Genomic DNA, 144,179 nt, shown 5'->3' with positions numbered 1-144,179 from the left:
TGGTGTTCCTGATCGTCATTGGTGTTACACATAAGAAAGGTAACACCAGAGACATTTTTACAAAATAACTGCTACAGAGCATCAAACCGCATGTTGTCAGTCATGGAATATCCACTAAAATATGTAATTTAATCCATTTGTTTTCTATTTTTTCACAATTACCTCAGAATAAAGTCGGTCACACCAGTGACTTCAGCTAAGAGCATCATATGAAATCATGAGCTAAATGAGAAAATCTCTGATAACTGAAAGACACAGTGGACTCACCATGTGCTTTTCTTCATAGATCCTCAGAAAACAGGTGAAAGGAAGTCGAGTGATGTCATCAGTGTGACTTTTATTTCAAAATAGGAGATTTTTAGTTACGTGGTAACACCAGTGACACGACTCCTGGGGACAACAACTTTCATTATATATTTTATAATATTTATTTGTCATTTGTTTTCTTTATGTCATTTAATGCATATATTCCACAGTCATGTATAGATTATAGTGGTTAACATTGCAGAAGAACATGTTTTTACCTCAAAATACGGCCTTTATACACGACTGTGAGGACGAGCTCTTCTGTGGTGCTTGGAAATCTAGATAATTGATTTAAACACCAATATTGCTAAATTGAGGCTCAAGATGGTGTTATTGTTAAAAAAAAAACCTCATTATTTTATTTTAAAATGTAAATAAATTGTAATCCTAACATGTTTTTCAAGTGTAATATATATGTAAACGCTAGGGGCACAAAATATTCAGTTTCAGTGACGGGAATGATCTTCCACATCCTCACAATGAAGCGGAGAAGTGAAGACACAATACCAGCCAATCAGAGCGCAGGAGGCGGGGCCTGTCGGAGTACGGGTGGGAGAAAAAACACCACGAGCGAGACGGTCTGCAGAAGTGGGACGGTCCGTTTCCACAGTCGGAGCACAGACAGATCCTGTCCCTGGAAATGTGGACGTTACAGAGCATTACAGAGGAGCGTCTCGCTTTACTGAACTGGAGGAGCGCTTCAGGATGAGCTGAACCGCCTTCAGGCTCTGAAGAGGAGAGCTAGAACTCTTCTGTCGTGGAGTCGGAGTCGTGGAGAGTCAGTGGAGTCTGGGAATTTGGAAGGTGAGCCGAAAAAAGAGCAAAAAGATGCACCATTTAAATCCAGACTAAGGCAGGGCGAGTTTGTTGTTGTAGAGCAGCGTTCATCCTGCTGTCATTCAGAGTGCTTTACACATGAAATGCAGTCATTTAAGGAAAATAAAGGAGAACAGAAATCAGAAACATGATTAAAACACGATTAAAATAATAGATTTGAAAGAGAACATCATGAAATTAAAAATCAAATTGGGAATTAAATTGGGGTAACTAAAAATCTAATTAAAAATAATAAAAAAAAAATAGGATAATAAAGTGCCTTTAGAGGAGAAGGTCTAGAAAAGCTAACAGTGCTTTAAACTCGGCTTCTCCATGTTTAGTCTTTACCTCCGGCAGGACTAACTCAGCGTTGAACAGATGTTTTGAGTCTATTTTTAAGTTTCAGGTTATTTTTTAAAAAACATTCATCTGGATGTTCTAAAATACAAACGCTGCTTATTAGATTACTAACAAAACTTCTACAATCCATTACTTTTGCATGGTTTGGGCATAATTAATATAATAACATTAGTAATATTGCTTTTTATATATCTGTATACATGATATATGAATTATACACGGTTTAAATGAGTATTTCATTGCTTTGCACAGTTCAAACCAGTGTGTATGGAGATATAAGACTTCAGCTGATTTCCGAATGCCTCCCTACTGGACATTCCGTGTAATATTTCAATATTTTTAGGATTTTTTTTCCATGATCTGTGTAATGTACAGCTGTGTTTCTCAACCCTGCTCCTCGAGGCCCACTAGCCCTGCACGTTTAGTGCTTTTCCCAACACTTTAACTCAGTAATGAGCTGTTAAAGATCTAATTAGTTGGATCAGGTGTGTTGGAAGCAAGGAAAACTCTAAAAAGTCCAGGAACAGGGTTGAGAAACACTGGTGTACAGCATAGGAACCCATTAGAGATCCAGACATAGGAACTACACGGATTGGTTTGAGCTTTAACAGTAACTCGAGTACATGATCATGTTCTTGGTTCTCACCCCCTCTGAATCTACTCGTTTACTTCTCAGCAGTGAATTTATTATTTTTTTTAATCAGGAAAAGATGTTCTTCTACCTGCATCTCGGCTTGGATCACCTGCTCCTCAGCGACGATGGAGGGATGAAGTAGAAACACTGTAAATCCCCTTAAAAAAACTGAACACAGCCAAGGTCACTCACCTGTGTCCAGGTACAGGAGCTTCATCCCCCCCTTTTCCTGTACTGCTGCTGCCCTCTGCTGGAGCAACCGGAATACTGCAGCAATGATAAACACAAACATTTCCCTGCACTACAGTTACATAGGAAAGCTGGACAATCGAAACGTAACCACCGGCGGCACCCTGGGACCGGAGAAGGTGGTATTTCTGGTTATATGTAGCTTCATAGTCCTGGAGAACATGATAGTTCTGATAGCCATATGGAAAAACCACAAATTCCACAACCGCATGTACTTTTTCATCGGCAACCTGGCTTTGTGCGACCTGCTGGCCGGAGTCGCTTATACGGTGAATGTCCTAATGTCGGGCGAGAGGACTCTACACCTGTCCCCGGTTGAGTGGTTCATCCGGGAGGGGAGCATGTTCGTGGCGTTGGGGGCTTCCATCTTCAGTCTGCTGGCGATAGCCATCGAGAGGCATCTCACCATGATTAAGATGAGGCCTTATGATGCCAACAAGAACTACAGGGTGTTTCTGCTCATAGGGACGTGCTGGTTGATAGCTATAGCTTTGGGAGCGCTGCCTATTCTAGGCTGGAACTGCCTGGGCAACCTGCCAGACTGCTCCACCATTCTCCCCCTCTATACAAAGAAATACGTGGCCTTCTGTATCAGCATCTTCATGGCTTTGTTGCTGGCCATCTCGGTGCTGTACGCTCGTATTTACATCCTGGTCAAGTCCAGCAGCCGCAAGGTGACGAAGCACAGCAACTCGGAACGCTCCATGGCCCTGCTGCGCACCGTCAGCATCGTTGTCGGGGTTTTTATAGCCTGCTGGACGCCCATCTTCGTCCTCCTCCTCATTGACGTGGCCTGCAAGCCCAGGAAGTGCAGCATCCTGCTCAAAGCCGACTGGTTCATCGCGCTGGCCGTGCTGAACTCCGGCATGAACCCCATCATCTACACCCTGGCCAGCAGGGAGATGCGGCGGGCGTTTTTCGGGCTGGTTTGTGGCTGTTTGGTGAAGCCCCGGGACCCCAAACCGAACGGAGACGCCAGCCGAAGTAAGCTGAGCTCCAGCCAGAGTCAGAAACCAGCAGAAGAGCAGGATGAAAGCCCCCAAATCACCGTCACTCACACGTCAAAGCGGGAGCCGGTCAGCAGCCATGGAGGAGAGTGCTGAAAACCTGAGGTGAACTGAGACTCCTGGAAACACAAGCTGACATTGAGAATCATTGCAGTGTCTTTTGCTGGGTCATAAATAGTCATGGAGGTGGGGTTCATCTTCAGGAGGTGGAGAAGATCTCTTCCACCGTTCCCTCTCTTGGCTTTTTTGTGGCTTATGTCATAGAGCAGGAGTGTCCAGTTTTATCCGTAAAGGCCCGGGGGGGGTGCAGGTTTTCGTTCCAAATAAGAAGAGAACTCGTTCCACTTGTTTAATCGGTCTTTAACCAACTGAACATGTGAGCTACTGCTTTGTTGCAAAGAAAACCTGCAGCCACACTGGGCTTTCTGGATAACACTGGACACCCCTGGCGTAGAAGCAGTAAGCCATGCTGTAAGAGCCCAATGAAAAGATTTGAGGTAGCTAATCACAGACTCTTAGTCCACGATTTGACTCCTGGACTCCCGCTACTGTGCAAAAGTCAGAGGTCACTCTTCATTTATTTACTTCCAGTAAAACCTCCACTAAGTACAAGTCACTCATTTTTTAGTGTCAGGAGAAAAAACAGAAAACATACATAACAGAAAATTACACAGAAGCCTCAACAACTAAATATAACTTATTTTTTTCAGTATTTAGTTGATCTACTCTTTACTTTTATTACAGCTTCCAATCTTATCAAGAGACTCACTTTCAGTTTCTCAAAGAAATCCGCAGGGATATTTTTCCACACCTCCAAAGTTCAGTCTTAGAAGTTGGTTTAACATTTTCTGCTGCTCACGAACCAAATAATCCCCAACGTATGTGGATTTTTTTAGATTTTCTCTTCTCTCTCTCAAAGACAAAAGCTTTTAGTGCTGTTTATCTGATGGAGAAGGTTTTGTTGGTCTAGCAGGTCCTGAAAATGAATAACTTGTACTTGTCACTGGGTGTCTTGACTGGGAATGAATACATGAAGTGTGGTCTCTGAGTTCTGAACAGCACTGTAGATCCGAGATCGATACTGTTACCTTCCTGTGCTTTATGAATACCATCTCTTCAGTAGTATTCACAAAATACTTGATTATGCTGGTCTAGGACTTGCTTTTATGACTGAAATCAGTCAACGGGATTGCTTGAGCTTGAGCTTTCTAAAGAACACCAACCCTGACCCTCTCCCACCAAGGCTGAGGAGCCAGTATAACTCTCGGAGTGATAGTCTTGGATTATGGTCTCCTGAACTGGAATGAAACTTTCAACCAAGACTTTTTCTTCAAGACTGTTCTTTGCTCTGGAAAAAGCTGCTCTTGGAAAGGCTACAATTTTCCTGCCCATAAGTAGTTATCGCCACAGAGGGCTGGCAAGGAATTCAAAAGGATGGAGGGAAAGCAGAAGCAGCAGCCTCCATTTCCCGGCCTCTTCTCTCGATTTGGTCTCCATTTTAGTAAATGATACAGTAGCTCAGACCGACTGGACATACTTCACAAACTGAATCCATGGCAGCACTCGCTGTTGTAGCTGAGCGTGAAGCTAAAATCCAAACAAAACTATATTTATGTTCCTCAAAAGTCAGTTACACTGAGAGTTTACATTGCTCATGTAGTCAAAAGCATTATTTTGGACCTTACAGTCCACCACAAGTCTGTCTACGTGTTGTCCACCAGGCCGAACTCCTCAGTTCCCGTAAGTTGACACAGTTTGCGATTTTAGATCTGAGGAGCAAATTATTTATGATCACATTAAGTGTACTAATGTATGTGTTCCTTCAGTATTGAGTATTGCTATTACTATAATCATGTAAGCATGATCTACATGTCAGAACTGATCAGATTTTGTATGCAGTGAAAAACTATGGAACTATGTTATGATGTAAGGTATGCTTGCATGAAAATGACCTAAAAAGAAGAAATTCTCAAATCCTAGACATTAGAATGCTCATTACCGTAACGTTACTATTCTCGCCTGAAAAGTGCTTCTAACGTGTGGACTGGGTGGTGATGCCTAATTATCCACATCAGGTAGTTTAAAACAGCTTTAACTGACACCTTAAATATATGTAAATGTTGACTGTAACAGTCCAATATAAAGCACTACTGCAAAGTGGGCCACTTGGTGCTATTCATCCATACAGAATAAAGACAATAAAGAACTGGCTCCCTCTGCTGGACATGGAGATGCAGTTCAGGGAGATATCAATTTCAGCTGCTTTCTGCTACTGAGGCCTTCTGTAGGCAGCATACACCGATCAGGCATAACATTATGACCACCTCCTTGTTTCTACGCTCATTGTCCATTTTATCAGCTCCACTTACTATATAGGTGCACTTTGTAGTTCTACAGTTACAGACTGTAGTCCATCTGTTTCTCTGCATACTTTGTTAGCCCCCTTTTACCCTGTTTTTCAGTGGTCAGGACCCCCATGGACCCTCACAGAGCAGGTACTATTTGGGTGGTGGGTCATTCTCAGCACTGCAGTAACACTGATGTGGTGGTGGTGTGTTAGTGTGTGTTGTGCTGGTATGAGTAGATCAGACACAGCAGTGCTGCTGGAGTTTTTAAACACTGTGTCCACTCACTGTCCACTCTATTAGACACTCCTACCTCGTCAGTCCACCTTGTAGATGTAAAGTCAGAGACGACAGCTCATCTGCTGCTGTTGGTCATCCTCTAGTCCTTCATCAGTGGTCACAGGCCTTGCCCACAGGACGCTGTTGGCTGGATATTTTTGGTTGGTGGACTATTCTCAGTCCAGCAGTGACACTGAGGTGTTTAAAAACTCCAGCAGCACTGCTATGTCTGATCCACTCTGACCAGCACAACACACACTAACACACCACCACCACGTCAGTGTCACTGCAGTGCTGAGAATGATCCACCACCCAAATAGTACCTGCTCTGTGAGGGTCCATGGGGGTCCTGACCACTGAAGAACAGGGTAAAAGGGGGCTAACAAAGTATGCAGAGAAACAGATGGACTACAGTCTGTAACTGTAGAACTACAAAGTGCACCTATATAGTAAGTGGAGCTAATAAAATGGACAATGAGCATAGAAACAAGGAGGTGGTCATGATGTTATGCCTGATCGCTGCCCACTGTAACAGGCTCATGCCATGGAAACCTACATTTCCTGACTTTTAAAAGAAAAAAGTGGGATGTAGAAGGTAACCATTGTTAAAGTTTCAAAATGTACTGCTTACGCCTCCTCCATACAGTCCATATATGGAAACAAAGTCTTGAATTTAGTGTGTTTGTGATGTTACAGCAACCAAAAAAATGAGATATATCTGCCTATTCAACCTACAGAGTCCTGTTCATTCACACTGAAGTTATAAGGAGTGTTTCAACACGGACCTTTGGAATGAAGGCAGCCAATCAGAACAGAGCTCATTTACATATATCTGTTTTAAAGGCACAGTAATAAATATAGCCTGGATAAAGAGAGGCTAGAAATGGTCAAGTAAAAATGAATTATGACCATTTTTGATACCCACACAAACATCCCAAGTGGACCTCAAAGGAAAACATGTGACACAAGAAAAATGTAGAATATGGACCCTGAAGGCCTTTTTTGCTAATTAATCTGGTTTAGCCTATTAAAGGTGGTTAAAGCAGGCAATATATGAAACTGTAAGACTTACTAAGGCTGCATGATTCATATGTACTGATGGCAAACTACACTGCCCTCCACAAATATTGGCACCCCTGATAAGCATGAGCAAAGCAAGCTGTGAAAAACATTCTTTATTACTCATCCTTCTGATATTTCTTTCAAAAATATGAACAAAAATCGAACCCTTATTTAAAGTGCGATGACAAAGAAAAAAAAAGCCTAAATCTTATCATGAAATAAATATTTTTCTCAAATCTTCGTGCCAAAATTGTAGGCACCCCTTCGATTAACACTTTGTGCAGCCTCCCTTTGCAAAGATAACAGCTCTGAGTCTTCTTTTATAAAGCTTAATGAGACTGGAGAACCCACAGCAAGGGATCTGAGACCATTGCTCCATACAGAACCTGTCCAGAACCTTCAAAGGTCCACACTTATGGACCTTCCTCTTCAGCTCACAGGTTTTCTAAGGGGTTTAGGTCAGGGAACTAAAATGGCCATGACAAAAACTTGATTCTGTGGTCATCTTTGTGTTGATTTAGAGGTGTGCTTGGGATCACTGTCCTACTGGAAGATCCAACCATGGCCCAGCTTTCATGGCTGAAGCAGTCTGGTTTGAATGTAATATCTGCTGGTATTCAATGGAGTGTCGAATCCAAGCAAACTGTCCAGGGCTTTGGAAGAAAAACGGCCCCACAACATCACACATCCACCACCATACTTCACAGTGGGGATGGGCTACATTTCTGCATGGCTGTCTTTGTGTCCACGTCAAACTCACCTCTGGTGTTTGTTGCCAAAAACCTCTATTTTGGTCTCATCTGACCAGACAACATGATCCCACTGCAAGTTCTAGTAACGTCTGGCAAACTGTAGAGTTTGTTGGTCTTTGACAGCAGAGGCTTTCTTCCGACAACCCCCCAAACAACTTGTGGTTCTGTAGGTGTGTTTGATTGTAGTTTGGGAGACATTCTGACCCCATGACCTAACTAACGTCTACAATTCCCCAGCTATGATCCTTGGAGATACTATGACCACTCAAAGCATCCTCCTCACAGCATGTCGAGTCAGTATAGACATATGGCCTCTTCCTTGCATCTCCAGTTGCTTTAAACTTCGTAGTTACTACCCTGACAGTGGAAGTGGGCATTTCAACTGTTTAGCTGTTCTTGTAGGCATTTCCTAATTTGTGCAGCTCATCTTTCTCATAGTGATGGATGACTGAGGGAATCTGGCCTGTGTGTCACATCATATTGAACCAGGAGGGCATGGCTGACTATTTAAGTGTCCCTAATCGCTCAGGCGAACTTATAAACCTAAAATATGAATAATGGGAATATACTTCAGTTAGATTTCACTCATAAAGAAATTTAGGGGTGCCAACATTTGTGGCATACACAGATTTAGGAAAAATCTTTATTTCATGATAAGATTTAGTTTTTCTTTCAATCACTGTATTTCAATTAAAGGTTAGATTTTTGCTCATATTTCAGAAAAGGAAGAATAAGAAAGAATCAAAAGAATAAGCAGTAAAGAATATTTTTACAGCCTTTTTTGTTGATGTTTAACGGGGGTGCCAATATCTGTGGAGGGAACTGTATCATCTACAGTAGCGACGTACTGTAAAATGTAACATATATAAGAATAAATACAGACACATCAGCATGTACAGAACAGGGTTGGGTGATTTTTACAGGGATAACAGTAGGGCTGAACGATTTGGGCAAGATATTTAATTGAATTTGCCAGGATTGTGATTTAAATGATATTATTTAAATTAAGCTGTAAGTCTTTTTTTCTCCACATCCATTTTTTCAGGCTTGAGGCTTCAATGCTGGACGTTGTGTGCCTGACTGCCAGTTCACAAGCTCAGTGTTATTACGTTACATTTCCCAACCTAAATCTTCTTAAGACAACTGCGAATAATGTAGGATATTAATAAAAATTTCAGCTCTAAAAGATTTGAAAACTGCACTCTATCAAATCATGATTTCGATATAAAAACGATGAATCGTTCAGCCCTAAGTAACAGTTAGCGATGCCCTAAAAATTCGAGCAAGGTTAAATTCAAGAAATATGTAGAATATAAGCCCTTTGAGAACTTAAAGGATAGTGTTTCGGATAACTAGTTAAAATGATGTTCCGCTGTGCTTGTAACTCACATCACGTTCCGTACTAAGACGTTATCGAGAACAACACACACATTCACCATTTTATTGCCAACAGTCATACAGAATAATGATAACCCATACAAACCAAAGATTAACTCTGTAAACATTGGTTTGGACTTTCTCGTATGTTTAATTTCTTTTATCCATTTCATTCCTACTGGGGTTGAATGTGGTGTTATGGACTACAGTGGCTGTGAGACAAAGGAAACTTAAATGGGAGTCATACGTGTATCTCAGGCAGCAATATCTCACCAAACTCAGCTCCACGGATGGTACTACCCACGTCCACGGAGAGGTTTTGGCTATTGCACTTTAAAAGAGGAAAAAGACCATCGGTACAAATAAAAGGCACATTTTCATAAACAGAAATCTGGCAAAACTATTTTCTGTTGTGGCCACTGACTCATGCTTTGGGCTTTCTGGGAAAGGCCTATAATTTAAAGTAACGTCTTATTTAGTAGTTAAGAAAAAGTGTTTTTTATCCTTCACGTACACCTTAGTAGAGTGAAAACCTATTTGACTTCAAAGAACCTAAAACGTTCACTATACCCTCCAAAAGTCACTGAACTACAGCAGATTTAAAGGGAGCCAATATTGCCAACTATTTCACTATATGGAGGACTTTCATTCTAAAAAACTAAAACTGCTGTAAAGAGTTTCCACTACTTTCAGTTTTTTAAAAATACATACAGCTACCTATTATGTGGTAATATATCACATACGCAGTAAAATATACACATCTTTCTGATTCAGCCGAGTGGTAAACATGAAATGCAACCAATTTCCACTTTTTTGTGTCCAAAAAATATAAGATTTGTGAGATTTTTACTAACTTCATCTCAACAGAGGGTTCAGTGGGTTCTAGTGCTTTCTAAAATAGGGTGCGGGAGATCTTCTAGAGGTTTCTGAGGGAAGAATAAAGAAAACTAGACTAATAAAGGCATTTAGGCCAGCAATGAGGCCAGTTTATCATTCAAATGTGTGAAACGAATCAGTCCTTTTCAAACTGTTCTCTGTACAGCCGGACCACTCATTCATAACGTAAACCTCGATTTCTCTCAGTTTGTCTTTGCTACCAGTGTTTTGCGCGTTTCATGTGAAAAATATACCAATACATCAATATTAAGTGTCCAGTGTGTGATTCGGGAAATGATCACAATATTCAATCGGTACTTAAGAACCAAAATGATAAGAACTATCTACTTTTCAGTTTATATGAAAATAACCATTTCACCTATGCAAGTATCAGCATTGGAGTGTAAGTACCATCACTACTGAGTAATGTAGCCTATTTCACACGGATGAATGCAAATCATTATCACGCAAATTTATAAGCTTTTTTCGGTAATTAATATGAGGTTGCTAATTCTATATACACTGATCAGGCATAACATTATGACCACCTCCTTGTTTCTACGCTCATTGTCCATTTTATCAGCTCCACTTACTATATAGGTGCACTTTGTAGTTCTACAGTTACAGACTGTAGTCCATCTGTTTCTCTGATACTTTGTTAGCCCCCTTTTACCCTGTTCTTCAGTGGACAGGACCCCCATGGACCCTCACAGAGCGGGTACTATTTGGGTGGTGGATCATTCTCACCACTGCAGTGACACTGACGTGGTGGTGGTGTGTTAGTGTGTGTTGTGCTGGTCTGGGAGTTTTTAAACACTGTGTCCACTCACTGTCCACTCTATTAGACACTCCTACCTCGTCAGTCCACCTTGTAGATGTACAGTCAGAGACGATAGCTCATCTGCTGCTGCACAGTTTGTGTTGGTCATCCTCTAGTCCTTCATCAGTGGTCACAGGACGCTGCCCACAGGACGCTGTTGGCTGGATGTTTTTGGTTGGTGGACGATTCTCAGTTCAGCAGTGACACTGAGGTGTTTAAAAACTCCAGCAGCACTGCTGTGTCTGATCCACTCTGACCAGCACAACAAACACTAACACACCACCACCACGTCAGTGTTACTGCAGTGCTAAGAATGACCCACCACCCAATTAGTACCTGCTCTGTGAGGGTCCATGGGGGTCCTGACCACTGAAGAACAGGGTAAAAGGGGGCTAACAAAGTATCAGAGAAACAGATGGACTACAGTCTGTAACTGTAGAACTACAAAGTGCACCTATATAGTAAGTGGAGCTGATAAAATGGACAATGAGTGTAGAAACAATGTTATGCCTGATTGGTGTTTTTGCCCTTTCATACAGTAAATTTCTCTAGACGTAACTGCATAGGTAAATGATTAGTTTCATACACTGTGAACATTCTCAGACTGTCGTCTTAAGAAAAAGTCAGAACTAGCAGGTGCACTTTTGTGACGTGTGGTTTACTTTGGAAAGACTCGTCAAGTAGTGTGGTTCGTTTTCCTTCAAGATGAGGATGCGCGCTATGAAAAAATCATAAACTCCTCTAATCCATTGTTGGCACTGTGCATAAAAACATACTAGCGAGCATCCTCTGTGACATACAGACAATCTAAGCACCCGATTCACTAAAGTCATTAGCATGCGCAGAGTTCACAAACACAATCTCTGATTGCGTGACTCATTTTTCAGGATCAAATCGCCGATCGTGTTCCTAAAACTGCTTAGCTCATTTTAATATGTACTAATTACCTTAGTAAATCTGGGCTTAAGTGTAGGTTGTGCTATCCACTTATAGTTGTTTCATTTTTAAATGATAATAATCATAATATCAATGTATTTGTTTTTTTTTTAAAGCCCACAATCAAGCCATGAAAGCCATAAATGATATAAACATCCATGGTATAAAATAAGCCCTGAACATATTAACTACACACCTTTTACAAGTTTAAAGGAACCAAATTCAATAAATATTCGGAAAAGCATAAATATTTTACATTGTGAGCATACACAAGCACCTCTCATAAGGCCTTGAGGGCTACCAACGATGACCACAAGAACAATTAAGTTTTTCAAATCATGCGAGTGCGGTGCCACAGATTCAACATCATAGAAAAGTGTCAGTACTTTAAAGCAGTGTTTGTGTTTGTGTGAGAGAGAGAGAGAGACTACTGTTAAAGCGAACACATTGATATCCTCCTCCATAAAAGCAGACCCACCGGTGATTTGATAGACGCCTATCAAATGACCCGTCGCACTAGCTGCGGTTAAAGAACAATTCCTAAAATAGTTCGATATAAACAACTTTTTTTTTTCTCAAATATTTGTTTCTCGTCTAACTCTTACCAACGAACGTGTAAATCCGGTTGTGCTTGATAGACAAAACTAAAACTTTTTTAGGTTATTCTAAAATACTGTTAAATCTTTTCCCTCCTGGAGGTTGATTTCCTTGTCGTCTAAACTACGCTTGCCTTTTTTAGTTTAAAACACCAAATCAACATATATGTCCAAATGCACCTATGTCTTCTCAAAAAATATAGAATTTCAGTCATCACAGCAAAATAATTATAACAGTTCTATAAATCAGGTGTCATCTTTATATCCACGGATCTTTCTCACAGAGTCCGAAGTGATCAGACAAGAAACCTCGCTACTGTTCAACTGACCACGTCCACATCATCATACCTCCCGCAACTGTCAACAATCGTCATCCGCCATGCTCTCATTATTCAACTTCAAGTATCAGGTTTCGGGGCGTTTTCTGGGCGGGGGTGACCCTGTTCCCCTCGTGCAGGTTTTTGGGAGGCCGTCACTGTTTTCTTTCGACAGGCTGCTTCAAGCACAGTTCACTTCCCGCCGAGACAATGGGCAGGTTGTTGTCACGGTGGTGGCCAATCAGATGGCTGATGCTCTCGAATATGTGATCTTTAGTTCGTACCTTTTGAAGATAAAGATTCAGTTGACATGGATGAGTCACACAGTTTGCTTTAGACATTGATAACAGTATTGTGGCTAATTAATACCCTACTCAGCATGGCTCTGATTACTGTATCTGAGGTAATATGGCTACGTTCACACAGCAGGTAAAAGTGGCCCAAATCTCATTTTCTCACCAAATCCGATTTTTTTGTTTGGCTGTTCACACTATCTTTTAAATGTGAACATCAGTCCGAACAGATCAGCTCCTAAACTGACCCGCATGCACAAAAGAACAGAGCTTCACGCGGCTCATCCAGAGGTAAACAATCATGACTATGAACGAACGCCAGTCGCTCCCGGAGGGTTCAGCTTCATCTTCACCAGCATCAGAGGAGCCATCATGAAGCTTCACTGACTGACAGCTGGGCTCATCGCCCAGAATGTGTTCAAGCCGTAAAAAGGGCGCGGTCACTTCTTTGGTTCGTGTCCTCGGATTCTTAAAATTTTGCTTTCAGACTTTTAATTCCTCTTTGACGCTGCAGCCTCGTTCTCCTACGGCTGCGTTCGACCATTTTTCTCAAAATCTCTTCAAACACAGAGGGTTTTGGATGAGCCTCCTCTAATTTTTTGTACAGAAACATCAGCCTAAATGTTTATGAGTCTCAGCAGCGCGGAATTATGACAAATGTGGAGTTGGACTGACGTAAAAGTCGCATGAACTCTGATCTGGCTGTTCAGACTGAGTCCCGTTGCTGCATATCGGATAAGGAACGGATTTCAGTATCACATAAAAAAGCATCTCAAATCGGAATTGAAAATGTCAGATTAAGTGTTTTTACTGTTCACACTGACACACAGACACACATCTGTGCCACATGAAGAAAAAGATCGGATTTGGGCCACTTTCAAAAGCATTTACTAAGCTCAAAAATTACGGTTACAGGAGTTTACAGTGCTGTGCAGAAGTTAGATACCACCCTTCACTGGTTTAATTTCCAGCCATTAAGTGCAAGCTATTCATTTTTCAGCAACAGGGAAAAAGAAGACAATAAATATTTAGCAGAAAATCACACAGGGTGTGTCTCAAAACCTAGTGAGCTCTCTAAGTAGCCGCTGTCTACATAGGCAGCTGTCTAAGTAGGCAGCGTTCCAACCGTCATCTATCCTTATAAGATAGATAAATGAGACGCTCTAGTTAGACAGCAGTGACGTCGCTGCTTGTTCCCGCCCACTGCGCGAGGCCGACGTTTACTTACGTCAGCCGTCATTGTATTTGCTCTGAATGAAACACCAAAATAGACAATAGTTGTGGTCAAACGTGGAAAGTATCGGCTATTTGAGCACCTTTATGACTAGAAAACAGATAAACACCCCAGAAAATCAGAATAACTTACATTTGAAGATGACGTCGCTGCTTGGCAAAGCGCTTCTGCCCGCCATCTTCAAACAAAAGTTGTGCCGCGCTGCATCGCGGGATTGCCTCAGCGGCTGAGGAAACATCCGATGCTCTCTCGATATTTGGCCAAAATGAGACCTCAGTAGGCAGCATATTTGAGATATCTAAGAATTGGGACAGCCTTCTTGTCAGGAGCGCATATTGTGACGTAAAATGCTGTCTATGTAGAGCTCACTAGGTTTTGAGACACACCCACAGCCTCAAGAACTAAATACAATGTCATAATCTTCAATATTTAGCGTGTCCACTCTTTGCTTTTAGTTTTTCAAACAAATCTGCAGGGACATCGACGCCTCCAAAGTTCAGACCTAGAAGTCGTTTTCTGCTTCTCAGGATCCAAAACACATTCAGTTTTCTTCTCCTCTCTCTCAAAGATGAAAGCTTTAAGTGCTGTTTATCTGTTGAGGGCAGTTTTGGGGGTCTGCCGGGTCTTGCAGGTGGTTGTTACGAGTCCCATTGTTTTCTGTAGCTTTTAATTAATTTTTCCATTTTTGTCCCGTTTTGTTTTCCTTATGCAAGTGGGTAATTTTTTATCTAATTTCAGAAATATCTCCTGTCATTTTGGAAATTAATGAAGACTGGTTTATAACCTTTGCACAGTACTGTACACTCACACAAACGATATATGCTCCTTCTCTTTTCACTCTCTCAAACTCTCTCACTCACCGTGCCCTCTGGATCCACCAACAGCAGGTGTTTGGCCAGTCCGTTGTGCATCCCCGTCAGCACATATGAGCCCGGGTTGGTGGTGCTTTTCCGCACCAGGAAGTCCCCATCATTAAGCAGTAACTTCTCGGCCTGGCGCCGGCTCATTTCGCCATGGTACCAGGCCTGGCCCTCCAACTCCTCCAGGGCCCGTAAGGCCGCCGACCGCACCAGCAGGGGGCTGGAGTTATCCACTGAAGCCGCCTTATGCAGGCTCGACGCTGTGGGTGCTGCTGATGGAGACTGCGTCAGGATTGCATCTTCAAACGGCTCTGGAACAAAATGTGAAACATGAATAAGACGGAGTCTCTTGAATGTCTATTGAATTACCAAAAGTAATAAATGCATTCCTGAGAAGTGTATTTTGTCCACACATAAAAGACAAATGTGATTAATCAAGATTAACTACATAAAATGATGTGATTAATTCTGATTAATGATTTTAATCATTTGACAGTGTCCCCAAACAACGACTGGTGGCAATTCCAATATAAGCCTCATATGCTTTGTTCACACAGCAGGTAAAAGTGGCCCAAATCTGTTCTTTTTCTCCATATGTGACACAGATGTGTGTCTGTGAGTCAGTGTGAACAGATAAACACACTGAATCTGACATTTTCAATTCCGATTTGAGACGCTTTCATATGTGGTACTGAAATCCGATACGTATTCGATCTGCGGCAATGCGACTCAGTCTGAACAGCCAGATCGGAATTTATGCGACTTTTATGTCAATCCAGCTCCACATTCATCATCATTTCACGCTACTGAGACTTCATAAACATTTAGGCTGATGTTTCTGTACCAAAAAAATTAGAAGAGACTCATCCAAAACCCTCTGTGTTTGAAGGCTCTGAACGCGGCCGTAGAAACAAGAAAAAGTCTGAAAGCAAAGTTTAAAGAATCCGATGACACGAACCAAAGAAGTGACCATGTCCGAATAACGAGCACTTTTAAAGGCGAGCTCGAACACATTCTGGCTGATGAGCCCAGCTGTCAGTCAAAGAAGCTTCATGATGGCTCCTGTGATGCTGGTGAAGATGAAACTGAAAGCTCCGGGAGTGGTTGCCGCTCTTTGGAAGTCATGATTGTTTACCTCTGGATAGGCGAGCCATGTGAAGCAACGTGAAGCACGGTTCTTTTGCGCACGTGGGTCAAATTAGGAGCTGAACTGTTCAGGCTGATTTCGCATACAGATCACATTTAAAAGATAATGTGAACAGCCAAACAAAGAAATCGGATTTGGTGAGAAAATCAGATTTGGGCCACTTTTACCTGCTGTGTGAACGTAGCCATAATGGCCAATCAAGCTATATCACAGATATATTGTGTATCTACAATCTAAACATATTATTTATTTAATACACCAAGTTGTTGCAAACTGACCAAGAAAACATGGTGATGTATTAAAACCATTTTGAAAAGCTTGGTGTCCCTAAACTGTGGAAGGGCTGTGTTTATATCATAAATCCCACATGCAAGTCAGTTCTGAAGGCTTGTAAAAGTTAGTAAGCCTCACTCATGTCGAAGAGGTCTTTCCTGGGGCTGTCTTTGGCCGCAGCAGTCGCGCATGGCTCTGAGGCTGCGTCTGCTTCCCCCTGCAGTGCCGCCAGCACCTGCGTGTCGATGTGCTGTGTGTTCACATACGTGGGAACCTCTCCTGGTTTAGAGGTCTGACCTTTGATCTCAGGCAGACTGTATATGTCACATGACCCTAGACAAAGAGGCGATGAGTTCAGAGGGTAAAATATGTGTGTTTATATCAAAGATTCAACAGTTCTAATCTACAACTGTTTTACTTAGTTACATAAAAGTACCTCTGTGAACCATCTAGAATCCAATCCCATCCAAAGGGAAGGACACAGAGGAAGAATGAAAAGAGAGAGAGGAGGAAAAGCTCTCACCTTGTTGAATGAGTATAGGCCTGCCCTGGTAGTACGTCTGGTCTACTCCGACCCCCTGCGATAAAAGAGAAACAGCAGAGAGAGCATATGAGTCATCCCCAGTAATAAAGCAGCCACTCCGCATCGCTGCAACTGCAGGCTGCAATACTAATGTACTGCAAATAAGACCTTATGTAAGACTAGAGTCATCACACATAAGATAAATGTGAGGGTCCCTTTTTCAAGTGGACAAGTGAGAGTGCAGATCCAGGATCGGTTTTTGTTCAGAGACTTAGCCAAAATATCTGGTGGATCAAAAGCCTTGGTTGGGTATATTGCTAAGAAGCAAGAGTGAGCTTTGCCAAGACAGGGAAGACAATGTTCTGTCATGAAGAAAAACTGCTGAACAGATCAACATCATTATCCAGGATGCAGCCACAGATGTGTCAAACTGTTATAAAGAGAACGCTATACGAACATCTCAGAGCATTTACATGATGTAAACCACTGGCAAGCCTCAAAAAGAGAAATGCCTAGTTAAATGTTTGTTAAAAGGTATATTAAAAAACTGTAGAGGTTTGGGGACAAAGTCTTTTGATAAAAATAATGAAAGGAGCCTGTGGCAGAGCCTCAGAAAGAGGCAAGGGTGGAGAAAAAAAAGCTCATCTGTGAAACATGGGCTTTGTTCACACAGCAGGTAAAAGTGGCCCAAATGTGTTCTTTTTCTCCGTATGTGACACAGATGTGTGTCTGTGAGTCAGTGTGAACAGATAAACACACTGAATCTGACATTTTCAATTCTGATTTAAGACGCTTTCATATGTGGTACTGAAATCCGATACGTAGCCGATCTGCGGCAATGCAACAGCCAGATCGGAATTCATGCGGCTTTTACGTCAGTCCAACTCGACATTCGTCATAATTTCACGCTGCTGAGACTCATAAACATTTAGGCTGATGTTTCTGTACAAAAAATTAGAAGAGGCTCATCCAAAACCCTCCGTGTTTGAAGAGATTTTGGAAGAAATGGCCGAACGCAGCCGTAGGAGAGCGAGGCTGCAGCGTCAAAGAACAGAAGTCTGAAAGCAAAGGTTAAGAATCTGAGGACGCGAATCAAAGAAGTGACCGCGCCCTTTTTACAGCGAACTCAAACACATTCTGGGTGAGGAGCCCAGCTGTCAGTCAGTGAAGCTTCATGATGGCTCCTGTGATGCTGGCGAAGGTGAAGCTGATCCTCCGGGAGCGACTGGCGTTCGTTGGCAGTTGTGATTGTTTACCTCTGTATGAGCCGTGTGAAGCTCTGTTCTTCTGTGCATGCGGGTCAGTTTAGGAGCTGATCTGTTCAGACTGATGTTTCATACAGATCACATTTAAAAGATATTGTGAACAGCCAAACAAAAAAAATCGGATTTGGGGAGAAAATCAGATTTGGGCCACTTTTCCCTGCTGTGTAAACGTAGCCACGGTAACACAGGCATGTATGACTTGAAGGGCACCGGGCTTACTTGTCTTCACTGATGATGTGACTGCCAACGGCAGCAGCTTGATGAACTGTAAAGTGATCAGAATCTTAACTGCTCAAAATTCACTTTGTGCAGCATAATAACCTGAAACGTACTGCAAGCGTGGAGTTTTCAGAGATGAAGGTGGACTGTTCTTGACCGGCCAAGTCAGGCACAGGACCAGACCTCACTGAGCACCATTTTACTTTCTAAAGGCAGTGTTTGGCAGAACTATGTATAAGAAGGTCTGTGATTCCTCAAATTAAAGCTGACGTTCTGCACTCAGCAAGTGCTTCTTTTTCAAATCCAATACGTTGCAAAAGAGAGACAAAAAAGTTGTACTGCTGTCTAATTATTTACATTCTGCACAGGTGTGATATGATAAATGTGACATCAAGATGAATTTGTACATTGGTATAGTTCATTTATGACATTAGATCGGCTGAGGGGACCTGGCTGCTCTCTGCTGTCTGACTGGTTAGTCGGGCATCAATAAAGCCACCAGGTGGGGGCATCTTGCCGGGGATATTGTTGTAATATGGATGATCAGGGGGCTCCTCCCCTTCCTCAGTCCATGAAGGTTCCTCCACACTCAGTACCCTGACAGACAAAGAGAGAGAGAGAGAGAGAAAGAGAGACAACTGCTTTAAGAAGTCTATAATAATTGTTACCAATCTTCTTTTGAATAGATAGTTAAGCGACCTTGATCTGTCCAACATAATTCAGTGCCAGATTTGGTGGTGAATAAATTAATTACATTTTTTTTGCTTTAAAATTCAATGAAACTCACCAGAGCCAAAACAGTATAAACATTCAAAGGACAGCTACGTAGAGGCAGCTTTGTTCTGAGTGTTTAAAAATAATAATAATAATAATAATAATAATTTTTAGGCTATGTACACCGATCAGGCATAACATTATGACCACCTCCTTGTTTCTACGCTCATTGTCCATTTTATCAGCTCCACTTACTATATAGGTGCACTTTGTAGTTCTACAGTTACAGACTGTAGTCCATCTGTTTCTCTGCATACTTTGTTAGCCCCCTTTTACCCTGTTCTTCAGTGGTCAGGACCCCCATGGACCCTCACAGAGCAGGTACTATTTGGGTGGTGGATCATTCTCAGCACTGCAGTGACACTGACGTGGTGGTGGTGTGTTAGTGTGTGTTGCGCTGGTCTGAGTGGATCAGACACAGCAGTGCTGCTGGAGTTTTTAAACACCACAGTGTCAGTGCTGGACCGAGAATAGTCCAGCAACCAAAAATATCCAGCCAACAGTGTCCTGTGGGCAGCGTTCTGTGACCATTGATAAAGGACTAGAGGATGACCAACACAAACTATGCAGCAGCAGATGAGCTATCGTCTCTGATAGCACTGCTGTGTCTGATCCACTTGTACCAGCACAACACACACTAACACACACCACGTCAGTGTTACTGCAGTGCTGAGAATGATCCACCACCCAAATAGTACCTGCTCTGTGAGGGTCCATGGGGGTCCTGACCACTGAAGAACAGGGTAAAAGGGGGCTAACAAAGTATGCAGAGAAACAGATGGACTACAGTCTGTAACTGTAGAACTACAAAGTGCACCTATATAGTAAGTGGAGCTGATAAAATGGACAATGAGCATAGAAACAAGGAGGTGGTCATAATGTTATGCCTGATAGGTGTATTATATGATGCTATTTTTTTTTTAAATATAACAGTATTTTTAATATATCATGTATAATGAATGTAAATAACCTACAAATTACTTTATTTTTCCCTTTTCTTCTTTTTACTTTCATATGCTAATAAAATCATAATCTGGTCTCAGTCTTGTCACAGTCTCGCCACTCCTGGTCTTGGTCTTGACTCTGACTCTACAAAATCTGGGTCTTGACCGCAGCTCGACAACTACTCTGATTCACCTCTAGTGGTCTTGACTACAACAGTATTGAATGCTCTAATAAACAGAACGTGGAAACATTGACACATTCCTGCTGTCAGACCAAAACCTAATATCTCCTAATTACTTTCCAGGAGAAGGAAAAACATCAACTTTCAATGCAAGTTAATTTAAAAAGATCTTATTCTAAGTCAATTTGGACTATTTGGCACAGTGCAAACGGCAGCTGGTATTTTCAAATTCTGTAAAACATAAACATAAAAGGATTTGTTCTGACATCCCCTCCTTATTTTTGCTGTATTAAAAAAAATTATCGAATCAAGACACTACTGTATCGTACTGTTTCGAATAACAAATTTCATGAATCGTTTCGCCCCTAGTGTTTACCTGTCATGTATAGCAGAGAGCTTGCTGGAGGGACACTGAAGGTACTGCTGGAAGCGCAGGTCAAACGCCTGCCCTATCGTACTGATGACATCCTGGGCCAAACCATCCGAACACTCCAGAATGTGGCACGCTGCAAAAAAAAAAAATAAGCACACACAGGTTCATACAGACAAACACACCCCGATGCACAAGCACACACGCAGCCACACACAGCCACACACACCCACACTGAAGGATTAGATATCAGCAGATCGCTGCTGAAAACGGAAGACAATTTGCTGACTCATTCCCCACACTGCACTCATTATCGGATCTTCCCCATAACGTCATCACAAATGCATTCTGAAGCATAGAGGGCCATTTTAAAACATGGCCCCTGCACGTACAGGATGCTAAAGACACACGAAAAGAAAAAAGAGGCAGACAGCAGCATCAGCAGTGGAAATTGATTTTTTTTAACAAAGCTAAATACAGCCTCACTGGATTAATCAATCCCCTTTGTTTTCGAATGCAGAGCTGCAGGCTATGAAGGCTATAAAGGAGGTCAAAGAGTGGCAATGCAGAATGCCTCCCATTCACAAAAACAGTAAGGCCCAATCCCATTTCACTCTTTACCACTGAGCCCTTAGCCCTGCGTTTTGCGTGTTCACGTCTAGGGGTAGGGTGTCCCTATTTTGTTGAGATAGAGGGGTAGGGCAAAGTGTTGGGGCTACATGGCCCCCAAACGGAGGTTTTTCAGAGCGACACTCCACACAGAGTGATATGAGAAAAAACAGGAAAACCGGCAAGACGGCTGAACAAGAGACCAAAGAAATCCACAAATGTGAGAATTTTTTCAGTTAAAAATTATGATAACCACTGTTTTATCTTAGTTTAATGTATTATGGTCACTTTCTTCATACCAAGCATTAAAACATTGCTAATAGTATGCTAATGTCTCGGTAGCTAGCTAGCTAACCTTGCCGTTCCACCTTAAATAGTCCAGCAGTTCTGACGCCTGAAGTGCCAGAATGTAACTGCTGCATCATTTAAGGTGGAACGGGAAAATTCAAACGAGAAGCTGCGAATATCTGACTTCAGCTTCATATCACTGAAGAATTTGGGGTGGGTGATAATAAATAATTGCCCCCCCTCTTTGAAGGCATATGATGCCCTAAATGTAACTAAAGCCCAGCAGTGAGGAGCTGAACTTTACCCTCCTCTGCTGTCACTGCAGACTGGCAGGGTCGCCTACAGAGCAGCGCTGGTAGCTGTTAATGAAGTAATGCTCTTTTTAGTTGAGGATCCCATTTCAGAGGGAAGATTTTAACCAAGGGGCAAGGTGACACTCAAAAACAAGGGGTAGGGGTAAAATGAGATGTGACGTATACTCCTATTCATGCGTCTGGTTTTTCAGAAAAGCTAGTTTGTGACTTCGAACTAAAATGTATCCCATATTTTCGGCTTTCTCTGATCATGCTCCTAACATAATCAAACAAATGCAGCAACAGCACTTGTTAAAGTAAAAGAGAGTACATTATATGTTATAAACAGCTTTGGTAACACTTTCTAGGAATGTCACCTTTGTAAGCATCTATAAACACATTCATAACATGTTATAATGCATTCATAAGGCATTATAAACATGGCTATAAATATTTATTAAAATGCATTATACTTTATAGCCATGTTTATTACGCATTATGAATTGTTAACATAATACATTATAAGTACTGATCATAACAAATTATAAGAGCTCATAAGTCGTATTTGTCCGCTCTAAGTAAAGTGAAGCGTACTGTACTAAAGCCTCCTCCAGTGTTAAGAGTGAGGCTTCAAGTTGAAGTATTTACTGAATAATTTACTGAAACACTAAAACATCACAGTAAAGCACATTACAGGCTTCAAATGTCAGATTTTAAACTAGAGCTGCCATCAGTGTTTTACCCAATGTGGGAAAGGTAACGTACACCACCGTTAGCTTGGTATGTGTCTTTACTTTGCGTTGTTTAAGCTGGGACTGACTTCTTTGGCCCTGACATTATAACATGTTATTAACACTATTTATAATGCATTATATTAACAATTCATAATGTATAATAAACATGGCTATAAAGTGTAATTCAGTGTAATTCTTTTTTATAAATATTTATAACCATGTTTTAATGTTATAAACATGTTTATAGATGCTTACAAATGTGACATTCATAGAAAGTGTTACCACAGCTTTTTTTAAGGGCTAAAAAGTGTTGACTCCTTTATCTTCTCTTTTATCTGTAAAGCAGATTCTCTTTACCGTGATTTCACCTAAACAGAGTACTAGAAAACCAATTCAAACAGCTGAATAAATGTAAACATTTGGAAACAGAAGTGATTCCAAGCATCTTACCTCTTCTGTTAACCGGATCTTTTGCTACATAAGCAACGTAATCAGTCGTGTCCTGTGAATGAAGCACAGAAAAGAATGAATATTACACCCACATGCCTTGAAAAGTCCACTTTTCTTTACTGAATTTGTCACAAAGCTGTGATTAACTTTACGCATGACTGCAATGACTGTTATGTATTGTCAGTTACAATCACTATGGAGGACATGAGTGACCCAATATGGCAAAATCTCTGAAATAAAAATACACATCAATGTACTTCCAAATATGTTCATCTTGCATAGCTTTACTTTCTTTTGTCAGGGAAAACAACATTAAAGTTAACTCCCTCGCTCTTAGTTCCTTACCGGATCTCCACCGGAAGCAAAGGATATCGACTGCATATGGTGATTGGCTATTATCTAGCGGAAGAGACAGGAAAGAGAGGATTATTGATCTTTAGGCTGAGACCCATCATACTACTTCACGTTCAGTCATGATACACTATGTGTATGTGTCCTTTTATACAGCTGTTGGCAGTTGTTCAAGAAGGAATGTGTAGGATTTTTTGTAATAAATGAATAATTCTATCAATAACATGAGCTGCTGCTTAATGATTGTATCAGGCCCTTCAGGAATTTGCCATCTTGCAGTTGCAAGAATTCAAGTAAACGCAATTGGCCCAGTAATATGAACAGACAGTCCTACTTGGTATTGAAACTACAGTCATTTCTCCAGTTTGAAATGCTGCTTACACTGTTACAAGCAATATACAATGACAAACTTTATTTTACACAAATATGGGCACCACTTTAGAATAAGACTATCCTTATAAAGGGTTTATGAATGGTTTAAATTTAGTTTATTAATGGTTATTACTTAGATCATAAACACTTAAAAAATCATTATTAAGCAGTTATAACACATTAATATAAAGATGAGCTGCTATATGTGATGAATGTGAATGTACGACGAAGCAAACGGTTTAAGTCTGACTGATGGAGAAGACAAAGTAAGAAAAAAAAACATCAAAATATGCGATTTAACAGTATAAATGAATGTGGATTCACCTTTAGGCAAACAACAGGTCACTGCTGCCCCTATAAATGGTTTAAAATGTGTTTATTAATGGTTTTAATTAGGTCATTAACACCTTACAATCATTAATAAGCAGTTATAGTACATAAATAAAAAGGGCAACAGTGACCTGATGTTTGCATAACAGTGAATTTGTACTGTTATACCTCATATTAAACTGTCAGCTTCACCACATATTCATATTCATCAGATACAGATTTTATTATTGTGTTATAACTGCTTATTAACGATTTTTAAAGTGTTTTGACCTAACTAGTAACCATTAATAAACTAATTTTAAACCATCTGTAAACTCTTTATAAGGGTAGTCTTATTCTAAAGTGGCATCCAAATATGACTGTGTGTCGTGCAGGTGTATGTCCCTCTACCTGTTTGGAGTCAGGAGTCATCAGGTTTAAGCTGCTGATTGAGATGTTGAGGTTGATGCTCATGCCAGCAAACTGCAAGTTACTCTTCCCCAGGATACTAGAAAGAGCTTTGGAGGGGGGCTAAAGTGAGAGGGCGAGGGTGTTGGGAGGATAGATTGATTAAAAGAGAGAAAAAAAGAGACAAAGGGAGTAAAAGAGCTGTAACTAATTTCATGCATCCAGTTAAGTTCTTTTAACTAGGGCTAAAAGATGAATCATTTTAATATTGAAATTTTAAAAAGTGCAATTTTTAAATCGCAAGAGCTGCTATTTTATTTTTATTATGGAATGCATTATGAACAATGCTGTCTTAACAAGTTATAAATGAGTAAATGTAACCTAATAACACAGAGCTTGTGAACTGGCTGTAGGTGAGTTTGACCAATCAGAAGCAATAAAACAGCGTTGCCAGAAAAAGTGGATATTCCGGTCTTCTTGGCCAAAAAACAGGCCTGGAAATTCGTTAGTAGAAAATGATTGTATTTAAACCGCAATCAGAAGATTGGTTAGGAAAAAGCGCAATTAGATATCTTCCCCAAATCGTTCAGCACCACCTTCAACGCTCATTTTATCTATCATATTAAATTTTACACACAACATAAAATGATGAAGACAGGCTAGGAAAGGGAAGAGAAAGACATTTTTCAGACAGGATTTCTCACAGTATAAAACATCTCGGTTGCAGAGACGGGAGGGGCTGCTCTATTTACGCATCAAAATATTTGAGTGTGTTTACATACACTCAATAATCCGATCATAATCAGATTTCTGCATTTATCCGTTTATTCAATGGTCATGTAAACAGCAAACTCCAATCTAGAAATCTGATTGAGAAATTTGATCAAGAGAGCTGGATTTTAGCTCAGTAATCAGATTTCTCAGTGCATGTGAACTCTTACTCTGATTTCTTTCAGATTTCTCAGTCTGCGCGAGAACAGAAGGTGGATGTCGCGAGACGCAGCAAAACACTGTTGGAGCGGCACTGAAACCAAACACGAAATAAAGGATTTAAATGTTCTTCATCTTCTAGATGATGTATGTTCATATTTTCAGCTAAAGTGGCGAAATGTTTAAAAAAAAAGTGGCGTTTTACTTTACGTTTAAGTCACGTCTTCTTCTGTGAGTTTATTGGCTGGTTGTAAAGCAGAAATCTGATTACTGTCTGACTCATTTAGACGCGGAGTTTCACCATTATCTGATTACTCAAGAGCATGTAAACATGTTGATCGGATTACTGACAAAATCTGATTTCGGCAGTTATCGGATTACTGAGTGCATGTAAACGCACTCTTTGGCTCCTCAGACATACAAAACATGTCCAAACACTGATTTAATGACAATCCCGAAGGCTAAAGGGGTACAAAGCTCCCCAGTATTGGGCTGTGGAGCAGCGGAACTGCATTCTCTGGATGGGGCTTCATCCAATACCTTTGTGACTGAACGTAATCGAATCCCACATCTGGTGTAAAGCTTTTACAAAAGAGTAAAGTCTGTTCCTGCAGCACAGAAGGGCAAATTACATATTAATAGGACCCTTAATTTCAGAAGAAATGTTGAATCAGCAAACTTTTGGATCTATAGTGTAGCTCTTGATAGCACACTAAGGCTGGCTTTACACAACAAAACTTTCATGCAACTTTGGTTGATCGAAACACAAAGCTACACAAAACTAAACAGAACTAAATAGAAGAGTTGCATAATGTGCTGACTTGAAACTCAGCTGCAAAAGTTGCAAGTGGACCAATGGACAAGAAAATAAAACAATAATAAACATTAATAAAACATTAATAAAACAACCCCTCCCCACCCCGGTTGACTCGAGCTTGGTGGTTTTTCATTTCGTCAGTTTCCCGAGTCACGACAACAAACTAAATTGGCAGATGATTAATTAACTCTTGACAGAGTATCATTAACACATTAACAACATATCAGTGAAGCAGCAGTAGTGAAGCATTTGAATACACTGCAGTAAATATCTTGAAGATGCACTTTTGATACATTACTTACATTAAGTAGATGTATTATTGATATGTTACATGAAGTAGATTTAAAATGTTACGTCCATTACGCAAAACCTAACCTTACCCAACCTTAGCCAAAACCTAACCCTCAACCTGGCCCTAATCCTAACCCTAACCTTAACCTCAACCCAAAGCCTATTCTTCTTTGTTAGCCTGTTGTTATCATGATTAGTAGATTTATTTTCTCCTCTTTTCATACCTACTAATTTTACACTGGACTCAGATTCATTTGGGGTGGACACAACACATAAAAGACTCAAATACACAGTAAAGAACTAAAGTCAGACAGATAACAGACAAACACACACATCTATAGATACACCGATCAGGCATAACATTATGACCACCTCCTTGTTTCTACACTCATTGTCCATTTTATCAGCTCCACTTACTATATAGGTGCACTTTGTAGTTCTACAGTTACAGACTGTAGTCCATCTGTTTCTCTGCATACTTTGTTAGCCCCCTTTTACCCTGTTCTTCAGTGGTCAGGACCCCCATGGACCCTCACAGAGCAGGTACTATTTGGGTGGTGGATCATTCTCAGCACTGCAGTAACACTGACGTGGTGGTGGTGTGTTAGTGTGTGTTGCGCTGGTCTGAGTGGATCAGACACAGCAGTGCTGCTGGAGTTTTTAAACACCTCAGTGTCACTGCTGGACTGAGAATAGTCCACCAACCAAAAATATCCAGCCAACAGCGTCCTGTGGGCAGCGTCCTGTGACCACTGATGAAGGACTAGAGGATGACCAACACAAACTGTGCAGCAGCAGATGAGCTATCGTCTCTGACTTTACATCTACAAGGTGGACTGACAAGGTAGGAGTGTCTAATAGAGTGGACAGTGAGTGGACACAGTGTTTAAAAACTCCAGCAGCACTGCTGTGTCTGATCCACTCACACCAGCACAACACACACCAACACACCACCACCACGCCAAGGTTACTGCAGTGCTGAGAGTGATCCACCACCCAAATAGTACCTGCTCTGTGAGGGTCCATGGGGGTCCTGACCACTGAAGAACAGGGTAAAAGGGGGCTAACAAAGTATCAGAGAAACAGATGGACTACAGTCTGTAACTGTAGAACTACAAAGTGCACCTATATAGTAAGTGGAGCTGATAAAATGGACAATGAGCGTAGAAACAAGGAGGTGGTCATAATGTTATGCCTGATCGATGTATATACAAGGAGATTCACTCGAAAGAGGCCCCGGATATTCTCTTGTAACTCCTGTTAGGATGAAGCAATCTGGACCAAAAAAATTCACTACATTCACTGACACAGTTCTCAGCACTGTACGCCAACATCCTGTTGACAAGTCGAGTGACTGAGTGAAGGGGTACGGGGGTAGGCACCCGGAAGTCGCAAACAGAGGTTAAACGTCGCAACGGCTGTCCGGCACCTACCTCATCTCTCCGACGCAGGGGTATCCCGGCTTGTTCGAAGCTCCATATACTGAGGAGCACATTGCACTATGTTTCGTTCAGATTGCTTCGTCCTAGCAAGAGTTATTCCAGAATATTCAGGGCCTCTTTCGAGTGAATCTCCCCATATATATATATATCATCACAGCTGACTTGGTGAAAACGATATGACGTGTGAAAAATATGCACTGCTAAACTGGCTAAGTGTTTTTTGAATTGCTGTGTGTAACTGTCAAGTTGTACAGAAATGATGTTGCGAGCAACTCACAACATGCAACTATAGTTGCATGAAGGTTTCACCGTGTCAAACCGGCTTAAGATGTTTTTTTTTAATTCTGTGCTGCGCCAGGTTAACAGATCTAATCTGCTGTTGTGCAGGAAAGGCACTGATGTAACTCATTACAGGTCTTAGGCGATGAACGTATGCATATCTGCCATATACAGCAGCACATAAATACAAACACACAGACACATAAGAGCCAGGCTGGCTGAGCTGATTACTGATCCTCAGCACCAAATGAGTCACAGTTCTAACAGTGTGTATCGTGGGCTGTGTGTACACCCACACACACACACTGTACCACATCTCCTTCTCCCTCACAATCCCTCTCCCTCTCTCTCTCTCTCTCTCTCTCTCTCTCACTGTGGCGTTTCCCCTCAAACCTTCTTCTTCCTTATCTCTCTTTCTCTTCTCCATCACTTGCAGTGTATTTTCCACGTCCCTTCCTCCTTTCCTTTTTGTCTTTTTTCACTGAGCTACCTTTTATCACTGACCTCACTCCACACACAGCACCTCCCCCCCAACTTTCCATTCGTTATCGGCACCCCTACTTGCTCAACACAATGACTGTCGCTTTCTCTCTCTTTTTCTCTCTCTCTATCTCTTTCTGCATCACTGCTTATGCTAATTTTCATTTAACTATTTATTCCAGACTTTATTCTCTATCTATATGTCTCTCTCTTTCCCTTCCTGGTCTTCTCTCCTTCTTCTTGTTCTGCCCGTTTTCCTCCTCAATTATGGTGCTGGAAAAGACGCCACCTTAACTGTGCTTTTCTTTTATTATTTGTTTTAATATACATTCTGATTTCCCTTATTTTATTGCCTTTCATTAATTAAGCTTTTAATATTTTATGTTAATCTCACTGTAAAGAACGTCTGTTAAGGTGTTATATAAGTATATTATTATTATTTTTATTATTACCTTTCTCTTGCGCAGCGCTCCTTTGGCACCTGGAACTGCCTCACAAACCAGACTGATGGCCTCCCTTAAGAGAGAACGAGAGAGCGAGAGAGAGAAAGAGAGAAAGAGACAGAGACAGAGATACAAAAATGACTTTTCCCATCAGCATTTCAGTTGTAAGACCCTCTACCATCCAGCTGCATCGCTCAGCAGCACCCCTCCGAGTTGGCGAGTAACAGAATCCACTAAACAGGACTAAATATTTCGAAAATATATAATTTATACAAATTAGAAATTACATCAGTATTATATATTGAAAAATAATAACATAAAAATCCATGAAAGATTTATTGAAAAGAAGTTTGCTAAGCAGAATCTTAAACACAAAGGAAAAATACAATTACATTCAATAATCACTGTATACTGTAAATGTGGAGAGGAATTAAAAAGTAAAATAATAGATTAAAATTAATCATAAAGCATCAGGATACTAGTAACATGTTTCAATGTACAGTTTGTGGCCACTTGCATAAAATATTTTTTAATTTAAATTAATATTTTGCACATGAAACACTAAAGTGGTGAAGCTAAAGCTCATATTCTGCATTTTATGTATTTTGATCACTTTCTACATAAACATGTTTTAAGCAGTTCACTTAATGTAAAAGGGGAAATCTGCAGCTGAAATTCACTAAGATGTTTTATGCAAGGCATGAGGGAACCTGAAACTAGTGAATTCAGTGTTTTTGCTTTTGACTTTTGTTTGCTTGATGATGGTTTAACAACACCTTTACAGGTTGTTTATTAGATGTTAACATCTTTAGAGGAAATCGGTGAGTAATGTTTATTTTCTTTTTGTTAAAGTTTGTTAATAAAACCTTTAGAGGGCGGCGGTGAGTAACATTTGTTTATCTGGTGTTTGTTAATAACATCTTTAGAGGGCAGCAGTGAGTAACGTTTGTTTATTTGACATTTGTTAATAACACCTTTAGAGGGCGGCAGTGAGTAACGTTTGTTTATTTGACGTTTGTTAATAACACCATTAGAGGGCAGCAGTGAGTAACATTTGTTTATTTGACATTTGTTAATAACACCTTTAGAGGGCGGCAGTGAGTAACGTTTGTTTATTTGACGTTTGTTAATAACACCATTAGAGGGCGGCAGTGAGTAACGTTTGTTTATTTGATGTTAATAACACCTTTAGAGGGCGGCAATAATTAATACTTGTTTATAATGACTTTAGAGGGCAGCGGTGAGTAATGTAGATTTGTTTTATGTTTATCTGTAACACCTTTAGAGGGCGATGGTGAGTAATATTTATTTATTTGACCTCGAGTTGTATCTGTTGTCAGTTGGAAGCTAAGAAGTATCCACAGCTAGGAAGCAAGAGAGCCAATCAGCTAGTTTAGCCACTTTACGCTTGGTCTTTAATAGCTGAATACAGTGAAACTGCCATGCAATTATTTATATCGCAATTAGACGTCAACTAAAATGTCCTGATCGTGACAGGCCTGTCCTGAGAGTGAGATCACACTGAAAAGCAGTCAGCGTTCTGGGCTTTGATTTGGCTTTAAAGAAAATCTATAAATAGTGTTTCATCTCCGAGTGTGCTGAATGGAGAGTATGAACGTGTGTGTGTGTGTGTGTGTGTGTTTGTGTGTGTGAGCACGCACACGCATGTGTGTGTGAAAGCAAGCTGAGTGGAGAACAGGAAGTCAGGTGGAAAAGTGAATGTGACATGCCATATTCGCTGTCACTGGTCTCTCTCTCTCTCTCTCTCTCTCTCTCTCTCTCTCTCTGTGAGAATCAGCCCACACAAGTGTGCGCTCGATAAACAACCAGCGTCCACTGGGACCTATCCGGCCTTCTCCTAACTAATGTTATGCAATGAGTCATCCACGCACATGGATGAGCTGGATTCACATTCCTTACCCCCCATTTCACCAAACTGAGCGGACGGTAGCGAGCTCAATGAAAGCAGGACTTCAAGGCAAACCTCACAGTCAGTTAATGAAACTACAGCACTTGATTCATGAAAAAAGCAAAATACCGTTCTCTACGAAAAGAAGAAAATATAATTGTAAAGATCAAAGGCAACCCTTTATCCATCTCTACCCACTATAGATGCTTTGCAGATGCTCACCAAGTCTAACATCCAACTAAATATCCATTAAATTCAATTTACCTTTCCCTTAGTACTCACTCACTCAGTACTAACTCTAATCTTAAATTCAATCCATAACCTTATTCTAACCCTAGCCCTGGTCCTAATCCCATCTCTATGTTGATTATCAACCAGATTTACAAGATCATTTGTTAAAAATGTAAGTAAATTCAATAAAATACAATACTTTAAAGGTACAGACCGAATTACTCTAATACTAATGAGTAAAATTCAAAGCCGTTGAATTCTGAATTTCACAACTTAACCAGTGAGTCTTATTAGCTCCAATGAGCCAATCAGCATGCTTGGTTCAAAATCTAACCTGCCGACTGGTTGTCCAGAAGACATTCTGCATGAATGTAACTAACATCAGAGCTTCCTGATCAGTCCGCAATATAAATATTCATTTCTTGGTTTAAGCCACACTTACTTCCAAAAAAAAAAAAAAACGTTGTTCATAAATCAGTGTCAAATCAAGGTATCGGTAACTCGCTATGAGGACACCGAGGTCCAGACCTCAGTAGGTTCCGAAGGTTTCTTACTTTCCTCCACTGGTGAGATTAAAGAGTAACTACACCCCAGTACTTTCAGCTGACTCCACCCCTGGCTCAACTTTGAAAAATGCTCAAAAATGGGAGGTGACATGCTGGGAGGGGCACTGGGAGTGGTGTACAGGTTTGGAGGTGGGCCTCGAGTGAAACCGGGGGGGCTGGGCTGCTGTGTTTTTAGAGCTAGTGTGCGTTAGCTACCAGAGAATATGGAGAGAGACAGAATCAAACGGCACTTTTGCAACTGAGAGTCTTACAAGGTTAACGATTTTTCTCTACTACCATCACCGTCTTCGACGAGGGAAGGGGTTTCTGATCAGTCAGTGCGTCCTGAGTCATAACAGTATGAGCCCCTGACTCAAGCCGCTGAAGAGTTAACGTAGTGCCAGAAAATGATCAGCAGTGAGAGGGAGAGGCGCCGAACGGTAGAACATTCCCTAAAACTGTGACAGCCAGCTTCTAATTATCTGTTCAGCAGGTCCATATTTGATATAACCCGAGTCCTGATTTCTTAGATGCACCAAATTCCAAATGAATGAAGTGGATTTCTTTGAACTCTGTCTGTCTAAGTTTCATATAGTTTGACATCAAGGTCGCAGACTGCATCACCGGTCAGCCAGGGTTTGCTGCAGCAGCCCCAAATCCTTACGCTCTGCAAGCTGTTCAAGGCACTTACCGTCGTTACATCCGATTCAGATCCCACTCAAATTCACGTTCCCCTGTATAAACCGAACCCTCGGCGCCGCACTCACTGAACAGAAATCAACGGCAAGCAGCACTGGAACTACGGAAAGCGGGAAAGAAGTCCGAGAAAGGCTGTACAGACGAAAGGTTGACACAGTCGGCCACTGAACATTAATCTTTCCTGAATGTTTCGCTTTCCGAAGTTCCAGTGTTTCTTGCCAGTGATGTCTGTTCAGGGAGTGCGGCGCCGAGGGTCCGAGTTGTGAAGGGAAATGTGAATTGGACGCAAGACTGGCAGCTTTATAGAGACTTGCAAGAATCCTCGCTTAATCGGTCCAACATCTTTATTACAAACTAAGCTCAGATTAATTGGGTTATTTACAGTTGGTACAGAGAGCTGGCCTTGTGAGGTGGTGCTGGGGGTATTTAGCTCAGCATGTGAGCGTGTATTTCAGCTGTTAATGAAAAAAAAGGTCTTAGGGTGTAGTTACTCTTTAAACATAGAAACAGCGCTATTATTACATGATACTCAGTGGCACAGCCACAGTATCACAGTCTTACCCAATCAAACGGGGGCAGACTATGTACTATACCGCATTTCTAGGATGAAGTTTGATTTGTTTTCTGAGAGCGCTGTCACTGTATTATGGCCAATCAAAATCTGCCAAGCTCCGCCTTATTTTCTAAACCCTCCAATCACTGCTAAGCAATTGTTGCTGTGCTTGATTGCTTCAGTATGTCAGCAGCGTTGCATTAGCAGTTGGTGTGACACTCATATTTGTCAGTTATTTTATTCACTGTGAGATGTTGGTCACATTTCTGCAAAATGGACCTCACTAAAACTCCCAGTTACAGCCCGGAGTAGAGGGAAACATTAAGGGTGGGCGATATGGCAAAAATATCTTATTACGATATTTAAAGACATTTTCCATTACATAAAATGTACCATAATATTTTTCACACAGACACAACGCCACATTTAACAACTGCCATCAAAAACGATGATTTTTATTCTACATTTCACACATTCTGCTGCACTAATTCCACTTAAACAGGTATATCTACGCTTTCTTTTTAATGAAACATGTAGTTGGTCAGCATTCTTACTGACGATCTTCACATAATGCTCTGAGAAGCATAATGTTTATTATGATAAAAAAAGTTACCATAATGTTAAAATATTATGACATCGTCCACCTCTAGGTACCATCAACATACACTGCAAAAAATAATATCTTAACAGGTGAAAATGTATTAAATGCAGGCAATAAATCTAATATTTTCATTATAAAATTGTTGTAAGAATATTATAAGACTATCCCACCCGATTCTGTACATTTCATACTTGTTTTAAGTGATTTTATTTAGTGGTTTATCTAGTTTCTCTTATTCCATTGGCAGATTAGTTTACTTGTTTTGAGAAATAATGAAGATAATTTTGCTTATTGCAAGAAACAATGCTCAAAACAAGGAACATGATCTGCCAATGGAATAAGACACTTTCATAGGATAAAACAGCTTAAAAACAAGTAAAAAATATGTAAAAGTTAAATATGTAAGTTAAATATTCTTACAACCATCTCATAATGAAAAATATTAGATATATTGACGACATTGAAGACATTTACACTCGCTAAGATATCATTTTTGCAGTGTAAAATGTGACTGATTCATGTGTTCTTCACCTCAGGCCAAGCCTATATAAACACAGTTTCTGAAATTATCAGTACAGTTTTAGGATTTAACTGCAGGTATGAGAGTCACGGTGGTGGTTAAATCAAGAGTACAGTGTTAAGAGTGTTAGTCGATGGTGGAGGAGTCCTACCTTGTTATTTGGGATCTTGTGGTGAAATCGAGGGATCTCATGGATCGAAGGACTTCTATGCAGCCCAAATACTGTAACAAAAGAAGAGGAAGATGTTCAGCACTGGATTTCTTTTTTTTTTTACAGTTAACTGCAAAACTGTAGGACCAAAGGGCTGGAAATTAAACTCACTTCTAGTATCCATTAAAACTAGAAATCTTCTGTTAAGCATGAAATGCTGGATTGGTGATCTTGGCCAGTACAAGGTTCTCAGAATGATGAACTGTGATGTAGGGTCACTTTTGCCTTTTACATTCATAATCAATACAAAAATACTGGATGACTTTCAGATCAGTACTTTTGTTGACATGCTTGACTGAGGCCTACAGGAGTTTGTGAGCTAGAAAATATATTTATTATCAATGGTGATGTGAATGACATCAATCTGTTTATACCTCATGTGAGCAGCTCTGGAATTCACAGAAAGTCAGAAAGAAATGATATTGTGGCAGTGAAATCATCTTAAATCTAGTCTAAATATCTAAATATCATCTAAATATCTAATATTTAGAGACAGTTGCAAGATTGTTCTAAGATGTACACCGATCAGGCATAACATTATGACCACCTCCTTGTTTCTACGCTCATTGTCCATTTTATCAGCTCCACTTACTATATAGGTGCACTTTGTAGTTCTACAGTTACAGACTGTAGTCCATCTGTTTCTCTGATACTTTGTTAGCCCCCTTTTACCCTGTTCTTCAGTGGTCAGGACCCCCATGGACCCTCACAGAGCAGGTACTATTTGGGTGGTGGGTCATTCTCAGCACTGCAGTAACACTGACGTGGTGGTGATGTGTTAGTGTGTGTTGTGCTGGTGTGAGTGGATCAGATACAGCAGTGCTGCTGGAGTTTTATGTTATGCCTGATCGGTGTATTGTTATTATTGTTTTTTTTTTGTTTGTTTTATTTCATTTGGCAAATGATTTTGCTTATTACCAATATTTTAATCCAAGAAATAATTCTTGAAACAAACTAAAATATTTGCCAAAAGAGTAAGATATTTTCACCAGTTAAAATGACTTAAAACATAAGTATAAAAGTATAAACGTCTGGAAATTATAGTTAATCTTACAATATTCTTACAACAATCCTAACATGACCCTATTTAAGACGATCTCACTTACTTTCACTTATTTAGAATAATATTTTTGCAGTGTACAATATGACAGAAGAGAAAACATATTCTCAAAATATATGGTGTTAGCATGTTTTACCCTGAATGCACATGTAAAGGATATTAACCTTGTCACAGTTTGGGACCAATTCACCCACACACAGGAACAGGCATGCACACACACACACACACACACACACACACACACACACACACACACACACACACACAAAGTGCAAGTGAGTGTGTAGGAGAGAGTGAGAGAAAGAACATGCGGATTACACACTGAGAACAGTTTGTCAGATCACACATTCGAGTTGACCGCACCATGTGCCCGGTGCGATGATGAGACGAGTTTGTGGGTTGAATAACACATATCGAATGGCACCTTTAGCATTACATAACTGCCCAGAACAGCCGGCCTGCACTGACCTCTGGGACTGGATACTGACCACGACATGCTCGGATTTAAACAGAGCGGCACCCGAGCGCTGAGTCAATGCTGGACCGACCAACTTTAGTAGAGCAACCAAACAGGCACTGAAGCTCCTTGAAGTTCTGTGGTATTTGTTCTTGAAAACGGGAGACGTATAAAGTTTTCCTAGATGATTTATTTTGGAAAAAGAAACAAATCTATTTTTAATCTGACTTCATGCTCCTTACCTTTAACTCCCCCCCAACAAATTCTGTCTTTCAGAGAAAAATAAAGACAGAAATATCACGAACGTCAGATCAAAAACTAAGCCAAAGATGAAAATCCTGTCTCTGTGCAGCTAAAAAAAGCAGTACGGCACCATCCGCTCAACAAAACGGCAGTGGGTGATGCTTTGGTCCCCACTGTCCTCACTTAGCCATATTCAATGTCCTCTACTGTTTTTTAATATCTGGCAGGTGACATAACTGCAGAGGCATGAGTTGAACTCAGCGGATAGGAATCATAGTTTGCAGTAGCTGCCATTACTTTCCATGTTATCATAGAATGCTTTATATCCAGGAGTTGGAGAATTTATGTCCTCAGGATGACCTCTTGGTCTTCTCAATTTCTTATTAGCAGCTGTGGAAAAATAAACCTAACAAAACATCTAAAATGTGAAAGAGACCAAAGAGAAATGCTAGGTCATGTTTGCTCCTAATATAGGAAAAAAACAGTATTTTCTTCTTTTTGGTTGGTTCCTGGATTTAGGGCAATGACTCACGGCAGAGAATGTTGAAAATTACATGCCCTACATTTACGCTCCTTTGCTTTACATGCAAAGCCAGAAGAAATATAACATATACAGACTGTTGCACACTAATATAGGGTTATCACAATATCAGAATTTTGATACCGATACCAAGTGTAGTATCACAATGTTTGATACCAAACAACATCTTGGCAAAAAAATCACTGTCCGAATGTCCAATGTTGAATGAATTTAACACAGAAAAGTATTCACATTTTTTTCAAACCAACACAAAACCATCAGCATGCGCAACATCTCGTAAAACTAATGGTTCTTGGCTAGGATTACAGTTCTACAGTAAAGCTTTTAGCTGGTATAGAATCTTTACATTATGCAGAGGTTCTTTAAACTTTTAAGTTGTTCTTCACACCCCTACATCTCCTAATTGACAGGCATAATATTAAAGAACCATCAACTGAAAGGGTCTTAAGGGAAGCACAAGTGGTTCTCCCATTGTTCCAAAGAACCCTCATAGGCTGTAGACAAAATACAAAGTCATCCTGGTGCTAGCTTATTTACATAAATACGGTTTAAAAGTATTCGAATTTAGAGTACGGAACTGTGCGCCACATTATAGCATTGAAAAAATGTATTAAATAACTTTTTGGAACTGATGTGTGGTACAAAATCAGGTACTCAAATATCAGCTAATATCTAAACACTGAGTTAAGACACATATTGAAGTCATGTGAAGCCATTTCTATTTAAACGCCCAATTAGGAATCATTGATTTGTACATTAGTTGGAAATAAACAAGTCATTCTTTTTTCTGCATCACAACCAGAGATCAGTAGAGAAGCTTCAAACACGAACTAAAAAAAACAATAGTTCAGGTAGAAGTTTATGTAATGGGTGTAACAATGCATCAAAACATTGTGATGTCTATTAATTATGACATCTATTCTTTAGGAGTTGGCAATATGACAGTATTTTATCATTACTGTAGCAAATTACATCACTAAGTTTTTCTGAGTCACTGTAAGTACTCTCAGTACCTAAAGAACACTTACCAACTTGCAAAGAGAGCATAATTAGACCTGTTTAATTGGATTTACTGTAGCACAGCATGTAAAATGTTGAACAAAAAACATCATAAGTTTTAATGTAATGATACATCAAATAATGTCATTCCTGGGGCTTTTTTAATCTGCTATCAAACCTCAGAAAATATAAACCTTAAAAAAACTAAATACTGTCATGTGTATCATTTATAGTGATTATAATTTTGCTATATTGCCAAACTCTACTATTAATCATGACATCTAATATGACTGCATTGTTCAAACAATGTGTGCCAATCAACAAAATAGTCTAACATGTTAATTTCATGTGCCACACTCCTCCCGCCTCCCAGCTCTAGTCTCATTAGTAGATTATGCCACTGAAATAGCCATGTGGAGCCATTTCTATTTAAACGCCCAATTAGGAATCAGTGATTTGCATATTAGTTGGAAATAAACAAGTCATTCTTTTTTCTGCGTCACATCCAGAGATCAGTAGACAAGCTTCAAACATGAACTAAATAAACAATGGCTCATGTAGAAGTATTTGTAACGGGTGTAACAATGCATCAAAACATTGTGATGTTGGCAATGGGTTGGCAATATGACAATATTTTATCATTATTGTAGCAACTTGCGTCAGCTTTTCTGAGTCATTGTTAGTACTGTCAGTACTTTAAGAACACTAACCAACTTGCAGAGAAAGCATAATTAGTCTTTACTAATTGGATTTAAAGTAGCACAGTATGTAAATGATACATAAAATAATGTAATTCCTGGGGCTTTTTGTCCTTAGAAAAACGAAATATTGTGATGCATATCTTGCATAGTGACGTATCACATTATTATATTTCTGCTATATTGCCCACCTCCACTATTATGATATCTAACACAACTGCATTGTTCAAACAATGTGCACCAATCAACAGTCTAGCATGTTGATTCAATGTGCCGCACTCTTCCCACCTCCCAGCTCTAGTCTCATTAGTAGATTATGCCATAACTGAACAGTCATTACTTTCCTTTATATTTTTAATTCATTTTCATTCATTGTTAGACCCCCAATATGTAGCTACAAAAAACAATGTGAGTAAAAAAGTATCAACATCTAAAACCTCTTACTGAAATAGCTCTAGAAGAACTGCACTGGAACTCAGCACATCCAGCATCTATCAGCATGAGAACTGAAGTTTGTTTAGCTCTAATCTCTTTTCGGATCCTTTTGGTCTAAAATAAAATTCTGCAACTCCAAACAAAGAGTGAGCAACAGCAAAGCAGACTAGGAGCTGAACTGAAACAAGAGAATGGAAATAAACTCAAAGAATGTGAAGGACTAAAACTGAACTGAGGGAAAACTACAACTTGTCAAATTTGTACACGGAAGTTTATGGAACTAGTTACTAACCACCTCTGATCACGTGTCGATTTGAGATATCTATAACATACATGCAGCGTTTCTTGCTTCCCAGTCAGCGACATACGTAATCAGGGCACTCTATGTCTGCTTTACTTCAGTTCTTACACCAGCATAGCACAGCTGCATGACTCACCTGAACACAGCAATGACTCACCTGACCTGTCTCGCTCTAACCTGAACACTCACTCCATCGATGAGATGAATGAACGAATGAACGAATCACGTGTCTTATTTCCTTGTGAACGCAGTGAATGATTCATCCTGAGAGTCTCCCAGCTCCTCTAACCTTGACAGCAAAGGCAGCAGATAATTCCTGCTCTTAGTGTTGCAGTAACAATCTACATACACACATGGACCACTTCATTAGGTACACCTACCTTGTATCTACACTCTTTGTCCATTTTATCAGCTCCACTTACCATACTGCATAGTGCACAGTGTTTAAAAACTCCAGCAGCACTGCTGTGTCTGATCCACTCATACCAGCACAACACACACTAACACGCTACCAATACGTCAGTGTTACTGCAGTGCTGAGAGTGATCCACCACCTAAATAGTACCTGCTCTGTGGGGGTCCTGAGCATTGAAGAACAGGGTAAAAGGGGGCTAACAAAGTATGCAGAGAAACAGATGGACTACAGTCTGTAACTGTAGAACTACAAGAAGTACTCATATATGGTAATTGAGCTGATAAAATGGACAATCAGTATAGAAACAAGGAGCTGTATTTAAAGAAGGGGCCGGTCAGTTATTCCTGGATACTGATATTAATTGTTATGAGAACCTCAGCTTCATTTACTTTCCCAGTACTGTTTAGTTTGTTCCTTAAAAGGCTCAAACTTTCAAGCAGAAATACATTAACTGGTCTTGATTTAATCAATCATTAAAAACACGATAGACACTACATATACAATGTCTGCCAATTCTAAAAAAAACTAAATGCAAATTAGGGCTGTCACAATTACAACCTCATTTCCGAAAAAGTTGGGACGCTGTGCAAAATGTAAATAAAAACAAAATTCAATGATTTGCAAATCATTTAAACCCTATATTTCATTGGAAATACTATAGACAACATATCAAATGTTGAAACTGAGAAATATTATTGTTTTTTTGAAAAATATATGGCCATTTTGAATTTGATGCCAACAACACGTTCCAAAAAAGTTGGGACGGGGGCCTGTTTACCACTGTGTTTCATCACCTCTTCTTTTAACTACACTCAGTAAGTGTTTGGGAACTGAGGAGACTGACTGCTGTAGTTCTGAAAGTGAAATGTTTTCCCGTTCTTGCTTAACATAGGATTTCAGCTGCTCATCAGCTTTTCATTTCATAAAACGTTATCAGGGGTGACAGGTCTGGACTGCAGGCAGGTCAGTTTAGCACCCAGACTCTTTTAATACGGAGCCATGCAGCTGTAATACATGCAGAATGTGGTTTGACATTGTCTTGCTGAAATAATCAAGGCCTTCCCTGAAAAAGACGTCGTCTGGATGGCAGCATATGTTGTCAAAACATGTATATATCATTCAGCATTAATGGTGCCTTCACAGATGAGCACGTCACCCATGCCATGTGCACTAATGCCCCCCCCATACCATCATGAACACTGATTTTTGAACTGTGCACTGATAACAAGCTGATTGTTTTTTCCCCCGGGGGACACAGTGTCCATGATTTCCAAAAAAAATTCAAATGTTGATTCGTCAGACCACAGAACACTTTTCCACTTCCCCTCAGTCAATTTTAAATGAGCTCAGGCCCAGAGAAGGTGGCAGCATTTCTGGATCCTGTTTATATGTGGTTTCTTCTTTGCATTTAAGAATTTTAATTAGCCTTTGTGGATGCAGCGACAAACTGTTTTCACATACAGTGGGTTTTTATAAGTGTTCCTGAGCCCATGCAGTGATTTCCACCACAAATTCATGTCTGTTTTTAATGCAGTGCCACCTGAGGGCCCAAAGATCACGGCCAGCAAATACTGGTTTTCAGTCTTGTCCCTTACACACAGAAATTTCTCCAGATCCTCTGAATCATTTAATGTTATTATGTACCATAGATGATGAAAATCAAAAGTTCTTTGCTATTTTATGTAGAGATATGTTATCCTTGAATTGTTGCACTATTTGCTCGTGCAGTCTTTTATAGAGTGGTGAACCCCTCCTCAACTTTTCTTCTGAAAGACTTTTTATACCCAATCATGTTACTGACCTGTTGCCAATTAACCAGCAGGTGTTGTTTTAAAATTACACAACTTTAGCAGCCTTTTGTCACCCCGTCTCAACTTTTTTGGAACGTGTTGCTGGCATCAAATTCAAAATGGGCAAATATTTTTCAAAAAACAAAACAATTTCTCAGTTTCAATATTTGATATGTTGTCTTTGAAGCATTTTCAATGAAATATAGAGTTTAAATGATTTGCACATCATTGAATTTTGTTTTTATCTACATTTTTCACAGCCTCCCAACTATTTTGGAAATGGGAATGCATATATATATATAAAAGGGGTTGAACAGGCTAGTCAACTACTCGCCGATGATGCTTTAAGCTTGATGTCGACTAGTCACTGATCATAATTATGACTAAGGATGCATGAATACCATTGTTTTCAGACTGAGTACGTTTTTAGTATTTGCTGAAACCTTGTCTGATACCATAATGAATTACCATTAAAACATTAAAATGTAGCTGATTTTAAACAATGTGCATTAGCTAGCTATGCTACATTAGTCACCTTGAATCGAGTAGCGCTGCAGTGGAGAACAGCAGTTTTTGTTCCAAGTCAGAAAAGTACTTTTGTACAGCTCTAGGTAAACTATGTTTCATAGTTTTCAACCCCAATCTGTCTCTTTTAACAAGAGTCATTTTATTCAAAATAACACACTGCACACCAAGTACTGAGCAGAAATGCTAAGAAAGCTAGCAGCGCCACTATCACCGTGCACTGAAGTTAAAAGCCAGGCGGTGGGCTCCCGAGTGGCACAACCGTCTAAGCGTTGGCCCTGTCATCAGGAGATCGCGAGTTCGATCCCTGGTGATGCTACAGCCGTCCGTAGCCGGGAGTCCAAGAGAGCACAATTGGCCTCGCTCTCTCTGGGTGGGTAGGATGGCCCCTCCTTCTCCCCCCATCACTCAACGCGATGCTAGTCAGCGCAGGCGTCTGTTAGCTGACGTAACAGATCTGGCGGTTGGCGCTTTCCTCCGAGCGCGTTCAGCTGTCCAGTGACGTTGCGTGAGCGGCAGCTCGAAAAGAAGCGGTGGTTGGTTTCACAGGTCTCGGAGGAAGCCTGTGTTAGCCTTCACCCTCCAAGCATTGATAGCATTGTGTGATTGGGGGAGTCCTAACTAGCAGGTGGAATTGGAAACTTTAAATTGGGGAGATAATTGGGTAAAAGGGGCGGTGAGGTACACAGTAGACAAATACGGTCTCTTTACATGTTGTTTTACAAAACAGTTTAAAAAAATCAATGTTTATACCTTGCTATTCTACTCAGTCAAGCAGAGTAAAGTCAGCACAGATGGACTTTGGTGGGAAATGTCGACTTTTCCAGCCTCCGTGGCTGCACCCATGTTAGGCAAGCAGTTGTGACTGTTTGTTTAAAAATGGGCTAAAATCACACAGTGACCGACGACTTTGTGTCCGACAATAACGGAATCAGTAACACTTCACTTGGTATCGAGTATGAGTACATGTAAATGAGCATGGTATCGGCCCAATACCCGATACCAGTATCACTATCAATGCATCCCTAATTATGAAACTAACAACATGGACGCCTCAGAGAAGACAACAGGTGAGGAGCCTTGTGATGCCAGGGTCGGTATCTCCAGTTCCCTGAAGGCTAGCAATGTGATTGAGGGCTCACTGGAAAGGGGATGTAATGCTCTACCTGACCTGTTGCTTGCTGCAAAGCATTCCCTTCTCCTATGGTTTTATTTATGAAATCACAACATCAGGGATTAGTCAACATCAGCTCCACTTTGATCACATAACAGTCAACCAAAAAATCTGAAATTGTGAAACCAATTAAACACACACAATTATTAACAGACAAATCACTTCGAAAAAGAGGAAACCCACACCAGCAGGATCTCACAAATGTGCATGTCTGTAGCAACAAATGTTATGTACATGAAGTAATGTTTCCTGCAATAAACTGGGTTCATGATAACTTGATTAACTGTCAAAATAATTGCTAACATACTAGATTACTAATATAATCAATGGTGACAGCCCTAATACAGTACAATCAACATTTCCTGGATGATTAATGGTCTAAAATAATGATCAGCAACAGATGGATGGATGTGGATATGGAAGATGGACAGGACTATATGTTTATTCAATCTCCCTCTCATGAGACACACTGAAGAGATTCCACCTACCTTTAAAAAATGTTTTACAAAGTTGCCACAGTGTGGTTTTAGATGAAAGAACTACACACAAAATAGGGAATGCAGGTGAGCACTGGAACAGAAACAGCACAGTGCTGTATAGAAAATTCATCAAGACTTCACAGAAAAATGACAAAACCTGTAGAAACTGATGGGTGTGGTAATGAGCTGCAGGTGTTATAATGAGGGCGGGTGGAGTGCTGTGGCTTCCGAGATTGCGGCCACAACAGCAACGCTATCTTCAATTAAAATAACTTGCTCAAGTCTCTTCAGTGGAGGAACACAACACTGTGTCTTAATTTGTGGGAAAAGATAGGCAGATTTTATGTGGAAGGGGGCCTACAGTACCTGACAAGGTATATGCCATCTACAAAGCCGTACAGTTTAATATCATACTCTGCATTTATGCATAGGCAGATATTTATTATTTTTTGCTGATCAATAAAGAAAGGATGTTTTCAAAACTAAGTTAAACTTGAAAGTAGCAGTGAGAGGGAGTGTGTTATCGCGAAATAACATCATGTTATTCACGATAACACACAACCTCGAGTGTTCTACTGCTTTTATACAACAATTACATAAATAAAGTAAGAAAAAAATAAACTGGGCCGTGAATGTGGTGTTTAATATGTTTTAATGTTAGCAGTTCCTTCCACGAAGCTATAGTTCCTTAACAAGCAGCTTGTTGCTACGTCAGAGTAATGAGCTCCGCTCACTCGCTGCACAGTCTGCAGTTCGTTCTCCAGCTCCTTACACTAAATTCCCAAACTGTCATCACCACTGAGCAGCTTTTCAGTCGGCAGCTGTGACAGAAGAACAGCTAAACAACCTGGAATCAGCCAGAAATGAACCCAATACCATTCGCCAAACGTGTAGTCTGTGTAGACCAAATCAGACTGAGCCATAAAACTGCCGCAATATCAAGTTTAGCTCAGTTTTGTCATTTTTTGCCAGATAAATATTAATGTTGTTTTGTTCCAGCCAGTCTGTAAAGCATCTTACAGCCCATTTAGTTTGGCGAATGGTATTGGGTTCATTTCTGGCTGATTCCAGGTTGTTTAGCTGTTCATCTGTCACAGCTGCCGACTGAAAAGCTGCTCAGTGGTGATGACAGTTTGGGAATTTAGTGTCGTCTCATCTTCAGAGTCTGACCAAATCGGCTGTCGGTCAAATGTGATCTTAAAAGTGTCCATTTTCTGTTTGTGGCAAAGTAAGAAGTAAAAACGTTCAAATGGCTCGAGCGTCTCCTACAGCTGTCAAAGTCGTTGCTTAGCAACGGCGTCTCAGCTGAGTGATACAGGGTTTGTGAAAAAACTGTGCTGTTATGGCGAAATAACAGCACAGTTAGAACGCTTCTCAACCAATCAGCTTGCACGGCCGGAACTAACTGTGGTATAAATGACAATATCACATCACATCATGTGACAATATGCTTTTGAGGACATCATTGATATTGTGAGTAGGAACACTGAACAACTGCTTGCATTATAACAAAAAGAGCATAATTTGGCTTGTTTAGTTGGTGTCATCATAGAGAATATAAATAATTGTATTCGTACTATTTGATAGTAATTTTTAGAAGCAGCACTATTGGTTAATTTTTGCCTTTTCCAGCATATCAAACCCCAGCAAACATAAATATTGTAATGCATATCACGTATCAAGAAAATGTCTTGAAGTATCACAGTATTATATTTTTTGCCATATCGCCCATCCCTAAAAGAAAAAGACTGAAAATCAGGCTGTACTGTAACACAACTGAGTACAGGACAGTATTTCCAATATGTTTCTGAGGTGCAGTTTTTGCCCAAATGTATTGGACACGAATGTGTGTCAAAAACAGCATCTGGTCGATTTCAGTCACTGTCCTTTTAGTGCAGCGTAGCGTGATGTGTACGGTCAAGCAAATGGGCCGTCATTAAAAGAACTGTCATGATCAACACACATTTAAGTCAATACACGACGGGGACAGCGTGGAAAGAGATTTTGGACGCACCTCCCCCACCAGGCCTGGCCTCCTCATCTCACTTCATTCCATGCCATTCACACAATAAGGGCAACAGCAATAGCCAGAGACAGGCTGCTGAAGAGCTGGGGAGGGGTGGCATTAGTTTAGAGATGCAACTCCTGTCAACCCCGAAAGAAAAAAAGCTAGCATTCTACTTCCACCTCTCTGTCTCTCTCTCTGTCTCTCTCTCTCTCTCCATGTCGAGTGTACTGAGCTCCAGTGCTGAGGCTGTAGCAGAGGGTGATTCACACTGGAAAAAAGCAACAAGGGTATGAAGCATGAATCATCCTGTAGAAATCGAAGTCACCTTTACTTCAACGCATCTCTAATCACACATTACATGATGAAGTGATGAAGCCGGAACAACAGCGCAGTGCAGGAAAGTCTGCAGCATGTTTAAGATATGTTTGGAATACATGCAGCGGGAGTGAAATACTGGCATTAGGATGATTTCAAAACGTTTAACGTGATCACAGGCGCGTTGTGAACTGACTGGGATAATATCTCCAGTTACGATACCTTACCAGTTTACTTACAATTAGCAAAAACGCTGATTACTGATTTTATAAAAATGCTTCTATTTCTGTCTCAAAAAAACGGAAAAAAAATAAGCAGTAAAAATAACCCAGGTGTTAATAATCTAAAACAAAAACTGGACGGCCATATCACATTTGGGCATTTTTGGTCTGCACTGACTCAGTACAGATGCCGCCGAGTAGCATCAATACCTCCCAAAAATGTCTATTCGATAAGTGTTCACGACTGTAAATTTGTTCTGAGAATACTCCGTCGATGATGCGCGATCCACAATGAATCCTTTAAAACCAACAATCAGTGCGCTTTCTGACTAGCCTGCATGTAAATGAACTGGCAGCACCTCATTCAGTTCAAATAAAACATGTCCATTGTGAAAAATGAGATGAAGATCATTTCCTGGATGAACAATGACCATTCAAATATCTGTTCAGGTTGAACAGACCAAACACGGCACCGCCTCCACTCCATACGAAAAAGGAGTCGTATTAAAAGAAATAAAAAAATAAAAATCCAGTTTATAGTGAATATAGGCTGACAACTATTTAAATATCAAAATGACATTTTATTGAAAATAAAAATGGTGCAGGAAAAATCTGCTTTTGGTGATATAATGAAACTCCCACTCACACATAAACCACAAACCTAGAGTTTAAGAAATCCCTGCTGCAGTGGCATCGCTCATTTAAAGCGCAGCTGCTTTTATAAACCACAACAAACCCTTTTGTCTTCAAATTCATCTTATTTGCACTGCCACAATTACGGTTTATGAATATACCTGATGTGGAGCAACTCCACTACCTGAACTCTGGTCACCGTGGTTACAATATTTGCATGCCGTTTCCGCTTGATGAGATAAACTTGGTGTTCGTTTGAATAGATCAGCTCTAGTGGTAAAAATAGTCCGTCACATGGACTACCTGGCTGCTCGGTGCCTATGCAGCACACATGATAGTTAGATAGATAGACAGAGAGAGAGAGAGAGAGAGAGAGAGAGAGCGCAGGAGAGAAAGAGAGAGGGAGGAAGCTACGGCTAATAGCACATGGAGACAGTTACTGATGGCAGAGGGACAAAGCTCAAAACTGAGCCTGACGTTTGTCTCCTAGCACTGACAACAGTGTGCAAACAGGCTCAGGTAATACACAACAGTACAAAAGTACAGAGCAGTGCTATTCTGCATACAGACCCTAGCCTGCTGATGCATTCTGGCCAGCATCGTCTTTGTTTTTTCCTCCCCGTAAAGGTACTTTTGCTTGCCTGAGCCGGTGCTTTTCCACTGAGCACCTTCTCCATTGCCTGCATTATTTAATGCCTGTTTTTGCCTTCACTATTCTCAGCGCTGTGGCTGAATCAAAACAAGCAAGTCGCTGCCTGTTTGCTACCCTTTATTCTCCTTCTCTCGCTCATTAGTTGCAAAAACGGACAACTAGAGGTTGGACGGGAGGTTAATGGAGATGCACGGAACAGAAAAGAAAGTGAGAAAGGGGGATTTAGGGGAGATAAAAGAGGGGGAGAAGAGAGACCAGAAACCCTCACCTTCACGACATACATCACTCCGGGTCCGGATATCTTTTCGCTGGAGTGCAGCCATCCTCGAGAGGGCTTATTCACCAGCCCCGCGCATCCTCCACCGCTGGCAGCACCCATGCCTCCTACACCACCCAGGTTCCAGTCCTCTGCCACTCCAGGCTGAGCCTCCTCCATCCTCCCTTTCTTCCCGGCGGAGCTCATGGAGCCTGGCTCCTGCTGTCCAGAAGCAGCGGCAGCACACGAGCTGCCCCCAGTGGCCGCTGAGACAAGGCCGGACGATCCCGGGCTGCCTGAACTCCCCCCTCCCCCTCCTCCCCCGCCCCCCTGGAGCTTGGAAACAGCCAGGTCCTTGACAGCAGACGGGAGGCCCTTGATGCCCAACAGGCCTCCGCCAGAGTTGGCGAACTTCAGGCCAGAGACCTTGTTGATGAGGGTGCAGAGGGTGGTCCCCGAGTCCTCGGCGGCTGGTGCCGGCGACTCGGGGGGCAGTACATCGGCCGGCGGCGCGTAGGGGGGTGGCTGGTGGCCAGCAGGCGGTGTCGGCGGAGCGGCCGACACCTTGGTGGCGTTCATGGAGAGGCCGTGGAGCAGCTCGTCGACGGACGTCACCGACTCATTCCTGAAGCGGTTGTATTTGGTGCGGTGAAGCATGCCCCTCTGCCTGCCTGCCTACTTACGTACGCACGGGCAGAACCGACGTCAAGCTGACCACTGTCCACTCCTCCAGCATGCTGGGGCCGAAAAAAAAGCCTTCCTCTCGGCCGACGTACAGGTCTGTACCGAAGTAATTGCCCCCCTCCGCTTGCCGATCTACAGCTATGGCACCGGTGGTTGGAGTGGTTTGGTGACTATGGTCGCCGACTGCCACTGCTGTTGCTGCTACTGCTAAAGCGAACAAACGCTATGAAAATCCTACACACCACGCCACCTCAGGGGCCAAAAATACAACACCACAGTGAACACAATCCATGGAGGACAAAAGACGGAAGAATGGGGGAAAGAAAAAAAAACAGGAGAATGGAAAGCGGGAAGTGGGGAGATGCTCCTCTTCGGCGATGGAGGTCCAGCGATAGAGGAGAAAAGAAGAGCTTTATGAAGGAGATGTCTCCCTCTCTCCCCGCAGCCTGGCGGATCTGTGCACACGCATGACTCACTCGCAGAGAGAGGGAGAGAGAGAGAGAGAGAGAGAGAGAGAGAGAGAGGAACCTTCTCAACAAAAGACTCACTCAACACCGCAGATCACTTCCTGTTGCAGAAAAAAATAAAAAAGCCTCCCACTTACAGCACACTAGAACCAATCAATTCTCAAATTTCCTTCCAATGATATTTTGTCATCCGCAGGAATGCATCAGTGTTTAATTCACTCCAAAAGGAAGAAGGAAAAAGAGGCATTCAGAGCGAAAAAGGCTATCAAAATTGACCATCCAGCAGTGAACGACAGGTACTGTGTGTCCTTGCTTGTCGACTTTCTTCATAATTTGAGTAAAAAAACCCACGTAAAACTGGTCCTCCAAAACAACAGACCCAAATTTATAAGACTAAATAGAGGAGGAACACAAAAAAATACATGAATGAAAATAACAGAACATGACAACTAATGGCCAGCAGACGCCATGATCACAAAAAAAGACTGCATGCCTCAAAATATGACATTAAATGATATTGTAAGGGTGCTAGTGCTGAGACGTCTGCTTCTATGTCCACGGGAGAGAATCAAAGTTGAACTGCTCTCCATGATGATGACTAATTTTCCAGACACCTGACAGAAAGACAAAGCTCAGTGACTCTGTGCCGCCTCGTGAAGACGGTCCATCAGAAGCAAACTGCAATCTCTCATTGATAAAAATAACAGAATCCGACGGCGTAGGAAAAGCTAGACTCTGAGGTTTCGGTTGCAGATAAAAGACAGACCGATACTCTTAAAAGAAATGCATAAGCAGCCTCCACCACACTGGTCTGCCTCATTCTAAACGCCGCTTATATCACTGCGCTCTCCATGGTGACCAACCAGGATCTGAATAATTCTCCAAAGCTTAAATACATTTCTTTGTTCAACAGTTCGTCATGTCCATTTGTGCCTACATACTGAACGACAGCAGGAAAAAAAACATGCTAAAACACACTATTCTACTGCTGAAAGCAAAAAAAGGGCCAATCTTTTGTGTTATATTATCTTGCTGAATAATTAATCATCATACCAAAAGCACAATGCTAAGAAGTGATCAGACTAAAACGGAATCCGGCATCTGAATGAACTGCGTGACAAATCAGACAGTCCCATCTCTCTCAGTCTAATTAAGAGGCAGCTAGCAGCGTGAAACCCACGGCGTTAGTCCGGGAGAGAGAAAAAAAAAAAGCCATTCATGTAAAAATGTCCACAGGAGTGTGCATCAGGAGACCGTCAGTCATTCATAAGCTTCCTCTTCTCCTCTCGCCGCTGCAGCATTCGCACTGCAGTCCCTCCCAACGTCTTGCCTTCCTGCCTGCCTGCAAATCAAAAAAAAGGAAAAGAAAGGAGGGAGAGAGAGAGAGAGAGAGAGAGAGAGAGAGAGAGAGAGAGAGAGACGGCACGTTTCTGTTCTCCAGAGACAACAGGAATAAAAAAAAATAAAAAACAAAAGGAGGGATGTGTTCTCCCTCCCCAGTGCTGCTGCGGATGGAGAGAGGAAGGATTCAGGCTGGAGAAAAGGATGCTGAAGGTGCAGAGATGGCCAATTCGGACCGGGCCCGGCTGTGAATGGGGCAGCAGGCGAGCGAGGCCTCGATTCTGTGAATGGAGGCAGGCCTCGGCTCCTTCTGCAAGGCAAAATCCCTCGGGATGCAACCCGGCCGGCCAATCAGAGGCAGGCAGGATGACTCATTCAGGGTAGGCAGGCTGAATAGTGGGACAAACCATTCTCGACTCAGGTGACGGAAGAGACCATTCTCAAGCATGCGCCACTGCAAAATCACCAGACTGCTTTATTTTTTTTTAGATAACACCAGCGCTGTTACTATCGATCTCACCAGCTGCTGTGACATTTCTGCAGGTTCTTAAAGTGTCATTCAGATTCACTTGCATGTGAGGGGGATCGGTTAAATGCACAAACTTAGGCTGATGTACCCCATTCCCGCCTGCCCTCTAGGGGCTAATTTTTCTCATTCAGACGTCCCGACTAGGCATCCACAGTATGAATGTCACAGAGAAAGCCATTCTGCAAATGATTCATCTTTGAGTTTTTTCTGGCTGTTAAAATAATAGAGTTTAGATTCTTAAATATCACACACAGTAGTGAAGTAAGTAAGCAGTAATTTTATAATGCAATACATTACTATGTTGTATATAATGTCTAAGAATGCATTTGTAAGTAATATGATTTTGTTTTTAAAAAACTGAATGAAAAAAAAGACGTCTAAGGCAGGTGATGCGTCTAAACAGATTCTCAGTCTTAGTCCTGGCTGCTGCATTGGCATTTTCTGTGATTTCACCTCTCTAGCTCACAGGATTCACATCAAAAAGAATTTCATGATCACCTGAAACAAACTAGAACAAGCAATACCTCTAAACCACGACAGACATTCATTTTTACAGCATAATGTGTAACTGTTGGAATCTCACAGCACATCACGCTTTGATTCGACTTCAATTCAGGTGTAATATATTAAATATTCAGGTATAATCAACGCGATTATCTTTACATATCTTTATTTTTTGAGTTCTATACTGTACACTATGATATTTTCCCATACTTGTCCATATTCATAAGTAGCATTAGCTTTACTGAATTTGAATATGCAAGGGGTTGGGATGACCTGTAGCGCCTATAGACTTTATGCTTTAGCATTTTTTAAAAAACTACAAAAAAAAAAAAATCATACCAAGTTGTATTTTATTGCTCTTTATTGTTCTTTCCATCACATGCTGTACAATGTAGGCTTGAGTTTATTTTTGATAGTTTTCATAATGTTTGGTACTGTTGACATTTCCCAATTAAAGGGTTCAGGTCATGTAAAACCAATTTTTTCTCACATTTTTGAAGTAAACAAGTTTAATGTTGTATGTAAACCAGACCTGGATGACAGAGCGATGTAATTGGATATAGTCAACGATGGACAAGTAACTCGACGGCGATGTGTAAAAGGTGATAATCACCATTTTGGAAAAAAGAACTGAGAGAGAACTAGTTCCAAAATATTCCACTCGCTCTCCAGTCCTCAAAGTCCATGTATGGAAAATAAGCTCCACAAAAAGGCCATTTGAAATCACTATGTTTTTGCTTTCACATACACAGATCAGACATAACATTACGACCACCTGATTGTCCATCTTATCAGCTCCACTTACTATATAGGTGCCTTTTGTAGTTCTACAATTACAGACTGTAGTCCATCTGTTTCTCTGCATACTTTGTTAGCCTCCTTTTACCCTGTTCTTCAGTGGTCAGGACCCCCATGGACCCTCACAGAGCAGGTACTATTTGGCTGCTGCTGCACAGTTTGTGTTGGTCATCCTCTAGTCCTTCATCAGTAGTCACAGGACGCTGCCCACAGGACGCTGTTGGCTGGATATTTTTGGTTGCTGGACTATTCTCAGTCCAGCAGTGACACTGAGGTGTTTAAAAACTCCAGCAGCACTGCTGTGTCTGATCCACTCAGAACAGCGCAACACACACTAACACACCACCACCACATCAGTGTTCCTACAGTGCTAAGAATGATCCACCACCCAAATAGTACCTGCTCTGTGAGGGTCCATGGGGGTCCTGACCACTGAAGAACAGGGTAAAAGGGGGCTAACAAAGTATGCAGAGAAACAGATGGACTACAGTCTGTAACTGTAGAACTACAAAGTGCACCTATATAGTAAGTGGAGCTGATAAAATGGACAATGAGCGCAGAAACAAGGAGGTGGTCATAATGTTACGCCTGATCGGTGTATGTGTGCCTACTGAGCCTGTAACAGCGTTGCTCTGTGCATTCACACTGAAGTTAAAAGAAGAAGAAATTATACCACTTTTTGAATAAATTCACAATACAGGGCAGCCAATCAGAAGCTCATTTCATATGTAAGTCTTAAAGCCACAGTAACAAACTCAGCTTACGAGATAAAAATTACATCTGTTTTCGCAACACAAATGTCATAATTGGGCCTCGAGGAAAAAAAACATGAAAAAGCATGCATAAGCATATAAATTAAGCTGATTATAATGCAGAATCTTTCAAAAAAGAAGCACAATGCAACCAAGCATCAATTATTTTTCCAACCTCTAATAATTTGCCTGTTAAAAAATGAGACTGCTTTATTAATGACATTTTTTTAGACAGCGTAAACTCAATGTTCGCTCACATGCAGATGTCTGGTTTCATGCTACAAAGCACAATAAGGTCAGTTGTCTTCTCCAATGCTGCAATAACACCACCTATATGCCAACTGAACTCTCAGGTCACTGAGATGCTTGAAGCTAATGCCCAAAGAAAAGCAGCTGCTACTGTCTTAGGTGATGATAAACCTCATAAGGCATCTTTCTTTTATGGGTCAGAGCCATAGCATACATATTTAGATGAGTGGTGCTCTTGCCATTAATGGTGTTAGAGCACTGGCTCTCACAGAGTGAATTACTCACACAGTTCACAGAGTTCATTTCATTCTTAAATGCATCAGCTTACCCTGCAAAACCAGCAGCGCTCTGAATGATTTATTTAAACACGTCTGTACGGCCTGTGCTCTTTACATCCGGGCGGCTGCATTACTCTGAATGCTCTGCACATTTTAAAATCCTAAACTTTCTTGACCTTCTTTTCAGCTTGTTATGGGCATGATTTTTCACACAGCAGACTAAAGAAAAAGAGGGGTTTTGAGAGGTGCAACATGGTTTTTCATTTTTGTTGACGTCCCACAGATTCGGTATTCAACAATAAACAATCATTATACACAGATCAGGCATGACATCATGACCACCTCCTTGTTTCTACGCTCATTGTCCATTTGATCAGCTCCACTTACTATATAGGAGCACTTTGTAGTTCTACAGTTACAGACTGTAGTCCATCTGTTTCTCTGCATACTTTGTTAGCCCCCTTTTACCCTGTTCTTCAGTGGTCAGGACCCCCATGGACCCTCACAGAGCAGGTACTATTTGGGTGGTGGATCATTCTCAGCACTGCAGCAACACTGACGTGGTGGTGTTGTGTTAGTGTGTGTTGCGCTGTTCTGAGTGGATCAGACACAGCAGTGCTGCTGGAGTTTTTAAACACCTCAGTGTCACTGCTGGACCGAGAATAGTCCAGCAACCAAAAATATCCAGCCAACAGCGTCCTGTGGGCAGCGTCCTGTGACCACTGATGAAGGACTAGAGGATGACCAACACAAACTGTGCAGCAGCAGATGAGCTATCGTCTCTGACTTTACATCTACAAGGTGGACTGACAAGGTAGGAGTGTCTAATAGAGTGGACAGTGAGTGGACACAGTGTTTAAAAACTCCAGCAGCACTGCTGTGTCTGATCCACTCGCACCAGCACAACACACACTAACACACCACAACCACATCAGTGTTACTGCAGTGCTGAGAATGATCCACCACCCAAATAGTACCTGCTCTGTGAGGGTCCATGGGGGTCCTGACCACTGAAGAACAGGGTAAAAGGGGGCTAACAAAGTAACAGAGAAACAGATGGACTACAGTCTGTAACTGTAGAACTACAAAGTGCACCTATATAGTAAGTGGAGCTGATCAAATGGAGAATGAGCGTAGAAACAAGGAGGTGGTCATGATGTTATGCCTGATCGGTGTATAATATAATTTAGCTTCCCTACTGTTCCTTCAGGCGATTGTGACAAAAATATACAACAATTATTAGCAGGAAAAGAGAATCGTTCGTTTACTTTATGATTTCTCACTGTATATTTTGGGGGAGAGAAAGAGAGAGGATGAAAATGGCACCTGTGGATGTGCGCTTGTGTGTGCTGACCTCCATAGTCGTGACTGAAGTGTGTCGGGTCCACTCCTACACCATCTCATTAAAGCGGCAGGAAATGGAGAGGGAGTGAGAGAGAAAAGGGGAGAAAGAGAGACAGAGAGAGAGAGAGAGAAAGAGAGACAGAGAGAGAGAGAGATAGGTGGACAATAGAGAGGAAGCCAAGGGCTTTTCCCTTTTAAGCTTCCTCTTTACCAAACATGCAGACAGCAGTCACAGTCCTCTGTGTTGGGTCAGACAGCAGGTGCTCTCACTACTGGATGCAGCGCTAACATATGGTTATTAAACTATGAATTACTGCACATCCATGCCACAAATTTTCTGTAGGGAGGAAAAGTTGTGTAACGATGCATATCGTAATGCAAACAGACAATGTGCATCGTGGAGATGTGACAACGCCATCAAGGAGAATAAACATTTTATTTCTTATGTCATCTAATGTAACTGCACTGTTGCAATTGATCAGCACCAATCCACGCCTCACTCTAGCACTCCTCATACCTCCTATCTCTAGTGTCACTGAGTGGACAGATAAAATAACCTGCACTGGCCACTCGTGCCACAAAACCAATAAATCTTGTGTACAAAATTAAGAATTTGTGGCCAGAACTAAAGATACGTTTATCATATCGCTGCTGTCGGAACACAACCTCATATCTCCAAAATGAGAACTTCACAGGAGAAGGAAAAAACATACTCTACTTTTAATGCAAGTCAATGGAACCAGACGTTTTTACATGGCATTTTGGGCCATTTCTTTTGGTCCATTCTTCATGAAATTTACACACAATGTAAAGGGCAAGAGGCACTTTCAAATTATCTCAAAAACCAAAAAATGACAAAAATGAAGATACAAGGTTTTCTTCCAAGAGCAGCAATATATACGCTGAATTTGTAGTTAATAAGGAAGCTGAAGAACCGAAAGCAGGTGTTGGATTAAATAAGGGAGCATATCGTCACTGCCCCAAACACAAATGAGGAATCTCCATTTTTGTGGTATTTGTTGACATAATTAGAGAAAATCAGCTGCCCTTCACACTGTGGGAAAATTCAGTGATGAATGGACCAACAGAAATGCTCCAAAACTGCTTGAAAAAAAACCTTTTTACATTAATTTACATCAAAAGTAAAGAAAGTTTTTTTCCATCTCTTGTAAAGTTACCATTTTGGAGATTTTCTTTGGGCCGCAATGCTATATTAATCTTTAACTATGGGGGTTCCTCTGCTGTTCTGGCCCACTCCAATGTCATTTAACCTAGGTTATTTCATTAGGCACTTTTTAGCTAATGCAGACCCAAACAGCTTTGTTAAAGGGAACCCTGACTGTTAAGGCATATAAGCCTCACTGTGGTGTATATGTCCAATTCTATTAAAATGTGTTTTAAAAATCATTATTATGGGTTTTAAAACAAATTATTTTTAATGTGTTAATAATAATATTATTTATTTATTATTAAAAGTAGACAATATTCATCTTGAGTGAGGGACAGCAAGCTAAATATCTAATTTCATTAAAATATATAACTCAGCCTTCCCAACTTTATCTAAAGCATGACATTACCCAAGAGAAAAGCTCTTCTCACTGCCTTATTTTCTGTAGCATTTAATGCAGTGCAACCACATGACATCATGCAACACTGGTGATTACTAAAAGAGGGATTGTGCCTATTTGTCATTTTTTATATTAAACAAAACCTTTTCATTTGCAAGACATATTGTAATATCATTTGACGTGCACTATTTTAAGGCAAACAAGTCTTAACAGTCAGGGTTCCCTTTAAAGTGGAAAAAGAACACCAAAAAAAAACCTCCAAGGCAAGTGGCCTCTCAGGTTACAGTTTTTGCATTATAGTGGCCTAAATGTGAAATGTTGCAGCCAGGGGCACCGGGCAATAGGCAATGTCTACCCCTGACCATGACTGTAGTCATAATGTTTCTTCATTCAAACTTACAGGGTGATTCAAAAAGATTAATCCAGTTTCAAAGCGCCATATTTTTACAACCATGTGGTGCATAGGAACCAATCACATACCAATTGAAAGAGGGGGTCATAGAGTTTCTGACTGTCAGTATGGCAGTGAACCTCCAACAACTCAGAGCATTCGTTGTTGGTACCAACAGTTCCAAGAAAAAGGTCACCAGCAACACCAGATCTCACACCGTGTGACTTTTTGTGGGGGGTATGTTAAGGACTTTATGTGCCACTCCCAACAACACTGGATGATCCCCGAAATCGCACTGAAAGAGCCGTGAGTACAGCAACACCCGACATACTCAATCGAGTATGGGATGAATTTGACTATGGTGTTGATGTTGTCCATACAGCTGAAGGAGGTTCATATTGAGCACTTGTACAATTACATAATAAACTTTATGCTCATTTAAACCATTTACAGTTTACTGCATTGTCCTGTAACAATTTACAAGAGAAAAAAAAAATGAAATCGGATGAATCTGTTTGAATCACGCTGTATCATGAGAATATCAAATTGTGACTCCAACATTATTCTCACGAAATTGTTTATATGTCATCTGTCTTGTAACAAAACCTTGTTTCTCCGAAATGGAAACTCTAAAAAACTAAAAAAAACCTTCTTAACTTTAATGTAACAACAATTTATCCCATGTACATTTGGACCATTTCTATTGGTCCATTCACCATAAAATATTCACACAATGTAAAGGTCAGCTTGGGATTTCAGTTGGTGTAAAACGATGCCACTAGGGTGCATATTGTGAATTGGAATAATGCCTGATTATTAATGCCTGAATATCATCATATACCACCAGAAGCTTCCTGTTATACACAAAATGTTTTTAAACTCAATTTAAAAACAGCAATGATAACAACGTAAAACAGTCACTCATCTATTAATAAGTAAAGACACCAAGAACATCAGCAGCGAGTGTTGTTCCCAACAAGCACCTTTACCGTAACCATAGTTTCAAAGACCGCATAGCAACAAGAATGGGGTGAGGGGGCCGGACATAGAGATTGACAGCACGCATGAGGCAAACGCCATTGGCTGGTGTGGGCCGGAGCCCCGGTGCGGTGTGCAGCGTGCTGGTGTACATGCCATCACCGGCTGAAAAGTGGTGTTGGGGAACAGGGCGCGCAGGAAATGTGTTACTAGGTTACCGATTCACCACACTGCTATTAATAAATACTGTACATCCTGACTGCACATGCATTCAGTGGAGCACAGTGCACCAGCATGAGCCAAACACAGATGAACACAATGCATGCTGAATATATAGGTTTTAATAAACTGGGTTTGTTGTATTTTTTAAAAAATAATGGAACAAAAATAATAGTCATGGTAATGAAATAATAAAAACAAAACATCAGCTGCAAAATAAAGTGTAAAGAGTAGTTAAACATGCATATAAATGTGCATTTAAGCAACCTAAAAAGGCTAATATATGGGCCATTCTACTACTGTAGTGGCAAATGGTGTAACACAAATTTAAAGCCATGCTCAAAATAAGATTAAACCGCTGGAAGTTGAGTTCTGCATATCCGTTGTTCTGTTCCTAAATCAACCAACAAAAAACTATGGTAATTCTTCCTTTTAAATTTTTATGATAGTTATATTTAATCATGTTGTGCAATAAAAACAGTATGAAACAGTGTGAAACAGTAGGGCCCTCACATAAATTTACTTATGAAGTTATTTTTATGTGAAACAGTTTTCATGCTAGATTTTCATTGTTTTAAATTGTAAAGATGCATTAAAACGATTATCTGATAACATTATTTTTAATATACAAATACAATTTTATTTTATCAGTGGTGCTACAGAAACATAAAATAGCATAAAAAATTAAGGTCTTTTTGAATTACATACAACATGGATAAGGAAGAATAACTAACTGCAAGTCCATGGTTCGTAAAATTTGTATTTTTTTGGCAAAAATACTGACAGTGTCACAAAAAGATTATGTCATTGGTGTTACTCATGATGAATCACTGTGATTTTAAAATGGAAATAACAACATGAACCCAATATTTGCAATTTTCTACATACAACATGAAAAAAACTGATATGGCTGTGGACAATATTTCAGAAAAAACTCAGATGTTAGTCAATAGTTATTTTTAATCATGTTGCGCAATAAAAACAGTATGAAGCAGTAGTGCCCTCACATAAATCTACTTATGAAGTTATTTTTATGTGAAACAATTTTGATGCTATTTTTTTAAATTGTAAAGATGCATTAAAATGACTGTCGTATGATAACATTATTTTAAATATACAAATACAATTTTACTTTTTATTTTGATAATAAATCTTGTCTCAAGATTTTCTATCAGTGGTGCTACAGAAACATAAAATATAAAAAATCAAGGTCTTTTTGAATTACATACAGCATGGATATCTTAAAGGGAGAAAGACTAGCTTTGAGTAGTCCATGGTTAGTGCAATTTCAATTTTGGCAAAAATACTGACAGTGTCGCTCGTGGTGTTACTCATGGTGAATCACTGTGATGGTGAAAAACTGAAATAACAACATTAATGCAACAACAAACAATATTAATTTGCAGTTTTCTATGTTGCAGCTGTCGGAACAAAACCTTGTATCTTCATTTTTGACGTTTTTCGTTTTTTGACATAATTTGAAAATACCTCGTCCTTTACATTGTGTGTAAATTTCATGATGAATGGACCAAAAGAAACGGTCCAAAATGCCATGTAAAAACGTCTGGTTCCATTAACTTACATTAAAAGTAGAGTATGTTTTCTCCTTCTCCTGTGAAGTTCTGATTTTGGAGATATGAGGTTTTGTTCCGACAGCAGCGACATACAACATGATAAACTGAAGTGGCAGTGGACAATATTTTAGGAAAGCTCGGATTTTAGTCATTTTGTCAGTGGCGCTGCAGTCAGTCATGTTACAACTTTATTGATTTCCAGTATAACACAATGTTTTGCACTTGAATTACATATAAATATTCATACACTATTTGCCAAAGCAACAGCAGCCAGACCTATTAACTCAATATCACTGCAATCATACACTCTACTGAATTAGTTAAGTCGGAGTTCAAAAGTCAAGACATAAAACATGTTTGCGCTACGAACAACCCTGTACCTTGATTATGTTTATTTTATTGAAACAAATGATTAAACATTCAATGAGGGACAGGGATGCAGTCTCACATCCTGCTCTAAAATGCAGGGGTGTGGCTAAAATAGGTCTCCGCATATAGACTCGGGCTATGTTCACATTACCAGCTTGAAGTGGCACAAATCTGATTTTTTGCCCTAATGTGACTCAGATCTGATGTTTTCAGGGCTGTGTGGACACACAAATCTGATCTTTTCAAATCTGACCTGAGCCACTTCCATATGTGGTCCTAGATCAAATTCGTATCTGATTCGTGGCCCTGTGACCTTAATGTGACGCTCAGATCGAAATTAATGTGCTTTTTTTCCACTGCGCGTGACCATCATTCAGCGTTACCATGGCAGCAGTGCCGAACACCTGTAAACGATGGAAAAGCAGCTCATCTCACCTTTTTCTCCTTCGTCTCGCTCTAATAATGAAGCTGAGAGCTGATCAGAGTTAATTATCTTCTCAGCGAAGCTCGTTCTGCTCGTTAGTTTGTGCTGATGATGAACGTGATTCATTCACGTGACGTTACTGAGTAGGATGTGCTCATGAGGGTCATTTCAGGGCGCCGGTTCGTCACATTAATGACAGATTTGAGTCACTTACATAAACGAGTGTGAACCATCGTGTCACAGAGAGATCGAATTTGAGCAAAAAATCGGATTTGAGCAACGAGGCCTGTAATGTGAACATAGATTAAAACTCTGTTTCGACAGTGACAGGAAAACATGGGGCAGCAGTTTCTGAATAACGTTTTTTTTTTTTAACAGTTAAACTCATGATGAAAGTGAATCTTGAAACTTCACTTTAAATGAAGTCAAAACAATCTTTAAAAAATGCCTAAATTGAGGGGTTAGGGTTTGAGACATACACCTACCAACAGAAAGTGCCCTATAAATAATTGTTTTGTACATATTCAGGTTATTACTATATCCTTGTAAATATCTAAGGTCTGAATTTACTGTGGGACCGCAGTTGGACTAATTCAGGAGAAAAGCCCATATATCCACTCTGTCCTCCAAGGCTCATCCTTTGTCAACCAGAATTAATTCTAAATACTGTCCATTTCTAATTATGAAAACATTTTATAAAAACATTTATAAAACAGTCTCTTTCTGCCTATATAAATAAAGAACTTTTAGTTCTAAGACAGCCTGACACAATTATCCTGAATCTCAAAAGTATCTCACACTATGAACCCACTATGAATCTGAACTGCAAAAAATATGACCTGCTATACAGCAGATGGCACTATAACACAGGGAAACACACTGCTCTCCTTCATAGTGCAGCTTCACAGTGAACTCCTGATATTATCTTTACATTTCCTTTCCTTTCCCTTTCTGTAGATACTGCAGCATTAAAATAGTGCTTTACACCGATCAGGCATAACATTATGACCACCTCCTTGTTTCTACTCTCATTGTCCATTTTATCAGCTCCACTTACTATATAGGTGCACTTTGTAGTTCTACAGTTACAGACTGTAGTCCATCTGTTTCTCTGCATACTTTGTTAGCCCCCTTTTACCCTGTTCTTCAGTGGTCAGGACCCCCATGGACCCTCACAGAGCAGGTACTATTTGGGTGGTGGATCATTCTCAGCACTGCAGTAACACTGACGTGGTGGTGGTGTGTTAGTGTGTGTTGTGCTGGTACGAGTGGATCAGACACAGCAGTGCTGCTGGAGTTTTTAAACACTGTGTCCACTCACTGTCCACTCTATTAGACACTCCTACCTTGTCAGTCCACCTTGTAGATGTAAAGTCAGAGACGACAGCTCATCTGCTGCTGCACAGTTTGTGTTGGTCATCCTCTAGTCCTTCATCAGTGGTCACAGGACGCTGCCCACAGGACGCTGTTGGCTGGATACTTTTGGTTGATAGACTATTCTCAGTCCAGCAGTGACACTGAGGTGTTTAAAAACTCCAGCAGCACTGCTGTGTCTGATCCACTCAGACCAGCGCAACACACACTAACACAACACCACCACGTCAGTGTCACTGCAGTGCTGAGAATGATCCACCACCCAAATAGTACCTGCTCTGTGAGGGTCCATGGGGGTCCTGACCACTGAAGAACAGGGCAAAAGGGGGCTAACAAAGTATGCAGAGAAACAGATGGACTACAGTCTGTAACTGTAGAACTACAAAGTGCACCTATATAGTAAGTGGAGCTGATCAAATGGACAATGAGCGTAGAAACAAGGAGGTGGTCATAATGTTATGTAACACTGCAATTTCTCTTCGGGGTCAATAAAGTTCTATCTATCTATCAAATACTGGTATTGTTGTTTCAGATTACTTAAGAGAAATATAAAAACTTGGAACATAAATGTTCTCATGTTTGAAGTCCAGTAGTTAACTGTTGCTATTATGCTGTAAGTTAACTTACATTAAGGTTTGTCATGACGTCACATTTATTTTATTTTGAACACAAAACCACAATAAATAAATATAATTACAATGTCAGGCAGTACAAGCATATTATCTCGTTTTATGAACGTTAACGCTCATAAAACGTTTGTGCTTTTCGGTTAACGTTACGGTTAGCTAACAGCTAGGTTGTAGCTGAGGAAGCTAACGTTAGCCACGGAATTCAAACTCACCAAAACGTCTTCACTTCAACTTGTGAAGATCTTCTCCAGTCGCCATTCACCTGCTACAGTCCTAAAAGAGAAATGTTTGTTATTTTACCTCATAGGTTCAACTTTTATTTTACTTTTTCTTCTATTTCACTCGTTCGCTCCTCCGCTAGCTCCGCTAAGTGGCTAACACCGCTACAACAGTCGTTTCAAAAAGGAAAACTGGCGAGTTGTTCTTAAAGTGATAGCCAACATTTAAACCCTCACTTGATGATTTCTGATATATTAACCAGTAAATTATCACGGTTTTCCTTTTTAAAAAGGCATAAGGGTATATTTTGCATTTGTTGCCATATGGCAACAGCATGCCTATGAACTAATATATTTTAATATATATAAAAATATATATAATTAATATATATTTTAAAAATCAATAGGCAAAATGGCAATACTCAACGGCAGTGTATTCATTTACTCCCTTTGTTTTGCTTTGCTGATTTAAGCTCCATTGTCACATGCTGTTGCCTTATGGCAACAATTATATTGTCTCATGTCATATACAACTCATAGCTTCTAGACTGGCTCAATAATAATAAAAAAAAGAACCCACAACTTCCTACAGATTGTGCTTACATTTTTAACTGTAAATATTCTGAATGAAATGCGAAACAGAATAAACAGGGTAGCAGTATTTTACATCAATTCGAACCTCAAAAACACTTCAGATCAATGTAAAGACAATATAAATCAGTGTCTGTATACGATCAATTTCAACCTTAAATCTTTGTTTATGCGTATGAATACGTACTGTTTTATATATATATATATATATATATATATATATATATATATATATATATATATATATATATATATGCATGCACTGTTGATTCACAGTAAAGAGGGCCTGGGTTCGATTCCCAAGCAGGTCACCGAGGTCCTTTCTGTGTGGAGTTTGCATGTTCTCCCCGTGTCTGCGGGGGTTTACTCTGGGTACTCTGGTTTCCTCCCACAGTCCAAAGACATGCGGGTTAGGCTGATTGGACATGCTAAATTGACCAAGTCCGCTGGGAGCACATGGAGCACTTTTATTATAACTGTACTTTTTTACTTTTTTACTATTGTTTTTAGTGTATTTTTACTTAATCTGTGTATTTAATATATATTTTTTATATTTCTATTTTTTTCTAAGATTATATTTGGTGAATGGAGGAACAGCAAAGTAAGAATTTCATTGTACAGTGTAACTGCCTGTTTCTGCTGTGCATATGACAACAAAACTCTTGAATCTTGAATGTAAATTTGAATACATGCACTGGAAGTATGAACAAAACGTTCATAATAGGGCATACAGTAGGAGTGAGCATCTTATAAGCTTCTCACCATGAAACAATAAGCCTGGCATTTGGTCAAATGAGTCTGACTGATAGTTGACTTGAGTAGTTTATCAACCGTAGTCATATAACTTTGTCAATAATTCACAAGCCACTCGTATCTTTCCCCTAAAGCGCACTTATTCTATATTTTTCTTGTATTTTTCTTCCTCAGACAATTTATGTTTATATTTTATGTACCAAAATATGACCATTTCCAACATCTACTTATCCCTCAGTCTGTTTTTACTGTGCCTTTAAGACTGATATATGTAAATGACCTCCGCTCTAAATGGCTGCCCTGTGTTGTGCATCAATCAAAAAGCAGACTGAGACACTCCATATAGCTTCATTCTGAATGAGTAGGGCTAAACTCCTCTAGGCTGAATAGGAGAACATATATAAATGCATAGTTTTTGTGACATCACAAAACCAATGAATTCAAAACAGGTTGTTTTTGCACTTTCATTTGCATATATGAATGACAAGGAATATGAGGGAATGGTACACTCTGAAACATTGTTTGCAAATATATTCATTTATATATATTTACACACTACATCTATTATTTACAGTGAGGAGAATAGTTTTCCAGGATCAAACAAAGACAAAAACCATCCCCCTTGTAAAATATAATATAGACTATCCCGCTTTCCATCCCTTTTGGGTCTCCTAAGATCCAATATCAATATTTTCATTCCATTAATATGAGATTTACACACTACGAGAGCTGATGTAAAACAAATGAGTTATGATCAGAGCGACGAAGAGGTGGTTATGCAGAATCGCGCACCTCCAGGTTTCATTGTGCTGTGGAGTGTTTGGTACATTGCGAGCACCAGCCATCGGGGTTGCCAGGTGTGCATTTTTCCCCCCAAATTGGGCTGGTTTGAAAATGCAATTGCTGGAGAAAAGTGTGTTCTGTATTATGTAACTTCTGGTGGACAGATCTTTAGCAAAAATTGCTGGGAGATTTTTGCTATACCTGGCAACCTTTTAGCTTTTATACTAAAAAAACATAATCTGTGATCCTTAAAAAGAAAAAGAAAAAAGGTTTACCCAGCAAGAGATGTTTGAAGTTAATAAAACAGAAGATTTTGGAAGTTATTTTAATATTTAATGAAATAAAAGGTCAAAATGATATACTGAGGTGGCATCGCTAGCTGCATTACCACAATGAGAACTGCTGAAGTGCTGCTAACACTGAGTGTGTTTACATGCACTTAATAATCCGATAAATGCAGAAAAACAGATTTTGTCAGTAATCCAATCAACATGTTTACATGCACTTGAGTAATCAGATAATGGGGAAACTCCGGATCTACATGAGTCAGACAATAATCAGATTTCTGCTTTGCCACCAGCCAATAAACTCACAGAAGAAGACGTGACTTAAACATAATGTAAAACTCAGACTTCATACTGCAGCTCTTTTTTAAAACATCGCGCCGCTTTACCTGAAAGTATGAACATCTGATTACTGAACTAAAGTCCAGCTCTCTTCATCAGATTTCTTAATCAGATTTCTAGATCGGAGTATAGTGTTTACATGACCATTTGAAGAATCGGATAACTGCAGAAATCCGATAATGATCGGATTATTGAGTGCATGTAAACACATTGTTGTCATATGTGTTAAAATCATGTTTGATATTCTAAATGTTGTCGGTAATGCAGAGTTTTGTGAGAGAGAATAAAATGCTGATTAAAGAACTGAGCATTTTGATTAAAAAAATAAAAAGATAAACATAGACAGCTTAAATAAACTCAAGAGAAGTATCTTCTTTAAGGGCTTTTCTTGCTGCGTGATTCCAGTATTTCAGCCCACCAATGGTCAGTTCAGTAGATCGATGAGAGTGACTATAACAAAGAGATGACTGAGTCTATTAAAGGAAATCAGGACACAGAAGTGTAGTAAGCCTTATAACCAGTTTATTCCAAAAGGTAATGAGCAGTAAATTAAACACCAACAAGTAAAACATACTTTGACAGGAACTTTGTAAGTTAAATGGTCTAATGACAACAGGCAAAATTACCTGCCCAAGAATGAGGTCAGTGTGTGATAAGCACCACAATATTAGGGTTCTGTATAGCAGGTTAAAAATCTGTTTCATGCCTCTAAAAACACTCATTTAAAAAAAAATGAGCCCATCCACTGCGAGCATCGACACTAACAATCGAGTTTGGAATCACTGTTCAAAATTTGGAATCAATATTTCCAATAAAACAAAACTGATTTGTAGAAAAATGTAGAAATGATTGTGATCCGTCAGTCCTGTGCAGCTTCACAGACGTCAAATTATTATCAGGAAGATATGAAGGTGGTAAAAAATTAAGATGTTTTAGAAACATCCAATGAAGAGAGCTCTAGATGATTCTGAAATGGCTCAAGAGCTGCGTTACACTGAGAAAGTTAGAATAATTCATATCCATAATTCATCATATTTCAGGAGTCAGAAAAGCTGACAAAACAATAGGACACAGTAAACAGAGAACTACAGTATATGATTCACAGTTGTATGCAAAGGTTTGAATGCTCCCAGTCAATTTTCTATGTGAAAATAAGTGAACACGTCCTCTACAGAGAACACAAGTAAATATGTGATTTTTTTGTTAATATTAGTAAAATTTGAGAAGAGCCCCAACACCGGACACTTTTAAATCCAGTATCAAAACATTCCTGTTTGAGCAGCTTTCAGCTCAGTTTAAAACACTGTTAGCATTTCCTGCCCTTTTCCCTCTGTAACAGCACTTTTTTTATCTTAATCTAATTTTTTATTTGATTTTTAATTTAGTGACTTTTTCTTTAAAATCTTTTAATCATTTTTAATCATGTTTTTAAGCACTTTGAAGGACAGCAGTGTATGAAAGGTGCTATATAAATAAGCTTGCCTTGCTTTTAAAAGGTTTCTATTTATTTGCTGAGACTAACATATTGAAAAAAGTTTAACACAAAATATAAAATGTGCCATAACGTTTGCACAGGCCACATTTTATGTTTTATTTTTCCAGTATGTTAAATTCTGCAAATAAACAGTAACTGTGTATTAAAGTGTGCAGAAATGTGTTCTCTGTAGAGGGTGTGTTCACTTATTTACACTTACAAAAATCTTAAAATACCATTCAGTTTTCTTTTTAAATCTGCATTATACAATAAGTTATTATTTATTATTTTATACAGTAACCACTTTTATTAATATGACACGTGACTCCAAACTCTTGAATGGTGCTGTATTTGAGTGAATTTTAGTGTATTTTTGTACATTTATGAATTTAGTCTTCCAAGTCATTCAATATGAAAAAGCATTTCAAGCAGTTTCGACAGTCCCACCGTGTGCACAGACAGCAACAATCTTCAATCAACAATCATCAATTAACAATCTTTTAACATTGCAAAACATAAATTCAAAAGGCAGAAATGTTCCTTTACTCCTCCAACACTCAGTGGAAGAGGAGAGATGCTGAATTCTTGAGCCCTTCACAAAAACAATGAACAGGTAAGACATCTGTGTGCTGGAATAGACCGAAGCTCCACTCACTAACCTCCTGGTTTTCACAGTATTAGTCCTGTAATGTGGTGCAGTCCTGGGGCCGGATTCACAAAAGCTTTCTTAAGAAAAAACTTAGGAAGGTTCATAAGAACGCTCTTAAATGCAATTCACAAAAAAAAAAAAAAACCTTAAGATAATCTTCATTATTTTCCTACAGTTTTATTAAGAAAATCTTTGTTTTCTTATGTAGGCTGTGTTGCATTTTACCCTGTTCTGTAAATGATCCAAGATACATTCTGAATTTGTATTAACTGTTATTTTTGTTGTATAATCGACTCAGAGGACAGCTAAATGGAGGAAAAGCATCAAAACAAGTGTTTGAAAATTTTAAGAAAAACAAGAAATAGAGAGGATGTTGGAAGAAACAGCCAACAGGAGAAAAATCCTCCTTAGAAAATACGACAAGAAGGCTGACCCCCCTATATATTAAATGTTTTATATATATATATATATATATATATATATATATATATATATATATATATATATATATTTACACACATTTCGTCACGAGTAGGAGGACTGAAGGACTGGTATTTATAGGAAGCTGGAATTGAGAAGGAGGAGTTTCAGGCATGGTCTTTCCTCAAACTTCAGTTATGTCATAACTCCATTTGTGAGGTGAAGGCAAAGAACAAGAGACGAGGACAAGCAAGAGCAGCAGAGGCAGCGTGTGCTTTATAACTGATTTAGATCAAATACTGTCAACTCCAGCCCAAGACAAGTGTGAGGCTCTCGTAAGGTTAAGCAATAAAGAACAATAAAGCAACATTAATAATAAAAATAAAGCACAATAAAGAACATAATGTTTTCAAGAATACCACTTTTCCTTAGAATTATTCTTAAGAAAGGAGTTAAGAAAAAATCTTCAGAAGTTTTTAAGAAGTTATTTTAAGAATCTGTAACTGTTTTCTTAAGAATGAACTTCAGAACGAACAAACATTTAGGAAGATTTTCTTTCTTAAGACACTTTAAGACCTCTGGTCGGTGGCTGTTCAGCTTAAATTTTTCAGAGATCTTGACGTTGTCATGAAACAGCTATGCCCATATTAAGACTGTTTTTGTCAAGATGATGTAGGATGTGATGCTGTTTTGATCCTAACAAATGAACTCAGTTGTATTTCACACAGAAAACTGAATCTTTCAATTCTCACAACACTGTACAAAGTGGCTCATCAGATCTACTTAAAAAAATACTTCATGTAGCAACAAGTAATTTAACTAGTTTTATTCAATATATTATAATATATTATATATTATATTTATTACAATGCAAAACATTACTTCAATTGAAAGAATCATTCATTCAAAGTATTTATTTAGGTTGAATAAAACTAGTTAATTTACTTGCTACTACATGAAGTATTTTTTAAGTAGATCTGACGAGCCACTTTTTACAGTGTACAAAGTTTTGTTTCTTATGGAGCAAAATTCATGCATGTTGGTTTGAGTACCATGATTGAAAGTTAATCATTTTTCACGCTTGTACACTCTTAGCAAAAAGGGTTCTGTATAGTACCAAAAAATTGTTCTAAGACTTTTAGCAACCCTTTTTGGTACTATGGAGAAGCATTGTTTTAAAAGGTTCTTTAAAGAACCATATACAGCAGATTTTTCATCATAGAGAAGAACCATGTGTAGAACCATTTATGCTTTCAAACTGTTCTTTCAGTTGTCATGGTTCTGTATATAGAGTTGTATACAAGAGCTCCTCCTGGTCAAATGACACGCTTTATTAATTTTCTAAGTGAAAATAAGTTAAAACATCCTCCACAAAGAGCAAATTTTAATATAGGGTTTTAGGGTTAATATAGGGTTTTAGGGTTAATATAGGGTTTCTGTTTCACATAAATTTGGAAAAAATGAAGCATAAAATATAAAATGTGCCGTAACTGTTGCACAGGCCAACAAGAGAAACTGTGCATTAAAATGAGCAAAAATGTGTCTCTGTAGAGGATGTGTAACTTATTTACACTTAAAAAATCAACAAAACTCACTTGACTGGGTGCCCAAAATTATGCGTATGAACATTTAGGGCTGAAAGATTAATCATTTTTATATTGAAATCGCAATCTAAGGCAGTGCAGTTTTTAAATCACAAGAGCTGCAATTTTAAAAAAAATATATAGCCTATATCATCAAAAACGCAAAATTTAACCAAATTCCGTAGAATTTGAGAACTGTCTAGATAAGGTAGACCAATCAGAGGGTGTTTTGTGACATCACAACCACAACTTACTGGCAGTCTGGCACACTACATTAAGGGGTCAAGCCTCAAGCTAGTAAAGGTTAATATTCTGGTCTTGTCAAAAAAAGAGCTTCAATTTATAGAATATAATCGCGGTTTAAATCGCAGCTGCAATATTAGTCATTAGCAATTAGATGTTTTCTCCAAATCGTTCAGCCCTTTGAACGTTGCAGCTGAAGAAAATATTATATGGTTTTTTATACAAAATAGTCATTCATTATTAATGCAGTGCACAAGCTCTCTCAAACACAGCATCTCTTCTTATCTGACCAGCCACTTCTATGAGGTCCAGTTCATCCAAACTAGCATTCCTGTTTCACGGTCTGCTTTTGGCCTTCTTTTGCAGGCGGGTCCTGGTGGGTTCAGTGAGGACCAAAGGCTCCTGGACAACTGTGGCAGGATATTTCCTTCCCAGGAGCTCCACCTCTACCTTCTGACCAACGGTGGCCAGCTGGATGGGCATGTAGCCGAAGGCCAGGCTCTGCTGAGTCGAGTAGCTGTACGCTCCAGAGGTTGTGTTGCCGACGACCTGGAGAGAGCACATGGGACAACGTGCAGTTTGGACAGTGCTGCGTTATAAAGAACGCAAAATATAAACAGTGATAGTTTAGCAAAAGAATCAAATTTACAGTTTCCCTAAATGTGGCCAATCAGCCAAGACATGTTTGGTGTCTAAAATTTGTTTCTTTGGTTATACACTGGAGCTACAAGGCCAATACAGCTAAGAACTAAGGCAGGGGTGGGTAACAAGCAGCTCCGGAGCTCTTTTACTGCCCTGTTGTGGCTCCACAGCAGAATCAGATTTGTATGTAAAAATAAAATAATCCTCCTTTACAGTAAAATAAAGCTCTGCTGATCGTTCAACACAGTTTAACAATAAATGGTCTTAAACACTGGAGTTAATGTAGTCTATATCTGCTAATTCACTGACCTTTAACCCTGAAGGTTGGCACGCACACTGCTGGTCACCATAATCTTGCCACGAAACAGCAAAGAGAGACATTTAAGACAAACGTCGATAATTTGATGAATGGACTTATTTGCGTTTATAAGCACTCTGCTGATTTCCTGATACGTTTAATCTGCAACGAGAAACTGTCAAACACTAAAAAGTTGTAATCAGTTTCTCATTCACCAGCTTCTTGTTCGAATTGTCCTGTTCCACCTTAAATGGTGCAGGAGTTACATTCTGGCGCCACAGGCACCATTTAAGGTGGAACGGGAAAATTCGAACATGAAGCTGGTGAATGAGAAGCGACTTCAGCCTCGTAAAAAGTCGAATGTTGAGAGACATTTTACAAGAAACTGTTCTACTTTTGTGGAAAAGTTTCCTGCCGGAGATGTGAGAAAAGCGACTATAGCTGAGCTAAAGCTTAAAGCAGAACACAGTAAGTCTGCGCAAGTCTACATTAAATGTTGTGGTTCCCAAGGTGGTTTGATTTTAGGTTTAAGCACTAAATGGCTCTTCTTAACATTTGTGTTGCCGACCCCTGAACTAAGGAAAGCTTATACCCCACCAATTAGCATGATGCATACCAAGTGCATGTCTAGATCATCACACACTTGCCTCGAAACACGTGGAGTTGTTCAATAATCTCAAACAGACGTGATTATGTGGTTTCTGACACTGTATGACACATAGAACAAAAGACGGCTGGTACTACTGCTTTAGCAATGTAACATTCTTTCCTCTTTTTTAGTGAAAGCAATGAATGAGTGATAGCTGCCAGGGCATGTGGGGCATGACGTGTAGGGCCAGGACAATAAATAATTTTTGGGACAAAGTTATCAATAAATATCTATAATTACGTCCTTTAAAACCACACAGATTTGCCAGTTACATTTTCAGGATATCTAAGACCATCTAAGTTTCCATTTGTGCCAGAGGGGGCGACAAAACCTTAAGGCCTTTCCTCACTGAGGCCTTTTGTACTCTTCAGTTGGTACAGATTTGCTTGGGTTGGTAGAGTAATGTAAGAGCAATGAGTATTCCAGAAAGTAATGAGTAAACTAATCCCTTTGAAATTTGAAGGTAATTTGTAATGGATTACTTTTCCAACTCTGACAGGTTTGCCTTGGATGCTCAACCGAGCTCTTTTGTCGAGGATGCTGTGTTTTGCTGCACATACTGTAACCTACATACTGCAATATTTTTACAGATATAATTTTAAGTTTGTTTTATGCAAACTGTTTTCATTTATTGACAGTTTTTTTTTTGCTTTTGGTTTTCGTCCGAATGTTTCCTGAATTTCAGTTTTAAGGATTCTCACTTCAGTGCATCACTATTAATAATGTAGATCTCAAAACTGTACCTCTTAGTGGGCTGTTCACAACTTTTCTGAGCTAAAGGAGTCATGTGCTTTTAAACGATTGCTGGAATTTACCTTTCCTTCATGCCAGATGGTCTCATTGCCCTCAGGGTCGATATTGTCCGTGTCCAGGGTGAGATACGCCAGCTTCCTCGTTAGTCCCTGGGCCTTGATCTCCTGTAGCGCCTTCTTCCCAATGAAATCTGCAGGCTGACACACCACAGTCAGTTTTTTTGTGTGTATGTGAGAAGTACAGCTCAGTTTTACTGAATATATCATGGCTGTCACATGAAAACTCTGTAACTCCAGCTGCCTTTCACACTGTGGGAACACTTCAGAAAGGGGGCCAACAGAAATGATCTAATTTTTTGTACATTTCTTGTTATATCAACATACCTAAAAAGTTAAAAGTTTTTTTATCCTATAAATTTACCATTTGGGAGATTTTTTGGCACAACCTTACACAATAACAACAACAAGAATAATAATAATAGTATAAATACTTATAATAACAATAACTTGGAAGACAGCTACCTTGTTGAGTTTGATGAAGTAATCCAGACCAGCCTCCAGAGGATTTGTATCACAATTCATCTAGATACAGTCAAACAACAAGCAGGTTCAGACATTAGTTTCACAGGGACAACTAACAACTACTTTCGAATATCAGCCTATGATACAACTTTTAGTCCTAGCTAATATACACTATTGTGAGTGATTTCAACATTACTATTCAAAATGTTTTCACAAAATAAAAACAAATTTGCAGAAAAGCGTATAAAATACGTCTAGTATGTTAGTCTTGTGTACGTATCAAATAATTAGTGTGAAGCTATGAAGCTGTACAAAGAAGCTGAGATGTTTTATGATCTGTCTAGAATGATGAACAGAGCAGTACACTGTTAGAAATAAAGGTACTGAGCAGGTAAATTTTTTGTTTATTAAGGTACAAACAGTGTAAATGTCCCCTCAAAGGTACAACAGTGGTTTCAAGGTCAAGTTGTGAACCTTATGTAAGTTTTTGCAGGTGAAAAGTTCGTATTTGTACTTTTTCATAACCGAATGTTTTAAAACAGAACAGTAAAATAAAAGCCTGGAGACGAGACGGGGTGTGTGGAGTCAGTACAGCTTAGAACATATCATTTCAGTGGATTATGGTTCAGTTATGTTCCCTGACTAAAGGTACTGAGATGTACCTTTGAGGGTTCCACCTCAGTGACAAGACACAGTTTAGTACCTTTATTTCTGAGAGTGTAGGTAATTCTGACAGACAAAGCAGTAAAACAATAAAAGGAAGTTACAACAAAAGTAATATCTATTGAAATCCAATTCCAAGTGAAGATCAAATCTTGAGTCAGATGACCTGACAATCTGTAAACTGTATATGCATCAGTAAACAGGTTTACAGTACATGATTTACCATTTAATACATTCTTATTGATCCCAAAATTCCCAAAATATTGAATACTGATTATATACTGAACATCTAAAAATACCTTTTGGTATAATACTTAAAGCAGCATTGCATAGGTTATTAATGTATATTAAATAATGGGGAATTCCATCGCTATTTCAAAATGACTGAATAATGAAAGATGTAAACAAAGTCATTCAGAGTGGTTTGGTGTGAAACGTTTCGTTCTAGGGAAACTGACTGTGTCAGAATTGTTCACAGTGGTGGTGATAGGAACCAGACGTCCACCTCTAAATGCTCCCTCACAGAAAGTCACTACATGAAATGGTTATGACACTGTTCAGTGTCTGAGACACTGTTTTATGATAGTTTTGAGAAGGTTTTGGACTACAACATATTTCAAAATCCATTAAATGCAGAGAGGTACATTATCGGTTTTACTACTCTTCTATCATCATCAACATTACATACAAAACTCAGAAGACTCGTGTAGGTTCACTGGTGGTTTTGGATAGTGAATAAAATGGCAAAATTTGTGTTGTAGACATTGTGACCCCTGGTTCCTATCACCACCACTGTAAAGATATCGGAGTCTAAGTTTCTCTATAATTAACCATTTCACACCAAACCACCCTGAATGACTTTGTTTACATCTCTACCACTGAATAATGTGGAAATTTTGAAAAATCAGTGGAATTCCCCTTTAACAAAATGTTTACTATGACAAGTGTTTTCCAAACTTTCGAAGGACAATGTGTTTAAGTGTTTTTGAGTTCTCGGTTCTTCTTTCTACCCTGACTGTGTGTTTGTATGTGTGTGTCTGACCTCGGCCCCCCAGCCTCGGAAGCCTTTCTCCAGCCTGAGTGAAGCCATGGCGTAAGTGCCGAAGTTATCAATGCCCTCTTCCTGCCCGGCCTCCATTATGGCCTGGTATACTTCAGCCATCTTTGGCATGTCCACGTACAGCTCCCAGCCCAGCTCCCCTTAGAACACATGCAAAGATATGAATATGCTTATACCTAGGGGTAGGGTGTCCCAATTCTTGTTGAGATAGAGGAGTAGGGCAAAGTGTTAGGGCTACATGACCCTCCAAACGGAGGTTTTTCAGAGACTCCAAACAGAGTGATATGAGGAAAACGGCAGGATGGCTGAGCAAGAGACCAAAGAAACCCACAAATTCTACTTTAAAAATGACGATAACCACTGTAATATCTTAGTTTAATGTCGTTTCAACGTATTATGGTCCTTTTCTTCATAACAAGCATAAAAAATTGCTAATAGAATGCTAATGTCTCGGTAGCTAGCTAGCTAACTTTCCCGTTCCATCTTTAATAGTCCAGCAGTTCTGATGCCTGAAGCACCAGAATGTAACTGCTGCTCCATTTAAGGTGGAACGGGAAAATTCAAATGAGAAGCTGACGAATAAAACTGTCTTCAGCTTCGTATCACTGAAGAATTAGTGGTGGGTGATAATAAATAATTGCCCCCCCTCTTTGAAGGCATATGATGCCCTAAATGTAACTAAAGCCCAGCAGTGAGGAGCTGAACTTTACCCTCCTCTGCTGTCACTGCAGACTGGCAGGGTCGCCTACAGAGCAGCGCTGGTAGCTGTTAATGAAGTAATGCTCTTTTTATTTGAGGGTCCCATTTCAGAGGGAAGATTTCAATCACTACCCCTTGTAACTCAGTTCTGAGGGGCAAGTTGACACTCAAAAACAAGGGGCTGTGGTAAATAAGGAATGGGAGTGGGTCATATAGTCACACAGGAGTCGTCTCGGGATGTATGAACATTACTTTTTGAACTTATTTTAAAATCCGAATTCTACAGAACTGAAGGTCATTCCTGTCATATCAAAACGTCTTAACATGACGTTCACTCCCCAGTTCTTACAGCCCATTTATGGAAATTAAGCTTAAAAATAAACCAGTTTTGAATTTTTTGTTATTGTGCTTTATATATACTTGTCTCTTCAGCTATTTAGCTCCGCCCACTGAGTGTTTCAGGCTGGACAGTTTTTTAACGAGGAACAATAAAGGACAGCCAATCAGAACGTAGGTAATTTACATACCTCAGTCTTAAAGGCACAGTAACAGGATAAAGAGAGGTTGAAAAATGATCATGAAAAAATTAATTACACCAGGGGAAAGTGAATATCAGGTTGAAAAAATGAGATACGTGAAAAATATACAATACGTGCCCCTGAAATGTTTTTTTCCCTCTCCCACACTTTCCATTTCAGAGGTCTGAGGTTTTGTTGCAGCAGTGACAGTATACATTAATTACTGGGTCATATTAATTGCACATGCTTGAATAATAAGGTAAAACATTTCACAGAAAGCACTTACAGGTACATTTTGGTTGCTGCGTGAGTGGAAATTCCCCGTGTTCTTACCTGTGTAGGATATGCGTATGGCCCGCAGGTGGACGCCGGCCAGCTGAATGGATTTACAATGAAGGAACTTAAATTCGCCGTCACTCAGGTCCTCACTGGTCAGCTTTTGCAGGACTTTACGAGAGTTTGGCCCAGCCACCCCCAACACTCCGATATCGTCTGTTATGTTAGTGATGTCCACCTCGTACCCGCCATCTGCTGCCTCCCTCTCTATCCATCTGAGAGAGAGAGAGAGAGAGAGAGAGAGAGAGAGAGAGAGAGAGATTGGTAACCAGTCACAAAAATAAGAAATCAATTATTTGTTTCTTAAATTTCACCTTTCTTTCTTTATCTTTTTGCGTTTATATGCACTACCATTCAAAAGTGCAGCAGACCAATCGTCATTCTATTAATTGCTGTTGTTTTATTCAATTTTAACTTACACAGTGTGGATCGAGATACTATAAGTTCATATTTCAGGTTTTCTGGGAACAATGAGAAGTTATTAAATGATACAGTCATATGCAAAAGTTTCGGCGCCCCTGGCCAAATGATGTCGATTTTCTAAGTGAAAGAAAGTGAACACATCCTCTACAGAGAACAAACTTCTGCACATTTTAATGAATAATTATTGTTTATTTGATTAAATTAATATATTTTTCAATACGTTAAACTCAGAAACAATGCATTATATTGTGCAAAATGTCATTTGACTGGAGGTTACAGTAATTCCGTCATAACCTCAAGATTTGATCACTTTTCAAATGAAAGGCATTCTGGATGTTAATTTCATTAGAACTTCATTCTCAATGTTACTCAGTTATTGCAGTCATTTTAGAAACTACAGTTCTGTTAACAACTTCCACCAAAAAGGTCCTTCTATTGTTAGGATGTCAAGCTTGTAATAACAGGAGAACCCTTTTTGGTGCTACACAGAACCATTTTCAAAAAGGTTCTATATAGGACCATATACAGCACATTCACCATCAATCTGAACAACCATTTCACCATGCAAAGAACCACTTAAGCATGGATCTATATAGAACCATTCCCTTTACTAAAGTACCCTTGAAGAACCATCTTTTAAGAGCATATATAAACAAATATTTTCTACAGTTTACTCTAGCATTGGCAATCCTGCACGTCCCTTCACTTCAACTGAACAACACCACAAGACACGTCTGATGTGTCTAGATCCATCCACTAGGGGTCACTCTAAGCACATACATGGAGCTAAATCTGAGCAGAGTGGAGAGCAGCTATGCAAGCAGCAAGTTACAGCTTTAAATTTCTAAGTTCTAAAATAGGGCACACGCACTGAACACGGTCACTCTCCATTTACAACCACAGGTCAGAACACTGCTAAACACGCATAAGTACTGACGGAGATTTTTTCAGTTTTCAAATAGATTAGATATTGTAATCAATAATCAAATAGGCAGTATTGGCTAACAGAGAATACTCATTCTCTCATAAAGGGTAGACCTTAGTCTGTCTGCATAGGAGATTCTAGACACTGGAAAGCCCCTGGGTTCACAGAGAGTACCTACTGACCCAGTGAAGAGAGGGGCAAGTTGACCTTGAAAGGTAGAGCAGACTGGTAAAAACCGGTTGAAACCAGTTTTTAGGAGTGAGCGCAACATGCGATGGCCAAACTGATGGACGAAGAGATGCACCTATTAGAGAATGAGCTAATATCAGAATTTGAGAAGTAAGGCGGGGGGATATCAAACTACCCCATATAAATGGTATAAACTGCTGTTTAGAACACTGTTTGCGCAGTTGGGTCTCGAGACCCTGAGCAACTTAATGCTGAAATAAAGAAGAAGCCTTTTTCCCTCTTTCCACAAACTCAGCGTCTGAAGACTCTTTCCTTTATGACATCTTTTGAGAACTTAGACTTAAAACAGCTATTAGTGAAAATGTTTAGCCGGTGTTAAAAGATTTCTTTTTATTCATAATATTATGTTGGAGGCCTGGGGTTGAAGGGGACAGCCCTTGGTCCCGACAGTATGCCGCGGGCAAAATGAGTGTCCTGTTGGCCATGAATCTGGCACATAGTGAGACAGGGAGAGGTTGTACAGGGAGTTTAAAACCTCAATTAGTAATGCCTGTTTTAAGTCGAAAACAAAGGCGTTTTAAATAAATTATTTAATAATTAATCAATAATAAAGCACACATATTCATTTACCATGCTCTGTGTACAAACCTCAATTCAGATAAAGTTGGTACAGTATATAAAATGCAAATAAAAACAAAGTATTGAGTGATTTGTCAATCCACTTTTGCATTTAATCAAACACAGTATAAGAACAAAATATATAATGTGTTATTTTATCAACTTGACTGATAACATTGATGTCTGCAACATGTTCCAAAACATGACTGCTTTATCAGCGTTTCTGAAGCTGCATGTCTTTCTGTATTTGCAGCACGTTTATGAAGTTTAGCATTGGTGTCGTCATTTTGATGAAAGTGCTTTCTGCATTTTGCAGCTCGTTTTTTATCTGCAGTTTGTTGGGTCTTCTTGGCCACCATACAAATGCAACGTGAGACTGTACTATGCACAGCAGAAGTCATATGTCAACATCGCCTTAAACCTTTCTGATTGAGTATGGAAATATTGGACGTGTTCTCCTGGCCAAAACAGAGAAGGACCATCTAAATTTTTACCAGCGTAAAGTTCAAAACTTGGGAAATGTTCTGTTATTGGGGGTAGGGGTGGGGGGGGGGTGGTGTTTTAGTGGGTACTTGCAGATTTGTGAAAGTACCATTAACACTAAGAAGAATGCACACTTTGGCACAACATATGCTGCCTTTTAGACGCCGTCTTTTTCAGGGACGTTCATGCTTATTTCATCAAAACATTCTGCTTGTGTTACAACAGCATGGCTGTGTAATAAGGGAGTGAGGGAGCTAGACTGGCCTGCCTGCAGTCCAGACCCGTCTCCTTTTGAAACCCAGTAGCACATCAGCGAAGGCCCCGTAAAGCTGTGCAGCTGAAGATTTTCTAATGGCACAACGGCAGAAAATTCCACTTCCAAAACTAGATTAATTGTTGTCTTCAGTCTCCAACCGATGTGTTATAAGGAAAGAAGGTGAGCGTGTTCCTGTCCCAACGTTTTGGAAAGTGCTGCAGGCATCAAATTTGGGATGAGTGTATGTATATAAATTAAAAAGAGTCCGAAAAGTAGAACATCACACATTACGTTTTTGTACTGTTTTCATTTTAATGCAGGTCTAAGACTTTACTAATCACTGCTTTCTGTTTTTTTTAGCGTTACATATCGCTGCTGTCGGATGAAAACCTTGTATCTCCATTTTTGTCATTTTTCAGTTTTTGACATAATTTAAAAATGCCTGTTGTCCTTTACATTGTGTGCGAATTTTATACTGAATGGACCAAAAGAAACAGCCTAAAATTACTTGGAAAAAAGTCTGGTTCCATTGACTTACATTAAAAGTAAAGTATGTTTTTTCCTTCTCCTGTAAAGTTATCATTTTGGAGATACAAGGTTTTCTTCCGCCAACAGCGATATACCGTCCGAACTATTTTGGAGCTGAGGTTTGTAAGCAAAATCTGTTATGAAAGAGTCTGTGATGATTTACATTCCCATTTGATTTACATTCTATAAGACAGGTTTAAATCTGCACTACTGACTTTGTTTTCCAATTGCTTTAATGTCAAACATCAAATGCACACGCGCACGCACATCCACACAGCGTGAGGGACTCACCTGAGGTCATGCAGCTCTGATCCTGAGCCAGTGATGAGCATGAATTCTCCAGGTGCAAGCTGGGTTATGGTGACCTCAGCGTAGACGCGCCCCCTCGGAGTCAACATGTGACTGATGTTGGTCAGTCCCACCTGACCACAGTGACAACATCAAACACCCGCAAAAGAGCAACATCAAAAAAAAACAAAACCACTGTTTAGTTCAGCTCAGTACACCAAACACACAAACACAGAACATTAAAGGCACCATAATTATGGATAAAGACACCAAAAACAACTTTCAACAAAGAACAGCTTTAAAGCCAAAGACTGCTGATGGATTGGGAAAGAAAGCCTCGTCTCAGCCTCAGACGCTCCTCTCAGACGTACAGGGATCGTCTGAAAGCGTGTTTGGTTTGTTTTTATTTAAATTGGTTTCCTGTGGGATCATTTTTGCTGTAGCCTCAGTTTAAAATGTTCCTACACATCACAATAAAAATAACAGTTGGAACACCCAGTTTCAAATTACCCTATACATAAAATATCTTCACAATCATAAACTATTATCCCTTCTTTATCTCACTCACTCACACACACACACACACACACACACACACACACACACACACGCAATTCTATCTCTGCACTACTATGACAATCATCATGTCATAGACACTATTAGTGTTGTTAATGTTTGCTTCTCATTTAAGTCCTTTGCTTATTTTCTCATTATTATTATTATGATTATGGTAACACTTGATTAATAAACACTATGATTAATAAACTTTTAACAGATTATCAGTAACACATCAACAGCATATCAGTGAAGTAGCAGTAGTGAAGCATCTGAATACACTGAAGAAAATATCTTGTAGATGTTCTGTTGATACAGTTGTTGTTCTGTTGTTGAGACATTAAGTAGATGTGTTGTTAATATGTTATTTCCATTACACAAAACCTAACCTTACCAACCTTACCCAACACCTAACCCTCACCCTGGCCCTAATCCTAACCCTAATCTTAACCTTAACCCAAAACCTAATCCTAAAACTGGCCCTAATCTTAACCCTAATCTTAACCTCAACCCAAAACCTAATCCTAACCCTGGCCCTAATCCTAACCCTAATCTTAACCTCAACCTAAAACCTAATCCTAACCCTGACCCTGGCCCTAATCCTAACCCTAATCTTAACCTCAACCCAAAACCTAATCCTAACCCTGACCCTGGCCCTAACCCTAACCGTAACCTCAACCCAAAACCTAATCCTAACCCTGGCCCTAATCCTAACCCTAATCTTAACCTCAACCCAAAACCTAATCCTAACCCTGACCCTGGCCCTAATCCTAACCCTAATCTTAACCTCAACCCAAAACCTAATCCTAACCCTGACCCTAATCCTAACCCTAATCTTAACCTCAACACAAAACCTAATCCTAACCCTCATATGTTGTTGACGTTACTGAGAGTCTGTTGAGTGTTTGTTTCATCTAAAAGGACTCAAAATAAAGTGTCACCGTGATATTAATTTTTTATGTATTATCTTTTTTTCTTTCTTTTACTGTTGTTTTTCTGTTTGTTTGTTTGTGCTTCCATGTCCTCCTTCATGAATACATTACTAATAAAAATAAAGTTTTAGTAGTCTTCTAGTGAGAGGGTGTGGTGGAGGGCAAAAAAAAATAAACAAACAAACAAACAAACAAACAAACAAACAGTCCGTGGTAGGTTATTTTGCACGTCAGTCAAACGACCCTCGACTCTTTCCTATTGAAGTAGGTGGATCTTAGCCATTGTAAGCTATGAAAGACTCCCTCACTATATAGGCCGAAGTCTGGCTTCATTCCTAAAGCTACCGGCCAGATTATTCTGAAGTTCTTCAAAGTGAGGCAGAGAGCTGCATTTCCAAATTCACTACAAAGTTTAATAATAAGTTTAGAATATATAGCTTGTGTACGGAGTCCAATAAAAAAGGACCCGTCTAACACTGCCTTCATGTGCCGTTTAAATGATTATATATGACATCCTGCACTAAAACGTCCCTTCAAGTTGCTCTGGAAGTGGCCTTTAAGTTTCTGACTGTCCTTTTTCCCTGTCATTGTGGCGAAGGAAAGGACATTTCAGTGGTCGCTGGTAAACAGATCTTTCTGTTTTAAACGTATTTTAATGATGTGACCGTAGACATTTCCTTACAGCTGTAAGCCTTGGCTGCATTATGTGCATTTGAATAACAGGGAAAATGTTGGGAAGATACCAAAATAGAAAACAGCTACTCTACCTGACCACATCTCTGACAACAAAGCACTTGAGGACTTTGGCTCAATCCCATTTCACCCCTCGCCCCACCACTTAGCCCTACCCCTCTGTTTTGTGCGGTCACGATTAGGGGTAGGGTGTCCCGATGTTTGTTGAGATAGAGGGGTGGGGCGAAGTGTTAGGGCTACATGACCCTCCAAACGGAGACCAAAGAAACACACAAATGTGAGAATTTAAAAAATAAAATCATAAAAATTTCAATAACCACTGTATTATCTTAGTTTAATGTTGTTTCAGTGTATTATGGTCGTTTTCTTCACAACAAGCATAAAAAATCGCTAATAGAATGCTAATGTCTCGGTAGCTAGCTAACTAAATTTCCCGTTCCACCTTAAATATTCCAGCAGTTCTGACACCTGAAGCGCCAGAATGTAACTGCTGCTCCATTTAAGGTGGAACGTGAAAATTCAAACAAGAAGCTGGTGAATATCTGACTTCAGCTTCATATCACTGAAGAATTTGGGGTGGGCGATAATAAATAATTGCCCCCCTCTTTGAAGGCATATGATGCCCTAAATGTAACTAAAGCCCAGCAGTGAGGAGCTCAACTTTACCCTCCTCTGCTGTCACTGCAGACTGGCAGGGTCGCCTACAGAGCAGCGCTGGTAGCTGTTAAAGAAGTAATGCTCTTTTCATTTGAGGGTCCCGTTTCATAGAGGAAGATTTCAACCACTACCCCTTGTAACTCAGTTTCAAGGGGCAAGGTGACACTCGAAAACAAGGGGTAGGGGTAAAAATAAGGAATGGGACTGAGCCTTTGTCAACATGTCTTAGGAGGTGAACAGAACTACCTGACAAGCATGGAAAACAAAACAAAACACCAGCATCAGCACCGCAGTGTTCAAATCCCCTTTTTTAATCTCCTTCTGTCTCTCACCTTTGGCATGGTGTTGGCGAACAGTCGGTCCAGCAGCTTGTGCGAGTCTTTCCCTTTGACTATGAACTTGCCAAAAGGTGAAAGGTCAATGACGCCCACTTTCTCCATCACAAGCTTGCACTCACGTCCCACCGGTCCAAACCAGTTTGTCCTTTTAAAACTGGGCCTGTAGAGAAACAGAGTAGCGCAGCTTACTTACAGTGTAGTTCACATTTAGGTGTTTTGTTTATGTAAACAATGCAAAACACGCACAAAATGACAAACATCCTCCATTGTGTACTAATGACATCCACAGAAGACAGATACTATGGATTTCTGCTGTGTGCATCCCTCACTGAAGACATGACAAATCAGCCAGGCGAGGTCAAGTTATTAAACCTGGTGACAACAAACACGGATTTAATGTTTTTTGGGCAAAGAATTTTAACAGAACTTAAAGGATTCAGGATAATCTTTACAGAAGACAAGGCCAAGTGACAGTCTTGAGTAGTCTAATCACCAAAATGTATTTAGATTACATTTAATATCAGGGCTTTACCAGTGTAAGCCTTTAAAGGACAATTCCACAGATTTTTCAAAATTTCAAAGCAATTCCACCACTGATATGAACTAGGTTACTGTAGAGAAATTAATAGAATCAGATTTCTTTAAAGTGGTGGTGATGGTAACAAGAGGTCACTATGTCTATAACACATACAATCGTATGCAAATGTTTTGGCACACCTAGTCATATTACGTTTTGTTGATTTTGAGAAAGTAAGTTCCTCTACAGAGAACAGACTTCCAAACATGTTAATGCGCAATTACTGTTTATTTGCTGAATTTAACATGTTGAAAAGAATAAACATGAAATATGAAATGTGGTTTGTGGAAAAGTTATGGCACATTTTATATTTTGTGTTTTATTTTTCACATTTTAAATAAATAGAAATTGTGCCCTAAAATCAGTAGAAATGCCATGTTCCCTGTAGGGGGGGGTTAATTTATTTTGACTTTCACAGAAAAACAACAAAACTTGTCATTTGGGTGTTGAAGCTTTTGCGTCCGACATACAGCCTTTTTCAGGGCAAAACCACCAGTGAACCTACAAGTGTCTTTTTTTAGTGTTTTACTTGTAATTTTGATGATGCAAATAACAATACAAAAAAAAAATCACATTTCTTTGGGGGCTGTTTTGCCTCATAATCCCCTACATGTACTTTCCACCATGAACGATATGTCAGATACCAGGCAGGGCATTCATAACCACTTCATGCAGTAACTTTCGGTGAGGGAGCTTTTAGAGGCATTAAACTCTTCAGACATCTGGTTCCCATCAACACCACTGTGAACAATTCTGACTCACTATGCTTCTCTACAACAGAGCATTTGACACCAAACCACTCTGAATGACTTTGTTGACATCTCAGTTGCATTATGGAGAAATTTTGACAAATCAATGGAATTCCCCTTTAACTAAAGTTAAGTCTGTGTTTAACTACAGCTCTTATTTTAGTGCATTATATTATAGCTACTACAAACCTTCATCTTAATTAGCACACACCTTAAATCTTACCTCAATTCACTGAAATTGATTAAGTTTAATAACAGTTTGAGAATGTGTAGTTTGTCTAAACCAGGGGTCTTTAATTAAAATTCAATGAGGTCCAGTTAGAGAAAATATCCCCAAGCAAAGGTTCGGAACATCATAATGTCTAACTTGCATCATGATTCAGTGCCATATATTGTTTACTGAAGTAGCCTAGTAGGTATATCAACATCTTATACAGTCAACAACTGAATATCAAATCAAATAAAGTACAATTCAGTCATATTTCAACAACATTTATGGTCAGTTTTCTCTTTTTAGATCACACCATGTGAAATAACTTCCCTCTGACTCACTTTCTTCTCCGACTGCTGTCTCTCACCTCGTCCCCCCCCTGTGTGTGCATCACTCATTCGAGTCTCAGCGCTCATCGTAATGCACAGATCTGATTGGTTGAGTAGCATCACGTGTGATATTTACAACGCATGCGATTGGTCTGTGAGTCTCCTGGGCCGCTAAAGCTACCATAGGGGCTAGAAAAGTTACACCGATTAAAATAGGACCACCCCGTCGAAATGAAATAGTTCTCCATAGTTTATCGGTTACAGGTCCAGGTCTGCATAGGACAGTGTCTGGGTCTACTGATCATATACGACTTCCCAAATAAAAAAATCCAAAAGCAGACCCCCTTCTGAAAAGTACATTCAGATGCTTTAAGGTGCACCCACTGCTGACACAGGTGTTCAACAGTTTGTATAATCTCCATAGAAAAGCATTGACCAATAGAATAAGACACTCTGTAGCAGCTGCACATGAGCCTAAGGTCACCATGTCCAATGCCAAGTGTGGGCTAGAGGGGTATAAAGCCCCCCAGCATTGGGCTGTGGAGCAGTGGAACTGTGTTCTCTGGAGTGATGGAGCTCCATCCACTACCTTGGGGCTGAGTTGGAGTGATCCAGGACCGACCATCCAACATCAGTACCCAGCCTCACTAATGCTCAATCAAATCCTCACAGCAATGTTCAGCATCTAGTGTAACGCCTTCCCAGAAGAGTAGAGGCTGTTACTGCAGCAAAGAGGGACAAACTCACTATTAATACCCTTCATTTCAGAAGAAACCCTGGACAAGTGAACAAGTAGTACTATAGTGTAGGTCTTTTATTGTTCTAAATGCAATTTATTGTTAGTGCTCAACAATTTGGCCAGATATTTGATTACATCTATAACTATAGGTTGCATTGTACATTTTCTATAATAGGGTAAATGTAAGATTCTAGTACTGACAGTGAGAAGGTGAGACGGGCCTCAGAGTCAAGATAATGACATCCCTGAACAACTGAAGCTGTTATTACTCAAGCCCAAAAGAGAGACGTCCACTGCAGAGAGCCAAAACCATGCATATTATTATTGCTGTGCCTACGGTGCTTGTTGAATGCAGAAACGCAGCCATTTCTCTGGGAACTGAGTTACTTGGCTGAGTGATGAATGGTGAATTTTGTAGCAGAAAACAGCAGCACAGCACGGAGCCTCAAATCTGCAGCTCATAGAAAGCCAATAATCACTGCTACTCATTTTACGCCTTCACACAGGACGAGATTGTTTAGATCCCAGTGTCTTCAGTGTGGAAGGGAATTGAGAGAGAGAGAGAGCGAAAGAGAGAGGGAGAGAGAGAGAGAGAGAGAGACACTACAGCAGAGGAGCGAAGCAGAACCTGCCAGTTTGCCTCCAATTCCTCAAAGAATAACACAATCCTAACACACATTTACACACCGAGGAAATCACACTTAGCAAAAACAGGAGGTATAAGTGATGGCAAATTACTCTGGATGGTGGAACATTGCTGTGAGGATTTGATTGAGCATTAGTGAGGTCAGGTACTGATGCTGGGTGAGCCACTTTCATATGTGGTCCTAGATCGGATTCGTATCCGAAGCTCATTCTGCTCGTTAGTTTGTGCTGATGATGCACGTGATTCATTCACGTGATGTTACTGAGTAGGATGTGAGCATGAGGGTCATTTCAGGACGCCGGTTCGTCACATTAATGACAGATTTGAACCACTTACCTAAACGAGTGTGAACCATTGTGTCAGAGAGATCGGATTTGAGCAAAAAATCGGATTTGAGCAATTAGGCTTGTAATGTGAACATAGCTTAAAAAGTCCGAAATGTGTTTTCAACTAGTTCGGGTTGTTTCTTCACCAGCGAAAAGAGACTGGTGAGATGAAATGTTTTAAACTTTGTTTTAAACTTCTTCACAGTACTGTAAAAAAAAAGAAAAAGAATAAAAGAGAAAAAAAAAGTGAATGAAGGCTTTTCAGCAGTTCTTTGGTTTAGGAAGGCGTGTGATGAACACAAGCGGCTACAGCGTGCAGGTAAGTGTGTTGTAGTGCGTATTTTCAGATACGTGTGTTAAGTTTGTACTTTACCTGTAGCCCACATCGTCTCCTGCCTTGTAGAAGTAGTGTGGCTGCTCCCAGCCCGCATGGAAGCCCATGGAGCATTCGTCCTTCAGCAGATCATAAAGTCCACTCACTCTGCTAGTGGGGCGACCAGCAAATCGCTCCTCTTTAGGATAACCCACTGAGAGAGAGACAGACAGAGAGAGAAAGACAGAAAGACAAACAGATAAAGATTTCATTCATGTTGTACTATAGCCCATCTGTTACTGAACAATGTTTCACCCCCTTTATCAATCAGTGGACACGGACCCCCACAGGACTGAGAATGAACCACCACTTAAATAATATGTGGTCAGCAGTGGTCCTGTGGTGGTTTCTTTCCTTTGATTGATGGACACAGTTAAGAGGGGCTGATGCAACAACAGATGATCTACAGTAAACTTACAAAGCGCACCTATACAGTAGTATACAAAAGGTTTTTACACCTCCAGTCAAATATTTATTTGCTGAATTTAACAAATTGGAAAAAAATAAGACAAAAGATCAAATGTGCCATTACTTTTGCACGGCCACATTTTTTTATATTATCTTTTCCTAATATATTAAATTCAGCAAAAAAACTGTAACTATTTTTTCACCAAGAATTTTCCACTTACTTTCACTGAGAAACCAACAAAACAAGCCCAGTTATGTGAAAAAATTAGAGCACCCCATGAAAAGCTTGATCTTCTTTAATATTTATAAGAATATGGACGTTTGATCTTTATTTTACCAATATTGAGAGATGGAGATGACATAGCTAAACAAATAAAACTGAAGAAATGTCTTTGAAAAATAATTTTTCAAATCTAATTAATGGTAATGCAATTTTCTTGGAAAAAGTTAAGACACCCCCACATGGATTACTACTTAAAATGCCTAAAATCAGACGCACCACATCAGCTGCAAATGATTACAACATTGTTGGAGAGGATTTTGGAGGAGGCTGTCGTATTCAAACCTCAGACATTTGGTTTGGTTTACTTGTGTTTGTTGAAGTGGGAGGAATCCAAAGAGAGCGAGATCCAGAGAGCTCTTTGAGGCCTTCAGAAAGAAGGTTGCAGATGCATATGAGCCTGGGAAGGGATTTAAAAAGACCCCAAAACAATTAGAAATCAGCGATTCTGCTATCTGGAAAATGATTTACAAGTGGAGAACATTTAAAACAACTGCCAACACAGTCAGGTCAGGCCGTCCTGACAAGTTCAGACGAAGAGTAGAAAGATGCGAAATGTGTAACGACGTCCAACAATCCTAAAAAGTCATCACAGGACTTTTGATTTTCATGGGAGGTGTGCAAGGAGGAAAACCAATATCTTCCTTTTTTAGTTTTTTATTAAATTTGTTCTTCAGAAAGGTCCTAAGAAGCAGCCTGCATCAGATTCATGACGCGTTCTTAAACTGTAAAATTGTTCGCACCGTTGTGCTTTTAAATGCGTGTAGATTCTGTTTCTACCTAAGAACAAATCCCAAAGAAACACGTCGAAGAAAACATTGATGAATGTCAAATCTTTGAAAACTTTGAAAAGCGGGTTTTAAGAAGAAATTTCTTCTTAGGAATGGTTGGTGAATGAGGCCTAATGTGCTTTGGACAGATGAATCCAAAGTTTAATTGTTTGGGCTCAGTAACAGAAGACATGTTTGGCACAAAGCACAGCATTTGAGCTCAAGAACCTCATACCAACTGTGAAGCATGGAGGTGGCAGTGTCATGGTTTGGGGCTGCTTTGCTGCAGCAGGGCCTGGCGAGCTCTCCATCATAGAATCTACTATGGATTGTTTATTGTATCAGAGTGTGCTTGAGGAAAATGTGAGACCATCTGTCCAAAAACTGAAGCGGAGGTGAAGCATGCAACACAACAATGACTCAAAACATTCCAGTAGATCCACCAAGCAGTGGCTCAAAAGAAAGGAATGAAGAGTTCTGGAATGGCCAAGTCAAAACCAGGATCTTAATCCTACTGAGATGCTGTGGGGTGATTTGAAACAGGCTGTGCATGCAAGAAACCCCTCAAACATCCCACAGCTGAGGGAATTTTGCATGGAGGAGTGGGAAAAACTTTCTCCCATTTGACGTCAAAGCCTAATAGATGGTCATAGGAAAAGTCAAATTGAGGTTATTTCAGCCAAAGGGGGAAAAACCAGCTATTAGGGCAAAGGATGTTCTAACATTTTCCTGAGTAAGAACACATTAAATATCTAATTTTCTTTGTTTTGACAAAAGTGATGCAATTATATCACTTTTATCTATAGATTTGAAAGAAGAGCAAATACCACAATAAGTTGTGGAACGTTTTTTGTTCAACATAAACACATGAATGCCCTGATAAATAGTTTTTAAAAATGTAATTTTCTCATATGCACAAAACTTTGGCACAGTATTGCAGCAAGAGATGCAGCTGGCAGCGTCACTCTTTATATTATTTTACCCATAACTTAAATCAATATTAAAATAATGACCAAAGATTCAACGCTCCAAATTTCAAATTTAATATCTTCAAGGATCTTTTTCTGTGTAACACTGTTTTTTTAAGAAGTCAACAAATCTTTAGCATCATTTTTAGCATTGTCTATGCAGGGCAGGGTTGCCAGGTCCAGCAAACATCACCAACCCATAGTTTGCTTAAAAGGTCGTTCTCTAAAACCTGACACTTTATTATTTTCTCATATGACCGTATTTTCAGCGTAGCCCAATTTGGCAGGAAAACCACAAACCTGGCAACCCCGATGGTGGGTGCGGGCTCTGGACCAAACACTCCACAGCATAGCCAATGAAAAGTGAAAGCATGTGATTCTACAGAACCACCTCTTGTGTGGAGGTCTTGTGATTGTAATTTGTTTGCTTAACAGGAAAAACTATCATAGTGTGTAAATCTCAAATATGGATGAAATGAAAATATCAAGCGATCTTAAGAGATGAAAAGAAGAGGATGGTCATTTTACAGGCGTGAAGGTTTCTGTAATTTTCTTTATTTGGGCGCAGCAACACCCCGCATATCTATTGATCAGTGTGTCTCTAAAGTTAGAGGACAATTCCACCAGTTTTTTCTAAATGCCTGCATTTTTCAATGACTGATATGTAAACAACGTCATTCAGATTGGTTTGATGTGAAACAGTTGATTGTAGAGAAACTTACTAACTCAGACTTCTTTACAGTGGTGGTGATGGGAACCAGGGGTCACAATGTCTACAACACCAATATAGACATTTTATTTACTATCCAAAAGCACCAGTGAACCTACACGAGTCTTATTAGTGCTCATATGTAATGTTGATGACGGTATAACAGTGGTAAATATGGAAAAAAAATGTTTTCTTTGGGGAAGATTTTATAACACTCTACATGCATCTCTCTACCATTTATGGATTTTAAAAAGTACATTGGAGCCATAATGTTTATTTCAAAACTATCACAGAAGCAGCCTTCACTTTCTGTATCACCACCTCCTGAGCTGTGCATTACAACTTCAGAGCGCTGTGCCATGCTGTGACTGTGCTGAGTTGTTGCTTACCCACGTTGTTAAAGCCGTACGACTCTCTGGCTTTGGCACACAAGTATGGCGCAGTGGTCCACTTTCCATAGCGGTTTGGGTCGCATTCAATCAGATCATAAGGAGGCTCACCGCTCATGATCCAGTCGCTGAGGAACTTTCCAACACCACCAGCATGAATTATGCCATACCTGAAATATCAATCGTATTAATCAAATCATGCAGTCATGTGGCTCGTTTTTGAAATTCATAACATTTTCTGTGATACATTTTTCTCCACAGCTTAGTCACGGGCAGGGGTCGGCAGCACGCCGCTCTTTTACTGCCCTGTTGTGGCTCCACAGCAGAATCAGATTTGTAGGTAAAAATAAAATAATCCTCCTTTACAGTAAAATAAAGCTCTGCTGATCGTTCAACACAGTTTAACAGTAAATGGTCTTAAACACTGGAGTTAAAGTAGAACTGCTAATTCACCCTTTAACCCTGAAGGTTGGTGCGCAGACTGCTGGTCAGCATAGCAACGCAGACAACAGTCTCGTCTAGCTCGTAGCTAACGAAATGGCGAAGAGAAAGATTTAGAACAAATATCAATAATTTGGAGACGAATGGACTTATTTACATTTATAATCACTCCAGCTGGTTTCCTGATACGTCTAATCTGCAACGAGAAACTGTCAAACACTAAAAAAGTACGAGTCAGATTCTTGTTCGCCAGCCTCTTGTTTGAATTTTCTCGTTCCACCTTAAATGGTGCAGCAGTTTTTAGAACAAGAATCTGGCGAATGAGAACCGACTTCATCCTCGTAAAAAATCAATCGCTGAGAGACATTTTACAAGAAACTATTCCACTTTTACAGAAAAGTTTCCTGCTGGAGATGCGAGAAAAGCGGCTATAGCTGAGCTAAAGCTTAAAGCAGAGCAAAGTAAGTCTGAGTTTAGATTTATATTACATTTTTTACTCTTTAGCAAATATTAAGACTTATTTTCAGCCAAGATGGTAAAAACGTTAATTCAATAAAATGGACATAAAATGTTGTGGCTCCCAAGGTGGTTTAATTGTTGGTGAAAGGACAAAATGGCCATTCTTATCATTTGGGTTGCTGACCCCTGGTCATGGGTAATTCCATCCACTCACTATCACATGATGCTATCAAGCTGGGAGGGTGAAGCCTAGCACTCGCTTTCCTCTGAATCCTCTGAGAAACTATGAATAAAATAACTTGTATTAAACTTTTCACACACTGCGTTGCATGAAATCCAATTAAACAGGACTAATTATGCTCTCCTTACAATCTATACAGTTGGGAAGTGACTAACGATATCCATGATACGCTCAGAAAAGCATCTGTAATGTAACTTATCACAATAAATATTGTCATATTGCCCAAATAGCCATTAAAATCAAAGGACAGTTCAACAAGCGTGGAGGAGAGCTCGGATTCGGGTGTGAAGGCACTAAACAAGCAGACAGTGTTTTTAGTGTTTACCCAAAGCCAATAGCGGTCCAGTAGTTGCGGACCCCCTGGTGCGGCCCAATCATGGGCAGCAGGTCTGGAGTGTATGTGATTGGTCCAGATACGATATTAATGATGTCAGCGTGCTTCAGGACAGGAACCATCTCCATAGCCATTTCCACATGGTCCATTATTCGGTCCAGATCAGACTCAAACAGCTCCTTTCCGAAACCTTTACCGTGACACGCAGGCATACACACAACACACGGACACACAACACAGTCGACGTTTAAAAGCATTTTAAGCGAGTATTATCAGGAAAGTAAGTAATCCTTAATCCTCACAATTAATTAATGCACCCTGCGCTTAATGGATACACAAATTAAGTCCTTGAAGGGGAATTCCACCAGATTTTTTAAAATTCTGCACAATTGAACCTTTACATCGCTCAGAGTTTGGTGTGAAATACTCTGTTCTAGAAAAACTTAGAGATAAAATTGTTTGCAGTGGTTGTGATAATAACCAGACATTTGAAGAGTTTAATGCCCCGTAAAGCTCCCTCACAGAAAGTTATTACATGAAATAGTTACTATTTGCTGCCTAAAGCCTTTTTTTAAATAACATTTTGCCCTAAAACATATATATTTTTAAAGTACATTCATTGGAGTAGTACATGCAGGGTGTTATAAGGCAAACAGCCCCCAAAGAAAACTTATATTTTCAGATTTATCACTATTTTACCATCATCAGCATTACATATAAAAACTCAGAAGACACATGTAGGTTCATTTGGAGAGTAAATCAAATGGCTATGTTTGTGTTGTAGACATTGTGACCCCTGGTTCCCATCACCACCACTGTAAAGAGATCTGAGCCTGTAAGTTTCTCTACAATGAACTATTTTACACCAAACCATTCTGAATGACTTTGTTTGCAACTCAACCACTGAATTATACAATCAGTGTAATTCCCCTTTAAGCCTAGTTTGACAGTAGTAAGCAAATGATTTAATAGTATGTTCTGGATAATACATATTCAAATTAATAACTATACATTAAGCCTAAGGTACAATAAACAAATAAACTCCCAATAATTTGGAGCCTGTGCTTAGTGGCTCCGGTTAGGTCAGAATACTCAGGGTGGTCCCTTTGCTGCACCTGGAGGAACTCCATCTCTGAGCCATGAGTCCTGCAGCACCATCTTCTCCTCCCTCTCGTAGGGGCCGAACAGCAGGCCGTCCCGCTCCTGCCTCAGGTAGTACGAGCCCTCCAGGTCCCGGATGACCGGCAGCTCCTTCTTCAGGGCCTTTACCTCAGGAACCGTCGCTGTGACCACATACTGGTGATGGACAGGGACGGTGGGGTGCTCAAAGCCAATCATCTGGCCCAGCTCCCGGGCCCAGAAACCTGTGGACCAATGAGATCAGAATTGAGAAAATGGGCCGCTGTCATAACAATACATCATATCTCTAAATTGTTAACTTCATAGGAGAAGAGAGAAATGCCCTCAACTATAATGTCCATGCAACATAAGGTTTTATTAAGCAGTAAAGTATTTTCGGACCATTTCTGTTGGTAAATTTTTTAATGAAATGTTCACACAACATAACAGGCAGTTAGTGTTTTCACATAAGTGAGGATGTTTTGATTGCGATGTCTTCCAAGAATCATCACTTAGCAATTCTGTAGAAATGCCATGAAAATAAATAAGAATGTATTTGTAATAATCATTTTGTAATTGTACCTGCAAACCTTGTGGTTCCATCCTAAACTTTAGGCCAGCGGTCGCAACCCAAATGTTAAGAAGAGCCATTCAGTCCTTTCAACAAAAATCAAATCACTTTGGGAGCCACAATATTTTATGCCCATTTTACTGTCTCGGCTGTAAATATGTCTCAGTACGCACTGATGTACTAGTATAGGCTAAGAAGTATAATCTAAATGAGAACTCAGACTTACTTTGCTCCGCTTTAAGCTTTAGCTCAGCTATCGCCGCTTTCCTCGCATCTCCAGCAGGAAACTTTTCCGCAAAAGTAGAAAATTTTCTTGTAAAATATCTCTCAATATTTGACTTTTTATGAGGCTGAAGTAGCTTTTCATTCGCCAGATTCTTGTTCGAATTTTCCCGTTCCACCTTAAATGGTGCCTGAGGCATCAGAATGTAACTGCTGCACCAGGATTGTTTTATTTTACTTAAACATTTAATTCTGCTGTGGAGCCGCAACAGGGCAGTAAAAGAGCCGCATGCTGCCGACTTCTGCCTTAGGGCAACACACAATAGCTCAATGAAAAGTACATTTGGGGTAAGGGACAAATTCCTTTAAGCCAAACACCAAACAAACCACTGGACAATCTCAATTCTGAGTCCTTTGTGGTAAAAGGGCTGATTTGTAAACCCACCCAAACTGGTCATACAAAGTGCACACTTAAAACTTTAACTTCTACAGAGGATTACACATGGATTTTAGTAATACATCCAACAAAATAGCCCTCTATTATCAAGAGAATGGCTAAAAGCATGGGAAAATGTTCTGCTCTGCTTACAAATGAAATGTGAGTCAGCAGAACAAACAAGGCATCAATTAAGTTTGGCAGAACGCTTGTAGTTTAGCTCCCTCATAGAGCAGTTTAAGCTCTAAAGAAACTCATTTGCTAAAGTCTCTGGCTGAACAATTTGTGTTATGGTACTAGGGTTATGTAATGCTCCACCGTGACCCGCCTTAACCTTCTTTCTGAGGGGCCCTGAATGCCTCTGGACTCTATACGCACTCTCTGACTCACATATACATACAGCAGAGGGCAGTATATTTAACCTGCATTTACATTTACACTTACGTATTCTGCAGTCACTCAATTAAAGCAACTTACAAAATGTGAAGTTTAATTGGGCTTCTATAATCTCCATAGAAAAGCTCTAGACACTCTGGAGCAGCTGCACATGAGCCTAACGTCACCATGTCCAATGCCAAGTGTGGGCTACAGGGGTATAAAGACCCCCAGCTGGAGCTCCATCCAATACCTTTGGGATGAGTTGGAGTGATTGAGAACTGACCATCCAATATCAGTGCCTGACCTCACTAATGCTCAATCAAATCCTCACAGCAATGTTCCAACATCTAGCATAAAGCCTTCCCATAAGAGTAGAGGCTGTTACTGCAGCAAAGAGGGACAAACTCACTATTAATACCCCTTTTTTTCAGAAGAAATGCTGGATCAGCAGGTGTCTACAAACATTTGCTTATAGTGTTGTTCTACACGGTCAGGGGTCGGCCGCCCAAATGTTAAGCAGAGCCATTTTGCCCTTTCAACAAAAATCAAACCACCCTGGAAGACACAACATTTTACGTCAGTTTTACCATCTTGGCTGTAAATATCTCTCAGTATGTACTAGTAAAGGCTAAAAAATGTAATTTAAATGAAAATACAGACTCACTTTGCTCTGCTTTAAGCTTTAGCTCAGCTATAGCCGCTTTTCTCGCATCTCCGGCAGGAAACTTTTCCACGAAAGTAGAACAGTTTCTTAAAAAATGTCTCTTAACTGTCGATTTTTATGAGGCTGAAGTCGCTTCTCGTTCACCAGCTTCATGTTCTAATTTTCCCGTTCCACCTTAAATGGTACTAGGGGTGCCAGAATGTAACTGCTGCACCATTTAAGGTGGAACGGGAAAATTCGAACAAGAAGCTGGCGAATGAGAAGCGACTTCATCTTCGCAACTTTTTAGTGTTCGACAGCTTCTCCTCGCAGTTTAAACATATCAGGAAACCAGCTGAGTGCTTATAAATGTAAAATCCATGCATCACCAAATTATCGATGTTCGTCTTAAATCTTTCTCTTCGCCGTTTCGTTGGCTACGAGCTAGGCGAGATTGTTGTCTGCGTTGCTATGGCGACCAGCAGTCTGTGCGCCAGTGTTCAGAGTTAAAGGCATTAGGAATTATAATCATAAAGGAATTAGCAGTTCTACATTAACTCCAGTGTTTAAGACCATTTAGTGTTAAAACTGTGTTGAACGATCAGCAGAGCTTTATTTTACTGTAAAGGAGGATTATTTTATTTTCACCTACAAATCTAATCCCGCTGTGGAGCCACAACAGGGCAGTAAAAGAGCCACATGCAGCTCCAGAGCCACATGTTGCTGACCCCTGTACATGGTGAACACTGTCACTGACAGTGACTACGGGGTGAAGTTGGTAGGGCGTAAAGGGGGTGTGTAGGGGGGCTGAAACAGGAGGCAGAACATTTTCTCCTGCCAAATAATCTGCTGGAACGACTGCACTTTCCAAAATAAACTGTCTGCTCCAGATACTGATTGACTACTTTGCTGATGCATGTGTGTATGTGACAGGCAAAGTGAGAGTAAATGTGAGAGATAAAGTGTCATCTCCAACTGTCTATTACATTTCAACCACTTTCTGACAGTCTTTTGGAGCTTCCAGCAGGACTGGAGCAGGCAGTCACTGCAGGACAGCTCCTTCATCTGTGTGTCGTATGACCACTCTGATGTATTAATACTAGGACAGGCAGTTCCGCTGAGCTCTGCATTCTGTACCTACACACAGCAACATAACTAACAGCAGCACATATTTCAAGGCACTAGAATATATTTCAAGAAATAGAACAAACTAGCTTAAGATACTTCACATGTAAATATTCATCTTAATTCAAACACACGTTTGTAGTAATTCAAACTTGTAGTAAGACTCCTATAAGCGCCTTTTAAAGTTTATAGCTTCTCCTAATCTATGTACATGGTTCTCACAGTTCTCCTTCGTTGCTGCTGTATCTGTCTGTCTGTCTTTAGTTTATAAGTGTACATATGTCTTTTCTGTGTATCTGACATATATATGGCATTTACATCTACACTTATTGTCCATTTATCAGCTCCACTTATCATATAGCTTCACTTTGTAGTTCTCCAACTACAGACTGTAGTCCATCTGTTTCTCTGCATACTTTATTAGCTCCGTTTCACCCTGCTCTTCAATGGTCAGGACCCCCACAGGACCTCCACAGAGCAGGCCCAGGGAGCTCTGTTGGCTGGATGTTTTTGGTTGGTGGACTATTCTCGGTCCAGCAGTGACACTGAGGTGTTTAAAAACTCCAGCAGCACTGCTGTGTCTGATCCACTCGTACCAGCGCAACGCACTCTAGCACACCACCACCACGTCAGTGTTACTGCAGTGCTGAGAATGATCCATCACCCAAATAGTACCTGCTCTGTGGGGGTCCTGACCATTGAAGAGCAGGGTAAAAAAAGTATGCAGATAAACAGATGGACTCTATGCATGCATGTGTGAGTGCATATGAACATGTGTGTGTCTTTGTGTGTGTGTTTACTCTGGCAGAGTTCTTGCACAAGTCTACCAAGAACACACACACACACACACACACACACACACACACACACACACACACACACACACACTACCCTTCACAGAAATAGCTCAGTAATGAATGGAGCTCTGTTGGCCCACTTAAGCAGGACTAGTCACGGCTATAACGATGTACAGCCTCCTCCTCTCCCTCACACTCTTTTCAAACATAATAACAGAAAGAGAAACCCGTAGGGGCTGCCCTAATGACACTGACCTGATCATAAACACACACACAAACACACACAGCAACAAGAAGGTTGTGTATTAAGCAGCCACAGCACACTGAGCCAAGTGTTTGCAAAAAGGTTTCTCTGCATCTTTGCTGTGCTCAAATAATGAAAAGGGCAACATTTCACAGCTACTAACATTGGTAAAAAAAGAAAAGGAAACCTCTTAATTCTTAACACACTGACTAGTCAAAGGCGGGACATTCTGTTATCTATAAAAACGAAGGTAGGCTTTAGAACATCTGGATTTTTGACAGTAGTCGAGTGAATTACACAAAGAAGACTCAGCTACGAGGTTTGGATCAGCAGGAGAGACGGGCTTGTTGACTAAAGGGTGTGTTTGTAGGTCAGTGGGGTTCAGGGTGAACAAGATCTTTCCCCAGATGTAATTGACATTCTTTAGGTCCTGACCTTTGACCTCGGGAGGAGTTCCTGATTGGCTGCAGGAGAGCCAGGCCGCAGGCTTTCTGCAGTTTTATGTTTCAACTCTGCAGGACAAAACTGGAAACCAAAGCAAGGAAAGAGCCTTAGAGGAACCACATGGCAAGAGATGAGAGAGAGAGAGAGAGAGAGAGAGAGAGAGAGAGAGGGGGAGAGAGAGAGAGAGAGAGGGAGGAATGTGTGGGGAGTCCAAAATATCAGCAAACACAGCCAGAGAAAAGAACAGGGGGAGGATGATGAAAGCCAGACGCGCTCCGAAAAAATCATTTATGATTCATCTGTGTCGAGGGGCTGCACATGAGTACGTTGATGTTATATACATGTGCAACTCATTGACATGTCTGAAACATGTAGTCAAAAAGTTTAAATGATGGGCACCACTTGTCAACTTTTCTGAGTGTAAATAAGTGAAAGCGTCCTCTACAGACACACTTCTGCACATTTTAATGCACTATTACTGTTTATTTACTGAATTAAACATACTGGGGAAAAATATTGGAAGTAATAAAACATAAATTGTGTCCTGTGCAAACGTTACGGCACGTTTCATATTTCATGTTTTAGTTTTTGATAAAACTTTCGTGCACTAAAAAACAACATATTTGTGTTCTCTGTAGAGGATGTGCTTCCACTTAATTTCCACTTAGAAAATCATCAAAACATGCTGACCAGGGGTATTCAAACTTTTGCATATGCCTGTAGGACCAAGACTAGGATCTGAGAGGCTAATCATGGAAAAGAGATTGAAAAAAAAACTGAAAAAGAACAAGGAGAACAAGAAGAAAGCGAGAGAGAGAGAGAGAGAGAGAGAGAGAGAGAGAGAGAGAGAGAGAGAGAGAGAGAGATTTAACATTTAACATTTTCTCCTCTTAATTATCACATATTAATCTTGATTTATATTTTGATTTATTTATTATTTTATTTATCTATTTATATATTTTTTTGTAATTAACTTTTGATATATGGACCATTTTTGTTATGCTTTGACCATACAAATGTACATTTGTCATGTCAATAAAGCAAACTTGAACTTGAGAGAGAGTGTGAGAGAGAGAGAGAGAGAGAGAGAGAGTGAGAGAAAGAGAGAGAGGGTGAAAGAGAGAGAGTGAGAGAGAGAGAATAAGAGAGAGAGAGAGCGTGAGAGAGAGAGAGAGCGTGAGAGAGAGAGAGAGAGAGGGTGAGAGAGAGAGAGAGAGAGAGAGGGTGAGAGAGAGAGAGAGAGAGAGAGAGTGAGAGAGAGAGAGAGAGAGCGCGTTCGAGAGAGAGAGTGAGAGAGAGAGTGAGAGATAGAGAGTGAGAGAAAGAGAGACACAGACCGGGGGTGGGGTGGGGTGGGGCCAGAGAGAGAACATCTCAGTGGTATGCAAGACTGGTAGCTGCGGATCTCCTTACACAAGTATTTTTCCGCACACTCAAGATGCATCGCCATTAATCAAATACATGTACATACACACACCAGCCAGGCCTCAGATCCTCACAGACTCCCAACTGTGGGAAACCCTCAGGGTTTTATAGGTCTTCAGAGAAGGCCTAAAGATTTCTGAGAATTAAAACATCAAATATCCATAACTTGTGTTTAATACACTAAAACCGTTCTAGTTAATCTATCTGTTAAGACAACGTAACGCTTAAAACACAAACGCTTAAAATCTTGAACCGTCCAATGGAAAACTGCCCATTCAGGATCGTTTTCTATGTCTGCTTAAGTAAATACACAGAGCAAGCTCTCCCATTGGCTAGGACTTGAGGAGCTAAATTAAAGGCCTAACTCGTTAGATTAACTACCAACATACTGACAGAAGAATTAATCAGTCATGTTTTGATTTACAATGTGTAGGACAAACTTCGTAAGAACAAACTCACACTAGACCTTCTGGAAGTTCTAGACACGTCACTGACTGTGAATTACGAGCAGCCAGTCAGACAGAGGCAATTCACACACACACACACACACACACACACACACAAACACATACACATAAAAACTCCTATGGATGTAATGTGTAGGTGTCCTAATACTTTTGTCCATATATTGTATATGTACACACACACACACACACACACACACACACACACACACACACATATATATGTGTGTGTGTGTGTGTGTGTGTGTGTGTGTATGGACACCTACACATTACATCCACAGGAACTTTTATGACTCCTGTTCTAAATCCATAGACATTAATATGTAGTTGGTCCCCCTTTGCAACTATAACAGCTTCCACTCTTCTGGGAAGCTTCTACAAGATGTTGGAGAGTGTCTGTGGGAATTTCTGCCATCATCCAGAAGAGCATTTGTGAGGTCAGACACTGATGCTGGATGAGAGTGCCTGGCACACAATTTCCATTCTAGTTCATCCCAAAGGTGTTTGATGGGGTTGAGGTCAGGGCTCTGTGAGGGCCAGTCAAGTTCTTCCACACCAAACTCACCCAGCCAGGCCTTTATGGACCTTGCTTTGTGCACTGGGGCTCAGTCATGCTGGAACAGAAAAGGTTCTTCCCCAAACTGTTCCCACAAAGTTGGAAGCATAGAATTGTCCAAAATGTCTCGGTGCTGAAGTATTAAGATTTCCCTTCACTGGAACTAAGGGTTCTAGACCAACCCCTGAAAAACAACCCATATCATCATCCCTCCTCCACCAAACTTTACAGCAGTCAGGCAGGTAAGGTTCTCCTGGCATTCGCCAAACCCAGACTCGTCCATCAGACTGACAGATAGAGAAGCTGATTCGTCACTCCACAGAATACGTTTCACTGCTCCAGAGTCCAGTGGTGGCGCTTTACACCACTCCATCCGACACTTGGCATCGTGCTTGGTGATGTAAGGCTGTTATGCAGCTGCTTGGCCATGGAAACTCATGCCATGCAGCTCCTGGGGCACAGCTTTGTGCTGATGTTAATGCCAGAGGAGGAGGTTTGGAACTCCACAGTTATTGAGTCAGCAGAGTGTTGGTGACTTTTATGCACTATGCACGTTATGTGGTCTGCCAAGGCAGACTGCATGGCTAGGTACTTGATTTTAAACAGCTGTGACAATGGGACTGAATGAAACACAAATAAAAGTACAATAGCAGATACATAAAATATACATAAAACATATATATATAAAATGTCATGTAAAAAATTAATAATGACTATTTTTGGTACATACAAAAATAAAACACAAGAAAAATGTAGTATAAGGGCCTTTAATATGACCAGAAACATGAACTAACATGTACTGATTTCAGGTTGACTAAGTAGTTGACCTGCTTTTGTACATTTACTCAAGTGTTCTATTTTGGAAAAATACTTTTACTTTTACATAAATCACTTAAACAAAGTAACAATACCTTTAGACTACGCTACACTCATCTGCTGTTCTGAGAACAGAGCAAAATGTACAGAAAAGCAGCTAATAATAACATGACATGCAGGGAAAAGGGCTCGAGATCCAGACAACTGGGTCTTATTTACTGCCATTCTTCAGAAACTACGTTCAAAATATGTGGGGTGTGTTGCAGTAACTGCTACTGAATGAAAGCCGCCCTGCTGCTGAGAGCCAATTGGCTGACAGGGAAGGTGGCAGCATGATGCCAGAAAGCTTGTATGAATGGGCTTAGCCAAGGCATTCCTGACCTCGTCCACTCTCTCCAGGGAAACATAAACTTAAGAGAGAGAGAATGAGAGCCCCACTCTTGACGCAGATGCACTATAAAATAATCCTAACTTTAATCATAACCAGCTAAAAAAAAAAAAGTTTCTGCTCCTTCAGTGTTTTGGAGAAAACAGACCACACAAATTAGTGAATTCAGCTATTTTAAGATGCACCCACTGCTGAAACAGGCATTGAGTGCGCACTTGTATAATCTCCATTGAAAAAGCACTGAATAACAGAATAGAACACTTTGGAGGAGCCACACATGAGCCATGTCCAATGCCAAGCTTTAGCTAGAGGGGTATGAAGCCTCCCAGCATTGGGCTGTGGAGCAGTGGAACTGTGTTCTCTGGAGTGATGGAGCTCCATCTAATACCTTTGGGATGAGTTGGAGTGATCCAGAACTGACCATCCAACATCAGTACCCTCACTAATGTTCAATCAAATCCTCACAGCAATGTTCTACATCTAGCGTAAAGCCTTCCCAGAAGAGTAGAGGCTGTTACCACAGCAAAGAGGAACAAACTCACTATTAATACCCTTGATTTCAGAAGAGATGCTGGGGGAGCAGGTGTCTACAAACTTTTGGACACATAGTGTATGTCAATATAAGGCAGAAAATCTAAATGTGATTATAAAATACATTAAAATGACATAACATTGAACAAGTCAATGGATAGAGTTGTACATTTGTGCACACGGTCACCATTTTTCCTTGTTAAACAGTTTTAGAATCCATAATACAAACAGTGCAATTGAAGGTTTCTAGTCAGAATCTGGACGTATGAATTCAGCTTTCAGGCTCGGTTTCCAAATAAATGTTCTAGACTCACTAACTACACACACACACATCTCTTTGGTTGAGGCAGGAGTGAACTGTGACCTCAGTTGCTCCATGGCTGGACACTGGAGCACAGAGCTGGCAGGACTGCTGGGACAATTTCCTAGAATGTATCACATTCCACTGAATTCTATTCAATTTGATTCCAGACTTTTAGGCCCAAACCCATTCCTAATGTTTACCCCTACCCCTTGTTTTCGAGTGTCATCTTGCCCCTTGGAACTGAGCTACAAGGGGCAGTGGTTGAAATCTTCCCCTCTGAAATGGGACCCATCATTGCCCACCATTAATCTTCAGTGATATGAAGCTGAAGTCAGCTATTCGCCAGCTTCTAGTTCAAATTTTCCAGTTCCCGTAATTATTTAATCGAGGAAATTCTCACATTTCTGGGTTACTTTGGTCACTTGCACAGCCATTTTTTCCTCATATCACTCTGTTTGGAGTCTCTGAAAGACCTCAGTTTGGAGAGGGATATAGCCCCAACACTTCACCCTACCCCTCTATCTCAACAAGAATCAGGACACCCTACCCCTAGACATGAACATGCAATACGGAGGGGTAGGGCTAGGTGGTAGGGGCGAGGGGAGAAATGGGATTGGGCCTTAGACATGGCACAGATGCATTACATGGATCCTAACTGAACTTAGAGCTGAAAACACATTTTGGACTTTCATATGATTTGGACTAAAATCCTTCCACTTTGAGTGGCTACCTCAATTATATTAATTTTATTATAGAATAATAATTACATTTATTTTACTAAACAAACGATTGAACATTCCATACTGTCACTACCAAACGGTTGTAACAGTACAAAAACTTTACCAAATGTTTCAGTAGTTACAATTTTTAAATATTTTTATGACAACACAAAAAAGTTTATTTAACTTTAGAAAATACGTGCTTCAGGAGGAGGTCTGACATTTTGGGGGCCCTAAGCAGGATTTTTTGGGGTACCCATGTGCCTAGGCACTCCACCCAGACCTACACCTTGTAAAAGGTTTAAAAAAAGATTTTTTATCGTTTTGAATTGTTAATGTTAGTAACTTATTTAATTTGTCCTATTTGTATTTTAGCCATATATTTGACTGAATACTGTTGTGGTACATTTACTGTCAGTCTAAGTTTATGTTTATGGTTAATATAGAGTTAATATAGTTATTGTATGTATAAGGACCAGTCTTAATATAATTCAAACATTTATACATATAAATGTTATATATAGTATTAAATAAATGTTCTGTGAAATTAGAGTCTAACTAATACCAATGACTAGCACAGGTGGTGTAAATTATGTGAAAAATAATGGTAACTTAGAGTAATTACCTAAAAGCTGTTAGGGGGCTGTCTAGTGGCTGTGGGCCCTAAGCAGCTGCTTATGTCGCTTATTAGGTAGAACTGGCTCTGTTCAGTAGAGACAATTCTTAATCTTCCACACTGATTTTCAGACTGTAGGACACATCTACCTCAAAACAATGGGGTGTAACTGCTCACCATGTGGGACAGGAATGCAGCCTTGCTTGCTGCTCTACAATGTCTAAAATGGCTAAATGGTAGTAACATAAAAAACTTAGTATAAAACAAGATCAATCTACATCTTTTGACCTCACTTTAAAAAAAAAAAAAATCTTAAAAAAACCAACATTTTGACAAGTGTAAATTCAGGGGTTAGGGTTTGGGACAGACACCTCCCAACAGAAAGTACCCAATAAATGATGATTTTGTATATATTTAGCTTATTGCTATCTCTATTAATGCCTTGGATTTAAATACAACCCCATTTCCAAAAGGTTGGGACGCTGTGCATAATGTAAATAAAAATACAATGCAATGATATGCAAATCATGTAAACAATATTTTTAAAGAAAAACCCTCCAAATGTTTTCAGTGGTGACAGGTCTGGACTGCAGGCAGGTCAGTTTAGCACCTGGACTCTGTTAATACGGAGCAATGCTGCTGTAACACATGCAGAATGTGGTTTTACATTGTCTTGCTGAAATAATCAAGGCCTTCCCTGAAAAAGACGTCGTCTGGATGGCAGCATACTAATGCCCCCCTATACCATCATGAATACTGGCTTTTGAACTGTGCCCTGATAACAAGCTGAGTGGTCTTTATCCCAGAGGACACAGCGTCCATGATTTCCACCACCAGGTGTTTTTTTCAGCATCACACAACTTTACCAGCCTTTTGTTGCCCCCGTCCCAGCTTTTTTGGAATGTGTTGCTGGCATCAAATTCAAAATGTGCATATATTTTTTAAAAAACAATTAAATTTCTCAGTTTCAACATTTGATATGTTGACTTTGTACTATTTTCAATGAAACATAGGGGTTAGAGAATACATTTAACCAAAGCCAACTAGGCTTATAACTAGAGCTGGTAGCTTAGTAAACACCACTCAAAACTCACACAACCATCAGCGTTTCTGAATGACAGCTTGTCTGCCAAACGAGATAACAGGTACAATGACCTTCACAGAAACACCACCAAGGCTTACGATCCTGCTGGGTCTGCATAACAACAACACGACCTCTTCACTTGTACCTGTGGAACGCACTGACACATCATCACTTTACCAGGCTTGACCTCAGGTGACTTCACCTCAGGTTTCCACACTGACAGCTAATAAAAAAACAAAAGGTTTTATATTGTTGTAGGAATATTACGAGATTATTTAACCTGTTTCTAGATTGTCACTTTGTCATTCTTGATTAAGTCAAACTGTGCGGTAGCAGATGAGCTATCGTCTCTGACTTTACATCTACAAGGTGGACTGACAAGGTAGGAGCGTCTGGACAGTGAGTGGACACAGTGTTTAAAAACTCCAGCAGCACTGCTGTGTCTGATCCACTCGTACCAGCACAACACACACTAACACACCATCACCACGTCAGTGTTACTGCAGTGCTGAGAATGATCCACCACCCAAATAGTACCTGCTCTGTGAGGGTCCATGGGGGTCCTGACCACTGAAGAACAGGGTAAAAGGGGGCTAACAAAGTATGCAGAGAAACAGATGGACTACAGTCTGTAACTGTAGAACTACAAAGTGCACCTATATAGTAAGTGGAGCTGATAAAATGGACAATGAGTGTAGAAACAAGGAGGTGGTCATAATGTTATGCCTGATCAGTGTATTTCCAAAATGGTAAATTTTCAGAAGGAAAAACATTTTTACATTTTAATGGAAGTTAATGCGAGTTTCCAAGTAATTCTGTACTATTTTTATTGGTGCTTTTGCCATTAAATTTACAAATGCAAAAAAAACAAACAACAAAAAAAAATCTTAGAAGGCTTGGTGTTTACAGCCTATATTACTGCATATGTAACATATATTATAAAATCTAGACTGTATTCAAAATGCTGTACAGCTATAGCTGTCACTTCCTTTCTCCCACGCCTGTAGCTTAGTGGCGCTTGGTTTCGCTGGCCTAGTGACCCCTGGCCCTGCCCTGGATCCCCGTCCTTAAAATCACTCTCGACTGTTACTCAATATTGGACTCATTATCATATGTATATACACTGCTTTGTATGCTCTGGGCCTCCCATTGCCTCACTGAGATTCTGAGACTGTTACATCCCTGTTATTTGCAGAGACCGTCCATGTACTGACCTTTGGCTGTTTATTTTGATCTGTGTCTGTATCCTGTCCTCTAGCAGTCTGTTCTCTGGAAGCCTGGTAACAGTGTGTACGACCCTGGACTGTTTGTGCATAAACCTGAACTGTTCACCTCAGTAAAGTGTTTCCAGCACATGATTCTTTCTCATGTCAATCATTATAACAAGCACAGTTACACACTACTGCACAAGGAAACAAGTGTAAAAATGTAAAAAGTGTAAAAATTAAGTTTACACAAAGCTGTACATTTACAGTATTTATATTGTGTGGAATACCGGTTTGTTATTTTACAGGATCATACTGAACGACTGGGCATTTAGAGCTGGCATTAGTTTACAGTAACATACCAGACAATGCAATGCGTAGCAGGAAGACTACGCTGTAAAAAAAATGACCATAAAATTTACTGTAAATTGGCAGTAGTTTCCAGTAAAGTTCTGCATGTTTATGGTAAATAATCCAGTATTTTATTTTTATATTTTACAATATTTTACTGTATTTTTTCTTTGCAATTATTTACTGTAAATTCACAGTACTTTAAATTTTATGTACATTGCAACTGGTTAAGTTATTTAATTTCAGCCAACTCGTGTTGCAAGTCTGACGTAAATAACATGAGGCAGGTATGTGCACAATATGGACATAAGAAACTATGTCTAATACAGCAAATGGATATCATGATGATGGAATAAAGTGATAAGTTTTTAATCAGAATAGCGTGCCTCTGACTCCATAAACAGAATTCTAATTAACTTCTACTTTAAACAAATTTGATTTCAACAATATTACAAACTTACAAAAGCACCAATCAGATTTGTGCAAAATAATAATAGTGAAACACTAACAGCCAATTATATCAGAACTGCGAGCACATTTTTTGTGGACTGTAAGGCTGAACAAGGACACACAGTGTCACTGATGTGAAGCACCGCTCTTTTAAAGCAACAAAAGCTGTTTGACTGTTAACGGCGCCCCCTTGTGGAGATACTATTAAATGCTTTGGTCTAAAAAAGGCTAAAGTCAGGATTCCCTGAACAGCTTTTTCTATTCGTGCTTACAGTCAGGATATACACACAAACATAAGTGCATATGTCTAAATAAAGATGTACATTTTTATTTTCAATATAGGCCTACAAAAATGAATAGATACATATTTAATTTATTAAAAAGCACCTATGATGATGCAGGTTTGTTGTAACATCAGCCGTTCCTCCTTCATTTTACCATATGGTGCATTTTACACACAACATTCGGAATGAGAAGAATCAGATTTTAAATATTTTTACAGGCTAGTAGTTCAGGTTTGAGTAGTTTTTGAGCTGTTAAGTACGTTTTATTATTGTTTATTTAGCTGAATGGTTAAGTAACCCCTTATCCACGTGGGAAAACAAGGTTCAAGACCAGCGCAGATAATAATTATAGTGTAATAATAACTTCATTTATATTTATATCACATGTTGGAACATAAACAAACAGATATTCTGTAATGTTAGCAGTGCTTTTGGGTCATTTAGATCCCTACAAATAAGCAGAACTTCTATCTATTCTAATAGATACAGACAGCCAGAATGGTTCTTAGTAAACGGGGGGTGATACAGGCTCTCTGCTTTGAATTTGTTAGGATCTGTGCTGCTGCATTTCGAACGAGCTGTAGAGGACGTATTATTTTCTTAGGAAGCCCAGTAAGAAGAGCATTACAGTGATCAACTCTGCTTGTAATAAATGTATGAATAAGTTTCTCTACATCACCCGGAAATAGAAAAGGCTGAACTTCAGCAGTCTTTCCCAAACGGTAGAAAGCTGCTTTAGTTAAAAATAATGAGCCTAGCATCACAGAAAACATTTTTCTCTTAATTCTAGTACCATTGTCCATCTACCGTCATAAAGTGAACGCAGCATTAGAGTCATAAACTCGAAAATACACTCTGGGTACACTGGGTCTCCAGTGTCCTGTGATGCCCATTATCTGCATGCTGGAACTGGACGTACCTGTGGCATTGACGATGCGGTTGGCTCGGATGGTCCCATGAGGTGTCTGGACGTCCCACTTCCCATCAGGGGTGGGGGACAGGCCTGTGACAGGGGCGGGGCTGTAGATCTGGGCACCGTACATTCGGGCACCAGCTGCAAGTGCCATGGTGAGAGAGTAGGGATCGATGTGGCCATCGCCGGGAGTATAGAGTCCTGCCAGCACCTGACAGAGAGAGAATCACATCATTCATCGCTGCCATAACAAAAAAATACACCTTTAGAAACAACAGCTGCTCTAGGTTCACTGGTGGTCTTGGATAGTAAATAAAATGGCTACATTTGTATCGTAGACGTTGTGACCCCTGGTTCCTGTCAACAGCACTGTAAAGAAATCTGAGACAGCAAGTTTTTCTTCATGTCAAACTTTGTATACATTTCAGTAATTGAATTCTATAGATTTCTTTAACCTTTTCAACTCCTTGAGACCACCGGTGGTTCCAAAACGCACTTCACGTCATATTCTTCATAACTTTCATATTTCATAAGCTACATTCAAAAGCTGGGGGTCGTATGAGAGCTGTAACTGTCTTCTTTCCAGTCAAATAGATGTGTGATGTAATTTTAAACCCTTATAATAAAAGAAGCTGAACTCACAGTTTTTTTTGTCTACTGAAAGTTTAACCATTTTTCCACAAATCTGGGCTATAAACTATAAACAGATGGCGTCTTTTCAGTGATCTGCTCTGTAAACATTATTATTTTTTTTAAATGGCAAGCAAGCAAAGTTTATTTATATGGCACTTTTTACAACAGGTGTTGTCACAAAGCAGCTTTACAGAAAAATCAGCATTAAAGAAAGAAATCCGGGTCCACGCCCCCATGAGTGTCGCCAGTGGCGACAGCAGCAAGGAAAAACTTCCTAAGCAAGAGGAAGAAACCTTGAGAGGAACCAAGACTCAGAAGGGGAACCCATCCTCCTCTGGTCGACACCGAATAGCAAAACATTGTTAGTATAAGGTATTGTAGTACACAACGGGGAAAACAGGTGGAGCAATGGTTAAATTGATTAGTTTAGTTTAAGCAGCAGCAGCAGCATCGGGAGGGTCAGTTCATGCAGGTGAGGTTTGCACAGTGCTGTTCAGCATGAAGCTCAGTGGTGGTCAAGCCGGTGCAGAGGGCTGGCGAGCAGTGGGCACCTGATCAAGGCAGGTGAGGCAACAGCATCAGACGCACAGGATGGGCAGCTGTTCAACTCGGCAAAGAAAGCTGGGGGGCTCTGAACGAGAAGGCTCTCCCCCCTGATGTAACTTTATTGATTCTAGGTACTAACAGTGAGCAGCACCTTGTGATCTAAGTAGGCGTGATGGTTCATAGTGGGAGAGAAGTTCACTCAGGTACTGAGGGGCGAGTCTTTTAGAGCTTTATAGGTCAGTAATAGAATTTTATAATCAATGCAAAATTTAACTGGTAACCAGTGTAGGGTTGATTTTATATTAGCCAAAGTCACAAAAAATACTAAGATTTTTGGCTTTCAGCAATAAATTGTAAGCATATAGCAATATGTGTGTGATCATAAAACACATGTTCTGTTAATTTGAGGGGAGCTTTTACAAAAAATACATAAATAAATAAAATAAAAATGTACATTTATTTCATGCAGTTACTGAATAATTTGCCTTATGATTTGGTCATGTAAATTCAGATGGACAAACCAAAATATAGCCTGGTCAAAAAGAGGTTAAATCGGTGAAATTCCCTTTTAAGGCAAATATTTACTGGAGTTGTAAACTAAAGCAGTGGCAGCCAGCTTGAAGGAGTATTTGCAGCAATGCGGATGACAATGCTGAAGAGCCGGTTCTCGCTTTTTTGATTCTTGTTATGCAGCTGGGAGCGCAGACACACCAACACCGCTCAAGTCCGTGGAGGGAAAAAGCACATGTGCTTTCCTGGCCAAGGACAAGGCCTATAAAATATTTACAGTGAAAGATAAAACAGAGTATCTGAGCCCAGGAACAGGTTTAATCTGTCCTCAAAGTTTCAAACTTGTCACCTGCTTTGCTGATTCCCTCAGTCTGAGTGAAGCAAATGCCTACAGATTCCGACCTTCACGTAATTCAGATGTGTGCATAAACGTTTATGTGAGCTCCCACCTTGTCCATGTTGAGCAGAGGGAAGAGCTCGTGGACCTTCTCTGGTCCGATGAGGAACTGTGGAGTGGGGTGCCAGTGAGTCCGGGTCATCTGGTACTTCATCTCGTCCACTCTGGCCGAGGTCGAGGCAATCCTGACGCTGCCCGGCTGATGGAAGCCCACCGCCTGCGTTGGAAACAAGACAATTTATGCTTCAGTACAGCCTGGGATTCAAACCAGCTCAGCCCTTAAACAATGAGCCACTTTAGCACCAAAACAAAATGTAAATCAGGGGTGTAAATCTCTGACCTCATTAAAAAACAATTACAATTCAAATTCATGAATTTTTATGGCCGATTTCTTTACAGCCAAATTGGCCAATATATTCCAGCACTTTGTATTAGCCAAAGTCACAATTTAAAGCTGCACCATGTACGATTTTTAGTTTAAATGAATGAAGCAGCACTACAGAGCCTGGAGAAAGAAGCATGCTATAATATAGAGTGAGCGCCGCTGCTGATCTCCAAATCCCCAAAACTCACTCAGTGTAGCTTTAATTAACATTATTTGCCCTTTAATAGGCCAAATTGGTATTTTAAACTCTATGAATAGTTACCAGCATTCAAATACAGCACAAGAGCACTTACCTGCCTCACGTTACTTACCTCATGAATTAGTTTAATAGTTTTATCCCCGCCATTTGAATAAACGTGTGGTTCAATACGCTTTACAATCAAAATCCATTTTATCACATTAAGAATCTTCAGTTTCCAGTGAGACTTTATTTGTAATGGTCCTTTGTAGATCATTAATAAACTCTCAGCAGATTATCAGTAACATATCAACAACGTATCAGTAAAGTAGCAGCGGAGAAGCATCCAAATACACTAAGGTAAAAACACCGATCAGGCAGAACATCATGACCACCTCCTTGTTTCTACACTCATTGTCCATTTTATCAGCTCCACTTACTATATAGGTGCACTTTGTAGTTCTACAGTTACAGACTGTAGTCCATCTGTTTCTCTGATACTTTGTTAGCCCCCTTTTACCCTGTTCTTCAGTGGTCAGGACCCCCATGGACCCTCACAGAGCAGGTACTATTTGGGTGGTGGATCATTCTCAGCACTGCAGTAACACTGACGTGGTGGTGGGGTGTTAGTGTGTGTTGTGCTGGTATGAGTGGATCAGACACAGCAGTGCTGCTGGAGTTTTTAAACATTGTGTCCACTCACTGTCCACTCTATTAGACACTCCTACCTTGTCAGTCCACCTTGTAGATGTGAAATCGGAGACAACAGCTCATCTGCTGCTGCACAGTTTGTGTTGGTCATCCTCTAGTCCTTCAGGACGCTGTTGGCTGGATATTTTTGGCTGGTGGACGATTCTCAGTCCAGCAGCAACACTGAGGTGTTTAAAAACTCCAGCAGCACTGCTGTGTCTGATCCACTCAGACCAGCACAACACACACTAACACACCACCACCACGTCAGTGTCGCTGCAGTGCTGAGAATGACCCACCACCCAAATAGTACCTGCTCTGTGAGGGTCCATGGGGGTCCTGACCACTGAAGAACAGGGTAAAAGGGGGCTAACAAAGTATGCAGAGAAACAGATGGACTACAGTCTGTAACTGTAGAACTACAAAGTGCACCTATATAGTAAGTGGAGCTGATAAAATGGACAATGAGTGTAGAAACAAGGAGGTGGTCATGATGTCATGCCTGATCGGTGTATTGTAGATGTTCTGTTGATACATTACTTACATTAAGTAGATGTACAGTTAATAGAAACCTAACCTTACCCAAGACCTAATCCTAACCCTCATATGCTGTTGACATGTTACTGGGAGTCTGTTGAGTGTTTGTTTCATCTGAAAAGAACCACTTAAAATAAAGTTTTACCCAGTTTCCTCTAAATTAGTGAGATTAGTGACGTCTTCTATTAAACGACAAATCTATTAAAGGCTTGACTGTCCTACCTGGCCGGTCTCTGCCTCCAGCTGCTCATATAGCTTAATGCTGTGATAGTGAATCTTCTTCAGATTGATCCCTGGGTGGTAGTACGTGGTCAATCCAGCCTGCGGAGAGAAACAGCATCATCGTCATCAGTACTTTCATTATTATGCTTGGTGAGATTGCTGTGACATCACCATATAAAACAGTCTTAAGTACTCAGGGCTGTGCTTTATTCACTCTTTAATACCCACTGCATTCATTCTGTCTTAATTCAGCACAGCATGAATGTAAAATCACCGCAGTACTGTGGCGTATTTGTGAGTGACATGCGATATCAGGGACGGTCTCTGAGCTATCTGAGAGTGTTCACTCCATAAAAGATGGGGGTGGTGGGAAGAGAAACATGACATTATGGTTAATATAATTTTGCCCCGCCTGCTGGTGCTCAGTGACATCATCAAAAATCAAAAGATGTTTTAGAGGCAGCGCACAAGTCATTACATTTTGATGGAAGATTACAGGAAATCAAGAATTTTGTCTATAATATGATGAATCGTTACTAATATGACCTGTGACAAATAAGGTAAACACGGTCAGTTTTGGTTTCAACAAATCAAGTTCTTCTCAAATTTGCCTCTCAAAATGACCTGCTTCCTTTAAAACCATCACATTACTCTCTACCGTATTTATCATGGTACCATACAGTGTCATATCACCCACAAAGCTGAGCTTACAGGACAACTCACAGAACTGCAGTCGCTAAAGCTTCCCTTTGAAGAGGGAAACCATTAGTTAAATAAAAGTCTGCTGCACTTATCCTACCAAACCAAATGGCCCAGAGTTGACTTCTGTTCAAGGATATCCTGCCATCTGGAATGAAGACCATAAATCGGGTCCCTGTTCACAACATACTGTAGCATATGACGTACTATAGATGAGAGTGAGCATATATTTAGCCGGCCTCTCAAAATCAGACATTTTGGATGCTAATTAATTACCAAATAAATAATTTCTATGAACAGCTTAATTGCTTATTGTATGCAACTACAAAAGAACAAGTCTAAACAAACGTTACTCACTGCCGCCCTCTAAAGGTGTTATTAACAAACATCAAATAAACATTACTCACTGCCGCCCTCTAAAGGTGTTATTAACAAACATCAAATAAACAAACGTTACTCACCGCCGCCCTCTAAAGGTGTTATTAACAAACATCAAATAAACATTACTCACTGCCGCCCTCTAAAGGTGTTATTAACAAACATCAAATAAACAAACGTTACTCACCGCTGCCCTCTAAAGGTGTTATTAACAAACGTCAAATAAACATTACTCACTGCCGCCCTCTAAAGGTGTTATTAACAAACATCAAATAAACAAACGTTACTCACCGCCGCCCTCTAAAGGTGTTATTAACATCAAATAAACAAACGTTACTCACCGCCGCCCTCTAGAGGTTTTATTAACAAACATCAAATAAACAAACGTTACTCACTGCTGCCTTCTAAAGGTGTTATTAACAAACATCAAATAAACAAACGTTACTCACCGCCGCCCTCTAAAGGTGTTATTAACAAACATAAAATAAACAAACTTTACTCTTTGCTTCCCTCTAAAGGTGTTTAGCTTCTTACCCAAATTTTCCATTTCTATTTCCATTTCCATACACCTTAAATGGTGTAGCAGTTACACTCTATTTCAAGCAATGTTAGCATGTGATTGTGAAAGCTAACAGCTGTGGAAAAAAATTGCAGTCAACTCAAATAACTGCAATCAGGTGATTATGTAATAATTGTGACAGGCCTAGTACGTCTAATGTTTACTCCTCTGTGCAGAGTAGAAGGGTAGCACTGCTGCGAAGGCAGCGGAGGGAGAGAAGGGTGTTTTCCAAGAACTAAAAACTGGGTCAAATTACCAGAACCCCCCCAAGCACTCACCTTCACTCTCTCATTCCCTCTGCAGGCTCTGTAAAGCTGAACATCTTGGCCGTTCGTTAACCCTGACACTTTCACCTGTTCTCTGCGTTTGTGCTTTTGACAGCCGAGGGTTCTACACAGCTCAGTCACTCTGTAAAACAAGTCTGATCTGACTGAGATCCTGCGTAGTGCTTGACCTGGATAGTTTCCTGCAAATGTTCGGTCGGCTTAACCAATGAAACTTCTTACTGTAATCATATAAACCGATCTTGTTTCTACACTCATTGTCCATTTTATCAGCTCCACTTACTATATAGGTGCACTTTGTAGTTCTACAGTTACAGACTGTAGTCCATCTGTTTCTCTGATACTTTGTTAGCCCCCTTTTACCCTGTTCTTCAGTGGTCAGGACCCCCATGGACCCTCACAGAGCAGGTACTATTTGGGTGGTGGATCATTCTCAGCACTGCAGTAACACTGACGTGGTGGTGGTGTGTTAGTGTGTGTTGCGCTGGTCTGAGTGGATCAGACACAGCAGTGCTGCTGGAGTTTTTAAATACTGTGTCCACTCACTGTCCACTCTATTACACTCCTACCTTGTCAGTCCACCTTGTAGATGTAAAGTCAGAGACGACAGCTCATCTGCTGCTGCACAGTTTGTGTTGGTCATCCTCTAGTCCTTCATCAGTGGTCACAGGACGCTGCCCACAGGACGCTGTTGGCTGGATATTTTTGGTTGGCGGACTATTCTCAGTCCAGCAGTGACACTGAGGTGACATTGACCACTGAAGAACAGGGTAAAAGGGGGCTAACAAAGTATGCAGAGAAACAGATGGACTACAGTCTGTAACTGTAGAACTACAAAGTGCACCTATATAGTAAGTGGAGCTGATAAAATGGACAATGAGCGTAGAAACAAGGAGGTGGTCATAATGTTATGCCTGATCGGTGTACCTGATTAACTGTGTTTGTGTGCTGGAAAATGCAAACTTTTTCTTATTCCAGTGTTGCGACAAGTCATATGACCAACCATGTGGCCATCAATAAGCCAAGAATTTGCAACTGATAAGCAGAAGTGAAAAAATACAATCACACATCTAAGGTCAATAGTCAATTCAGCTTTTATCCACTACAGGGCTGCTGTGGCTCCAGACTTTGGTCTCAGCCTGTTTTCAGCTAATTCAGTGAATGCAAATCTTTACTGACGATAACCATTCCGAGATTGACCACTTCAGCTCCCAGGAGACGTCAGTTCCTCACTCTTACGACTACATACCTCGCATAGTTCCACAGCAGCAGCGGCACAGTAATAGGTTTTGCACTGGTGCTTAAGGCTAATGTAGCTGACAGGTAATGGAAGCCTATTTGCGACCAATCAGCATCTGCAAACTGCAGGCCTGAACCATCCCACACCCATCTCAAACATTATAAAGGGGAATTCCACCAATTTTACAAAACCGCTGCATAATTACATCATTAAGACGTAAACAGGGTCATTCAGGGCGGGTTGGTGTGAAATGCTCCGTTCCAGAGAAATTGCTGATTCAGAATTGTTCACAGTGGTGGTGATAGGAACCAGATGTCTGAAGGGTTTAATGCCTCTCAAAGCTCCTTCACAGAAAGATATGAATATACTGCCTGATGCCTGAGACACTATTTTACGATGCTTGTGCGATAACCTAACCTAATTTTCTAAGGCAAATTTCTGAAAATGCATTCATGGTGGAGAGCAAAGTGCAGGGTGTTGGGAGGCAAAATAGTCCCCAAAGAAAACTGTTTTACCACTACTTTACCATCATCAACATTCCATATAAAACTCAGAAGACACATGTAGGTTTAGTGGTGGTTTTGAATAGTATATAAAACGTCTATATTTGTGTTGTAGTCATGGCGACCCCTGGTTCCCATCATCACCACTTTAAAGAAATCTGAGTCTCTACAATCAACCATTGCACACCAAACCACTCTAAATGACTGTCAATTATGCAGAAATTTTGAAAAACAGGTGGAATTCCCCTTGAAGATCAACAGAAAAAACAGCTACTTCTGCCTTTTAATCTACTCTGCTCCATTACTGTGATGTAGCTGCATTAATCAATGTTTTTAGGGATGTCTGATTGTATCAGAAATATATCATTGTTGGCAGATATCGGACAGGTGTTTAGGTTTGACTGATGTTTTAAAATGATATTTGATATTTTTTTTTGGACGCTGGAAGGGCACAATGTTTAGTTGACACTGGGCTGCTGCACTAAAATATCTGCATTCGTAACCCTGCAGAAATAAGCGTTATTTATCTCCCTAATGCTAATCCAGGTTGGTCTAATCTGAATTTCTACAATGTTTATATATCAGCATCGGTAGATATTTACAAAAATACTGGATATTGGCACCGACCCACACTTCTCATAGCGATATTCACTGTGTTTGTGTCACAAACAACCATTTTAAACAAGCAAACACACATATTTTTTTCAAACAAATCAGTTATAAGCGTTTCCATGGCGATGTGAATGTGTGCCCACACCCTCTCAGAAATTATCACAGTGCATCCAACAATAAAGGCAGCATGGAGCTTCTTTTATACAGTGATAGGAAACACAGTAGCTCCAGTTCCTCATACTCATCCCAACTACTCAGCAGATTTTAATGAGCTAAAGGACACAAAGACAAAGACTCTAAAAGGATCACTGATAAGATATTAGGTTTGATAGGGTTCAGTAAATTAAAAAAAGAGGATCTTATGTGGTTTTTGACACTGTGTGATGTACTGTTATCTGTAAAAATGAACAGATACCAAACATGACTTGGCTGATTACATTGAGGGAAAGAATGGAAAACTTTCTTTGAATAATATGCTAAACAGTTAAGGGGTTAACTGAGTCAGGCTCATTCAGCTTGGCTCACACTAGCACCTTAAAGGGGAATTCCACTGATTATTTAAAAAATTCTGCATATTCAATCTTTAACCCTCTATTGCACAATGTTGCCTCAGGGCAACAAACTCATTTTCCTCACTTTACAATAACATTATACATATTTAAAGACAACGAAAGCGTTTACAATAAAGGGAAGAGTTTGAGTAAGTCAATAAAAAGCATGTACTTGGTCATACTGTCTCTTAGTGGGCACATCTAAACCTCTTATTTAACATTCAGTATCATTTTTTTTGTTATGAGAATTTGTTTCTTCCCATTGTCGCACAATGTTGCTTCAGGGCAACATACTCCAAAAGGACCCCTGCACACATTACTATTTATGTTTTTGAATAATAATCCAAAAAAATAAATCAAGGGCCATTTATTGCAAAAAAAGTGAATTGGATATTTTTTAAATTGCTCTCATAATGTGTGCAGAAGAGGGTTAAGATGTAAATGAAGTCATTCAGAGTGGTTTGATGTGAAATGCTCTGTTCGAGAGTAGAGCTGGGCAATATGACGAGATTTACCGTTATCGTGATAAATTACATTACAAGCTATCTTTTCTGAGCGCATCGTGGATATCGACAGTACTTAAAAATCACTTCCCAACTGCATGTTTGATTAAAAAGAGAGCATAATTAATCCTGTTTAATTAGATTTATTGCTGCACAGTGTGTGAAATGTGGCACTAGATTGTCTGTTCTAACTTCAGATTTCAGACAAAATAAATATCGTAACATGTATGGTAAAAAACTTCCTGAAGTATCATGACATTGCATTTTGCCATATTGCCCACCTCTATTACAGAGTCAGGGCTGTTCACAGTGGTGGTGATAGGAACCAGACGTCTGAATAGTTTAATGCCTCTGAAAGCTCCCTCACAGAAAGTACATTATATTATTATGATTGCCTGATGCCTGAGACATTGTTTTACAATAGTTTTGAGAAGGTTTTTGGCCTTAAATGTATTTTCCTGAATGCAGGGTGCTGTGAGGCAAAATCGTCATCAAGGAAAAATGTGTTTTTTTAAGATTTACTCCTATTTCACTATTACTAACATTACATATAAAAACACAGAAGATGAAGATTCACTTTTTTATTTGAGATAGTAAATAAAATGGCTGTATGTGGCCTGGAGGGAGAAATCGTAAAAAAAAGTATAGAGAAATCATCTCTACAACCACCAAACTTTACATATGAGTGATTGAAATATTTAAAAATTTTGAAAAATTGGTGTAATTCCCCTTTAAGGAGAAGACTGGTTGGCTCTATGTTGGACCTACAGCATGCCAGGTGGATCCAGCAGTCAGCTCGGACTTCTCCAGCAGCACCACGTCCTTCTGGCCGGCTTTGGCCAGGTGGTAGGCCAGACTCACACCCACACATCCTCCACCAATGATCAGGGTCTCGGCCGTGTCCTGCAGCCTCTTCCCCAGAGCTCCCACATGCCCATCCCTGAGAGAGAGAGAGAGAGAGAAGGAGAGGGAAGGATTTCCATCATGGAGAAGAACCAACCATGCAAGCAGCCATTTAGGCATTAAGACGGTTCTTTGAGTTGTCACAGTTCTACATATAACCACCTCCCTTAACCTCTTATTGACCAGGGTATATTTTGGTTTGTCCATCTGAATTTACATGACCAAATCGTAAGGTAATTATTCAGTAACTGCATGAAATAAACGTACATTTTTATTTTTATTTATTTATTTTGTAATATTTCCCGTCAAATTAACAGAAAATGTGTTTTATGATCACACATGTTGCTATATGCTTACAATTTACTGCTGAAAGCCAAAAATCTTAGACGCTCTTTGTATTTTTTTATAAAAATAATTTTTACAGAGCAGATCACTGAAGAGACGTTTATGTTTATAGTTTAAAGCCCAGATTTGTGGAAAAATGGGTCGACTTTTATTAAAAAAAAAATGCAGCTCAGCTTCTTTTATTATTAGGGTTTAAAATTACATCACCCATCTATTTGGCTGGAAAGAAGACAGTTACAGCTCTCATACGACCCCCACCTTCTGAATGTAGCTTATGAAATATGAAAGTTATGAAGAATATGACGAAGCGCGTTTTGGAACCACCGGTGGTTCCAAGGAGTTGAAAAGAACCCCTGAAGAAGAACCGTCACTATTTTCAATTAAAAGTAGTATGTAAACATTATTATAGCTTCAAAATGGACTCCTCGCTCCATGTACGGTAACTAATCTTCAAAAACAGCCCATTTCGAAATCACTGTTTTCACAATGTCACTCAATCTGCAGCAGCAGTTTGGCCCCGCCCATTCATGCTGAAGTTATAAGGAGTATTTCAGCCTGGACTTCTTTCAGAATGAGGCACAATACAGGGCAGCCAATCATATCTGTCAGTCTTAAAGGCACAGTAACAAAAAACAGCCTGTTTAGTTGTAAGAGATCAAGAGAGTTTGGAAAACGGTCACGTAAAAATGAAATATGACTGTTTTCAGCACATAAAATCACGCAAGCGTTACAAGTGAACCTCCGGGGGGAAAATAAAGCACATGAATCGGCCCTTTAAGGCTTCTCTAAAGGACTTACACAACTTTTTAATTAGATTACTATTGTGAAACATTTAACCAATGTCTAACTAGCCTGTTAACTGATAAAGCATTAAAAAAAATTCAAGATTTTTGTGTTTTGGGCGCACGCTGCACTGCATAACAGGCACACAGGGTCTATCTCGCCTTAGGAGAAGAGCAGCTCCTGAGTGTCATATTGACTTATTGAAGTTGAGATACTGTTTGAAACGGCTCTTCATAACTGCCCAAAGGGCTTATAAAACCAACCCCCCCACCCCCCAAAAAAAACAAGGTTTGAGATGACCAATCTAGATAAAGCAGAGTTCAATGCCCTGCCACCACATTTACTGACCATAACAATGCTGCATCAAAATGAATGCTTGAGTTTTAATCCAATCACGCTACTGATCACATTAGGTCAGAGGTCTTCTAGCACTGCTCAGTGGACACCAGCCCTGGTCCTGGAGATCTACCGTCCTGCAGAGTCTAGATCCAACCACAGCTGCTCCAGCTCATTAAGTTTTTCAGATGTTATTGACTTTCTGGATCATTAGTGCAGTAGTTTAGATGCAGGTTGGAACTAAACTCCTGCAGGACCCAGGAGGAGGCTTGTCGACCACCAAGCAAAGCCCAGTCATCTCAATCCCAGCTTACAAACTTCATGCTCCTCACACAGGCACTGTTTTCGCCTCACCTCTCCTCAGTTTGCCTCCTCAACGAGCTGCTTATGGTCCGCTCCGCAACGCTCCTCAGTCTCCTGCAGAAGGAAACATCTCTTCTTAACCTCGTATTAACTGTGTTTAAAAGTCTAGACATGATCTTCAGCTCTGCTTCTTTCTCCTCAACCGCCAAACACTCCAAACACGTCTTCACGCCTGAGCTGCAGACACGCCTCCCCGCATGAGGCGTGTTTTTTTCTCCCACCCGTATTCCGAAAAGCTCCGCCTCTTGCACTATGATTGGCTAGTCATCTCCAGGCTGGTGCGCTCCGATTGGCTAGCTGGTTAAACCCAAAAATCCTGGCTCACAACTCTAGCCAATCCTAGCGAAGGAGGCGAGGCTTCTCCCGAATACGGGTGTGAAAGAAAAATAACGCCTTCGTTCGGGCTTCACGCAAAACAAGTGCGGTCTCTGGTCCAAAACTGGACATTAGAGTTAACTGTTAAGCGTCCGTGACCCAGTTAGTCAGAGACTCTTTACAGAGCAGATTAACTCCGAAATGCAGTTTTTTTTCTGCTGCTTGTTTCATTTCATTGTTTATTTATTATTTTTTCTAATTTATTGTTTATTTGATTGCACTGTCACACTATATTGTACTATTTCCCCGCAAACTGCTCACCTTAAAATAAAACAAATCCAAAAAATAAGAAAGAAAAAGAAACACATGTTGTTTATTTTAGCATAGCATTATTGTAGCCTATAATAAGCACCGTGAAATTATCATACTTTCTGGAATGGTAGTGTTTACAGTGTTGTTTCATTTGTACATACTGTCTATAGCTTGTATAGACAAACAAACAAGGAAATAAATAAGAAAATAAATAAATAAGGTATTATTGCTGTTGTTGTCTTAGTGTAGTTGTCTTAAACTTATTATTATTATTATTATTATTATTATTATTATTATTATTATTTCTGTGTTCTATTTTATGTATGTCAAAGGATTTTTTTTAGTAAAATTAAGTGAACAAATACTCTGGATATTGGCTGTTTTTTGCTATTGTTATTATTGTTGTCATTATTATTATCATTATAATTAGTATTATTATTAGTAGTAGTAGTATTTCTGTGTTCTACTTTATGTCTGTCAAATCATGTTTTTTTTTAGTAAAATTAAGTGAACACATCCTCTACAGAGAATTCTGCACATTTCAGTGCACAGGGACTGTTTGTTTGCTGAATTTAAAACAAACAAACAAACAAACAAACAAATAATAAATAAATAAATAAGGCATTATTATTGTTATTATTGTTGTTGTTTCTACTCTTACTATGTTTATTATTGCTGTTATTGCTATTGTTATTGTTGTTGTTGTCATTTAGAGAATTTAAAGAATAAATAAACAACAAACAAACAAATAAATAAGGTTTTGTTGTTATTGTCGTATTTTCTACTATCACTATATTTATTATGGCTGTTGTTGCTATTGTTATTATTATTATTATCATTATTATTATTATTATTATTATTATTATTATTATTATTATTGTACTTCTTGTACATCAAATCAAGTGAACACATCCTCTACAGAGAACACACCTCTGCACATTTCAGTGCACAGGGACTGTTTGTTTGCTGAATCTAAAATAAATAAATAAATAAATAAATAAATAAATATGCATTACTATTGTTATCAGTGTTGCTGTTTCTGCTATTACTATGTTATTATTGCTGTTGTTGCTGTTGTCATCATTGTTGTTGTTGTCATTATTATCATTATTACTCCTGCGTTCTACTTTATGTACTTCAAAGCCTCTGCAGCTAAATAAATCTGACCAATATGACCAACAGCAGCCTCAGATGCAAAATAAATGAGATAAAATGCAAAACTGAGCTTTTTCATCTTTAAATGTAGGAGTTTGGGGTTTTCGGTGAGGGCAGTGTGAGTTCACTGTGGAGTTCACTCCGTACTTTGGCAGTGGTTTTATGAGCTGTTCCTCAAAGCCCAGTTCAGCCTGAGCCGAATCCCCCTCTCTCCCTGCTCTCTCTGCGTCTGTTTGTCCGGCTGAAGCGTGAAGGCTCTGTTAATGCCCAGCCCAGGACAGACCGGAGCCGTAACTGATCTCTCTGCTATGACTCTTATGTAAAAGGATCTTCTTCTTCTTCTGAAGGCAACTGGAGCTGTAGGTCCAGGCTTTCTGTCGGTGTGTAGGTATGTAGGATCCAGTCTGAACAGGCTGCTGCAGGACAGCCCCCCTGGCAGCTGGGGCGAGGGGAGGGTTATCATGAGGCCTTGAAATGTTGATACTCAGCTTTTTGATCCCACTCAGCCCTCACTCCACTCTGAAAGGCCTCGTTTTAAGGACACTTCATTTCTCTTACTGCATACTGTGTTTGCGTTATAAATGTTATAAACTGCCTGCATAACTGTCTGCACGCAACGTTAGGAGTGGCCGAGCGTGTGAGTGCGCAATGAGAGTGAGAACGGTCGTGTGCAAAAGTTTTGGCGCCCCCGGTCAAACGGCGTTATTTGTTTAAGTGAAAATAAGTGAACACCTCCTCCCCAGAGAACACACTTGTGCACATTTCAGTGCACAGTTACTGTTTACCTGCTGAATATAACATGCTGGGTAATATAAAATGTGGCCTGTGCAAAAGTCAAAGCACATTTTCTTTTTTCCAATATGTTAAACTCTGCAAATAAAAAGAATCGGTATGCTAAAATTTGCAGGATGTTATACTTATTTCTTTACTTATTTTCAGTTTTTGCAAAGAAAAATGTCAAGTTTTAAACAGCTTTCTGTTTACACGTTATGTTAAACAGAATCAGAATCAGAATCAAGCTTTATTGGCCAGGTATACTTACACATACAAGGAATTTGGTTTTGGTTAGAGGAGCTCACAGTGCACAGTTTCAGACAGATATTTACATGTAGTGAATAAAACAACATAAAATTACATAAAATAACATAAAATGAATAAATAAATTAAATAAAACATGCATTCCTACCATCACTTACTCACACACACACACACGCAGTCATACCTGTAAACCTTACATTGTGCAAAGTATGTGTCTTAAGTTAAAGTGCTGAGTGCAGCAGCAGTTAAAGGGTGTATAGTGGCAAAGAAAGGTAAGTGTGAGGTAACAGTCAGATAAGTGGGGTAATAAGGCAGGTAAGCAAGGTGCTAGAAAAACCAATGCAAACAAAGGCATGCACATTTATTAACACCTTTTAAAAAGGCTATTTCAAACAGTCTACAGTACTGTGCAAAAGTCAGAGACTATGCTTAGTCTATTTCATTTCCAGTGAAAATGGTCAACTCAACGGATTTGACCGTCTCCTTTTCTCAGTGAGGTTCTTCTTGAACAGCTACACATCCTTTCAGACCCATAGCGCTGAGTCGTCTTCTCACAGTGGAAGGATGGACAGAAACACCTGTGGATGTTTTCAGATCTGAAGCAGCTTGATTTTCTCCTCTCTCTCAAAGATGAAAGCTTTAAGTGCTGTTTATCTGATGGGGGGCAGTTATGGTGTCTACCAGGTCTTCCAGGTGGTTGTTAGGAGTCCCATTTTCCCTGTAGCTTTTAATTAGCTTTTGACTTTCCAAGTGTCTTACATCTTATCTTTAATCTTATATCTAATCTCCTCACAAATATCTCCCAAAAATGAATAACTTGCACGTAAAGGCTGTTTTAAATGCAAATTAAACAAATGAAGTGTGGACTTTTGCACAGTACAGTGTGAGCATGTTCAGTGTTGTTGTGTATTGGAGTTTGTATTCTTGAGATTCACTGAAAACAGCTGTTTCCATGAACGCTCTGTATTTGTGTGAAGACGTAAGCAGAGAGCTACACAGACAGCTATGTTGGTAATGATTAGTCTCTGCTGACCAGGGTACAAGTGACTCTGATTTGTAGGTCAGTCAATGTTCCCGCTGCATTCTTTAAAGATCAGAGAAGAGTGTCTGCTGAAGCTACCAAAAAATGTGCTTACTTTTATCTCAGTATCAGTGTTACTCAGTCCTAAAGCTACACCACTGAAATCTATAGTGAGGTTAGATTAGATTTTAGCTCAAGCGTTGGACAGCCATTCATAAAATTCACTGCACTGGACTGAGCTGCAGCACTACAAGTGATTAAACAGCACATTCCAAACTTAAAGGGCCCATGACATGGAAAACTGAATTGTACATACTTTCTCGAAATGAAACAGGCTGATGTAGAACATGAACTTTGTTAAAGTTTCAAAATGTGTCATTCACTCCCCCAAGTCCATTCATGGAAACTAAGCTTAATAAAACAGTAAATTTTGAAACTCACAGTTTCTGTGATGTCACAAAAACATCTCTGTATGTGTCTTTCTACCATGAATGCATTCAAAAAAATCATTTTAGACCAAAACCTCATCCCAAAACTATGATCAAACAATGTCTCAGGCATCAGACAGTGAATCCATAACCATTCCATGTAATAACTTTCTGTGAGGGAGCTTTTAGAGGCGTTAAACTCTTCAGACGTCTGGTTCCTATCACCACCATTGTGAACAATCCTGACTCGGTAAGTTTTTCTAGAACAGAGCATTTGACATCAAACCACTCTGACTGACTTTGTTTACATCTCAACTGTTTAATGATAAAGAAATGTTGAAAAATTGGTGGACTTTCCCTTCAAAGGCACAATAACTAAAATATCCTGTTTAATTCTGAGGGATAAAGTCAGAAAATTACCATGTAAAAGTGAATTATGACTGTTTTTGGTACATAAAACCCACACAAACAAATAAACAAATAAAATAGAAGTTAAACGTCTAAAATGCCAGGCTTATTAAATTATTACATTCTAAAGCATACAATACAGTAACTGTATGGTGTTCAATGCAAACTGGCTGTTAATCTTAGATTATAGCAGTGGATAAACAAATGTATGTGCATCCTGGCCTTTAAATGGTTAAACTGTGCCTTCAACATTTTAAAAGACTAAGTGCATTTGCAGATTTATTAACCCCTTAAATGCACAGGGTCCGTGTGTGGATCCACACTTGGGTTCCTCACTGTCATAACTATAGAATTTACATATTATTTTCATAATAGTTACTGAATAATTCACTGCATTTGCTAAATAGCAAGATAAGATCCATAACTGAATGATAAGCCTAGAGTTTAAGGGGTTAAACATCTTGTAAATGACGACTTGGCCACACCTGCAGAAATTCAGGACATTCTGTACAAGTTTAGACCAACGTCTGTATGTTTTCTTCTCTCCCCATGCAAACCCAACTGCACACACATCCACAGTCATCCATTCATGCACACAACACCACACTTATTAGCTTCAGTTAGTTTACCACAGGAGGCCGACACAATAGTTTCATAGCTTTATTTGCTGTTTGTTAACCCCTTAAATGACCAGGGGTGGGTCCAGGCTTTCATTTCACACTCCTAACTTGAAAATAATTCAGTCATTGTTTTATATGTAATTACAGAATCATAAGCCTTAAAGTGGAATTCCACCTTTTTTATTATTTCTGCATGATTCGCTTGTTAAGAATGAGTGGTTTGGTGTGAAATGGTGCACCACAGAGAAACTGACCAAGCTTTGTTCACAGTGGTGGTAATAGGAACCAGACGTCTGAAGAGATAAACACCTGTAAAAGCTCCCTTACAGAAACTTATTTTCGGTTTTAGGCTAAAATGTACCTTTTAAAACCCATTTTTGGTAGAGAGGTGCATGGAGGGCTTTGTAAGGCAAAACAGTCCTCAAAGAAAACTTATTTTTTGGATGGTAAACACACTTTAGTTCTATAGACATTGCAACCCCTGGTTCTTATCACCACCACTGTAAAGAAATTCTCCCATTTCACCACTTTTACATTAGATTTCAACGACTGACTTTTGCAGAAATTTTGGAAAATGTGTGGAATTCCCCTTTAGGATGTAATAAGAGATTTTAGGGGGTTATTTGGCTAAATGAGCCAAATGAGACCGGCTTAGCCACATTGTAACTGTAATGACTATTTAAGTCACCATGACTGGTTGTCTTAACCCTTTAAACTCACAGGGCCTGTTTGTGGCCTCTCACACATATTCTTCACTCTAAAAGCAGATGTGCTAAAAAACAGCACATTCTGTGTCTGTCTAAACACAGCAGTCCCAGTTGGCAGACAGTTTTGGGCCGACTCTGGCTTTCCTATGTGAGTGTTTGTTGACTACCACGTATATGTTACGTATGCGGGCCAGAATAGGGCCATATCCTGGACAACTTCGTACCATTTTGCCTCATGTCTACCTTCGTAGGACAATTCTGGCATGAATATTGTGGACCAAATTTGTAGTTGGGCCAGATTGGGACCACATTTGGGCCATACCCGATAGTTCTACTCACTTTACAGTGTGTGGGCCAGATCTGGGCCGAGGACCCAGCTGTGTGCTGGGCCAGAACAAACCAAGGATGTGAGCCAGACAAATTTTGCTAACTGGGGTGTCTTCAGTTGGAGACACTTTGAGCTACTTTTAACCCAAAATGTGTTGAAATATTTCTGTGTCTGCTTATGAATAAGACATCTTGTGTCACTTTTAACACAATCAGAAAACAATACGACACAAAAAGTGATAAAACGGGTTACACAAGTGACTGCAGTGAGTTTTCAGCTGCACTCAAAACGGAGTTATAAGAAAAAGGAAAAACAGACAAGATGGCGACGCAGGCCACCAAAGAAACCCACAAATATGCATATTTTCCCAGTAAAAACGTACCAAATAACCGTTGTATTATCTTAGTTTAATGTCGTTTTAATATATTAAGGTCCTTTTCTCCATAAAAAGCATAAAAATCGCTTGTAGTGTGCTGAAGTCTCGGTAGCTAGTTAGCTAACTTTCCCGTTCCACCTTAAATGGTGCAGCAGTTCCATTCTGGCGCCTCAGGCGTCGACGGCAGACGTCGCGACTGCTGCACCATTTAAGGTGGAACGGGAAAGTTAGCTAACTAGCCACCGAGACTTCAGCACACTAAAGCGATTTTTATGCCTTATATGAAGAAAAGGACCTTAATATATTGAAACGACATTAATATCTAGCTGGTGAATATCTGACTTCAGCTTCATATCACTGCAGAATTAGGGGTGGGCGATAGTAAATAATTGTCTCATCCCCCATTTTGAAGACTTATGGTTCCCTAAACTTAACCGAACTGCTGTCACTGCAGACTGGCAGGGTCGCCTACAGAGCAATGCTAGTAATCTGTTAATGAAGTAATGGTCTTTTTTATTAGGTAGGGGAAGATTTCAACCACTACCCCTTTTAAACTCAGTTCCAAGGGGCAAGGTGACACTCGAAAACAAGGGGTAGGGGTAAACATTAGGAATGGGTTTGGACCTTAGCATTTAAAAGTGCAGGTCTGGAAAGAAAAGCTCAGAAATGCAGTGAAGTCAGCACTGTTTAGCGAAAGCTGTCATCAGCCATTCGGCAAGTAGGTAGATGTTGTTAAGAAAGGGCTCTAATGGTGACCTTCGTGTCAGATTCATTGATTGGATCATCAACCAGCAGCTGAATCTGATAAAAACACTGGTATGACTTGCTGAGTTCACGTATTGACTGAGTATTTCTGCAGTGTTGGGAGATAAAGGACTGATGAGGTCTCAGTAGTGCCTGTTGCAGTCAAAGCAGCTTACAAATAAGCTATTCATTGCACTTCTCGAATGAAATAGCTGTGCCTTTTTCCTTTTTCTTTCTTTTTTTGCTGTATCTTCCCCTCAGGCTGCTTTACTGAACACTACGATCTGCTCAAACGCCTCCGCCCACGTCTAAACAAACACACGCATCGCGGTCGGAGAGATAAACCCGACAGTCCACGAGAAATTACGAAATTAGAGAGGGGGAGAAACGATTGCATAACGCGGAGAGAGGGAGGTTTTGGACAGCCACACACCCCCACCCCCCTTACACCCCCTCCAGAGGAATATAAAGGCTCTGTGAGGAGGCACAACAGCTCCTCTCCTCAGCGCAGCGAAAGCTGGAAAGATCTGGATCAGAAACCTCAAGCAGCAAATCAGTCCGTCCAGACCTCTGCAGGCATGGCATCAGGAGCTAAACGGGTAAGAGCAAAGATTCCCACTTAGTCTCAGGACCAGGAGAGCCAAATGAAGCTACGTGTGTTTGTATGAGTGTAAAAGTTGAACTCTGAGGGACTTTTTTCCTCGTGTTCCTGCTTAAAGTCTGTGCTAACAGCTATTAGACGTGTGTACTTGTACGTATACACAAAGATGAGTGTATGAACAAAGACTTGTCATTTGCAGGGATAACCAGTCACATGTATTGGTTATTCCATACTATCTATCTATCTATCTATCTATCTATCTATTTATATAGGTACCTTAGACTTATGCATATATATATATATATATATATATATATATATATATATATATATATATATAAAAGAAAGTGAAACAAAAAAACAAGAAACAAAAATGTATATATACATACGTGTGTGTGACGGTTTTTCAGTTTTTGACATAGTTTGAAAGTGTCTGTTGTCCTTTACATTGTGTGTAAATTTCAAGATGAATGGACCAACAGAAACAGCACAAAATAACTTGGAAAAAAGTCTGGTTTCTTTGACTTACATTAAAAGTAAAGTATGTTTTTTGCTTCTGTAAAGTTATCATTTTGGAGATGTGAGGTTTTGTTCTGACAACAGTGATATGTGTGTGTGTGTGTGTGTATATATATATATATATATATATATATATATATATATATATATATATATATATATATATATATATACCAAACCAAAATGCACACATTTATTTATATATATATATATATATATATATATATATATATATATATATAAATGTGTGCATTTTGGTTTGGTTTAATTGCATTCTTTTCAGTTAAACTAGTGTTTTGAGGTGTTCAGTGTCTTCATGTTGTGTTTGTCTTTTGGTGACCTGTTCCCTCATTTCGCCCCACAAGTTGAGCCCCTCTTTCTTTTGGTCTCTGAGAGGGGGCCTTTCTTTATGAAAAAGGCCTCACCGTTACAATAAAGAGCTGTACTTTGAGCAGAAAGACTGTGCAAATGCTGCATTGGTGTCAAAAGTGGGCTGTCGAGTTTGAAGAGCATCAGTGGTGCATCAGTGAACTGATGCGGATGGCGAAGAAGACATAGCCCTGAGAAAGGGGGTACCGAGCACTATTCACAAAACTTCGTGCTGATGTGAATGTGTTTTTGCAGGGAATTCTGGAGCGTCTCAATGCAGGTGAAATCGTAATCGGAGATGGAGGGTTTGTCTTTGCTCTGGAGAAGAGAGGCTACGTTAAAGCAGGGCCTTGGACCCCTGAAGCTGCAGCAGAGCATCCTGAGGCTGGTAAGTCTGGACACGCTGCGTCATCGCGACAGACATTAATCGTCACTCTGTCTCCTTTAACAGATGTTCTGAATCCAAAGCTTGGGCACCCAGAGCTGAATAGAGTTTTTGTTCTGTTCCAGCTCATCACACAACTGAACTGGGTGCCTAAATGCTAAAGGACTTTAGTTCAGGTGCATTTGTAGCTGGAACAAAGGAAACTTGTGGATGATCTGAGGGTGTCTGAGCAATGTTTTGAGAATGGGAAGTGTTTTAAATGAAGGTCCTGAAACCTTGTAATTGTCAATAGGATCGGCCCACTGCACCAGATCTCTCATGATTATCATTGCTATGTGACATAATTATTTTGGATGATCATAATTTTGGATTTCAGAAAACTTCCAGGGGGTTAAAGGGGAACTCCACCGAATTTTCAAAAATTCTGCATAATTAAACGGTTGGTGTGTAAACAAAGTCATTCAGAGTGGTTTGGTGTGAAATGCTCTGTTCTGGAGAAACATGCCGAGTCAGAATTGCTCACAGTGGTGGTAATAGGAACCAGATGTTTGAAGAGTTCAGTGCCTCTAAAAGCTCCCTCACAGAACGTTATTACATAAATGGTTTGATATACGCTGCCTGATGTCTGAGACATTGTTTTATGATAGTTTTGTGATAAAGTTTTGGCTTAAGATGCGTTTTAGTCCCTTTATTTTAATCCATTCATGGCGGAGGGATACACACGGGGCATTTTGAGGCAAACTTGTCCCTAAAGAAAACTATTTTTTTCAGATTTATTAATATTTTACCATCATCAACATTACATATAAACCCCCAAAAGACATGTAGGTTCATTGGTGGTTTTGGATAGTACATAAAAAGGCTATACTTGTGCTGTAGACACTGTGATTTCTGGTTCCTATCACCACCACTGTCTGAAATCTGAGTCTGTAAGTTTCTCTACAATAAACCATTTCACATCAAACCACTCTGAATGACTTTGTTTACATCTCAAGGACTGAATTATTCAGAAATTTTTTAAAATTGGTTGAATTCCCCTTTAAGAGCTTGACATCTGTAGTCCTTGATCAACATGGAACGGCAGGCAATAAGTGAAGATCAGCAGATCTGTGTGGATCAGCACAAAAGCTGTATCGCTCAGTGGTCAGCAGCAGCTGTGAAGAGATTAATTTTCTGTCATTCTCTCTCCTTCTCTTTTTCACACATCTCATCTCAGTGCGACAGCTGCACAGGGAATTCCTGAGGGCGGGGTCAAATGTCATGCAGACCTTTACGTTCTATGCCAGCGACGACAAACTTGAGAACAGAGGCAACGCTGTCAGCTTCACCGTAAGACAAACTCTTTTATATTTGTGCTGTTATGGGAAACAGCCTCGTCTATTCACCCTGTGACTTTAAAGGGCCTGTATTATGGGAAACAGACTTTTCCTCACTTTCTTGAAATAAAAAAACTTGGATGTAGTACATAGACATTTCTGAAGTTTCAAAACACAGTCCATATGGTCCATATATGGAAACTAAACTGCCTGCTCTGAATTTACCGGTTTTGTGATATCAGAACAACACGTTAACATATATCCTCCTATTCACCCTACAGCAGTTTAGCCCCACCCATTCACACTGAAATTATAAGTAGCATTTCTGCCTTGCCTACTTTTTGACTCAGACACAATACAGGGCAGCCAATCAGAGCAGAGATCATTTACATCTTACAATCTTAAAGGCACAGTTAGAAAAAAGCCTTTTTAATTCTAAGGGATGGGAAGAGGTTGGAAGATGATCCTGTAAAAATGAGTTAAGGCTATTTTCGGCACTCAAACACACACAAACATTGTAAGTTGACCCTTAGGGAGAAAAATAAAGTGCTAGAAAATCGTAGGATGTGGACCCTTTAACCCCTTAAATGGCTGGGGCCCACCGACAGGCCCCAAAGTTTTATTACACACTTCTATGACCTAAGAATAGCTCAACCAGTTTGCACTAAAGTCTCTGTAGTTACTGAATAATAAGCCTTAGTATGTAGCAAGCCTGGGATTTTACCAGCACCAAAGTAGCCTTTAAATATAATATAAATAAATATATCTGCCTATTCGGCCCACGGCAGTTTAGCCTCTCTTCGTGAGCTTAGTTTCATATAGTGTTTTTTACATACAATGCATAAAATCCTGCTTCTGATTACAGTTCCATGCAAAAGTTTATGCACCCCTGGTCAAATGACATTTTGTTGATTTTCTAGGTGCAAATAAATTAGCACGTCCTCTACAGAGAGAACACTTCAGCACATTTTAATGCACAATTACTGTTTACTTGCTGAATTTAACATATTAAAGAGAAAAAAACATACATTTTATGTTTTTTTCCCCAGTATGTTAAAGTTAAGTTAATAAGTTGTTAAACAAATAAAAAGAAATGTGCACTAAAATTTGCAGAAATTATCATATTTAATTGCGTGTGTTCTCCGTAGAGGATGTGATAACTTATTTTGACCTGGAAAATCAACAAAACATGTAATTAGATTATATTAGATTAAACTTTAATGCTATTGTGCAGAGTACAGGACACACAGTTAGCATCTAAATAGGAGTGCAAAATACAGTATTATTTACATGTAAAGTGCAGGAAAGTAAACATGGTAAGCAATGTAAAATGATGAGTATGCAGAGTAAAAAAATGTGCATTAACTGTCTACAAATATGAATAGTGCAGTAATAATAGTACAAATATGAATAGTGAATATGAATATGAACTGACTTGGGGGGCCCAAACTTTTGCATACAACTCTATGAATACTTTACCAAGGCAACAGTTTGCTTGGACTTATATAGTAGTTACATTAAACATACTGGAATACATGAAGTAAGGTCAGACTTAAGCTGGACCTTGTGTAAGGGGATATTCCATAGGTGGGGCTGGAGTGGGGCAGCCTTGATGTAGTAATGATATAATGAACATTCATATTTATGTTGCACCTGTAATGATGAATATCATCCCTGACCACAGGGGCAGCAAATCAACGAGGCAGCTTGCGACCTGGCCAGAGAGGTGGCCAACGAGGGCGATGCCTTGGTGGCGGGCGGTGTCTCCCAGACCCCCTCCTACCTCAGCTGCAAAAGCGAGTCTGAGGTGAAGGGCATCTTCAAGAAGCAAATGGACGTCTTCATCAAGAAAAACGTGGACTTCTTGATTGCTGAGGTGAGGAAGTGATGCTAAATAAAATGTCTTAATAACTGAATTGTAGTCCAGTTGCTCCAGGAAGTTATGTAGATGTTTATCGTGTCATTTACTGGGCATTATTTGTTGCTTGCAACCTGAAAGACCCTTAAACATCACTACAGCTCATTTGGAAAAAAAAATATCTGCTAATGGCTCAGAATGGAAGCATGTTAAACATATTAATTTCTAATATTAGTGCTGTTTAGTTGGTTCTGAGTTGTTAAATGTTAATGACACCCAGTAAAAGATGGCCATAGATGATGCATTTACCCTGAAATATTCACAGAACACTTATTAAGACCATTTTCATTGATGATGCCAGAGTTTGTTGTCGCTAACTGTTGCTCTGATGCCCGCTGCAGTACTTTGAGCATGTGGAGGAGGCTGAGTGGGCCGTGCAGGTTCTGAAGGCCACTGGGAAACCCGTGGCTGCCAGCATGTGCATCGGACCCATGGGGGACATGCACGGAGTCACCCCCGGAGAGTGTGCTGTCAGGCTGGTTAAGGCTGGTAGGTCTCTCTCTGACTTACATACACATACAGACCATCGCTGTACGCGGCAGGTTTTCATCCGAAGCAGAAAACAAGCAAATCTCATGGCTTTAAGATGATATTATACTCAAATCGGACTAGGAATGGGACGACTGTGTTCTCATATTTCGTCAACGTTTATGTTTTACTAATCCACTAAATCCACCAGTTTTATTACAGACTTCTATAATCTAAGAATAGCTCAGCCAGTTTGCACTGAAGTCCCTATAGTTACTGAATAAAAAGCCTTAGTATGTAATAAGTCTGGGATTTAAGGGGTTAAACGTCTAGACTTATTGTTGTTTTACTACACACAGGGCTTTATTTGTCGATAATGAGGTCCCATGAATACTGAGAGGTGATGGTTCAGGCAGGTCAGTGGGACAGCGGGGGTCCCATTGCCAAAAAAAGGTCCAGCTCAGTGTGAGATTTCCCATAACACTGGATCTTACTAACAGGCTTATTAAGAAGGCATCCAACGTTCACTCAGACATGGGTTTCCTGAAACTAAATAAACAGGTTCTAACGCATGAGTATAAATCAAAGTCATGATCCAGTGATTTTGCTCAGCATTACTGGGCTCTTTTCAGGGATGCATTTGCGACTGATGAACACCATCAGTTTTGTTTCGAAGCGTTTCTAAGCCTTCGCTTAAGGCGACAGTTGTTTGGAGAAAATATCACTATGATTTCTCTCAGTCATCACATGGACATGTGTAATATTCAAAAGAGGTGCCGGATCTGCTTAATTAGGTGATCTTGCAAACACAAGTGTGGTATGGAGTGTTTAGAAACTGCACGTTAAAGAGAATTCCTCTGCTTGTTTCAAGGGTCTATGACAGGGGTCAGCAACTGCCCTGTTGCAGCTCCACAGCTGAATTAGATTTGTAGGTAAAAATAAAATAATCCTCCTTTACAGTAAAATAAAGCTCTGCTGATCGTTCAACACAGTTTAACAATAAATGGTCTTAAACACTGGAGTTAATGTAGAACTGCTAATTCACCCTTTAACCCTGAAGATTGGCACGTAGACTGCTGGTCACCATAGCAACACAGACAATCTCGACTAGAAGCTAACAAAAAGGCAAAGAGAAAGATTTTAGACGAATATCGATGATTTGGAGACGAATGGACTTATTTGCGTTTATAAGCTGGTTTCCTGTAATGTTTAATCGGCAGTGAGAAACTGTCAAACACTAAAAAGTCGCAAAGCTCAAGTCTTCATGTTCGCCGGCTTCTTGTTTGAATTCCCCCGTTCCACCTTAAAAGGTGCAGCAGTTACATTCTGGAGCCTCAGGCACCATTTAAGGCGGAACGGGAAAATTCAAACAAGGAGCTGGCGAATGTGAAGCGACTTCAGCCTCGTAAAAAGTCGAATGTTGAGAGACATTTGACAAGAAACTATTCTGCTTTTGCGGAAAAGTTTCCTGCCAGAGATGTGAGAAAAGCGGCTATAACTGAGCTGAAGCTTAAAGCAGAGCAAAGTAAGTCTGCCTTTTCGTTTATATTATATTTTTTAGTCTATACTAGGACATCAGCACATACTAAGACAAATTACAGCCAAGATGGTAAAATGGACATAAATGTTGTGGCACCCAGGGTGGTTTGATGTTTATTGAAAGGACAAAATGGCTCTTCTTAACATTAGGCTTGTGGTCCCCTGCTCTATGAGGTTAAATTACGACATACTTTGGTTATGCCTGGTAATACTACGCTGCTATTTCTGAACTACTATTTCTAAAGGTTATTTGTTGCCTCTTACATCATTAACAAGCTTTCGCATGGCCATTTCTAGAAAGTCATCCATCGTAATTCTTAACCACAGTAAGGTCCTACTGGTGCTTCTCCACCTCACCAGCCCAGTTTGCTGCCCAGTGTGCTTCACCTAATCGTTCTCTTCATGCTCCAGGTGCTGACATCGTCGGAGTGAACTGCCACTTTGACCCGATGACCTGCGTGAAGACTGTGGCCATGATGAAGGCTGCTGTGGAGAAGGCGGGGCTGAAGGCTCATTACATGGTGCAGCCTCTGGCCTACCACACCCCCGACTGCGGCTGCCAAGGCTTCATCGATCTGCCCGAGTTCCCTTTCGGTACACACCTACGCATTCCACTACACAAACACAAACCTGTACCCTGCACACTGTCCAGTGCAAGTCTGCGCAAAGAACAGCCACAGAACAACACCCGGACGCGCTGTTTGTTCGTTTTCCTCTAGGCGTCAGTCGTTTGATCGGGTGTTCAGCTGATTGATGTTTAGGAAATAAATGAAAAGCAAGACTTTATGTCTGACTGATGAATCTAGGGGTGCACAGTCAGAACTTTTGGCTGGTCTGTGTTGTGACTAAAAATAATTTGAGCTGGTTACACATGTGCTGCGTGTGAACGCTGTTGCTGTACTTTGTCAAGAGCATCCAGTTGCCTCTCACTTTTAATGCAGCACTTTATTTAGACTTATTTAAAAAGGCATTTTTTGTTTAAAAACAAATAATATCAGTGTGGCCTGTTAAAGCAGGCGGTTGACACCTAACTTTTTAGTTTTTTAATGAGTTTTCATTAATGATCATGTTTTCTTTTTTGGTTTACATTTAAACATTTTAAAGCCAAACCAGGGTTACTTCACACAAAATAATATCATAATCAATATCTCAGTAAATATGTTTGACAATAACTAAAAAAATAATTCATTTTAATATGAGCGTCACTTACAGCTGTTAAGGAAATTTTTTAATGAAATGTTATTTTTTCATGGTTTTTTATCATAAATATTTATGTGCTTTTTTTCTGTTAAATGTAAATACAGACAAAGAATACACTTCTGCACACTTAAGTGCATCAATTTTTTACTGAATTATACATATTGGATATGAAAATTAATATAAAACATAAAATGTGTCCTGTGCGAAAATGAAAAGACATGGCACATTTTGTATTTTTTGTTTTATTTTTTTCCAATGTGTTAAAGTCGGCAGGTAAAGAGAAATTGTGCACCATGCCACGTTTCATTTGACATTATATATGTATAGTAAAATGCTAGTCAATGGCAAAGAAAACCTACTAGAATATTTTTTAACAAAAAAAACCATCTGGAATGCTCACTGACCCACCACCTCACTGTCCCACAGCTCTGGAGCCCAGGGTGCTGACCCGCTGGGACATGCAGCACTACGCCAGAGAGGCTTTCAAAGCCGGTATCTACTTCATCGGGGGCTGCTGTGGCTTCGAGCCCTACCACATCCGCGCTGTGGCTGAGGAGTTGGCCCCAGAGAGAGGCTTCCTGCCCAAGGCCTCGCAGAAACACGGCATGTGGGGCAGCGGCCTGGAGATGCACACCAAGCCCTGGGTCAGGGCCAGGTGAGTGCTGAACCGTACACACTAAACACTGTCCAGTATTACAGCAGGTGGACAGCTCAGTACTACAGCAACCAGTAGGTTTTTCAAAGTGCTTTCCTTGACGCTGCTGATTAACCAGTGACTAATATGGTCCTTGGGGCTCCTTGAAAGGTACACTAAATATTAGAAGACATTGTGGATAGCAGCATTTCATTTTTACAGGCAGGTTTGTACCTTCACTGTCCAGTTTATTAGAAAATCTTATCTTTTAGTTCCACTTACTCACTTTATGAGGTTTATAGGCACAATTACAGACAGTTGTCCATCTGCTGATGACTGCTGATGAAGGGCTAGAGGATGGCTAACACAAACTGTACATCAACCGATGTACTACACTCTCTAACTGTACACCAGCAAGGTGGAGCTACAAGGAAAGGCTTTCAGTAAAGTGGGAGAAATAACCCCAACATTTCAAAACCGAAATACTAAGACAGAAGGACAACAAACCCATCTAGTGAACATAACCTGGCTGCTTCTGCTACTTATTAAATACAGAATACAATAATCAGTGTACAAGATTCCCTGCCTCCAGTCCTGGAGGGTCATGTTATTGCACAATTTACATAAAACAGAGTTGCCAGAAAGTGTTCTTTCGAGTAATGCCATAGAAAAGAAACACTTTTGGCTCCCTAAAGAACCTTTCGACTGACCTTTCATTTTTGTTATGAGATGTGTGAGTGTGAAGAACCTCTTTAAAATGTTGAGACCCTCCACGTAATGTAAAGTTTCCTGGAAGAATCCTTAAACTGTTGACGAACTTTTATATGATGAAGGTTCTTCAAGCCTTTAAAGTTTCTTCTCACTTGCAAATCTCTTTTTCAGATGTGGTTCTTTAGGGAATCAAAAGTGGTTCATTTATGGCAGCATAGAACCCAAAAGGACCCTTTCCGGCACTTTTATTTTTAAGAGTGTAGTATTTATCTTAATCCAATACACACTCACTTAAAATTTGTAGGCACCTGCTCAGCCAATGTATCTTATGAAATGAAGCCTCTACTCTTCTGGGAAGGCTTTACACTTGATGTTGGAACATAGCAGTGACAATTTGATTGCATTCAGCCTCAAGAGCATTAGTGAGGTCAGGTACTGATGTTGGATGGTCAGTTCTGGATCACTCCAACTCATCTCAAAGGTATTGGATGGAGCTCCATCACTCCAGAGAACACAGTTCCACTGCTCCACAGCCCAGTGGTGTGGAGGCTTTAGACCCATCAAGCCCACACTCGGCATTAGCCATGGTGACTTTAGGCTCCTGTGCAGCTGATACATTTTATTGGTCAGTACTTTTCTATTGAGATTATACAAGCTGAGTGAACGCCTGTGTCACCAATGGGTGCCCCTTAAAGTAGCATTAAGTGGTGTCTAGATACATTTGGGCATTTAGTGTATCTGATCGAACTTGTCAGTGAATCATGTTAATGTGCGAACCATAATATGATCTCTCATGGTTGTCCAGAGCCCGCCGTGAATACTGGGAGAAGATGAAGCCAGCCTCCGGCCGTCCACTGTGCCCCTCCATGTCCGCCCCTGATAGCTGGGGTGTCACCAAGGGCCACGCTGACCTGATGCAGCAGAAGGAGGCCACCACCAAGGATCAGCTGCGTCCGCTGTTCAACAAGTCTGACAGCAAGAACTGAAGGGCCTGAATCCGGGGCTCCGACACGTACCCGTGACAACAGGGCTACGGGTGGCATGTGAGAAGGAAAGAGACAAAAGAAGAGAAGGCCACTCTTTCTCCTCATCACTGTTCCCCTTACTTTGAGTTCACACATCATAAATAATTAAAAGAAAAGAAGCGTTCTTGTCGGCTCGTTTTACCAGGACCATTTTTTTTTTATGGAAACAAACTTTCAGTATTTTTTTCCCAGCTCTCTCTTGCTGTGCTAGTTAGTTTTGCAGGTTTGCCTCTTCCAGCGTTTGCAAGGCACAGTGGACTTAACATTTGTAGTACAGTTCTAACACCCTCTTCGCATTCTGTACTCAAGTCCTTTATTTGACTTTTAACTCAAGTTCCTTGCCATCACCTGTAGATGGCACTGTAGGACTCCTCACTGCTGAGATGAGCGAAGCTGCGGTTGCAGTGATGTGACCACAATCATTCAGGAGTAGTTCAACGTAGATGTAGCCAAGCTACATTCCAGGCTTTCTGAACACTCCAGTGTCGTCCATGCAAGTGATTGAACCTTGACTCTTTTTTGTTGTTAACTTTTTGCCTCATTAAAAAGTTGAATGTGATGTCTTTGCCTGTTCTTTGGTTACTTTTTTGTGTATTTCTTTCTCTGTTTATTTCTATTTTGTCATTTAAAGAAAGGGAGTCAGTTAAAGGGGAATTACACCGAAGGTACTTGTACAGTGCTACTGCAGATTTCTATTGTTGAGATGTAAACACGGTCATTCAGGGTGGTTTGGTGTGAAATGGTTCATGGTAGAGAATCTTGCTGATTTCTTTACAGTGGTGGTGATAGGAACCAGGCGTCATGATATCTACAACACAAATATAGACATTTTATTTACTATCCAAAACCACCAGTGAACCTACACTTTTTATATGTAGTGTTGATGAAAGTATAATCTGAAAGTTTTCTTTTGGGAATACTTTGCCTTACTACACCCCACCGCCATAAATAGATTTTAAAAAGTACATTTTAGGCCATAATATTTTCAAAACTATCATCAAACAATGTGTCAGACATGAGGGAGCTTTTAGAGCCCATTGGTCAAACACAAGGCCCATCTGGCCTGTGGCATAATCGTGTCCAGCCCGCGAAATTATTTTGATTGCCTATTAATATTAGCCCATTTCACCATGAGCTGCACTACAGTCCCCAGCATGCACTGTGACATGATCTGTGCTGACATACCCCCAGCAACAGTCTGTGGGCCAGCAGTTTTCTACCCAATTCTACACGTCATATTACCAAACACACCAGCTGCGTTTCAGCTGCAGTTCAACCAACATAAACACTAGAAACACTCAGCAACTCAAAAACTGAACACAAGAGTTAATAAACAGGCAAAAAAAAGATGCCAGGTGTCTAGACATTTAAAGAGATTTAACGGGTATCTGTATCTAATGTAGCCTATATACACCGATCAGGCATAACATTATGACCACCTCCTTGTTTCTACGCTCATTGTCCATCTTATCAGCTCCACTTACTATATAGGTGCACTTTGTAGTTCTACAGTTACAGACTGTAGTCCATCTGTTTCTCTGCATACTTTGTTAGCCCCCTTTTACCCTGTTCTTCAGTGGTCAGGACCCCCCACTGGACCCTCACAGAGCAGGTACTATTTGGGTGGTGGATCATTCTCAGCACTGCAGTGACACTGACGTGGTGGTGGTGTGTTAGTGTGTGTTGCGCTGGTCTGAGTGGATCAGACACAGCAGTGCTGCTGGACTGAGAATCCACCAGCCAAAAATATCCAGCCAACAGCGTCCTGTGGGCAGCGTCCTGTGACCACTGATGAAGGACTAGAGGATGACCAACACAAACTGTGCAGCAGCAGATGAGCTATCGTCTCTGACTTTACATCTACAAGGTGGACTGACAAGGTAGGAGTGTCTAATAGAGTGGACAGTGAGTGGACACAGTGTTTAAAAACTCCAGCTGCACTGCTGTGTCTGATCCACTCATACCAGCGCAACACACACTAACACACCACCACCACGTCAGTGTTACTGCAGTGCTAAGAATGATCCACCACCCAAATAATACCTGCTCTGTGGTGGTCCTGTGGGGGTCCTGACCACTGAAGAACAGGGTAACAAAGTATGCAGAGAAACAGATGGTCTGCAGTCCGTAACTGTAGAACTACAAAGTGTTCCTATATGGTCAGTGGAGCTGATAAAGTGGACAATGAGTGTAGATAGAAGGAGATGTACTTAATGAAGTGGCTGGTCAGTGTCTAGTGTAGCTATCAGGTGACTGAAGCTAAATAGGCTTAGAATTTGTGTAAAGTGTTGCAGACAAATGCTTTGTGTTGTCCTATATTGAATAGAAACTGCAGTTTAGGGTAAATTATCCTTAATTGGTAAATATTCTGTTTTATCCTGCAGGTAAACTCAGTGACTAAAGTATCTTTCTATCTTTTGAGAAATATCACTGAAGTTCAGCCTTTTCTCTCTCAGAGCGACACAGAGAAACTTGTTCATACATTTGTTACAGCAGAGTTGATCACTGTAATGGTCTTCTTACTACTTTTAAAAGAGCTGCTCTGGCTGTCTGTATCATTCAGGATAGATTTTAAAGCTCTGCTACTAGTTTATAAGGCTTTAAATGACCTTAAAGCTCCACTTACATCACAGAGTGTCTGTGTTTATGTTCCAGCACGAGATCTTAGATCTGAAGATTCTGACCTTCTACAAACACCTTCTGTAAAATACAAAAAACATGAAGAGACCTGTTCAGTTCTTCTGCTTCTAAACTGTGGAGCTCAGTTCACCTTTTATTAGACAGTCAAGCTCAGAGCTCACTTTTAAGAAGCATCTAAAAACATCTCTCTCTAACTCAGCATTTAACCCTCTACTGCACGCATTGTGAGAGCATTTTTAAAAAAAAATATTCGATTCACTTTTCTTGCATAAAATGGACCTGATAATCAAATTCAAAAACATAAAAAAAATAATGTGTGCAGAGGTCCTTTTGGATTATGTTGCCTTGAGGCAACACTGTGTGACAATGGGAAGAAATGATATAAAGCTAAGTTCCCTGAAGTGCTGAGACCTGGCTTGTGACTGGCTAAATCCATTCCACTGTCGCACAGTGTTGCTTCTAGGCAACAAACAAATTTCTGCAAATTCTCATAACAAAATAAATTATACTGAATTTAAAAAAAAGAGGTTTAAAAGTGCCCACTAAGAGACAATATGACTAAGTACATGCTTTTTATTGACTTACTCAGACTCTTCCTTTTATTGTTAACCCTATCATTGCCTTTAAATATGTATAATGCTGTTGTAAAGTGAGGAGAATTAGTTTGTTGCCCTGAGGCAACATTGTGCAAAAGAGGGTTAATTAAAACTCTACGTCTCATGGTCTTTATCTTTTATTTTCTTACATGATTCTAAATTAATACTTATAATTTCTTGTATTACTGTTTAACTTTATCCCCTGTCTGTAAAGCATGTTGAGCTGCCACCAGCATGAAAAGCGCTATGTAAATAAAAATTATTATTATTATTAGAATTCCATCTATTCTATACTGGACTGGACAATGAAGGGCATCAGGTTTGTAGTCTCAATTACAGCAACCAGGCCTACTGTGGTACGATCCCAACCCCCACCCCTTCATTCTTTCTGGTTTACCATATGGAACAACAGGTGTCCTCTAGGAGTAATCTGATGCCATCAAAGGTGATTTCTACTTATTTACTTTTTATTTATTTACTTTTGGTAATGTAAACAATGGATGTCAGGAGATAAGATACATTAGAATGTTTACTTATTATTATTTGGAAACATGCTGTAAGAATACCAACCTGGAAGCTACTTTTCTCTCTCCATTTAGTAACACAGGCATGTGATTGTCTCTAGAAAGCTCCTCCCCCAAACTATAAGACCTGAGTTCTTAGCATTTTCACCACATAACACTACAGAGTTTACTCTCAGGCTTCTGTAGGTGGAACTCGTCTCAAATTACTCCATATTCTTACAGTACATGCACATTTTAGATCTAATTTCCAGTCAAATTATTCCTTTTTCAGTGTCAAGAGAAAAAAAACAGAAAACAAATATTTAACAGCAAATTACACAGAACCCTCAGCAACTAAATATAATATTAATTTCCTAAGAATTTAGTGTGTCCACTCTTTCCCCTTATTAAAGCTTCCGTGTTTTCCAGGAGACTTCCGCATTTCACAGTTGTTTTTTTCCCTCTAAATCTTTTAATTGTCTTTTTAACTCTGGGTTTGAAAATTCCTCTTTCCACTGATCTTCCCTTCCTCTTGCACGTGGATTATCTCATATCTGATCTCCTCAGAAAAATGTCCTAAAAATGATTCATTTGTACTTAAAAGCCATTTTAACTAGAAATTTAAGTGAAGGGCGGACTCTGACTTTTGCACAATATCACACTTAATAGAAGATGGTTCTTCAAGGGTTCTTCAGTAAAGAAAATGCTTTTGTATAGAACCATTAACACTTAAAAAACCCTTTATGATCAAAGGGTTCTTTGCATTGTGAAAGGGTTCTTCAGATTAATGGAGAGTGTGCTGAAGGTGGATCTATATAAAACATTTTGAAAAGGGTTCTATACAGCACTAAAAAGGGTTCTACTATTGGTACAAGCTTGACATCGTACACTCTCAAAAAAGATGATTTTTTTAAGGGTTATTTAGTAAAGAAAATGGTTTAATACAGAACCATGAACACTCAAAGAACGCTTTGCATGAAAGGTTCTTCAAAATAATGGAGAATGTGCTGTAGATGGTTCTATAAAGAACCTTTTCAAAAAGGGTTCTTCTATAGTCACAAGGTCAACCTTTTTGTGCTATATCGAACCCTTTTCAAAAAGGTTCTGTATAGAACCATTTGCAGCACATTCTCCATTAATCTGAAGAACAATTTCACCATGCAAAGAACCTTTTAATCATGCAGAAGGTTCTTTGAGTATTCATGGTTCTATATAGAGTCATTTTCTTTACTAAAGAACCCTCGAAGAACCATCAGTGTACTGTACAAAATGAATAACACAGCTTACACCTCTACATCTCGTGACTGTGCTCTGATGTTTCAAGAAACAGTAGCCACGTTTACACGTAGCCTAATAATCCATTAACAATCCGACTAATAGCTCAATTGGAATAGAATACGTCCATGTAAACACCTCAATCAGAATAACCTAGTCCGATTGAGGCCATTCGGAATACAATTTCTATCAGACTGAACGAGATGGGTAATCCTGTAAATAATCCCTTAAATAGAAAAATAATATCCGTGTAAACGCCTGTATCTGATTACATTCCCTATCAGAAACTTTAAGTCCGTTCTGATCATGTTCGTCGCGTCATAGTGAAAGTTTTACCGTTCAACATGGCGGAGCAGAAACTGGTCTGCAGAGGAGACGAAGTTTATGCTCTGATCTTTAAAAGACGGCGGTGGGACGGACGTCCAGCTTATGTGTCTCAGAACACGACGTCTTCCTCTCGGCCTTCTTTAATAAGGACATGTGAAGGACGTTTTCCTGAGTCTGACATCATTTTAAAGCAATTAAAAACACAAGCACTGCTCACTGCTGCTCATCTCACTCTGACTGGACTCACGTGATGCTCGTTGTCATGGTAACGTCTACACTAAGTGGTTCTCTACGCATGTGTGTCATTTTGGCTCTGATTACTTGTAGTGAGCATGTAAACAGAGATTTTCTATCAGAGTGTTGAGTAGAGTGAGAATAAACACCTCAGTCTTAATCTGTAATCAGAATGTATTCAACTGGATTGGCAAAGATCTTTGCATGTAAACAGCCACTGTGATACATTACAGTCTGATGTGCACTGTGGTGATGAGCATGTTGTAAGCTGGTGGCCAGAAAATGGGCCCCCCCCTGCTGGACAAATGAAACATGCTGATATCAGGATATTTAGGTTAAGTGACATAGTCAGTAAATATCCACAAATAGAGGCTGAAAAAATGGTGAAAGTGTTTCATTATTCATCTAAGCAATTAGTCACCTCTGGATATGCGTCGGGAGAAATGTCATTAATCAGGCTCTTATAGAGAGATCATCAATTATTGAGTGACGAGCAATTAGAGACTCTTTTAATTGGACGATCTAAAAGAGTGAAGTATATTTAGCATCTGTGATTCTGAAAAGGATGTATTTTTATTCTGGAGGAGTATCATAGAGATAGAGATACATATCGCTGCTGTTGGAAGAAAACCTCATATCTCCAAAATGGTAACTTTA

General features: G+C 39.9%; 4 protein-coding genes across 4 annotated transcripts; 2 read left to right on the top strand and 2 right to left on the bottom strand.

Annotated features, from left to right (window-relative positions):
* Nucleotides 1-901: 901 nt before the first annotated feature.
* LOC118820648 (sphingosine 1-phosphate receptor 3) lies at nt 902-3,692 on the top strand. The gene is made up of 2 exons (XM_036589039.1): nt 902-1,110; nt 2,187-3,692. The coding sequence occupies exon 2, from the start codon at nt 2,392-2,394 to the stop codon at nt 3,466-3,468; it is 1,077 nt and encodes a 358-aa protein (XP_036444932.1). The 5' UTR covers nt 902-1,110; nt 2,187-2,391; the 3' UTR covers nt 3,469-3,692.
* An 8,801-nt stretch (nt 3,693-12,493) lies between these two features.
* On the bottom strand, nt 12,494-48,905 carry shc3 (SHC (Src homology 2 domain containing) transforming protein 3). Its single transcript, XM_036589069.1, has 12 exons — nt 47,796-48,905; nt 34,522-34,592; nt 29,322-29,385; nt 24,634-24,753; nt 23,536-23,589; nt 23,191-23,242; nt 20,823-20,952; nt 18,996-19,143; nt 17,063-17,117; nt 16,678-16,872; nt 15,120-15,430; nt 12,494-13,016 (listed from the first exon to the last, which is right to left on the bottom strand). Exons 1-12 carry the CDS (start codon nt 48,438-48,440, stop codon nt 12,888-12,890), a joined length of 1,974 nt encoding a protein of 657 aa, XP_036444962.1. The 5' UTR covers nt 48,441-48,905; the 3' UTR covers nt 12,494-12,887.
* A 19,118-nt stretch (nt 48,906-68,023) lies between these two features.
* On the bottom strand, nt 68,024-120,018 carry dmgdh (dimethylglycine dehydrogenase). Its single transcript, XM_036587461.1, has 16 exons — nt 119,802-120,018; nt 117,849-118,020; nt 111,752-111,850; nt 109,792-109,956; nt 107,660-107,864; nt 92,684-92,932; nt 91,560-91,758; nt 90,094-90,263; nt 86,570-86,723; nt 82,614-82,779; nt 79,448-79,578; nt 75,732-75,949; nt 74,164-74,321; nt 72,459-72,518; nt 72,000-72,134; nt 68,024-70,144 (listed from the first exon to the last, which is right to left on the bottom strand). Exons 1-16 carry the CDS (start codon nt 119,921-119,923, stop codon nt 69,932-69,934), a joined length of 2,616 nt encoding a protein of 871 aa, XP_036443354.1. The 5' UTR covers nt 119,924-120,018; the 3' UTR covers nt 68,024-69,931.
* Nucleotides 120,019-127,667: 7,649 nt separating this feature from the next.
* bhmt (betaine-homocysteine methyltransferase) lies at nt 127,668-138,506 on the top strand. The gene is made up of 8 exons (XM_036588729.1): nt 127,668-127,861; nt 129,007-129,139; nt 130,353-130,465; nt 132,137-132,328; nt 132,712-132,859; nt 134,789-134,971; nt 136,004-136,232; nt 137,728-138,506. The coding sequence occupies exons 1-8, from the start codon at nt 127,841-127,843 to the stop codon at nt 137,906-137,908; spliced, it is 1,200 nt and encodes a 399-aa protein (XP_036444622.1). The 5' UTR covers nt 127,668-127,840; the 3' UTR covers nt 137,909-138,506.
* The last annotated feature ends 5,673 nt before the right edge of the window (nt 138,507-144,179 follow it).

This window comes from Colossoma macropomum, unplaced genomic scaffold (genome assembly GCF_904425465.1).
Source record: "Colossoma macropomum unplaced genomic scaffold, Colossoma_macropomum, whole genome shotgun sequence".
Taxonomy (NCBI): domain Eukaryota; kingdom Metazoa; phylum Chordata; class Actinopteri; order Characiformes; family Serrasalmidae; genus Colossoma; species Colossoma macropomum.
This window is presented reverse-complemented; position numbering and strand designations above follow the sequence as displayed.

Bases quoted from the DNA above. Each gene is read 5' to 3' on its own strand.
- dmgdh (XM_036587461.1), bottom strand. From the start codon at position 119,923: ATGTCTAGACTTTTAAACACAGTTAATACGAGGTTAAGAAGAGATGTT. The intron at 109,957-111,751 runs GTAGGACAGTCA...TTTCCAACGCAG, and splicing joins TGGAGGCAGAGACCGGCCAG to GCGGTGGGCTTCCATCAGCC. The intron at 72,519-74,163 runs GTCAGACACACA...GACTGTATCTAG, and splicing joins TCCGAGGCTGGGGGGCCGAG to ATGAATTGTGATACAAATCC.
- LOC118820648 (XM_036589039.1), top strand. From the start codon at position 2,392: ATGATAAACACAAACATTTCCCTGCACTACAGTTACATAGGAAAGCTG.
- shc3 (XM_036589069.1), bottom strand. From the start codon at position 48,440: ATGCTTCACCGCACCAAATACAACCGCTTCAGGAATGAGTCGGTGACG. The intron at 19,144-20,822 runs GTAAACACTAGG...TTTGTCTGTCAG, and splicing joins CTCTCTGCTATACATGACAG to GGTACTGAGTGTGGAGGAAC. The intron at 15,431-16,677 runs GTGAGGCTTACT...ATTTTGTTCCAG, and splicing joins GAAAGACCTCTTCGACATGA to AGCCGTTTGAAGATGCAATC.
- bhmt (XM_036588729.1), top strand. From the start codon at position 127,841: ATGGCATCAGGAGCTAAACGG. The intron at 130,466-132,136 runs GTAAGACAAACT...CCCTGACCACAG, and splicing joins GCAACGCTGTCAGCTTCACC to GGGCAGCAAATCAACGAGGC. The intron at 132,860-134,788 runs GTAGGTCTCTCT...TTCATGCTCCAG, and splicing joins TGTCAGGCTGGTTAAGGCTG to GTGCTGACATCGTCGGAGTG.